The sequence below is a fragment of the Oncorhynchus mykiss genome, chromosome 5 (assembly GCF_057628025.1).
Source record: "Oncorhynchus mykiss isolate SJ-2025 chromosome 5, ASM5762802v1, whole genome shotgun sequence".
NCBI classification, from domain to species: domain Eukaryota; kingdom Metazoa; phylum Chordata; class Actinopteri; order Salmoniformes; family Salmonidae; genus Oncorhynchus; species Oncorhynchus mykiss.
The window spans coordinates 18,403,188-18,547,366 of record NC_143026.1 but is presented as its reverse complement, the minus strand read 5'-3'; the positions used below and the strand labels follow the sequence as shown (position 1 = coordinate 18,547,366).

The window sequence follows — 144,179 nt, the reverse complement described above, 5'->3', positions numbered from 1 at the left end:
AAGAGAGGTTGAACAGGCTGGTAATAGGGGTTGCGACAATGGCGGCGGATAGTTTCAGGAATAGAGGGTCCAGATTGTCCAGCCCAGCTGATTTGTACGGGTCCAGGTTTTGCAGCTCTTTCAGGACATCTGCTATCTGGATTTGGGTAAAGGAGAACCTGGAGAGGCTTGGGCGAGTAGCTGCGGGGGGGGGGGAGCTGTTGTCCGAGGTTGGAGTAGCCAGGCGGAAGGCATGGCCAGCCGTTGAGAAATGCTTGTTGAAGTTTTCGATAATCATGGATTTATCGGTGGTGACCATGTTACCTAGTCTCAGTGCAGTGGGCAGCTGGGAGGAGGTGCTCTTGTTCTCCATGGACTTCACAGTGTCCCAGAACTTTTTGGAGTTGGAGCTACAGGATGCAAACTTCTGCCTGAAGAAGTTGGCTTTAGCTTTCCTGACTGACTGTGTGTATTGGTTCCTGACTTCCCTGAACAGTTGCATATCGCGGGGACTATTCGATGTTAGCGCAGTCCGCCACAGGATGTTTTTGTGCTGGTCGAGGGCAGTCAGGTCTGGAGTGAACCAGGGGCTATATCTGTTCTTAGTTCTGCATTTTTTTGAACGGAGCATGCTTATCTAAAATGGTGAGGAAGTTACTTTTAAAGAAAGACCAGGCATCCTCAACTGACGGGATGAGGTCAATGTCCTTCCAGGATACCCGGGCCAGGTCGATTAGAAAGGCCTGCTCACAGAAGTGTTTTAGGGAGCGTTTGACAGTGATGAGGGGTGGTCGTTTGACTGCGGCTCCGTAGCGGATACAGGCAATGAGGCAGTGATCGCTGAGATCCTGGTTGTAGACAGCGGAGGTGTATTTGGAGGGCCAGTTGGTCAGGATGACGTCAATGAGGGTGCCCTTGTTTACAGAGTTAGGGTTGTACCTGGTGGGTTCCTTGATGATTTGAGTGAGATTGAGGGCATCTAGCTTAGATTGTAGGACTGCCGGGGTGTTAAGCATATCCCAGTTTAGGTCACCTAACAGAACAAACTCTGAAGCTAGATGGGGGGCGATCAATTCACAAATGGTGTCCAGGGCACAGCTGGGAGCTGAGGGGGGTCGGTAGCAGGCGGCAACAGTGAGAGACTTATTTCTGGAGAGAGTAATTTTCTAAATTAGTAGTTCGAACTGTTTGGGTATGGACCTGGAGAGTATGACATTACTTTGCAGGCTATCTCTGCAGTAGACTGCAACTCCTCCCCCTTTGGCAGTTCTATCTTGACGGAAGATGTTATAGTTGGGTATGGAAATCTCAGAATTTTTGGTGGCCTTCCTGAGCCAGGATTCAGACACGGCAAGGACATCAGGGTTAGCAGAGTGTGCTAGAGCAGTGAGTAAGACACACTTAGGGAGGAGGCTTCTGATGTTGACATGCATGAAACCAAGGCTTTTTCGATCACAGAAGTCAACAAATGAGGGTGCCTGGGGACATGCAGGGCCTGGGTTTACCTCCACATCACCCGCGGAACAGAGAAGGAGTAGTATGAGGGTGCGGCTGAAGGCTATCAAAACTGGTCGCCTAGGGCGTTGGGGACAGAGAATAAGAGGAGCAGGTTTCTGGGCATGGTAGAATATATTCAGGGCATAATGCGCAAACAGGGGTATGGTGGGGTGCGGGTACAGCGGAGGTAAGCCCAGGCACTGGGTGATGATGAGAGAGGTTGTATCTCTGGACATGCTGGTTGTAATGGGTGAGGTCACCGCATGTGTGGGGGGTGGGACAAAGGAGGTATCAGGGGTATAAAGAGTGGAACTAGGGGCTCCATTGTAAACTAAAACAATGATAACTAACCTGCACAACAGTATACAAGGCATATTGACATTTGAGAGAGACATACAGCAAGGCATACAGTAATCACAGGTGTTGAATTGGGAGAGCTAGCTAAAACAGTAGGTGAGACAACAACAGCTAATCAGCTAGCACAACAACAGCAGGTAGAATGGCGATTGATTAGGCAGAGAGGGTCGGATTAACTACACACAGAGCCTAAGTGCGGCTGGGGCCGACAGATAAAACATAAACAAGCAGAATGGATTACCGTGAATTAATGGACAGTCCAGCATGCATCAGCTATGTAGCCAAGTGATCAGTGTACCCCTGCACGTCGACTCAGTACTGGTACCCCATGTATATAGCCAAGTTAGCGTTACTCATTGTGTATTAATTCCTCTTGTTATTATTTATCAATAATTTATATATTTTTCTCTCTGCATTGTTGGGAAGGGCCCATAAGTAAGCATTTCATTGTTAGTCTACACCTTTTGTTTACGAAGCATGTGATGAATAAAAGTTGGTTTTATTTGTGTTTGCATTGCAAATGCCAAGCGAATAAGCATTTTACGAGCATTATGCAACGTTGCGATGAGAATCTCAATTCAAACATATCAGCTCTCCCTTTCCTCCCTCCATCCCTCCATCCCTCTGCCTCTCCACCACTCAGAGGGTGATTTAGCTGCCTGTCACCAACAGAAGGTGGGATGTGATTTCTAATGGGATAGTAAATTGCAGAGTGCCAGCGAAAGGACATAAACTCATTGCATTTAAATGAGGTGCCATTTGTCATTGTTTCAGGCTGCTACAGTAGCTACACCATTTAACAGCAGGAGGAGGAGGAGAAGGTCTGTACAGTGGCTATGACATGTGACTATACAGTACAAGGGTGATTATGCCACACTAAGTGGTTGCATGACCAAATGAATATATACTGAACAAAAATATAAATGCAACATGTAAAGTGTTGGTCCAATGCTTCATGAGCTGAAATGAAAAATCCCCTAAATGTTTCATACGCATAAAATGTGTTTCTCTCATATTTTGTGCACAATTTGTTAACTTCCCTTTTAGTGAGAAATTCTTGTTTGCCAAGATAATCCATCCACCTAAGAGGTGTAGCATATCAAGAAGCTGATTAAACAGCATATTCATTACACAGGTGCACCTTGTGCTAGGAACAATAAAAGGCCACTCTAATATTTGCATTTTGTCACACAACACAATGCCACAGATGTCTGATGTTTTGAGGGAGTGTGCAATGACTGCAAGAATTTCCACCAGAGTTTTTGCCAGAGAATTGAATGTTAATTTCTCTACCATAAGCAGCCTCCAACATCGTTTTTGAGAAATTGGCAATACTTACAAACGGCCTCACAACCGCAGACCACGTGTAACCACGCCCGCCCAGGACCTCCACACCCGGCTTCTTCCCCTGCGGGATCTTCTGAGACCAGTCACCCGGACAGCTGATGAAACTGAAGAGTATTTATGTCTATATTAAATCTCTTTTGTGGGGAAAAGCTCCCCAGTCGGTGGGCCTGGCTCCCTCCCATGCCCACCCATGCCTGCGCACCGACCCAGTCATGTAAAATCCATTGATTAGAGCCTAATACATTTTTTTCAAGTGACTCATTTCCTTATATGAACAGTAACTCAGTAAAATCGTTGAAAGTGTTGCATGTTGCATGTAGATTTTTTTCAGTATAGCTTGATGAGGAAAATCTACTTGCATAGCATATGGTTATGCTCTAATATCTACACTAGTGTTCCCAGACCTGTTATAGTCCCATACCCCTTCATGCAGCTCATGGGAAATGACAAAGAACTCTTATATGACCAAGGCACAAATAATAATATAAAAAGAATCAGTAATTTTGCTCTTTATTTAATCATCTTACATATAAAACCTTATTTGTTAATCAAAAAATTTGAATAACTCACCACAGATGAATGAGAAGGGTGTGCTTGAAAGGATGCACATAACTCTGCAATGTTGTATTGGAGAGTATCAGTCTTAAATAATTTCCCACACACCGTCTGTGCCTGCTAGTGAGAGCCTAGAATCCACTCTCACATAGGTATGTGGTTGCAAAGGACATCAATGTCTTAACAGTTGTGCACTCATTCTCAGAGAGTCGGTTTATGTTTGTTTGGGAGATGCCTGTAGACACAGCAGGAGTTGCGGGACGGTTTTAAAATGGTCTTTTGTCTAGCATCTCGCAAACACACTGTCAAGAGCGTCTCTGACTCTAGTTGCCGACTTGAGCGACTGCGAGCTGGGGTAGTTTGTTTCACAACTAAGGCTCTTGTCCTGTGCCGAAATAGGGCCTAGTTAGCTGTTTTAGAGACTGGTGAATGTGCTGCTAAAAAGGCAAATCCAGGAGATAAATCCGGAGAACTCATGCGAACATAACTAGCAAACCACTGTTCATTGGCAAAGAGGCGCGATTAGAACGCAGTCAGATCAATAATATAAGCCTTCTGAGCTTTGATCAACACTGGGAGCCGTGTTTAGATGTTGACCCATAATTTATCTTATTTATTGTGCACAAAATATTTTTTTTGCGTAAAAAAATAATAATAAAAATTAGAAAAAAATACTAAGGTTCGGACCTTGGTGTCCTCATCTGTAGTTAAAGCCATGAGTAGCATACTACTTAGAATGAAGTAGAGTAGGTATTCCCAAACGCAATGCAGTTGGGGATATGCCAAATAAAAATGTGATTCACATAAAAAAATATATAAAAATTATGTTTTATTTATTTATAAAAAATAAAAAAGATTCACATTTTCAAACAGTTAATTTATATTTTCCAACGGGGCTATACATTTGGGTGAGGTGTTTTTCTCGCCTAAAATACATTTAAACCATCTAGTGTTCAGCAAAATAACAACACAATGTCAAATACAGGTAGCCTAGTAAAATAATTACCATTATTAACGTTACTCTCTCGCAGGAATTCCACTAACGGTCCATATGTAGCCAAACGTAGCTGCTGTTCATGTTGGTATCTGTACTGATGGTGCAAAAGCCATGACAGGGAGACATAGTGGAGTGGTAACGCACACAAGCAGTTGCTCCTGACCCCACTTTGGTACAATGCAGCATCCACCGAGAGGCTCTTGCTACCAAGGGAATGGCTGACTGCTTGAAAGACGTTTTGGACACTACAGTGAAAATGGTTAACTTTGTTCAAGAAAGGCCCAGGAAATCTTGTGTATTTTCTGCACTATGCAATGTAAAGCCATGTAAAGCTTTTACAACATACAGTGCACAAGGGGCAAAGTACAGTTATCAAGGGGCAAAGTACAGTTATCAAGGGGCAAAGTACAGTTATCAAGGGGCAAAGTACAGTTATCAAGGGGCAAAGTATTGACACGTTTTTTTAAAATTGAGAGACAAGCTTAAAGTTGTCTTTACTGACCATCATTTGCACTTGTCTGACCACTTTCATGATGACGAGTTTCTCACACGTTGGGAGATGGTTTTTCTCGACTGAATTATCTGAATCTAGGATTACAGGAACTCTCTGCAACTATATTCAATGTGCGGGACAACATTGAGGCTATGATTAAGAAGTTGGAGCTCTTTGTCTGTATCAACAAGAACAACACACGGGTCTTTCCATCATTGTATGATTTTTTGTGTGCAAATTAACTCAAGCTTATGGACGACGTCAAACATGATATAGCAAAGCACCTGAGTGAGTTAGTTGCGCAATTACGCAGGTACTTTCCCGAAACAGATGACACAAACAACTGGATTCGTTATCCCTTTCATGAACTGCCTCCAGTCCACTTACCGATATCTGAACAAGAACCTCATCGAAATTGCAACAAGTGGTTCTGTGAAAATGTAATTTAATCAGAAGCCACTACCATATTTCTGGATTGGGCTGCACTCACAGTATCCAGCCTTGGCAAATCACACTGTTAAAAATACAGGTTAAAGGTTCAACGATGATTGGGGCAGAGAGCTGCAGTAAGATGGGGTCAAGTGAATCAGCCCCTATGGATTTTTTTACAACAATCTTTAGCAAGGCACTTATTACATCGTAGACATAATATGGTTGAAATGAAAATAAAAGTATATATGTCTGTTAGAGCATCATTCTCAACAATCTGTTCTGAGGTGACTAATGAACTCCCTCTTCCAGAGACTATCCTTTGATAGTTTGCGTTTGATTTTGCTTGATTTTGCTTTTCTAACCAGAGATAGACATCTATTTCTACAATGTCTGAAGGACTGCCAATCAGACATAGAATCAGTCAGCCTTAGCCCAGCTACATTTCTTTCCTGTAATTTCTCAGTCAATGAATGCGTGAACCAAGGATTCAATTTTCCTTTTACCCTTACCCTTTTGTAAGCAACAAAGAAAAACAGGGAAATAAAACCATTTAAGGCTTGATCCGAGTCAGTGATACAACCCCCCAGTCACTCAACCCCAGTTCAGACCAAAAATACATTCTCATTAAAATCCCTATAATTTCTCTTTTTAATAATGCATCAGTGAGATTATGGTAATTTAACATATCTTATGCAGTCAATGGGACAATGGTCACTGAACTCATTAGCAAACATCCCATTGGCTGTAAACTTATGAGGGGAATTTTTTAGAATAATACCTAATAGAGTAGATTTTACAGGGAGTTGGGGTGAGTTGGTTAGGTTATCAACTGAGTTAGATTTAGCTCTGTACAAATATATTTCAGTCCATCAGACACTGGCATCAACCAATCCAATCTTGACACCAAGATTGAACTCTTTGGCATGAATGCCAAGCATCACGTCTAGAGGAAACCTTGCACCATCCCTACGGTGAAGCTTGGTGGTGGCAGAATCATGCTGTGTGTATGTTTTTCCAGCGGCAGGGACTGGGAGACTAGTCAGGATCGAGGCAAAGATGAACGGAGCAAAGTACAGCGCGATCCTTAATGAAATCCTGCTCCAGAGCTCTCAGGACCTCAGACTGAGGGCAAAGGTTCACCTTTGAATAGGACAACGACCCTAAGTACACAGCCAAGACAATGCAAGACTAGCTTGGAAAGACAGTACCGTGCAGTATCGAAGAGCCCTTACTGCTGCTCGATCATCCTATTTTTCCAACTTAATTCCAACTCAATCCGAAATTCCTTTTTGATACTGTCGTAAAGCTAATTAAAAAGCAGCATTCCCCAAGTGAGGATGGCTTTCACTTCAGCAGTAATAAATTCATGAACTTCTTTCAGGAAAAGATCATGATTATTAGAAAGCAAATTACGGACTCCCCTTTAAATCTGCGTATTCCTTCAAAGCTCAGTTGTCCTGAGTCTGCACAACTCTGCCAGGACCTAGGATCAAGAGAGACACTCAAGTGTTTTAGTACTATATCTCTTGACACAATGATGAAAATAATCATGGCCTCTAAACCTTCAAGCTGCATACTGGACCCTATTCCAACTAAACTACTGAAAGAGCTGCTTCCTGTGCTTGGCCCTCCTATGTAGAACATAATAAATGGCTCTCTATCCACCGGATGTGTACCAAACTCACTAAAAGTGGCAGTAATAAAGCCTCTCTTGAAAAAGCCAAACCTTGACCCAGAAAATAAAAAAAACTATCGGCGTATATCGAATTTTCCATTCCTCTCAAAAAATTTAGAAAAGACTGTTGCGCAGCAACTAACTGCCTTCCTGAAGACAAACAATGTATACGAAATGCTTCAGTCTGGTTTTAGACCCCATCATAGCACTGAGACTGCACTCGTGAAGGTGGTAAATTACCTTTTAATGGCATCAGACCGAGGCTCTGCATCTGTCCTCGTGCTCCTAGACCTTAGTGCTGCTTTTGATAGTGCTTACCATCGATCACCACATTTCTACTTTTAAACTCGGACAAAACAGAGATGCTTGTTCTAGGTCCCAAGAAACAAAGAGATCTTCTGTTGAATCTGACAATTAATCTTAATGGTTGTACAGTCGTCTCAAATAAAACTGTGAAGGACCTCGGCGTTACTCTGGACCCTGATCTCTCTTTTGAAGAACATATCAAGACTGTTTCAAGGACAGCTTTTTTCCATCTATGTAACATTGCAAAAATCAGAAACTTTCTGTCCAAAAAATGATGCAGAAAAATTAATCCATGCTTTTGTCACTTCTAGGTTAGACTACTGCAATGCTCTACTTTCCGGCTACCCGGATAAAGCACTAAATTAACTTCAGTTAGTGCTAAATACGGCTGCTAGAATCATGACTAGAACCAAAAAATTTGATCATATTACTCCAGTGCTAGCCTCCCTACACTGGCTTCCTGTCAAGGCAAGGGCTGATTTCAAGGTTTTACTGCTAACCTACAAAGCATTACATGGGCTTGCTCCTACCTATCTCTCTGATTTGGTCCTGCCGTACATACCTACATGTACGCTACGGTCACAAGACGCAGGCCTCCTAATTGTCCCTAGAATTTCTAAGCAAACAGCTGGAGGCAGTGCTTTCTCCTATAGAGCTCCATTTTTATGGAATGGTCTGCCTACCCATGTGAGAAACACAAACTCGGTCTCAACCTTTAAGTCTTTACTGAAGACTCATCTCTTCAGTGGGTCATATGATTGAGTGTAGTCTGGCCCAGGAGTGTGAAGGTGAATGGAAAGGCTCTGGAGCAACGAACCGCCCTTGCTGTCTCTGCCTGGCCGGTTCCCCTCTTTCCACTGGGATTCTCTGCCTCTAACCCTATAACAGGGGCTGAGTCACTGGCTTAATGGGGCTCTTTCATACCGTCCCTAGGAGGGGTGCGTCACTTGAGTGGGTTGAGTCACTGATGTGATCTTCCTGTCTGGGTTGGCGCCCCCCCCCCCCTTGGGTTGTGCCGTGGCAGAGATCTTTGTGGGCTATACTCGTCCTTGTCTCAGGATGGTAAGTTGGTGGTTGAAGATATCCCTCTAGTGGTGTGGGGGCTGTGCTTTGGCAAAGTGGGTGGGGTTAAATCCTTCCTGTTTGGCCCTGTCCGGGGGTGTCATCGGATGGGTCCACAGTGTCTCCTGACCCCTCCTGTCTCAGCCTCCAATATTTATGCTGCAGTAGTTTATGTGTCGGGGGGCTAGGGTCAGTTTGTTATATCTGGAGTACTTCTCCTGTCCTATTCGGTGTCCTGTGTGAATTTAGGTATGCTCTCTCTAATTCTCTCTTTCTCTCTCTCTTTCTTTCTCTCTCTCGGACTACCGGGCATGATGACTCCTTGCTGTCCCCAGTCCACCTGGCCGTGCTGCTGCTCCAGTTTCAACTGTTCTGCCTGTGATTATTATTATTATTTGACCATGCTGGTCATTTATGAACATTTGAACATCTTGGCCATGTTCTGTTATAATCTCCACCCGGCACAGTCAGAAGAGGACTGGCCACCCCACATAGCCTGGTTCCTCTCTAAGTTTCTTCCTAGGCTTTGGCCTTTCTAGGGAGTTTTTCCTACCCACCGTGCCTCTACACCTGCATTGCTTGCTGTTTGGGGTTTTAGGCTGGGTTTCTGTACAGCACTTTGAGATATCAGCTGATGTACGAAGGACTATATAAATACATTTGATTTGATTTTGCAAGAGTGGCTTCAGGACAAGTCTTTGAATGTCCTTGAGTGGCCCAGTGAGAGCCAGGACTTAAATCTGACTGAACATCTCTGGAGAGACCTGAAAATAGCTGTGCAGAAACGTTCCCCATCCAACCTGACAGAGCTTGAGAGGATCAGCAGAGAAGAATGGGAGAAACTCCCCAAATACAGGTGTGCCAAGCTTGTAACGTCATACCCAATAATACTTGAGGCTGTAATCGCTACCAAACGTGCTTCAACAAAGTACTGAGTAAAGGGTCTGACTACTTATGTAAATGTGATTTTTCAATTTTTTTAAATGTATAAATCAGCAAACATTTCTAAAAACCTGTTTTTGCTTTGTAATTCTGGGGTATTGTGTGTAGATTGATGAGGGAAAAAAATGATTTAATACATTTTATAATAAGGCTGTCTCATTGGTTTTGAGATACTGTCACTGCCCTGGCCATAGAGAGGCTTTTATTCTCTATTTTGGTTAGGCCAGGGTTTGACTAGGTTGAGCATTCTAGTTTCTTTATTTCCATGTTTTCTATTTCTTTGTTTTTGGCCGGGTGTGGTTCTCAATCAGAGGCAGCTGTCTATCGTTGTCTCTGATTGAGAATCATACTTAGGTAGCCTTTTTCCCACCTGGGTTTGTGGGTAGTTGTTTTCTGTATAGTTTTAGTTACCTTACAGAACTGTTCATTTCTCACTTTGTTATTTTTGTTCTCGTGTTCAGATTTAAATAAATATCATGAACACGTACCACGCTGCGCTTTGGTCCACTCCTTCTTCATCAGACGAGCGTTACCGATACAGTACACTCTCAGAAAAGAGGGTTCCAAAAGGGTCCTTCAGCTGTCCCTGTGAGAGAATCCACTAAAGAACCCCTTTGGGTTCCATGTACAACCCACTGTGAAAAGGGTTTACATTGAACCAAAAAAGGTTCTACCTTTTTCTGAGATTGTAAAGTAAAGCTGGGAATATTTGAGCATGCTCAAATATGTGCTCAAGTAATTAGAATGTAGACACACTTGTTTTTTAGAATTCTGTTAGACTTGCTACTCTATTGTAGTCATAATGCATGCCACAGAAGGCGAATAAGAAATGCTTTACATTAAAATTTATGTTTGTTTTTTATTATATTGTTTGCATTTTGATAAATTTAATGTGGGCCTATAGGGATAATAGACCATGTGGAGATGTTCATATGGAAACATATCTCCTTTTTTTTATCCTAAATTATTGTTTGATTAGATTAGTATAGGGGACCCCAGTACAGGGGACCCCAGATGGGGCCCCAAACCCAAGTTTCAGAACCACTGTACTAACCTCTCTCTCTGCTTGCTTCCTCTCTCTCTCTGTCTCCTCTGCTTCCTCTTGCAGGCATTGCAGCCTGCCTCAGCCTCACCACTGAGCACCACATCCCTATTTGTCTTACTCTCTGTAAAGCAAAGTTGTTATGAGAACTTAGAGTATTTTTTGCTCCTGCTGAGGTAGGCTCTGTTTTATGTTAGCTTTTTACTTCATCCTTTTAGCTGGCTAAGTAATACTATCCAGAGTCCTTCAACTTGACTGCAATAGAAGTCTCTGACAGCAGCTATAGCCACCTGACTGATTGACGTATCTATAAGCGACTATTTAACATGACAATTGCTACGGGTCTTATCCCTAAGATTTGGAAAGCGGCACATGTCCTCCCCCTACATAAAGGATCCTTATGATTAATAATTACATAATTACCACCCAATCTCCAAGTTCTCTTGCCTAGCCAAGGGACTGGAATCCCTAACCATCTCCCATCTAATAAGTTGTTTTACTTGTCACACTATTGTAAATATGCACCAGTCTTATTTTTGGTCTGGACATAACACTGTTTCAGCCACCATGCTTGTTTTAGATGATGTGTTCAATTGCATAGATCATTAAAAAAACATTGTGCTGCCCTATTTAAAGACCTTTCCAAGGCATTCAACACAGTTCACCTTTCGCTACTCATTCAAAAACTGTCTTTGATGGGCCTGGACAATAAGTCTTGCAAATGGTTTAAAAGCTATCTGACAGACAGGCTGCAATGTGTGCTTTCTGATGGTGTCAAGTCCAGTTTCCTCAATATTATGAAAGATGTACCGCAGGGATCGGTATTGGAACCTGTTCTCTTGACTATTTATAGAAGTAATATTGGTCTATGTATTAGATCCTGTAATATTCATCTGCATGCAGATGGTACTGTTATGTATGCCATTGCACTGACTGTTGACCAAGGAATGTTAGAGCTGCAGTCTGATTTTTTAAAACTTCTACTTAATGCAGGCAAGACTAAATATATGTTGTTTTCTAATTCACAGGAAAATGTCTCAGATGGGCTACATACAGTATTTAGTCTCTCTCGTCGAGCAGGTTCATGCCTAGACATATCTGGGCGTTTGGACTGATGAAGAGTTTATGTTTAAAAAAATACTGATGAGCTAGTTAAAAAGCTACAATATAAAGTAGGCTTCTTTTTTAGAAAAAGATCTTGCCTTTCCATGAACTGCACAAAGAAGATTGTGCAGTCAACTTTCCTGCCAGTTGTTGACTATGGTATCACCATTTACCAGACTGCAGCAGCCACTATTCTTAAATCACTGGATGCCGTCTACCTTAGAACCTCTTTATTACAGGTGACAGTCTTAATACTCATCACTGCAACCTGTATCAGAAGTTTGGCTGGACCTCACTAAAATCCTGTAGATCACTTCATTACTTCCTTCTTTTTTACAAAGCTCTGCTCCACAAGCTTCCAACATACCCCACTTCCCTGTTGAAATATAACATGATACCAAACCCGTTCGCAGGGTTGGTTAACTCTTGAGGTCCCGCTTGTCTCCACAAAGTTTGGTAAGTCCGCCTTTAGTTTTAACGCACCACAGTTACCTTACAAAACAAATTACACCGGGATTCCCTGGTGCCGATAGGGCATTCTAAAAGTCAAATAAGTAAGTTAAGTAAGTTAAATAAGTTCACTGCAGTGTGCAATCGTTTCAAAGGACTATTATAACTTGTTGTAATAACCTTATGTCATGTGTTTATATCTGTCTTGTAGTTTCTCTTTATCTTTCGTTGTTTGTTGAAGGAATTTTTGTCCTCAGGGCACCATTGCAAATGAGACATTGGTCTCAAATAGGCTCACCTGATTAAATTAAAGTAAATACAATTGTGCTGTCAGGAACAAGACTGAGCTTTGTCTGATTTCCCTATGGTCCTATGTGTTTTTAAGTGTTTTCTTGATACCGGTATATTAATACTAATAAAGGTATCACTTTGTGTGGAAAGTCCCCTATAGATGGTTTACTTTAGATGTTCAGCTAAGTTATCTGAAAACTCTTCAACTAACTATCCACTAGCCCTAGCACTAAACCTAACTCCAACCCTAACACTCAGCCTAACTCCAACCCTAGCACTAAACCTAACTCCAACCCTAACACTAAACCTAACTCCAACCCTAGCACTGACCCTAACTCCAACCCTAACACTGACCCTAACTCCAACCCTAGCACTAAACCTAACTCCAACCCTAACACTAAACCTAACTCCAACCCTAACACTAAACCTAACTCCAACCCTAACACTGACCCTAACTCCAACCCTAACACTGACCCTAACTCCAACCCTAACACTGACCCTAACTCCAACCCTAACACTGACCCTAACTCCAACCCTAACACTGACCCTAACTCCAACCCTAACACTGACCCTAACTCCAACCCTAACACTGACCCTAACACTGACCCTAGCTCCAACCCTAGCACTAAACCTAACTCCAACCCTAACACTGACCATAACTCCAACCCTAGCACTGACCTTAACTCCAACCCTAACACTGACCATAACTCCAACCCTAGCACTGACCTTAACTCCAACCCTAACACTGACCCTAACTCCAACCCTAACACTGACCCTAACTCCAACCCTAACACTGACCCTAGCTCCAACCCTAACACTGACCCTAACTCCAACCCTAACACTGACCCTAGCTCCAACCCTAGCACTAAACCTAACTCCAATCCTAACACTGACCCTAACTCCAACCCTAACACTGACCCTAACTCCAACCCTAACACTGACCCTAGCTCCAACACCAACACTAACCTTACTCCAACTAACCACCCCAACAATAACCCTAGATGTAACCCTAACCTTCCCCAGTGATTACAGCCCCTAAACAGCCCCTGAACGCTATTATCCCTTCCTGTGTGTACTGAGGCAGATGGAGGTGTGTGTGTGTGTGTGTGTGTGTGTGTGTCTAGAATTAGATGGAGGTGTGTGGACTGACCTTGTTTTCAGCCAGAGAGTGGGCTACCATCAAGGAGGGCCAGCACTGAGACACAACTTGCAAGCTGTTGATTGATACCACCGGGGATGCTGTTGACTGATACCGCCTGGGATGCTTTTGACTGATTCCACCTGGGATGCTGTTGACTGATACCACCTGGGATGCTGTTGACTTATACCACCTGGGATGCTGTTGACTTATACCACCTGGGATGCTGTTGACTGATACCACCTGGGATGCTGTTGACTGATACCGCCTGGGATGCTTTTGACTGATTCCACCTGGGATGCTGTTGACTGATACCACCTGGGATGCTGTTGACTTATACCACCTGGGATGTTGTTGACTGATACCCCCTGGGATGCTGTTGACTGATACTGCCTGGGATGCTGTTGACTGATACCACCTGGGATGCTGTTGACTGATACCACCTGGGATGTGGTTGACTGATACTGCCTGGGATGCTGTTGACTGATACCACCTGGGATGCTTTTGACTGATTCCACCTGGGATGCTGTTGACTGATACCACCTGAGATGCTGTTGACTTATACCACCTGGGATGTTGTTGACTGATACCCCCTGGGATGCTGTTGACTGATACTGCCTGGGATGCTGTTGACTGATACCACCTGGGATGCTGTTGACTGATACCACCTGGGATGCTGTTGACTGATACCCCCTGGGATGCTGTTGACTGATACCCCCTGGGATGTTGTTGACTGATACCACCTGGGATGCTGTTGGTGGACACCCAACCCTGCTAATAGCGAGAAAACCAAGGGGGAAGAGCACTGAAACTTGAATACATGTACTCAATCACACACAAACCTGTTCATGCATATGTAACAGTACAAATTTAGACCGTCCCCTCGCCCATACCCGGGCGCGAACTAGGGACCTTCTGCACACATCAACAGTCACCCTCGAAGCATCGTTACCCATCGCGCCACAAAAGCCGCGGCCCTTGCAGAGCAAGGGGAACTACTACTTCAAGGTCTCAGAGCAAGTGACGTCACTGATTGAAACGCTATTTAGCGCCCACGCTAACTAAGCTAGCCGTTTCACATCTGTTACACTCACCCCCCTTTTGACCTTCCTCCTCTTTTTCCGCAGCAACCAGTAATCCGGGTCAACAGCATCAATGTAACAGTACAAATTTAGACCGTCCCCTCGCCCATACTGATACCCATACCCGGGCGCGAACTAGGGACCTTCTGCACACATCAACAGTCACCCTCGAAGCATCGTTACCCATCGCTCCACAAAAGCCGCGGCCCTTGCAGAGCAAGGGGAACTACTACTTCAAGGTCTCAGAGCAAGTGACGTCACTGATTGAAACGCTATTTAGCGCCCACGCTAACTAAGCTAGCCGTTTCACATCTGTTACACATACACACACGCACACACATACACACACCCCAGCCCACTGTAATTTAGGGGGGACAAAGCTTCAAAATGAGGGCTCTTTAGAGAGGCAGGTGGGTGAGTCAGTCTAATGAGTGTGTCTATTGTGGAGAATGACCCCTCTGTCACGGATTAGGATCACAGTGAAGAGCACATAGATCTTCCCCAACCCCACTTCCCTCACTCATACACACCAGAGGAGGCTGGTGTGCGGAGATATCAAGGGACAGGCTCTTCATAATGGCTGGAATGGAATTGATAGAATGATATCAAACACATCAAACACACGGTTTCCATATGTTTGAGACTGTTCCATTTATTCCATTCCAGCAATTACAATGAGCCCGTCCTCCGACATCACCTCCCAAAGGCCACCACAGGCATACACACCTCATCACAGCCTCACAGGCAGGCATGTCACACACACACACCCATCACCCACACCCCACACACTCTGTGCTGACAGATAGTATTTTTGTTCTGCCTGCATCAACAGATCACCCTGGAACCCCTCTCATCTCAGCTCACACACACCAACCCTCCAATTAAAAGACCCTTTCAAAGGGAACCCCACTGTGCTGACACTCACAGGCGCGCGTTTGGATGAAAGCATGCTCGCACACACACACACACACACACACTCTCTCTCTCTATGATCCTGCCATCCCCTTTGTGATCTATTTTTAACAAGATGACTTTGAGGCAGTCGATGCTCCAATGTTCATTTACACCACACACACCAACTCCCCTTCTGCCGCTGTCCATGGGCAGGAATACTGTGTTGCAATGTACACTCTCTCTTGGTCCATCTCTCTCTTTCTCGCTCTTTCTCACTTCAACACACACACACACACTGGTGCTGTGGGACCATTGGCACACAGAGAGAAGAGTGGGTTATGACAAGGCTGGTGACAGGTGAGGGACAGCGAGTTCTGCTCCAAGGGGAGAACTACAGAAACGCCATGTCATCAGAGAAGATGCTCCATTCGCGGACAGCGAACTGTCACTTTGTCCCTGGTCAACTAGTGAAAGAGGACGCTTATTCTTCCCCTAGTATCAAACCGATGCTGTATGGCTGAGTATCCTAGCATGTATTTCTATCCATCTATATGACTGCATGCAAGCTGCTTGTTACACTGACTGCTATCTCTGGTGGTGCTGAGGGCTTAAAAACACACATACTTCGAGAGTGATGTTTTAACTACTGTAGGGTTGCAAAAACTTTAAATAAATTCCCTGTTTTTCCAGAATTCCTGGTTGGAGGATTCGAGATTTCCTACTTATTCCCTCCTGATTCTGGGACTCATCCAACCGGGATTTCGGGAAAACAAGGGAATTTATTGAAAGTTCCCAGAATTTTGCAACCCTAGCTTAAACACACAGCCTATCTATCTATTGCCTGAAATAGACGTCCCTGTAACGGTATTCTTCTGTTGAAGGAGAGGCGGACCAAAACGCAGCGTGGTTATTGTGATACATCTTTAATAAAGATGAAAATAGAACAATATACAAAAAAAAAAAACAAGAAAACGTGAAAAACCGAAAACAGCCCTATCTGGTGTAACAAACACAAAGACAGGAACAATCACCCACAAAACCCAACACAAAACAGGCTACCTAAATATGGCTCCCAATCAGAGACAATGACTAACACCTGCCTCTGATTGAGAACCATATCAGGCCCAAACACAGAAACAGACAAACAAGACATCCAACATAGAATGCCCACTCAGATCACACCCTGACCAAACAAAACATAGAACATACAAAGCAAACTATGGTCAGGGTGTGACAGTCCCGTGTGGGGACTGTAGAAGTATCATTATATTTCTATAGGGTACACACATACCCCAACCCCATGAATACTGAGGCTGATGCTTATGAATTCCCCTGTGGACTGGCATACAGAGAACAGATAGCCCCGCTCTCTCTGAGCTCCATAATGTCAATCATTGGTTCAGTGCCTGCAACGTAAGGCACCGTTAAGGCTGAGAGTGATGTGACAGACAGGCTGGTGCTGAGAGAGATCACAGCTCTGACTGGCTGGGGTGGTGGTGATGATGAGAGAGATCACAGCTCTGACTGGCTGGGGTGATGGTGATGATGGGAGAGATCACAGCTCTGACTGGCTGGGGTGGTGCTGATGATGGGAGAGATCACAGCTCTGACTGGCTGGGGTGGTGTTGATGATGGGAGAGATCACAGCTCTGACTGGCTGGGGGAGTAGTGATGATGGGAGAGATTACAGCTCTGACTGGCTGGGGTGGTGGTGATGATGGGAGAGATCACAGCTCTGACTGTCTGGGGGAGTAGTGATGATGGGAGAGATTACAGCTCTGACTGGCTGGGGTGGTGGTGATGATGGGAGAGATCACAGCTCTGACTGGCTGGGGTGGTGCTGATGCTGAGGCTCCAGAGGATCAGAAAGACTTAGAGCCTGGGCACCTCACAGGTGGAGAAAAGGGGGAGGGAGGTGGATAGCGGGAGGGAGAGACAAGGATAGACAAAAGGGGAGAGACCAGGATATGTGGCTGTCCCCATAGGAGAACCCTTTTTGGTTCCAGGTAGAACTTTTTGGGATTCCATGTAGAACCCTTTGTGGAAAATCTTCTATATGGAACCCAAAATGGTTCTACCTGGAATGAAAAGGGGTTCTTCAAAGGGTTCTCCTATGGGGGCAGCCAAATAACCCTTTTTTGGTTCTAGATGGCACCTTATTTTTTACAAGTGTAGTGAGACAGGAGGATAAAGAGGCGGGGGGTGTTTACAGGTTAATGTCAGCCGGGAGAAAGGAGGATAAAGATGCTGGGGGTGTTTACAGGTTAATGTCAGCCGGGAGATAGGAGGATAAAGATGCTGGGTGTGTTTACAGGTTAATGTCAGTCGGGAGATAGGAGGATAAAGATGCTGGGGGTGTTTACAGGTTAATGTCAGCCGTGAGAAAGGAGGATAAAGATGCTGGGGGTGTTTACAGGTTAATGTCAGCCGGGAGAAAAGAGGATAAAGATGCTGGGGGTGTTTACAGGTTAATGTCAGCTGGGAGAAAGGAGGATAAAGATGCTGGGGGTGTTTACAGGTTAATGTCAGTCGGGAGATAGGAGGATAAAGATGCTGGGGGTGTTTACAGGTTAATGTCAGTAGAGAGATAGGAGGATACAGAGGCTGGGGGTGTTTACAGGTTTAATGTCAGTAGGGAGATAGGAGGATACAGAGGCTGGGGGTGTTTACAGGTTTAATGTCAGTAGGGAGATAGGAGGATACAGAGGCTGGGGGTGTTTACAGGTTTAATGTCAGTAGGGAGATAGGAGGATACAGAGGCTGGGGGTGTTTACAGGTTAATGTCAGTAGGGAGATAGGAGGATACAGAAGCTGGGGGTGTTTACAGGTTTAATGTCAGTAGGGAGATAGGAGGATACAGAGGCTGGGGGTGTTTACAGGTTTTATGTCAGTAGGGAGATAGGAGGATACAGAGGCTGGGGGTGTTTACAGGTTTAATGTCAGTAGGGAGATAGGAGGATACAGAGGCTGGGGGTGTTTACAGGTTTAATGTCAGTAGGGAGATAGGAGGATACAGAGGCTGGGGGTGTTTACAGGTTTAATGTCAGTAGGGAGATAGGAGGATACAGAGGCTGGGGGTGTTTACAGGTTTAATGTCAGTAGGGAGATAGGAGGATACAGAGGCTGGGGGTGTTTACAGGTTTAATGTCAGTAGGGAGATAGGAGGATACAGAGGCTGGGGGTGTTTACAGGTTTAATGTCAGTAGGGAGATAGGAGGATACAGAGGCTGGGGGTGTTTACAGGTACATGTCAGTAATGTCACATCAAACCAAACCCAGGGTACATCCTCTGTCTGTGGATTATCCATTCACCTCAAAGCCTCAAAGACATCTTGTCAATTTAATCACTAAGAAGGATTAACAAACCCTTCAGCTATTCAAAAAGAGAAACATTTTCTCTGTTATTGTCTTTTGAAGGTTGATCTTTCTGTCAGAGAGCAGCAAGTGGGAACACGCTTTGTTTGTGCTCAAGTCTTCGGCTTTCACATGTGTAGATTAGCAGGCAACACAACATGTAACTCAGCACAGCCAGGGACACCCTTCTAACCCTTCACATGACAAAATTACACTCAGTGGGGGAAGCTTTGGCGTATCATGTTTCCCTCTTTAGAACTAATCCTGGTTGACAGCTTCTAAATGAATCCATCTGTCATGCATGTAAACCTTAAATGTTGTGATGACGTCCAGTATGGGACCTTACCACAACGTTGAGAGTTGGATGGGTCATCTGATATGAAAGAGTGGGGAGTTGGAGGGAACTGTGTGTGTGTGTGTGTGTGTGTGTGTGTGTGTGTGTGTGTGCGTGTGTGTGTGTGTGTGAAAGGGGGATCCCACATGACATGCCGTAGCTTTGACATGCCGTAGCTTTGAGGCTTCTGTCCATTTTGACATCAAAAGCCACCAAACCTGAGTGTGATTACAGTGTATTTATGGATAAACATCGCGGCATGCACTCCAACTTTATGCAGCTGGGGAAAATATGTGTGTGTTTAAAGGGTGTCAAAGGTCAAGATGAGAAGGGGCCTCCTGAGTGGCGCAGCGGTCTAAGACAATGCATCGCAGTGCTAGAGGCGTCACCGTAGACCTGGGCTCGATTCCAGGCTGTGTCACAGCTGACAGGGAACGTTTGGAGGGTTTGCACGGCCGGAAAGTCCCTGTTCCATCACGCTCTAGTGACTCCTTGTGGTGGGACGGGCGCATGCACGCTGACCTCGGTTGCCGGTTGTAGGGTGCTTCCTCCGAAAACATTTGTCCGGCTGGCTTCCAGGTTAGCAAGAAGTGCAAGAAGTGCAGCTTGGAAGGGTTGTGTTTCGGAGGACACATGGCTCTTGGCCTTCACCTCTCCCCTCTTCATTATTATTCTACAATGTAGAAAATAGTAAAAAATTAAGAAAAACCCTTCAATGAGTAGGTGTGTCCAAACTTTTGAATGGTAAAGTATACAATCACAATAAGCATGAATATAAACTGATGAATGTTTCTTTGAAATTACATAAATGTGATTAGGTACAACACATAAAACAACATTCTATTTCTACTCCTTCATTAGGAAGTTACTCCTCTAGCCACAACAACTGCATAAAGGGTAATGCTTCTGTAAATCTAAGCAATGGCAAATATCCCGCTCAAATTCCCAATCTTCAGACTTCACTACTCTGACCATTCCTCATCTAACCCTGGCACGCTACGCCACCCCAGCCCTAACGCCAGAGGAAAACTAGCTTGTGGAAGTCTTAAAACAAAATGTAAAAAAGAAACAAGAAAAAAGTAGTTAGACCTAAAGTAACTTTGTCCCCTTGAAGCTCGTATTGGTGCCAAACAGACTAGACTGTAGATATACTGAGGCTAGTCAGTCACAATATATCAGCTGGAGAGGAATCCAATATGCTGTGCTGTATAGTGTTGGTTTCTCTCATAAAAGCCCTCCTTGCCCGGATGTGTTTTAATAGTTGTTATTTATATTTGGGATGGACAGGTTTATTCCATACGCCCACAGAAATCATTACATTTTCCCAATGGGGAGGGCCTAAGCACTCTCCACGCTCCACACACACACTCCTCTCCACGTTCCTCTGCGGAAAATGACTCGGCAGTGTTATTATTTCCTGTCTTTATCGTTCATCTCCAATCCTGTGTAGCTGTAACCTTTTGAAGAGTCTGTAAAACACAGTGATGACGAGGCAAGGAGAGGCCATACTTGCTGTACCAGAGTTACTCTCTGTATGTAACACTGTGCGTTGAGAGTCAGGAAGTAAGTTCAGGGAGTGAGTGTTTTAATAAAATAAACAGAACATAATAGAAAACAAGACACACTAACTACACAGACATGAAACTGAAACAGAAACAACGATGCCTGGGGAAGGAACCATTACACTGTAACTTAATGATAAAACACAGAGAGGACGAGGCAAGGAGAGACCATACTTACTGTACCAGAGTTACTCAGGATCATAGAGAGAGTATGTGTGTGTGTGTGTGTGTGTCCAATTGAGGGTGCATTAATATTCAGACCTGCGTGTTGCTCTAGTGAACACACACACACACACACATACACACTCATTATTGTTACAAAGAAGCTCATGTCAGTGCACACACACACTTACAGCGCTCCAACATCTGTTCCCGTTTCACTGCCTTTGTCAGCTCCTGCCAGGTTTCCTTGGTAACACCCGGATATGAGTCCCTTTGTGAGAGTTCTGAAGAGTCACACTAACTTGGTTTCCATCCAATTGGCAACAGATTTTCATGCAAATATTCAAACATTTGCATAAAGAAAATGTGTACATTTTCCCTCCAGTGGTGTTTCCACCAAACTGACTTCAGTGTGTGATGACATAATGCACACAAAATGTACTCTTTCCCTTAAGTGTTCATGTCCCGAATAAAATACTAAAGTTCAATGTGTTTCCATGGCATTTTCAACTCTACTGATAGTTTTGTCACAAAAACTGCTGAGTTAAATAGAAAATGTGCCTACTGTAGTCTTGGCACATGAGCTCAAACCAACAGCTCGCAGACACAGTGCTGCTAGGCTGTGCTGGTACAGTAGGCGCTAGTCTACATGATTAGATTATTATGGATAAAGGCAGTCAAGCATCGATCATCATGTCACCAGAATAAGACCCTCTATATTTATTGGAAAGGAGCATCAAGATCATCGCCGTGCACTTTCACCACCCTGTGAAGTTCATCATAACTTATTTCATCTGTAGCCTAATAAACTGCATGCTTTCCCGAGTCGTAGTGGAAGGACCACACACCATATCATTGTTTACTTCGATATGATGGTTATTATATCAGTATTTATTATTATTACAAATTATCTGTTGGCATTTATAAAATTGTACCGAAATGTCTTGTTTCCATCACAGCTGTTGCGATATTTTTTTAATACTGTATGACTTATCGCATGAAAACTGTTGATGGAAACGTGTTGACAGAAACACAGGAAGATTTTTATTTTCTTGCTACTACCTTTTTATGCTCCAGCTCCAACATACTGATACAGTACAAAACTCCTTTCACACCAAAGCACTGATAGTGCAGAGACGAATCTCAGTTTGAGTGGCAGAGCTGGCTATGGGGAAATAAGAACAATGGAAACAGTAGAAACACTAGAGGAGCTACCTGGAGAACAGAGAGACAGAGAGAGAGACAGAGAGAGAGACAGAGAGACAGAGAGAGTGAGACAGAGAGAGAGAGAGAGAGAGAGAGAGAGAGAGAGAGAGAGAGACAGAGACAGAGAGAGAGAGAGACAGAGAGAGACAGAGAGACAGAGAGAGACAGAGAGAGAGAGAGACAGAGAGACAGAGCGAGAGAGAGAGAGAGAGAGAGAGAGAGAAAGAGAGAGAGCGAGCGAGAGAGAGAGAGAGAGAAAGAGAGAGACAGAGAGAGACAGAGAGAGAGACAGAGAGAGACAGAGAGAGACAGAGAGAGACAGAGAGAGAGAGAGAGAGAGAGAGAGAAAGAAAGAGAGAGACAGAGAGAGAGATAATATTGTTGTTGTAGTTGCTGTTAATGGTAATCCCATTTCCACTACAATGCAAGTAATTTAAATTGCCATGACAATAACGTCTATTGAATTGAAATTGAGAGAGAGATAGAAAGGCAGAAAGTTGTTGTGTATTGAACTTTTTGTTAAAGTAGAAAGGCAGGCATGTCATAACCTAAGAGTGAGCCAGTTAGTGAAACAATGACTTTCATGCACCTGCTGGCTTGTCCCATCCCCTCTGGCACCTGCTGGCTTGTCCCATCCCCTCTGGCACCTGCTGGCTTGTCCCATCCCCTCTGGCACCTGCTGGCTTGACCCATCCGCTCTGGCACCTGCTGGCTTGTCCCATCCCCTCTGGCACCTGCTGGCTTGTCCCATCCCCTCTGGCACCTGCTGGCTTGTCCCATCCCCTCTGGCACCTGCTGGCTTGTCCTATCCCCTCTGGCACCTGTGTCGATTCATCAAGGTGTCTGTACATGTCTGTGTAGAGGATGACTGGGCAATCTGAACACCATCTATCCTCATAACAGATTCATATATCAGGCACATTCAAACCACTGACTGGTAGTACAGAACTCTCTCAGTCAAGTCAACATGAGGTAGCGTTATACTGTATTGAAAGGGTTGACAGTTTGGTGGGTTTACCCATAGAATTAGAATGAATTATCCATGTATTTCTTTTGTTTTACCCTCAAATGTTACATTCAGATTGAGAACATATTTAGTGTCCCATTGGTAGGCAATGTGGTTTCAGCTGTATAAATACAATAAAAACATCAACCATATACAAATTCCACGTGTCATATTCATATTCCAAGTGATCTAATACAGAGAAACCATGTAAACAAGATAAAATGTGAATAACCATATGTCAGTGTTATGATCATGTTTTAATGCATAACAGTTACAGTCATAAGATATACAGCTGTTCTCATAAGACAAATCCATGTATATTACAACATAACAACATAACCCAACAAAGAGTATGTAAAACAACTATATAAATCTACAATTAATAAATAAAGGCACTGAAATATACACATAAAAGTAATTTGCTGTCCAACATAACCATTGTGGTGTTTTATGCAGATGAAGCTACCTATTACACTACCTGGATGCTTATTCTCTATATTATGTACTACTATTCACCAGAGCCCCATAGGCCATGGTCAAACACTATACTGTATAGGAAATAGGGTATCATTTGGGATTCCCCCTACATGGTCCTTTAGGTCTACTGTCTTATTTGTGTTGTGTTTTTAATGGTAGCTGTGGGACAGCTAAAGACTGACTTTCAGGACGTCAAAGGCCATTAATAAACAAAACAACACGTTGGTAGTAAAGTAGCACATGAATATTCAAGTACAATGTTAGAGCTCTGAGTAGAAAGCAAGGTTACCGTTTAGGTGCTTAGAAGAGTCATTCCATCAGTCATCTTTCAACCATAGGCTACTACCCAAACATGATAGCATTGCTATGCATCATATTTTGAAAAAATATGTGATGCATCACAATATGATGCATATAAACTGACACCAGGCTGACTAACCAACTCCTACTACAATGTGATGCATATAAATTGATACCAGGCTGACTACCCAACTACTTCTACAATGTGATGCATATAAATTGATACCAGGCTGACTACCCAACTCCTACTACAATGTGATGCATATAAATTGATACCAGGCTGACTACCCAACTCCTACTACAATGTGATGCATATAAATTGATACCAGGCTGACTACCCAACTCCTACTACAATGTGATGCATATAAATTGATACCAGGCTGACTACCCAACTCCTACTACAATGTGATGCATATAAATTGATACCAGGCTGACTACCCAACTCCTACTACAATGTGATGCATATAAATTGATACCAGGCTGACTACCCAACTCCTACTACAATGTGATGCATATAAATTCATACCAGGCTGACTACCCAACTCCTACTACAATGTGATGCATATAAATTGATACCAGGCTGACTACCCAACTCCTACTACAATGTGATGCATATAAATTGATACCAGGCTGACTACCCAACTCCTACTACAATGTGATGCATATAAATTCATACCAGGCTGACTACCCAACTCCTACTACAATGTGATGCATAAAACCAGTGGCGGTCGGTGTCGTTTAAGATAAGGGAGGACGCACATTTTTTCTATGGGCATGGCCTTATTTCTATTACAGCATACTGGATGACTGTCATTCATATTCCACTCACCCAGCTCAATGTAACATTGAAAGCTTTAGGCTACTACACATTATACTGAAATGTTCCCTATACCATCATGAGGTTGCCACAACCTAGCCTATGAAGTTTACAACATACACTATACTGTATATACTGAAGTATGTGGACACTCCTTCAAATTAGTGGATTCGGCTATTTCAGCCACACCCGCTGCTGACAAATGTATAAAATTGAGCACACAGCCATGCAATCCCCATAGACAAACATTGGCAGTAGGATGGCATTAATGGAGAGCTCAGTGACGTTCAATGTAGCACCATCCTAGCACCGTCATAGGATGCCACCTTCCCAACAAATCAGTTCCAACAAATTTCTGCCATGCTTGAGCTGCCCCAGTCAACTGTAAGTCCTGTTATTGTGAAGTGGAAACATCAACGGCTCAGCCACGAAGTCGTAGGCCACACATGCTCACAGAATGGGACCACAGAGTGCTGAAGTGCATAAAAATCATCTGTCCTCGGTTGCAAAACTCACTACCGAGTTACAAACTGCCTCTGGAAGCAACGTCAGCACAATAACTGTTTGTTGGGAGCTTTATGAAATGGGTTTCCATGGCTGAGCATCAGCACACAAGCCTAAGATCATCATGCGCAATGCCAAGCATCGGCTGGAGTGGTGTAAAGCTCGCCGCCATTGAACTCTGGAGCAGTGGAAATGCGTTCTCTGCAGTGATGACTCAGGCTTCACCATCTGGCAGTTATACAGACGAATCTGGGTTTGGCGGATGCCAGGAGAACGCTACCTGCCCCAATGCATAGTGCCAACTGTAAAGTTGGGTGGAGGAGGAATAATGGGCTGGGGCTGTTTTTCGTGGTTCTGGCTAGGCCCCTTAGTTTCAGTGAAGGGAAATCTTAACGCTACAGCATGCAATGACATTCTAGACGATTCTGTGCTTCCAATTTTGTGGCAACAGTTTGGGGAAGGCCCTTTCCTGTTTCAGCATGACAATACCCCGTGCACAAAGCAAGGTCCATATAGAAATGGTTTGTCGAGATTGGTGTGGAAGAACTTGACTGGCCTGTACAGAGCCCTGACCTCAACCCCATCAAACACCTTTGGGATGAATTGGAACAACAACTGCGAGCCAGGTTTAATCATTCAACATCAGTGCCTGACCTCACTAATGCTCGTGGCTGAATGGAAAAAAGTTTCTGCAGCATTGTTCCAACATCTAGTGGAAAGCCTTCCCAGAAGAGTGGAGGCTGTTATAGCAGCAAAGGGGGGACCAACTCCATATTAATGCCCATGATTTTGGAATGAGATGTTCAATAAGCAGGTGTCCACATACTTTTGGTCATGTAGCGTAGGTGTACAGGTCGAGAGAAAGATTTGAGTAATCAAGGTGACAGAAAGTGACACATTTAATACCGCACACTTTTGCCTGCATCTAGCTGATCTAGGGTGTAATCATTAGTCCAACAGTTGCAAACAAATTCAGGTATTTTTATCCATGTTTCATTCCGTCTGCTTACATAATCGGAGGAATGAATACACGCATCCCTGATTACACATAAACACAGTTCACTTTCATAGCAGCCACATACAAACAGCATGATTACTTTACTTGTTGTATTCCTTCTCACATCTACGCACTCTCCTCCTCTCACCTTTTCCCTTCACTTGTGGACTGCAGTGCACAACACACCAGCTGTCTGTGACCAGGCAAAAAAAAAATCCAAGCCAAACCTTCATATTATAACCACTAACTGCTACACACAGCTTACATCATTGTCACCATAGTAGCTAATGTAATAGCTAGTCAATATGGCTACGAGAACTAACGCGTTACTAAACTCGGGAGAATCACGCAGTACAGTGTACAGCAAGCAGTTTAGCAGTTACACCAGTGGGCCCCAGTGGCAATAAATTAATAAAACCAAAAGTTTACGTTGACTTGGAAGAATTCCAGTTTTGGATAGTCATAGCCAGCTAACTAACATAGCATCCCTCCCTGTTTGAGCTGGGTGTCTGAGTAGGCTAAACTAGCTAGCTGCATTCGCTAGCTAAGTAAGTGAAAGTGAAAGTGAAAAAATTACAACGAGAAATATAGCTCTCTCTCTTGCTTCTCCTTCATTTTTGAAGAAATTAATTTGTTAAAAACTGGTCAGCTATTGTCTTTCTCGTTGAGTCAACTACTCACCACAATTTATGCACTGCTGTGCTAGCTAGCTGTAGCTTATGCTTTCAGTGCTAGATTCATTCTCTGATCCTTTGATTGGGTAGACAACATGTCAGTTCATGCTGCAAGAGCTTTGATAGATTGGAGGACATTCTCCGGAAGTTGTCATTATTACTGTGTAAGTCTATAAGTTTTGTATTGGTGTAATTCCTCTCCCCTGTAACTATTCCCCAGGTTGTAGCTGTAAATGAGAACGTGTTCTCAGTCAAACTACCTGGTAAAATAAGTGTAAAATAATCAAATACAAAAATAATAAAACAATGTACCCAGAGGAGGATGGAAACGAGCTGTCCTATGGCTACTCCATGGTGTTACCCTACTGAGTGCTGTTGAGGCTACTGTAGACCTATATAGAAAAACAGTGTGTTTTAATCAACTATTTGGTGACGTGAATAGATTTACTATATTTTTTTATATAAAGGATTACGTTTTCAATGTTTCACTATTTTTATTGTTATTAAATTCACTGAGGAGGATGGTCCTCCCCTTCCTCCTCTATGGAACCTCCACTGATATAAACTGATACCAGGCTGACTATCCAGCTACTATTACTACACATGCATTAGTAAGGTAACTTTACATAAGACAAAATCTTAAAGTAACTGAACACACACTGGAATAAATCATGTGCTATGAAATATGTGCCTTGGAAGGAATAAACATTAAACATTTTAAAACGATGTAAAAAAAAATGTATCATGCAGAAGAGATGTGGCCATATTTGGTATGCTTCACATGTACAGTGCACTGTCCCTGATTGGATACTTAAAACCATTTTTAAAAGCAAAGGTCATTGAAAGTATAGAAATGTTCTGTCCTATGGTTTTTGACCACTATATGCGTTTGGCCCTAATAAAATATGTACTTTATATAGGCAGAGTAGTGCAGTGTCCTATATTGTATTGATATATTGCTACAGTCACAACATCATTCCTAAAACCACAATACCTTTACACTCTTTCAAAACAATAAAAAGTCCTTCGGGTAAAAACAAATGATGCTGTCCGGGCGTAGCCAGAGCCAGACAGTCTGAGAAACCAAGGGACCAAATCCCTTCTGATCATGGTGCTTCACCTCATCCTTCATGACTAATGTGTTTGCAGAATCCCGCTCACCTTCTAAATAGAGCTTGTCTGATGAATGGGCGAGCAGCTGTTTATTTCCTGGCCAGACAATCAGCCACAGAGCAACTGGACAGATTCAGCCTGATTCTACAGTGATGCCAGCCCCTCTCTGCTCTCTCTCTTTCCCCCTGCGGTAACAAAGAGAAGACTCTCCTCAGTATTTCATTCTGGGAGAGCCTAATAAATAGTCCTGGAGAGATTGGGCTTAGAGGACAAGGGAGAAAACGAGAGGTAGACTGAAGCAGGGATACAGAGAGGCAGGGATACAGAGAGATACAGGGGTGAGGAGAGAGGGGGAAGGCAGGCAGCAGGGTTGGTCAGGGTAACTGTCATTGGAGGGCCTCAGGCACACAGGCCCGATGGCAGCCCTGGAGTTGAACTCTCAACAGAGACACACACACACACACACACACACACACACAGTGGATGAAGTTACACACACACACACACTGCACATATGGACACATAAACATGTAGCACTATAAAAGTGTCTCTCATTGACAACACTTGGCGACACATATGGAGGGTACCTGACACAGACGTGGCGGGCAGAGAGACAAAGCATGAGAGATTTCTGTATGTGCCAGTCCTGTTACTTCTTTAAACCTTGTTGATATACAATAGGCCTAGATATTTACTGTCCAATCTTGGATTCGGAGCCTTCATATATTCATGTTAAATCTGTGATTCTAATTATGTCCAAGGGGGAAAAAACGGTGTTTGTTGTTTGTAGTAACTCCTTTGTTGTTGTAATATCCCAAACGGACGTAGCAGTTTCACCATTAAGGATTCCAGCTTTAAGTCCTGGTTTTGACTCAGGGGGTTCAGCCTCAGAGGTACACAATGTTCTCCTCTCCCACGTCCTCCCCATCCCCACGCTCCGTCTCCAGGGGAACCAATAAGGACAGGTCCAGTTGGGGATCTCCATGTGGGGGTACACCCTGACATTGTCCAGCCGCTGTTGCCATCAATGACCACGTCTCCCTCACTTTGCGGTGTGTGTTTATATCTGTATGGGTATAAATGCATGACGTTTATATGCATCAATATTAAAACATAGATGTTCATAATCACAGTAAACTAAACCAACAACCAGGATAAACTCTCTCTCACAGACATGAACAATCACCATTTTAAATGAAACACCAAGAACCAGAGAAGAAAAGGGAAGGGTGAAGAGATGAAGGACAAAGAGAAGCCGAACAGGGGAGAGAAACTAAAATAATAGAACCGCAGTATGATATAATAACCCCAGGTAGATAAATAACTACAGACACAGTATGATATAATAACCCCAGGTAGATAAATAACCATCAGATACAGTATGCTATAATAACCCCAGGTAGATAAATAACTACAGACACAGTATGATATAATAACCCCAGGTAAATAAATAACTACAGACATAGTATGATATAATAACCCCAGGTAGATAAATAACTACAGACACAGTATGATATAATAACCCCAGGTAGATAAATAACTACAGACACAGTATGATATAAGAACCCCAGGTGGATAAATAATTACAGACACAGTATGATATAATAACCCCAGGTAGATAAATAACTACAGACATAGTATGATATAATAACCCCAGGTAGATAAATAACTACAGACACAGTATGATATAATAACCCCAGGTAAATGAATAACTACAGACATAGTATGATATAATAACCCCAGGTAGATAAATAACTACAGACACAGTATGATATAATAACCCCAGGTAAATAAATAACTACAGACATAGTATGATATAATAACCCCAGGTAGATAAATAACTACAGACACAGTATGATATAATAACCCCAGGTAGATAAATAACTACAGACACAGTATGATATAAGAACCCCAGGTAGATAAATAACTACAGACACAGTATGATAAATAATTCCTGGTAGATAACCATTATACACAGTATGATATAAAAACCCCAGGTAGATAAATAACTATCAGGATGGACCTGGCTGACTGCCCACTATAATGAGTTCATCCATCTGCTCTTTAACTAAAAAAAACTTGCCAAAATAAAAGTCCCTTTTTCAGGACCCTGTCTTTCAACGATAATTCGCAAAAATCCAAGAAACTTCACAGATCTTCATTGTAAAGGGTTTAAACACTGTTTCATGCTTGTTCAATGAACAATAAACATTTAATGAACATGCACCTGTGGAACAGTCGTTAAGACACTAACAGCTTACAGACAGTAGGCAATTGGGTCACAGCTATGAAAACTTAGGACACTAAAGAGGCATTTCTACTGACTCTGAAAAACACCTAAAGAAAGATGCCCAGGGTCCCTGCTCATTTGCGTGAACATGCCTTATGCATGCTGCAAGGAGAAATGAGGACTGCAGATGTGGTCAGGGCAATAAATTGTCTGTACTGTGAGACGCCTAAGACAGCGCTACAGGGAGACAGGACGGACAGCTGATCGTCCTCACATTGGCAGACCACGTGTAACAACACCTGCACAGGATCAGTACATCAGAACATCATACCTGCGGGACAGGTACAGGATGGCAACAACAACTGCCCGAGTTACACCAGGAACGCACTATGCCTCCATCAGTGCTCAGACTGTCCGCAGTAGGCTGAGAGAGGCTGGACTGAGGGCTTGCAGGCCTGTTGTAAGGCAGGTCCTCACCAGACATCACCGGCAACAACGTCACCTTTGGGCACAAACTCACCATCGCTGGAGCAGACAGGACTGGCAAAAAGTGCTCTTCCCTGACGAGTCGCGGTTTTGTCTCACCAGGAGTGATGGTTGGATTCACATTTATCTTCGAAGGAATGAGCGTTACATCGAGGCCTGTACTCTGGAGCGGGATCGATTTGGAGGTGGAGGGTCCGTCATGGTCTGGGGCGGTGTGTAACAGCATCATCAATGTTGCTGTAAGGGTGTATAGATGGTGTGGCTGTGAGGGTCTGTGGTAATAGATGATGTGGCTGTAAGGTTCTGTAATGGTCTGTTGTAATACACAATGTTGCTGTAAGGGTCTGTGGTAATAGATGGTGTGGCTGTAAGGGTCTGTGGTAATAGATGGTGTGGCTGTAAGAGTCTGTGGTAATAGATGTTGTGGCTGTAAGGGTCTGTAAGGGTCTGTGCTAATAGATGATGTGGATGTAAGGGTCTGTAAGAGTCTGTGGTAATAGATGATGTGGCTGTAAGGGTCTGTGCTAATAGATGTTGTGGCTGTAAGGGTCTGTAAGGGTCTGTGGTAATAGATGATGTGGCTGTAAGGGTCTGTAAGAGTCTGTGGTAATAGATAATGTGGCTGTAAGGTTCTGTGGTAATAGATGGTGTGGCTGTAAGAGTCTGTGGTAATAGATAATGTGGCTGTAAGGTTCTGTGGTAATAGATGGTGTGGCTGTAAGAGTCTGTGGTAATAGACAATGTTGCTGTAAGGGTCTGTGGTAATAGATGGTGTGGCTGTAAGAGTCTGTGGTAATAGACAATGTTGCTGTAAGGGTCTGTGGTAATAGATGGTGTGGCTGTAAGAGTCTGTGGTAATAGACAATGTTGCTGTAAGGGTCTGTGGTAATATATGTTGTGGCTTTAAGGGTCTGTGGTAATAGATAATGTGGCTGTAAGGTTCTGTAAGGGTCTGTGGTAATATACCATGTTGCTGTAAGGGTCTGTGGTAATAGATGTTGTGGCTGTAAGGTTCTGTAAGAGTCTGTGGTAATAGACAATGTTGCTGTAAGGGTCTGTGGTAATAGACAATGTTGCTGTAAGGGTCTGTAAGGGTCTGTGGTAATATATGTTGTGGCTGTAAGGTTCTGTAAGGGTCTGTGGTAATAGACACTGTTGCTGTAAGGGTCTGTGGTAATAGATGTTGTGGCTGTAAGGGTCTATAAGGGTCAGTGGTAATAGATGTTGTGGCTGTAAGGGTCTGTAGTAATAGATCATGTGTCTGTAAGGGTCTGTAAGGGTCTGTGGTAATAGATCATGTGTCTGTAAGGGTCTGTAAGGGTCTGTGGTAATAGATGTTGTGGCTGTAAGGGTCTGTAAGAGTCTGTGGTAATAGACACTGTTGCTGTAAGGGTCTGTGGTAATAGACAATGTTGCTGTAAGGGTCTGTGGTAATAGATGTTGTGGCTGTAAGGGTCTGTTGTAATAGACAATGTTGCTGTAAGGGTCTATAAGGGTCAGTGGTAATAGATGTTGTGGCTGTAAGGGTCTGTAAGGGTCTGTGGTAATAGATGTTGTGGCTGTAAGGGTCTGAAAGAGTCTGTGGTAATAGACACTGTTGCTGTAAGGGTCTGTGGTAATAGACAATGTTGCTGTAAGGGTCAGTGGTAATAGATGTTGTGGCTGTAAGGGTCTGTAAGGGTCTGTGGTAATAGATGTTGTGGCTGTAAGGGTCTGTAAGAGTCTGTGGTAATAGACAATGTTGCTGTAAGGGTCTGTGGTAATAGATGGTGTGGCTGTAAGAGTCTGTGGTAATAGACAATGTTGCTGTAAGGGTCTGTTGTAATAGACAATGTTGCTGTAAGGGTCTGTTGTAATAGACAATGTTGCTGTACGGGTCTGTGGTAATAGATACTGTGGATGTAAGGTTCTGTAAGCGTCTGTGGTAATAGATGATGTGGCTGTAAGGGTCTGTGGTAATAGATACTGTGGATGTAAGGTTCTGAAAGGGTCTGTGGTAATAGATACTGTGGATGTAAGGTTCTGTAAGGGTCTGTGGTAATAGATGATGTGGCTGTAAGCGTCTGTGGTAATAGATGATGTGGCTGTAAGCGTCTGTGGTAATAGATGTTGTGGATGTAAGGGTCTGTAAGCGTCTGTGGTAATAGATGATGTGGCTGTAAGGGTCTGTGGTAATAGATAATGTGTCTGTAAGGGTCTGTAAGGGTCTGTGGTAATAGATGGTGTGGCTGTAAGGGTCTGTAAGGGTCTGTGGTAATAGATGGTGTGGCTGTAAGGGTCTGTGGTAATAGACAATGTGGTTTTCAGGGTCTGTGAGGGTCTGTAAGGGTCTGTAAGGGTCTGTGGTAATAGATGATGTGGCTGTAAGGGTCTGTGGTAATAGATAATGTGTCTGTAAGGGTCTGTAAGGGTCTGTGGTAATAGATGGTGTGGCTGTAAGGGTCTGTAAGGGTCTGTGGTAATAGATGGTGTGGCTGTAAGGGTCTGTTGTAATAGATCATGTGTCTGTAAGGGTCTGTAAGGATCTGTGGTAATAGATCATGTGTCTGTAAGGGTCTGTAAGGGTCTGTGGTAATAGATCATGTGTCTGTAAGGGTCTGTAAGGGTCTGTGGTAATAGATGGTGTGGCTGTAAGGGTCTGTAAGGGTCTGTGGTAATAGATGGTGTGGCTGTAAGGGTCTGTGGTAATAGATCATGTGTCTGTAAGGGTCTGTAAGGGTCTGTGGTAATAGATCATGTGTCTGTAAGGGTCTGTAAGGGTCTGTGGTAATAGATCATGTGTCTGTAAGGGGCTGTAAGGGTCTGTGGTAATAGATACTGTGGATGTAAGGGTCTGTGGTAATAGATACTGTGGATGTAAGGGTCTGTAAGGGTCTGTGGTAATAGATACTGTGGATGTAAGGGTCTGTGGTAATAGATCATGTGTCTGTAAGGGTCTGTAAGGGTCTGTGGTAATAGATACTGTGGATGTAAGGGTCTGTGGTAATAGATACTGTGGATGTAAGGGTCTGTAAGGGTCTGTGGTAATAGATACTGTGGATGTAAGGGTCTGTGGTAATAGATCATGTGTCTGTAAGGGTCTGTAAGGGTCTGTGGTAATAGATACTGTGGATGTAAGGGTCTGTAAGGGTCTGTGGTAATAGATACTGTGGATGTAAGGGTCTGTGGTAATACATACTGTGGATGTAAGGGTCTGTGGTAATAGATACTGTGGATGTAAGGGTCTGTAAGGGTCTGTGGTAATAGATACTGTGGATGTAAGGGTCTGTGGTAATAGATACTGTGGATGTAAGGGTCTGTGGTAATAGATACTGTGGATGTAAGGGTCTGTAAGGGTCTGCGGTAATAGATACTGTGGATGTAAGGGTCTGTGGTAATAGATCATGTGTCTGTAAGGGTCTGTGGTAATAGATACTGTGGATGTAAGGGTCTGTAAGGGTCTGTGGTAATAGATACTGTGGATGTAAGGTTCTGAAAGGGTCTGTGGTAATAGATACTGTGGATGTAAGGTTCTGTAAGGGTCTGTGGTAATAGATGATGTGGCTGTAAGCGTCTGTGGTAATAGATGATGTGGCTGTAAGCGTCTGTGGTAATAGATGTTGTGGATGTAAGGGTCTGTAAGCGTCTGTGGTAATAGATGATGTGGCTGTAAGGGTCTGTGGTAATAGATAATGTGTCTGTAAGGGTCTGTAAGGGTCTGTGGTAATAGATGGTGTGGCTGTAAGGGTCTGTAAGGGTCTGTGGTAATAGATGGTGTGGCTGTAAGGGTCTGTGGTAATAGACAATGTGGTTTTCAGGGTCTGTAAGGGTCTGTGGTAATAGACAATGTGGTTTTCAGGGTCTGTGAGGGTCTGTAAGCGTCTGTAAGGGTCTGTGGTAATAGATAATGTGTCTGTAAGGGTCTGTAAGGGTCTGTGGTAATAGATGGTGTGGCTGTAAGGGTCTGTAAGGGTCTGTGGTAATAGATGGTGTGGCTGTAAGGGTCTGTTGTAATAGATCATGTGTCTGTAAGGGTCTGTAAGGATCTGTGGTAATAGATCATGTGTCTGTAAGGGTCTGTAAGGGTCTGTGGTAATAGATCATGTGTCTGTAAGGGTCTGTAAGGGTCTGTGGTAATAGATGGTGTGGCTGTAAGGGTCTGTAAGGGTCTGTGGTAATAGATGGTGTGGATGTAAGGGTCTGTGGTAATAGATCATGTGTCTGTAAGGGTCTGTGGTAATAGATGTTGTGGCTGTAAGGGTCTGTAAGAGTCTGTGGTAATAGACACTGTTGCTGTAAGGGTCTGTGGTAATAGACAATGTTGCTGTAAGGGTCTGTGGTAATAGATGTTGTGGCTGTAAGGGTCTGTTGTAATAGACAATGTTGCTGTAAGGGTCTATAAGGGTCAGTGGTAATAGATGTTGTGGCTGTAAGGGTCTGTAAGGGTCTGTGGTAATAGATGTTGTGGCTGTAAGGGTCTGAAAGAGTCTGTGGTAATAGACACTGTTGCTGTAAGGGTCTGTGGTAATAGACAATGTTGCTGTAAGGGTCAGTGGTAATAGATGTTGTGGCTGTAAGGGTCTGTAAGGGTCTGTGGTAATAGATGTTGTGGCTGTAAGGGTCTGTAAGAGTCTGTGGTAATAGACAATGTTGCTGTAAGGGTCTGTGGTAATAGATGGTGTGGCTGTAAGAGTCTGTGGTAATAGACAATGTTGCTGTAAGGGTCTGTTGTAATAGACAATGTTGCTGTAAGGGTCTGTTGTAATAGACAATGTTGCTGTACGGGTCTGTGGTAATAGATACTGTGGATGTAAGGTTCTGTAAGCGTCTGTGGTAATAGATGATGTGGCTGTAAGGGTCTGTGGTAATAGATACTGTGGATGTAAGGTTCTGAAAGGGTCTGTGGTAATAGATACTGTGGATGTAAGGTTCTGTAAGGGTCTGTGGTAATAGATGATGTGGCTGTAAGCGTCTGTGGTAATAGATGATGTGGCTGTAAGCGTCTGTGGTAATAGATGTTGTGGATGTAAGGGTCTGTAAGCGTCTGTGGTAATAGATGATGTGGCTGTAAGGGTCTGTGGTAATAGATAATGTGTCTGTAAGGGTCTGTAAGGGTCTGTGGTAATAGATGGTGTGGCTGTAAGGGTCTGTAAGGGTCTGTGGTAATAGATGGTGTGGCTGTAAGGGTCTGTGGTAATAGACAATGTGGTTTTCAGGGTCTGTGAGGGTCTGTAAGGGTCTGTAAGGGTCTGTGGTAATAGATGATGTGGCTGTAAGGGTCTGTGGTAATAGATAATGTGTCTGTAAGGGTCTGTAAGGGTCTGTGGTAATAGATGGTGTGGCTGTAAGGGTCTGTAAGGGTCTGTGGTAATAGATGGTGTGGCTGTAAGGGTCTGTTGTAATAGATCATGTGTCTGTAAGGGTCTGTAAGGATCTGTGGTAATAGATCATGTGTCTGTAAGGGTCTGTAAGGGTCTGTGGTAATAGATCATGTGTCTGTAAGGGTCTGTAAGGGTCTGTGGTAATAGATGGTGTGGCTGTAAGGGTCTGTAAGGGTCTGTGGTAATAGATGGTGTGGCTGTAAGGGTCTGTGGTAATAGATCATGTGTCTGTAAGGGTCTGTAAGGGTCTGTGGTAATAGATCATGTGTCTGTAAGGGTCTGTAAGGGTCTGTGGTAATAGATCATGTGTCTGTAAGGGGCTGTAAGGGTCTGTGGTAATAGATACTGTGGATGTAAGGGTCTGTGGTAATAGATACTGTGGATGTAAGGGTCTGTAAGGGTCTGTGGTAATAGATACTGTGGATGTAAGGGTCTGTGGTAATAGATCATGTGTCTGTAAGGGTCTGTAAGGGTCTGTGGTAATAGATACTGTGGATGTAAGGGTCTGTGGTAATAGATACTGTGGATGTAAGGGTCTGTAAGGGTCTGTGGTAATAGATACTGTGGATGTAAGGGTCTGTGGTAATAGATCATGTGTCTGTAAGGGTCTGTAAGGGTCTGTGGTAATAGATACTGTGGATGTAAGGGTCTGTAAGGGTCTGTGGTAATAGATACTGTGGATGTAAGGGTCTGTGGTAATACATACTGTGGATGTAAGGGTCTGTGGTAATAGATACTGTGGATGTAAGGGTCTGTAAGGGTCTGTGGTAATAGATACTGTGGATGTAAGGGTCTGTGGTAATAGATACTGTGGATGTAAGGGTCTGTGGTAATAGATACTGTGGATGTAAGGGTCTGTAAGGGTCTGCGGTAATAGATACTGTGGATGTAAGGGTCTGTGGTAATAGATCATGTGTCTGTAAGGGTCTGTGGTAATAGATACTGTGGATGTAAGGGTCTGTAAGGGTCTGTGGTAATAGATACTGTGGATGTAAGGTTCTGAAAGGGTCTGTGGTAATAGATACTGTGGATGTAAGGTTCTGTAAGGGTCTGTGGTAATAGATGATGTGGCTGTAAGCGTCTGTGGTAATAGATGATGTGGCTGTAAGCGTCTGTGGTAATAGATGTTGTGGATGTAAGGGTCTGTAAGCGTCTGTGGTAATAGATGATGTGGCTGTAAGGGTCTGTGGTAATAGATAATGTGTCTGTAAGGGTCTGTAAGGGTCTGTGGTAATAGATGGTGTGGCTGTAAGGGTCTGTAAGGGTCTGTGGTAATAGATGGTGTGGCTGTAAGGGTCTGTGGTAATAGACAATGTGGTTTTCAGGGTCTGTAAGGGTCTGTGGTAATAGACAATGTGGTTTTCAGGGTCTGTGAGGGTCTGTAAGCGTCTGTAAGGGTCTGTGGTAATAGATAATGTGTCTGTAAGGGTCTGTAAGGGTCTGTGGTAATAGATGGTGTGGCTGTAAGGGTCTGTAAGGGTCTGTGGTAATAGATGGTGTGGCTGTAAGGGTCTGTTGTAATAGATCATGTGTCTGTAAGGGTCTGTAAGGATCTGTGGTAATAGATCATGTGTCTGTAAGGGTCTGTAAGGGTCTGTGGTAATAGATCATGTGTCTGTAAGGGTCTGTAAGGGTCTGTGGTAATAGATGGTGTGGCTGTAAGGGTCTGTAAGGGTCTGTGGTAATAGATGGTGTGGCTGTAAGGGTCTGTGGTAATAGATCATGTGTCTGTAAGGGTCTGTAAGGGTCTGTGGTAATAGATCATGTGTCTGTAAGGGTCTGTAAGGGTCTGTGGTAATAGATCATGTGTCTGTAAGGGGCTGTAAGGGTCTGTGGTAATAGATACTGTGGATGTAAGGGTCTGTGGTAATAGATACTGTGGATGTAAGGGTCTGTAAGGGTCTGTGGTAATAGATACTGTGGATGTAAGGGTCTGTGGTAATAGATCATGTGTCTGTAAGGGTCTGTAAGGGTCTGTGGTAATAGATACTGTGGATGTAAGGGTCTGTGGTAATAGATACTGTGGATGTAAGGGTCTGTAAGGGTCTGTGGTAATAGATACTGTGGATGTAAGGGTCTGTGGTAATAGATCATGTGTCTGTAAGGGTCTGTAAGGGTCTGTGGTAATAGATACTGTGGATGTAAGGGTCTGTAAGGGTCTGTGGTAATAGATACTGTGGATGTAAGGGTCTGTGGTAATAGATACTGTGGATGTAAGGGTCTGTGGTAATAGATACTGTGGATGTAAGGGTCTGTAAGGGTCTGTGGTAATAGATACTGTGGATGTAAGGGTCTGTGGTAATAGATACTGTGGATGTAAGGGTCTGTGGTAATAGATACTGTGGATGTAAGGGTCTGTAAGGGTCTGCGGTAATAGATACTGTGGATGTAAGGGTCTGTGGTAATAGATCATGTGTCTGTAAGGGTCTGTGGTAATAGATACTGTGGATGTAAGGGTCTGTAAGGGTCTGTGGTAATAGATACTGTGGATGTAAGGTTCTGAAAGGGTCTGTGGTAATAGATACTGTGGATGTAAGGTTCTGTAAGGGTCTGTGGTAATAGATGATGTGGCTGTAAGCGTCTGTGGTAATAGATGATGTGGCTGTAAGCGTCTGTGGTAATAGATGTTGTGGATGTAAGGGTCTGTAAGCGTCTGTGGTAATAGATGATGTGGCTGTAAGGGTCTGTGGTAATAGATAATGTGTCTGTAAGGGTCTGTAAGGGTCTGTGGTAATAGATGGTGTGGCTGTAAGGGTCTGTAAGGGTCTGTGGTAATAGATGGTGTGGCTGTAAGGGTCTGTGGTAATAGACAATGTGGTTTTCAGGGTCTGTAAGGGTCTGTGGTAATAGACAATGTGGTTTTCAGGGTCTGTGAGGGTCTGTAAGCGTCTGTAAGGGTCTGTGGTAATAGATGATGTTGCTGTAAGGGTCTGTGGTAATAGATAATGTGTCTGTAAGGGTCTGTAAGGGTCTGTGGTAATAGATGGTGTGGCTGTAAGGGTCTGTAAGGGTCTGTGGTAATAGATGGTGTGGCTGTAAGGGTCTGTTGTAATAGATCATGTGTCTGTAAGGGTCTGTAAGGATCTGTGGTAATAGATCATGTGTCTGTAAGGGTCTGTAAGGGTCTGTGGTAATAGATCATGTGTCTGTAAGGGTCTGTAAGGGTCTGTGGTAATAGATGGTGTGGCTGTAAGGGTCTGTAAGGGTCTGTGGTAATAGATGGTGTGGCTGTAAGGGTCTGTGGTAATAGATCATGTGTCTGTAAGGGTCTGTGGTAATAGATCATGTGTCTGTAAGGGGCTGTAAGGGTCTGTGGTAATAGATACTGTGGATGTAAGGGTCTGTGGTAATAGATACTGTGGATGTAAGGGTCTGTAAGGGTCTGTGGTAATAGATCATGTGTCTGTAAGGGTCTGTAAGGGTCTGTGGTAATAGATACTGTGGATGTAAGGGTCTGTGGTAATAGATACTGTGGATGTAAGGGTCTGTAAGGGTCTGTGGTAATAGATACTGTGGATGTAAGGGTCTGTGGTAATAGATCATGTGTCTGTAAGGGTCTGTGGTAATAGATACTGTGGATGTAAGGGTCTGTAAGGGTCTGTGGTAATAGATACTGTGGATGTAAGGGTCTGTGGTAATAGATACTGTGGATGTAAGGGTCTGTGGTAATAGATACTGTGGATGTAAGGGTCTGTAAGGGTCTGTGGTAATAGATACTGTGGATGTAAGGGTCTGTGGTAATAGATACTGTGGATGTAAGGGTCTGTAAGGGTCTGTGGTAATAGATACTGTGGATGTAAGGGTCTGTGGTAATAGATCATGTGTCTGTAAGGGTCTGTAAGGGTCTGTGGTAATAGATACTGTGGATGTAAGGGTCTGTAAGGGTCTGTGGTAATAGATACTGTGGATGTATGGGTCTGTGGTAATAGATACTGTGGATGTAAGGGTCTGTAAGGGTCTGTGGTAATAGATACTGTGGATGTAAGGGTCTGTAAGGGTATGTGGTAATAGATAATGTGGCTGTAAGGGTCTGTAAGGGTCTGTAGTAATAGATGGTGTGGCTGTAAGGGTCTGTGGTAATAGATACTGTGGATGTAAGGGTCTGTGGTAATAGATACTGTGGATGTAAGGGTCTGTGGTAAATGTGTTGTGTTCCCACAGGAATGTGTCGGACTCTGTTTCATTAATTAGTGAGCTCCTTGTTAGCTAACCACTAGTGTGTGTGTGTGTGTGTGTGTGCGTGTGTGTGTTTGTGTGTGTGTGTGTGTGTGTGTGTGTGTGTGTGCGCGCATGTGTGCAAGTGTGCCACTGTTAGCCGTGGTCTTAGACCTTTAACTGGGCTCTGATAGATGGGTCTGTACTATAAAGCCTCAGGACAAAGACTCTTCGCAGGGACTTAGGTCAGCCTGATCTGAGGCCACAAGAAATGGAGACCATTTTCGAAATGCAATTACTGTTCAAATCAGTAAGATAAAATCCAATAGGATGACTTTAACACCAAGTGTAATGACAGAAGGCTTGTCATTCATTGAAAGGTCAGATAGTCAGGATAATCTTCAAACTAATGATATTTCTATGGGTCCAGAACAGTAACTCACTATACCATCATAGTGAGCACTGATCTTCATAGTTTTCATCCTTTATTCATTTTCAGAAGCAGCACAATATTCTGGTTGGTTTACTGTTCAATATTTACAGTAGTTGTTATTTTCAAAAGGCCACAGTTATTCAACAGCTAGGCGAGATGGGAAAATCTGATTGGATTCATTGGATCAAATTTCAATCCTTCCATTTTTTCCATTATCATTGTGCAGGAGAACATTATGGAAATCCTGAGAGAGGGAACAATCTCAAAGGCCCTGTGTAAGGGGGAAGAACCATCCTCACTTGGATGTGAGGTAGAGAAATCAGACTTCTGATAGCTCTGAGCAAGATTTTGAGGATTTTTTAGATCAAATACGTTTTGTTTTTGAAGGTGAGATATTCCATCTGGACGTATTCCATCTGTGAATCCTGCTGATCTATCATACAACATACACCTCTAACAGGACAGGAGCAGTGCATTATGGGGCCTGTCTGGGACCACAGAGGGGTGCATTGTTGGTAATATGTCAGGTAAGCTCTGGCCCTGTGGTAGGTGGGGGTATCCACCCGTCTGTGCAGAGCATCCACCACTCTGTCTTGTTAACAAGAGACTGTGATTCTACGGTGGCTCAAGTGTGGTGAATAACAGGAGAAGGTAATAAGTTGATCGACGGAGAGAGATCGTGCTCCGGTCACATAACAGTAAACAATTCAGCAGCCTGTATCACTGATAGTTACTATAGAGATATCCATTAAACAGGCTTTTCAAATAGAAGCATCCATTCTAGTGTATATTCAACAAGTGGCCCTCATCGTAGCCTGTAATATTTCCGGTTCAGATCAGTGTGCATGTATATTAAACCAGTGAGGTATAACAGTTGAAACCTGTGAGACGTATATATGCAAACAGACGTCGGCTGACACATGAGCAGTGAAATACAGATGAATATGTGCATCTCTCATCGCTCCCTCCCCTCTATCCCCTGCTCCTCTGATGACAAGTCGTGCTGTAATGAGTTTTGTAAAGATTTTTCAGATCGATGCTCCAATCCGTCAGCCATGGGCTCTGAGCTGTGATTCACACGCTGTTGGCCCGGCCCCCGGCGCTCAATAGATAGAGAACACACCGATTATTTTTCTCTCTCCTAGGCGAGAAGGGCCAGACTAGGCTGGTGTAGATGGTGGTGGGGTGGGGGGGGGGGGGTTGAGGTGGGGGGGAACTTTATCTGGAGACACTGATTAACTGGGAAAGAATGGCAAGCAAGGCCTCACATCGCTTTGAAACAGGAACAGCCTTGAGAGGAATGGGAGGTGTGTGTGTGGTGGGTACAGAGGCTGTGTTTACTTTCTCACAGGTAGCAGCTAGGCCTCGTGATATCATGAGGTATCGAAGAAAGAGAGAGAGAGAAGGAGAGAGAGAGGGGGGAGAGAGGGAGAGAGGGGGGAGAAAATGAGCCTGTCATATTGCTGATGTCACATTTAGTTGTATGGTATTTAGTCAGTCAATGTCAGATCCCATCAAATCATGTTGTGTGTTATCAATCAAATTCAGCCGAGAAAGCCGGAATAATCTTGTATTTAGGATTAGAGAATAAACACAATCTCTGTAACAGAGATGGATTCACACAACTCTCTGGAGCTGAGTCTTATTGTTGGGTTTCTTCTCAGAGCCCTGTCACCCTGAGGGTCTTGAACTGGGTCTTACCGTTGGGTTTCTGCTCAGAGCCCTGTCACCCTGAGGGTCTGGAACTGGGTCTTACCGTTGGGTTTCTGCTCAGAGCCCTGTCACCCTGAGGGTCTGTAACTGGGTCTTACCGTTGGGTTTCTGCTCAGAGCCCTGTCCCCCTGAGGGTCTGGAACTGGGTCTTACCGTTGGGTTTCTGCTCAGAGCCCTGTCCCCCTGAGGGTCTGGAACTGGGTCTTACCGTTGGGTTTCTGCTCAGAGCCCTGTCCCCCTGAGGGTTTGGAACTGGGTCTTACCGTTGGGTTTCTGCTCAGAGCCCTGTCCCCCTGAGGGTCCGGAACTGGGTCTTGCCGTTGGGTTTCTGCTCAGAGCCCTGTCCCCCAGAGGGTCTGGAACTGGGTCTTACCGTTGGGTTTCTGCTCAGAGCCCTGTCCCCCTGAGGGTCTGGAACTGGGTCTTACCGTTGGGTTTCTGCTCAGAGCCCTGTCCCCCTGAGGGTCTGGAACTGGGTCTTACCGTTGGGTTTCTGCTCAGAGCCCTGTCCCCCAGAGGGTCTGGGTCTTACCGTTGGGTTTCTGCTCAGAGCCCTGTCCCCCTGAGGGTCTGGAACTGGGTCTTACCGTTGGGTTTCTGCTCAGAGCCCTGTCCCCCAGAGGGTCTGGGTCTTACCGTTGGGTTTCTGCTCAGAGCCCTGTCCCTCTGTGGGTGTGTAGAGGTACCCGGTGACACCGGTGCCCCCCGCCCAGTCCTGGGGTGTGTGTGTGTCAGGGTGGAGTTGGAGTGTCTGTCCGTGGCTGGAGCGGGCCAGTAGGGTGTTCAGGCTGTTGTGGGCTCGAGGGTCATCTCCGTACCCTCTCTGCTGTTGCAGGTGGTGGTGCACGTGGCGGTTGTTGAGCCCCATTGCCGTGGTGACCGCTGCCTCGTTGACAAAGACTGAGCCGCCGTTGTCAAGATGGCCTCCAGGCTGGCAAGGAAGTGAGTCCTATGGGAGAAGAACATAGACAGAATGCCACGTTAACAGAACACTGAGCGTGAAGGACGACCACAACAAGAGCATTAACGAAACATTAGAGGTTGACCGATTATGATTTTTTTAACACCGATGCCGATTATTGGAGGACCAAAAAAAGGCAATGCCAATTAATCGGCCGATTTTTAAAATGTATTTGTAATAATGACAATTACAACAACACTGAATGAACACTTATGTTATCTTAATATAATACATCAATAAAATCAATTTAGCCTCAAATAAATCATGAAACATGTTCAATTTGGTTTATATAATGCAAAAACAAAGTGTTGGAGAAGAAAGTAAAAGTGCAATATGCGCCATGTAAGAAAGCTAACATTTAAGTTCCTTGCTCAGAACATGAGAACATCTGAAAGCTGGTGGTTCCTTTTAACATGAGTCTTCAATATTCCCAGGTACAGTATGTGCCTCACTCTCCTCCTCTTTCTCTCTCATCTACGTACTTCTCTTCGGTGTGCTATATCCAGCTCAGGTAAGATGTTCTCCTACCCCATTGATTTCATCTGTGTCAAAGCTGAGGCAGAATTAGCAGTCCAACAATAACTGCCTACTTCCGTGACAGAAAACAGGAGTTACTGCAGGCTGATCTGTATGGAAGCAGTGCAGTCTTAGGTTGTGTTCCTATTGGCACCCTATTCCCTATGGTCCCTGGTCAAAAGTAGTGCACTACAAAGGAAATAGGGTGCCATTTGGATCCATTAGCGTTTCCCTGGTGATCAGTATGGATGTAGTGTTTAGTGTTACCCTGCTAACATTTAGCCCCAGGCAGAGGGTCAGGGGGTCAGAGACAGATCCTGTGTCCTCTGTCAGATCCTCTTTAAAGAGAAGGTCTTTCTGGCAGGAGGATGGGCTTTACAGCACCTTGCCAAGCAGAGGTAGCCCAGCTCCATTGCAGCAGTGATCTTTTTGTTAATTAGAGGAAATATAATATGAATTGGTATACTTCACACTGAAAATATGGATTACAACTCTCAAATAATATTTTTGATGACAATTCAATTTTTTTGGCTATGGATTAGCTGAATAAACCATCATTGTAAATAGCCACTGTGGCTACTTGACTATGTCTGATACGTAGCAATGGCTATACTTTTGCCCATAGCTAACTCTTGTCTTAGTGTTATGGTTTATCTGTATGTTTACTAGAGGTCGACCGATTAATCGGAATGGCCGATTAATTAGGGCCGATTTCAAGCTTTCATAACAATCGGAAATCGGTATTTTTGGACACCGATTTTGCCCATTTTTGATTTTTTTTTTTACACCTTTATTTAATATTTATTTAACTAGGCAAGTCAGTTAAGAACACATTCTTATTTTCAATGACGGCCTTGGAACGGTGGGTTAACTGCCTCGTTCAGGGGCAGAACGACAGATTTTCACCTTGTCGGCTCGGGGGATTCAATCTTGCAACCTTACAGTTAACTAGTCCAACGCTCTAACCACCTGCCTCTCATTGCACTCCACGAGGAGACGCGAATGCAGTAAGCCAAGGTAAGTTGCTAGCTAGCATTAAACATATCTTATAAAAAAACAATCAATCAATCAATCCTAATCGCTAGTTAATTACACATGGTTGATGATATTACTAGTTTATCTAGCGTGTCCTGCATTGCATACAATTGATACGGTGCGTATCGTTGCTCCAATGTATACCTAAACATGAACATCAATGCCTTTCTTAAAATCAATACACAGAAGTTTATATTTTTAAACCTGCATATTTAAACCTGCATATTTAAAGAAATCCAGGTTAGCAGGCAATATTAACCAGATGAAATTGTGTCACTTCTCTTGTGTTCATTACACGCAGAGTCAGTGTATATGCAACAGTTTGGGCCACCAGAATTTTACATAATTATGACATGACATTGAAGGTTGTGCAATGTAACAGGAATATTTAGACTAATGGATGCCACCCCTTAGATAAAATACGGAACGGTTCCGTATTTCACTGAAAGAATAAACGTCTTGTTTTCGAGATGATAGTTTCCGGATTCTACCATATTAATGACCTAGGGCTCGTATTTTTGTGTGTTATTATGTTGTGACTAAGTCTATGATTTGATAGAGCATTCTGACTGAGCGATGGTAGGCAGCAGCAGGCTCGTAAGCATTCATTCAAACAGCACTTTAGTGCGTTTTGCCAGCAGCTCAAGCATAGAGCTGTTTATGACTTCAAGCCTATCAACTCCTGAGATTAGGCTAGTGTAACCGATGTGAAATGGCTAGCTAGTTAGCGGGATGCGCGCTAATAGCGTTTCAAACATCACTCGCTCTGAGACTTGGAGTAGTTGTTCCCCTTGCTCTGCATGGGTAACGCTGCTTCGAGGGTGGCTGTTGTCGCTGTGTTCCTGGTTCGAGCCCAGGTAGGGGAGAGAAAGGGACGGAAGCTATACTGTTACACTGGCAATACTAATGTGCCTATAAGAACATCCAATAGTCAAAGGTTAATGAAATACAAATGGTATAGAGGGAAATAGTCCTATAATTCCTATAATAACTACAACCTAAAACTACTTACAATATGAGACCCCCCTCCCATTCCACTCTATGCACGTTGAATCATCCCACCTGCTGAACCTCACAACACAAGCTCAACCCCACGGAGGCCTAGGCCAGGGGGCAAATGAGGTTCATGAGGTCGTTGGTTTTAACATACACCCTCCCCATAAGGTCCTGTAGAGAGGCAGGCAGAGTATAGGAACACTGTTCTATTTATACTATCTCTCTCCCCCTCTCTCTCTCCCTCTCTCTGTCTCTCCTCTCGCTTTCTCTCTGTCTCTCCTCTCGCTTTCTCTGTCTCTCTCCTCTCTCTGTCTCTCCTCTTGCTTTCTCTCTCTCTCTCCTCTCTCTGTCTCTCCTCTCGCTTTCTCTCTCTCCCTCTCTCTCTCCTCTCGCTCTCTCTCTCTGTCCCTCTGTCTCTCCTCTCACTCTCTCTCTCTCTCTCTCCCTCTCTCTCTCTGGCTCTCCTCTCGCTCTCTCTCTCTCCTCTCACGCTCTCTCCCCCTCTTTCTCCTTGCCTTTTCTCTCCTCTCCCACCTCTCTCTCCCTCTCCTATCTCCCCTTGTCCTCTCTCCCTGCCTCTCCTCTCCCCACCTCTCTCTCTGTCTCTCTCTCCCTCTCTCTCTCTCTCTATGCCTCTCCTCTCAGCTTGGGGGCATATTTCACTGCAGGCCCGCTCCACTCGCTTTTCAAACAAAGTGTCGATATGAATAATTAAAGTATTTTGGAGAGGATTGATTGGTTTGCGGCGTTCGCATGCTTTTAATTATTTTGTCGCTGGAGCTTTTATTCTCTGCGGTTTAATTATCATCAATCATGAAGTTGTTTATTAGCGAGCGGAGCTGCTGAGTGTTGAGACAGATGACGCTGAAATTGCTCTCATTACCGCAGGTCGTATATCAAGGGCCCGGATGGAGCTGCTCTGTGTGACAGAGTGGGCCACCGTAGCTTTGGCTGCTGGCTACACTTTGTCCTGGGAGAGAGAGGCACTTCTCAATAATGAACTTCTAACCCAGGGAGAAACATGACCTTGGTTCACACTCACACATACAGCAGCAGGTTGACATTTGTTGTCATGAATCTTGCCCTGGAGGCAGAACTGAGCGATTTCTGCTAGATGGGCCAGCTGCAATGTCAAAATTGGCTATATCGTAAAAATGTATGAACACAAATTAGTTTTCTAAAGTGGAACTGACAGTGTTTTAACTACTTTGCAGATATGAAACAAACAGACAATCATGATATCAGTAAAAAATATACATTTCCCAGTTTGGGAATCAAGGCTGTATCACAACCGGCCGTGATTGGGAGTCCCAAAGGGTGGCGCCCAATTGGCCCATTGTCGTCCGGGTTTGGCCATCATTGTGTAGGCCGTCATTGTAAATAAGAATTTGTTCTTAACTCACTTACCTAGTTAAATAAAGGTTCAATATAAAAACTAAAAACTTTATAAGAGGTTTTAAAAATAGGTTCTATTTGACTCAACATTCCATGATGTACACTAAGGCACTGTTGGCAGAATAGATGGATGCAGTTAAATTAATGGTCAATATAATTCACCAATACATTTCTTGGTAGTCCAAAAAATATTGCTATCAGGTTGTAATTCACAGCTGGCCTGGTACATTGTTTGCTGCCTCCATTCGGGATGCACTGTTTCAGTTTCAACAACTCAATATTTTGGGCAAAAACAGACGAATGTAACTAAGGCTGGGAATGACAATACAATCAAACTAGCAAGGGCAATGATCACAAGTCAGTCATAACACGGCTAATAGGCTAGCATATCTATTTATGTAGCAAGCTAAAAACATGGAGCCTAACGTTAGCCAGCTAGCTAGCTGCTAGGAGGATGTCATGCCATCGGAGGTAAGTGACTCATCGTTTTTCGGTGGCTATACACATCTAGAGATGCAGGTGTCATTTGGTTAGCTAGAAAGAACTTGAATGACTGTTATCCAGTTAGCATATCTCTTGCCTTTGAAAATTCACTCTGGCTATCTACTCAGATTTCAGAGCACTCTAGTCTGAGTGTGCCAGAGCACAAAATAACTGATGAATTTACGAGCGAGCAACACCCGCTGAATATGCCGGTGTCAGTAAATGTATAACATTTACATGAACATAACATGAAAACAGCCTTACCAGCTCTGCTACGGCGAGTAAAATGGTCAGATTGAGGTGTTCTCTCATTTGTGTCTGGAAGTAGCAAGCTAGCTAACTTTAGCCAGTTAGATTGGGTGCTTGGTTGGGACATGCATACATTGGCAGGCAAGCTCAAAAAGGAGAAGTAGGCTACAATTCCCCACTGTTTATCAGTGTAATTTTGACAGCCAACTAGCTGAAAAGGTTTGAGAGGGTTTATCTAATGTTCCTTCGTTAGATTTTAGCTCATCTTGCTCTGGCTAACATTAGTTGTTGATCTTGTAGTTGTTGATGTGCAATAACTGAGGGAGAGAAAGTCTACCTCTTCATGGTTGTTTGATCAATAGAACTGTAAAGTTCCCAAATGTAAGAGGACTCCAGTGGTATTTACATAATTGCACAAATCCATTCAGGTGTATTTTGGGGCTTTTGGCAAATGCGTTCTAATGATCTAAAGTCGCACTGTTGCTACTACCTGTAAACACACAGTCCCGTTCAAAGTGAATGATGGCAGGCCCGTGTGGCAAATAGCTTGTTTGTATAAAGGCCTACTGTAGCTCTGATTGGCTATAGCTCACCGTCCTGTGTAGACTCAGGTCTTGGACAAGACAGATTTTTTTATTAGGTATAATTTACTGCAGTGTCTATTAATTGTCTAAACTCTAGGTCTCTTTCCCACCACTCTATTGCTGTAGAATGTTCACAAATGCCTTAGTATACGTAATTCACAAGCATTCTGAGAATATATGAAAACGTGAAAATGACCATATTAGATGTTTTATTTTTTAAGTGTCATATGCTTCCTGTGGGTGTATGTGAACAGATTTTAATAAGATTTCATGTTGCTAAAATGTTCTACTTAAAGGTTAGGGTTAGGCATTATGTTTGATATATTTGATACCATTCAACTGATTCCAGTCATTACCATAAGCCCGTCCTCCCCAATTAATGTGCCACCAACCTCCTGTAGTTTATAATCAGATTTTATGACTTTATGACTGTGCCAGCTTGTGACCACTCTGCAGAGCTGCCTCCAGGGCAAGATTCATGACAATAAATGCCAACCCTTATAGTATATTTACTCTCAGCATCTCTCATTCACACTCATGCAGTGAGTATTAGCTACAGGCTAGGAGGCCTTCTGTGAGAACCCACTCACCCCCCTCACACACACCTGATGACAGCGGTCCAGGGGTATGACCATGACAGGCAGGCTCCTCTGTCGGCTGTGTCTCCAGCTCTGCAGCAGGTTCTGCTGGGTCTCCAGCCTCTCCCTCTCCTTCTCCACACTCCTCTGACTCTCTCTCAGCCTCTCCAGGCTCTGCTGGTACTCCTCCAGCTGCTCCTCCAGCTCTTCCCGCTCTTGTTTCAGCCTCTCAGACTCCAGGTGGCACTGTCTCTCCCTCTCCTCCAGCCTGCTCTCCAGCTCCCCCTGTTGGCTGTGGCGCGCCTGGCACTCCCTCTCCCACCGCTGTCTCTCCTGGAGGTAGGGAAAGGTTCAACAGAATCCATTAGTTGATGGTTGCTTGGGCCGCGATAAATCGTTTAATAAAAAAATATATTTTTAAACTAATAAATCCTGGCAAAGTACAATAAGAGGTGAGTGTGCATAGTAGATATACACTACCGTTCAAAAGTTTTGGGTCACTTAGAAATGTCCTTGTTTTTGAAAGAAAAGCAAAAAAAATTATGCCTAGAAGGCCAGCATCCCAGAGTCACCTCTTCACTGTTAATGTTAAGACTGGTGTTTTGCGGGTACTATGAAGCTGCCAGTTGAGGACTTGTGAGGCGTCTGTTTCTCCAACTAGACACTCTAATGTACTTGTCCTCTTGCTCAGTTGTGCACTGGGGCCTCCCACTTCTCTTTCTATTGTGGTTAGGGCCAGTTTGCGCTGTTCTGTGAAGGGAGTAGTACACATCGTTGTACGAGATCTTCAGTTTCTTCAATTTCTCGCATGGAATAGCCTTAATTTCTCAGAACAAGAATAGACTGGTGAGTTTCAGAAGAAAGATCTTTGTTTCTGTCCATTTTGAGCCTGCAATCGAACCCACAAATGCTGATGCTCCAGATACTCAACTAGTCTGAAGAAAGCAGTTTTATTGCTTCTTTAATCAGAACAACAGTTTTCAGCTGTGCTAACATAATTACAAAAGGGTTTTCTAACTAGCCTTTTAAAATTATAAACTTGGATTAGCTAACACAATGTGCCATTGGAACACAGGAGTGATGGTTGCTGATAATGGGCCTCTGTACACCTATGCAAATAGCCGTTTCCAACTACAATAGTCATTTGCAACATTAACAATGTCTACACTGTATTTCTGATCAATTATATATTTTTTTAACGGACACATTTTTTTGCTTTTATTTCAAAAACAAGGACACGGTAGTGTATGCTTACTTATTTACTGTGGGGAGAAAAACGCTACACATAAAATATCACTTAAATTTGCCTTTTTCGATAATGTGATTCCCTTATTTTGGAATCGATAAGGTCGCCCTAAATTCATTAATCAATTCATTGATTAATCTAACTTATCCTACCTGGTGCAGCCTGCCCTGCAGCCGTACCGCTGCCGCCACCTCCTCACGGCGCTTCTCCAGGTTACGCTGCTTCTCCTGCTCCTGCAGAGCGTTGCCACGGAGACATGGGGTGTGTGGTCTCGGAGAGCGGGGGGAGTGGCGGTCACGCTCATGGAGGAGGAACTTCTGAACCTCGTAGAAACTGTCTTGGATGGTTACCGCCGCCTGCAGAGAGGAAACAAATATGTGACGATAACGTGACTGAATGGCTGACTGGCTGGCTGACTGGCTGGCTGACTGGCTGGCTGAATGGCTGACTGACTGGCTGACTGAATGGCTGACTGGCTCATTGACTGACTGACTGACTGACTGACTGAATGGCTGACTGGCTGGCTGAATGGCTGACTGGCTGGCTGAATGGCTGACTGGCTGGCTGACTGGCTGGCTGAATGGCTGACTGAATGGCTGACTGGCTGACTGAATGGCTGACTGGCTGGCTGACTGGCTGCCTGAATGGCTGACTGAATGGCTGACTGGCTCATTGACTGACTGGCTGACTGAATGGCTGACTGGCTGGCTGAATGGCTGAATGGCTGACTGGCTCATTGACTGACTGACTGACTGACTGACTGACTGGCTGGCTGACTGACTGGCTGGCTGAATGGCTGACTGGCTCATTGACTGACTGACTGACTGACTAACTCATTGACTAGCTGGCTGGCTGACTATCTGACTATTTGGCTGGCTGGCTGTCTGACTGGTTGGTCGGCTGGATGGCTGGCTCTTATTGTCTGGTTTGCCGGGTGGATGGCTGACTGACTGACTAGCTGGTTGGATGGCTGACTGATTGACTCATTGACTGATTGACTGGCTGACTAGCTGGCCAATTGGCTGGCTGGCTGGCTGCTGACTGACTGGGATCAACGCAGCCATTCAAATGGGTCCACACTGGGCCAACCGTCGATGGCCATGTGTGGCTCCAAGCCAAGGTTAATGGGGGCAATAGAAGCAGGTGATTTGAATACCAAAAATGGGTCAGTCGACATTGTGACAGTCAACGGCAAACCAAATACTCACTGGTACTTTAAGGCTGAGCTACATATTGTTAGGCCAAGCAGGCCTAGAACACATGTATAGACTGCATACAAACACATACCAATATACAAGAAATGTCACTATGTACAGTAGGCTACACACACACACACCCGCAAACACACACGCTTCACATTACTAACACAAACACATACTGTGCACACACCAAACAGAATAGACTCCATCTACATCAACACATCAAATGCTCCCTGTGCAGAGCAGGAGAAAAGTCTCTCTCTCCTCTGGTCTCTCTCCCACTAAGAATAGGATAATTGGGTTCCTCTCTCCAGCAGCTTACTGCCTGGCTGTCTGGCGTTTCAAGCTTCAGACAATCCAGCTGATTGTTGGATCTCTGTTTACAGAAGCTGTGGTGCAGCCAGGCAAATACATATACACACGTATAGACGCACGTGCGGGCACATACAGTGAGGGAAAAAAGTATTTGATCCCCTGCTGATTTTGTACGTTTGCCCACTGACAAATAAATGATCAGTCTATAATTTTAATGGTGGATTTATTTGAACAGTGAGAGACAGAATAACAACAAAAAATCCAGAAAAACGCGTGTCAAAAATGTTATAAATTGATTTGCATTTTAATGGAGGGAAATAATAATTTGACCCCCTCTCAATCAGAAAGATTTCTGGCTCCCAGGTGTCTTTTATACGGGTAACAAGCTGAGATTAGGAGCACACTCTTAAAGGGAGTGCTCCTAATATCAGTTTGTTACCTGTGTAAAAGACACCTGTCCACAGAAGCAATCAATCAATCAGATTCCAAACTCTCCACCATGGCCAAAACCAAAGAGCTCTCTAAGGATGTCAAGTACAAGATTGTAGACCTACACAAGGCTGGAATGGGCTACAAGACCGTCGCCAAGCAGCTTGGTAAGAAGGTGACAACAGTTGGTACGATTATTCCCAAATGGAAGAAACACAAAATAACTGACAATCTCCCTCGGCCTGGGGCTCCATGCAAGATCTCACCTCGTGGAGTTGCAATGATCATGAGAACGGTGAGGAATCAGCCCAGAACTACACGGATCTTGTCAATGATCTCAAGGCAGCTGGGACCATAGTCACCAAGAAAACAATTGGTAACACACTGCGCCGTGAAGGACTGAAATCCTGCAGCGCCCGCAAGGTCCCCTTGCTCAAGAAAGCACATATACATGCCCGTTTGAAGTTTGCCAATGAACATCTGAATGATTCAGAGGACAACTGGGTGAAAGTGGTGTGGTCAGATGAGACCAAAATTGAGCTTTTTGGCATCAACTCAACTTGCCGTGTTTGGAGGAGGAGGAATGTTGCCTATGACCCCAAGAACACCATCCCCACCGTCAAACATGGAGGTGGAAACATTATACTTTGGGGGTGTTATTCTGCTAAGGGCACAGGACAACTTCACCGCATCAAAGGGACGATAGACGGGGCCATGTACCGTCAAATCTTGGGTGAGAACCTCCTTCCCTCAGCCAGGGCATTGAAAATGGGTCGTGGATGGGTATTCCAGCATGACAATGACCCAAAACACACGGCCAAGGCAACAAAGGAGTGGCTCAAAAAGAAGCGCATTAAGGTCCTGGAGTGGCCTAGCCAGTCTCCAGACCATAATCCCATAGAAAATCTGTGGAGGGAGCTGAAGGTTCGAGTTGTCAAAGGTCAGCCTCAAAACCTTAATGAATTGGAGAAGATCTGCAAAGAGGAGTGGGACAAAATCCCTCCTGAGATGTGTGCAAACCTGGTGGCCAACTACAAGAAATGTCTGACCTCTGTGATTGCCAACAAGGGTTTTGCCACCAAGTAAGTCATGTTTTGCAGAGGGGTCAAATACTTATTTCCCTCATTAAAATGCAAATCAATTTATAACATTTTTGACATGCGTTTTTCTGGATTTTTTTGTTGTTATTCTGTCTCTCACTGTTGAAATAAATCCACCATTAAAATTATAGACTAATCATTTCTTTGTCAGTGGGCAAACGTACAAAATCAGCAGGGGATCAAATACTTTTTTTCCCTCACTATACACTGTGAAGGACGACCCTCCCACTCTGTCTGCCGTATTCTGTCTTTGTTATTGTTTCCTTATTAGGATGCCGGTGGGCGGAGTTGAGAGGGTCGTCAGCTTCATGGGAAACACCTGGGCCAGGTGTCTCCCAGGATAAATAGACCTCTTCCACATTCATGGAGGAGACTCTCTCCATGCAGACACCTTTGTAGATTGTGTTGTGGTTCTTAGTGGCCTTTTGTTTGTTTGCTTTGGCATCTTTCAACACCCTGCATTATCACATTCATGCATGCAAAACACTCACTTACACTACTGATTACACACACCATTGTATATTTTCCTTAGTTGCTTTAGTTAATAAATATATATTTTGTTACTCCTTATCTCCACGTTGTCTCCCTTTGTTACGGGCTTTGAGCCGGTTCGTGACAACACACACACACACACATACATACTAAGACTGCAACCTGAATGTGGCACTAAAACAGGATATATTTGTTCCTGCTGAGAAGACACTGGGTCTGTGTGTCGAATGGAAATTAGTGGCTGAGATGAGATACACAGGGTGTGCTTGTGTGTGCGTGTGCGTGTGTGATTCACCTCCCATAGGGATAAGCTCACCTGTAGACTATAGAGTAACTGGGTCAAGCTTTGGACACTGTGGGACACCTGTTATTGAGGAAGACAACCACAGTTAACACGTGATAAACAGTAGCTAATAGTCAGGCTTTCATCTCACTTTATGAGGATCTTCTCATGACTTCATCCTTCCACAAATAACATTCCCTCTATAAGAACCCTCGATAAAATACAAATAAATGGATTGGTTCTAGTACTCCTGTGTTAGTGAGTGAGAATGGAGAGTTTCACTCTCCTACAGATGTAGGATCTTAATTTGAGCCAGCTTGCAGGAAAATAATCCTACAGCGACAGGAAATGTCAATTATTATGTGGATTATAACTAATGGAGTTGATATATTTTCCGTAAGAGAAAATAAGGTATGACATTTAAAAGTGGAACATACAAACTTCAGAAGCTTTTTTAAACCTTACACTACAAATTCTCATGCAACAGGGTGTTGAAATTACAATCCTGCATCGGTAATATGTTGCACTCTCCTAGATGGCCGAACCTGCATAAGACGCTATTGGCTTCCTCCAGCATTACACTGCAGTCATGGTTCCATGTAATGGTGAGACTGCAGTAGAGTCTCCTCTCATCACAAGGCACATTTTCTAAGTAGAGTCCATTTGTCTGAGGAGTCTATGTGATAGTGTACATATACCACCACCTTGTGGTCCGATAGTGTATGTAGACCCACTCTGTACACTACGTTACCTCACAGCTTCCAGTCAATACTTATTTTTCTTATCACAGTTCTTTACCTCACGGCCAGGGCACACATAAAGATGCTAACGATAGCACAAACGTGTCCGAGGAAATTGGGATATAATTCTCTACATCTATTTTTAATGAGACGGTACCTTTGAAAGCTAAATTGACTTTCTCCTGTATTATTAAGATATTAATAATTTATCACATCAAGGCTGAAATGTAATTCTAATAGATGGTGTTAAATTATTCAAACAACTGTTGGGATTGTTGAGCCACCATGAGAAGCGAAGGAGGAAGGTGAGAAGTCAAGGCCAAAATGAACACTGAACGTAGTACACATTTCAGCAGCTCAAGACTACAACAAGCCTATGGCTTCAACTGCAAAGCCCATTGGCATTTTAACCTCTTGGTGTGATGGCTACGGTGTTGGACTGACAGTCACAGAGACCAGGGTTGAAGCCCTGTCGGGTTAGCCCTGAATTCGCTACAATATCTATGGTATATAGCTAAGACAACACTGCATAGGAGACCTACCTTAAGGTTGATATTATTAGTCAGGGACTGCAGTACAAGGACTTGGGAGGCTGACTCCCCATCCCTGGTATTAGGGTCCCCAAGAGAGGCTTCCGCATCTGAGGGGGTGTCCAGGGGGGTAGGAGGGCAGGCTGGGGACACAGGGTGTGACAGGGGGTCCCTGGGAGGGCTGCAGGAGCTGAAGGGGGAAAAGGTCAGCGAGGACAGAGTGGTCCTCAGGTTCTCAGCTGGAGAGAGAGGGGGGGGGGGATACCCACAGAGAAACAGAGTAAGACATTGGACACTCTACAACAGGAAATGGACAACATGTTCAAGAAGCTAACGATGGTCAGTGAGTCTTATACTGAGGTATATTGTCTCACCCTCTCTGAGCGCGGCAGTAAGCAGTACTGCAGCCTGGGGCACCTCCTCTGGGTTTGGCTGGACCAGTAGGTGTGGCTCAGGATGTGGTTCCTGGGGGGCCTCGCCCCTCAGGACAGACAGGTCAGCATAGATCTGTAGCTTCTCCTCCAGACTGGAGCATATCTGATAATCCTGACTGGATAGGGTCTCTGGTAGATAACACATTAATACACTATCATTAACAAAGTCAATAATCATGAATAAACAGACTAGAACAGATCTGATTGTCCGGACTGGACAGGTTCTTTGGCAGATAACACATTCATGTCTTTCCCTGGAGATCAATTCAATCTCCACTGAGTTAGGTTCATCTGATTTTAGTTTTGTTTGCCTCTCATGTGGAATGATCTCCAAAAGTCCTTGAAGTTGGCGGAGTAATGTGTTTGTTTCATATGATTGTGTTCTGCTTTTCGTGTTGTGTGTCTGCTTTTTCATGTGTTCTGTAATTGACATGTATATATAGACATGTATAGTGTAATTGCTGTTTACTGATGTGTTCATGCAGGGCCCATCTGCAAAAGGGACCGTGGTCTTAGTATGACTCCCTGCTTAAATAAAGGTTCAATAAAATGAATAAACTATAATTAATATATCTGTGGCTTCTCCTACAGACTGAATGAGATCTGATGGTCCTGACTGTACAGGTTCTCTGACACAACAACAAAACAGAAATACTTCACAGTAGTAATACACAATAAACATTTTAATACACAATCAACACACAATATCTCAGGCTCTGACAGAATAACACCACATACATTCAATAAATCCCAATCAACACAAAATACCTCAGGCTCTGATACAATAAATCATAATCAACACTCAGAAATCGCAGTAGCAGCGGTAATGCCAGTCACCAACAGATATAGAAGTACAGGGAATATGACAGACAAGCTATATATAGGTTATGGATATAAATACCCTGTAGTTTGTGTATCTTCTGGACTCTGGCCTCAGCTGTTCTTCTCTCCTCTTCTGACTCATTAGTGTTCTCCTCCTCTTCCTCTGGACAGCTGGACAGACTTTTTTAGGCACACACACACATCCAGAGAGAGAGAGAGAGAGAGAGAGAGAGAGAGAGAAAGAGAGAGAGCGAGAGAGAAAGAGAGAGACCCCCCACCCACACACTCCCACACCCCTCCCTCCCCTGACTGACCTCTCTACTGCCTCTCTGATTAGTCTCATCCAGGTGTTGCGTTCGTCTTTCGAGGAAGTGTGGACCTCGTACATCTCTGGCCCTGCGGCCGACGCACTGATCAGAAACATCCCTCTCTCCTCATTGGCTACCTCTCTGACGATCAGCTTCTGGAGAGAGATCACTGGGGGCTTCTGGTCCTGAGGAGCACAGACAGACAGAATGGGAGGATGACAGCGTATTAGTAAAGTTCATGAAAACAGAGGGCCAACATTCACAGATGTAGGGGATGACATGTCTTTTTGAGTCCCAATCCCCCACATAAGATAAGAGATTGTGTATTACTCCATCCAGGATGACATGTCTTTTTGAGTCCTAATCCCCCACATAAGATAAGAGATTGTGTATTACCCCATCCAGGATGACATGTCTTTTTGAGTCCTAATCCCCCACATAAAATAAGAGATTGTGTATTACCCCATCCAGGATGACATGTCTTTTTGAGTCCTAATCCCCCACATAAGATAAAGAAGAGCAGAGAGCAGTAGCCCAAAGCTATCAGACTTAGTCTAAAGGAACTGAATTGAAGTGTAGAGTTTATTTTGTCTTATTCCATTAAAGTGATGCTCCAGAGGCTTTGTATAATTTCAGCCAGTAGTTTTGAAAGTAGTGCTCACGAGACAAAACTGAAACTTGTGTCCTTCGTCCTCCATTTCATTTAGCAGATACTCTTATCCAGAGCAACTAGGGTTAGGTGCCTTGCTCAAGGGCACATTAACAGATCTTTCACCTAATCGGCAAGGTGATTCGAAACCAGTGACTCTTCGGTTTCTGGCTCAACACGCTGACATGCTAGGCTACCTACCGCCATGTTACGTCCTGCAATATGTAATGAATTTGTAAGTGCTTAAGATCCCGGACTGCATCTTTAACAGCAAATGTCACAAGATCCTTTCATAGACATACCACAGCAGCGAATATGAACTTCTGGTCTTTCTCCTGGAGGAAGATCAGTGTGTCTGTCAGAAGGAGAGCCAGGACATCTGCAGAGATATGACACAAGACAGTTGTAAACAATGCAATCCATTATCAATATTATCATTACTGTGAAATGGATTGATTGATTGACTGATTGATTGTTTGGGTTGATTGATTGACCAGTGTGTGAGACCTTTGAGTCGTCCAGTGGCGGTCTTCCACAGTAACAGGCCTTGGTGTTTGAGGGTCTGGCCTGGCCCCAGAACATCCTGCTTTCTGAAGGTGTGCCCGTTCTTCAGCTTGGCAAAGCTCCGATTCTCCATCCTGTTCAGAACATCCTGTAACCGCTGACCCTGCTCAAACTCACTGACCATCAGGTCAACTGCCGCGATCACTTCCTTGATCAGAACCAGAGCTCTGGAAAGGTCCATGTGCTCCTCACTGTCCACTGAGAGAGGGAGAGGGGGGAGGGGAGGGAGGGGGAGAGAGAGAGAGAGAGAGAGAGAGAGAGAGACAGAGAGAGAGACACAGAGAGAGAGAGAGAGAGAGGGAGAAAATATTTGGGCACATTGAAGTTGTAAGCGCAATACTATACATCCAGTTACCATCATATCAGTATGGAAGTTATATTTCAAATACAGCACATTGTTGACCTTTTGTCAAAGTCTTCATGTAATCTCTGACTGTAACTGTTACTCTAACTGCTGTATATTCACACTGATAGCTGAGCTGTATGATAAAACCACCTGTCCAACATAAAACCAGCCTGTTCGTGTTATCTGATCCTGACAGCAGAGGGCAGCAATGCAAAGCGAGGCAGACTGACCCTGAGTGTACTGCAGAATCCTCTCCAGCAGAACAGGGTACTTAGTGATCCTCTGGGTCACCAACAAGATGCATTCTGGGATCTCTCTCCTCCGGACCAAATAGTTATTACTTTGTTGCTATAGAAACACAAAATCAATCATTAGTCACAAGTGGAATATACAATATAACGACTTCTCAAGGTATCCTATATCGAGACATAACTTGTAGAGACAGATAACTCCTCAATACAACTTCTCAAGGTATCCTATATCGAGACATAACTTGTAGAGACAGATAACTCCTCAATACAACTTCTCAATCGTGCGACTTGAGTAGTCTTCTAAGCAGACAAGCCAAACGTACCTTGATGAAGGTCTGAAATCGTTTGTTGTGCTGCTGTAACTCTTTGAAGAAGGTGACTGCCTCAGTGTGATGACTGCAGAACTCTCCATACACCTGTTTCATCCTCTCTGCACTGTCTTCAGAAAACTGCACCAGAAATGGGAAGTTATTAGGTCAATCTAGATCCAACGTACTCAATCAGTCAAATAGAACATTAACACCACAGTCATGTTTCTTGAGGTTGAATTACTGAATTACAGGAGAGAGTGAATGGGCATTGGCAATGTTTCAAACAAAAAAAAACAATATCTGTATTTACCCAGGTTTTGTGGAGGTACTGATTCATTGTAATTCAGACTCAGCATGTATTTCTAGGGGTCATGAGGTCATTCTGTCTGCACAGATTCCATATGACTGTATGGAAACAGCTGCCACTAGTTTTTGTGTTACAAAGGACTTTATTTTAACAGCGCACCTGTTGCAACAGGATGTCGCCGATGCGTACTATGACGTAGTTCCTGTCCCCATGTGGCTTGGCGGAGCTGTGGCGGCGTTCCCTCATGGCGTTGAAGAGGTTGTGGTGGAGGAGGAGGAGTTCATCCAGACAAGGAAAGACACGGTCCACGGCACCCGCATCCAACTGAACCTCCTCCCTCATCCCTCGCCGAAACACCTCAGCCATGATCCTCAGTGTCTGGAGGTGGTGCATCTCTGTCTGCATCAACTCTGAGAGGACACACACAGTCAGTGGAGGCTGCTGAGGGGAGGAAGGCTCATAATAATGGCTGGAACGGAGCGAATGAAATGGCATCAAACACAAGGAAAACATGTGTTTGATGTATTTGATACCATTCCATTCATTCCGCTCCAGCCATTATCATGAGCCCGTCCTCCACAATAAATATGCCACCAACCTCCTGTGCACACAGTGCATGTTTGAGATCGACTAGATTGTAGTCTGCCAGCACATAATCACTGATCTTCAAATCATCTTGCATCCCAACTAACTGCTCATTATGTGATCAATATTAGCAATACCTTGCCTTTCTCAAACTGATCCCCTCAAACATGCTGGCACATACGCACATACACACAGTCCAATTATCCACCTTTCCAAGATGACAAAGGTTTCTGTAGACCAACCGATCCACTGGACATGCCATAACAACAAACCATAAACTTTCCTGTGCTATGCCCCTTAACATTTCAGCACTCATTACTCATTTATAACTCACTAACTGTATTACAAAACAGCTGGTTTCATTACATATGAACGCAGTGTTTTCTCACCATAGATAACATCCTGTCTCTTGACCACCCGTTTGTCCTGCTTCTTACAGAACGTGTGTTCCACTGTCAGACTCCAAGACTCAGCCTCGTAGTCCAGAGCATCAGCATCCAGGTCACCATGGAGACTAGCGTCCACACAGTCTACTTGGGGAGTGGAAGGACAAACTGTAAGAAAGACATGAATCATAGGTCTCTTTCTAACACCTGTTCATCATCATTCCTCTGCATTTCCAATGGAAAATGGTTTGACACAAAATGGACAGCATTGACGGTCTGTGTTGTCCCTTCTGGGTTCCCATCCCTGCAGTACCTTCTCCGACGGAGGAGTCAGTGGACGTGGACGACTCGGTGGTCTGCAGAAGCTCCTCTGATTGGCCAGGACACCACCTGCTGTCAGACTCCGCCTCTGGACTCTCACTAAGCCTGCCGGGACAGTGACAATGTGTCAATAACATACAGTAAGTATCATCCCAAAAAATCATAATCACAATCTTACTGTAATATACTGAGAGTGAGAGATAGATAGTTAGGGAGAGTAGGAGACAGAGAGAGAGAGAGCAACGGGCACCCTGCCTGTGACCAAAGAGGCATGTATCACACGCTCAGCATGCTCTGCTCAAACCTAAACCACACAAATAACAACACTGGACATTATGGAACACAAAGCTTTCACTATCTTGTGCTGGAATAGACAAGGTCTGAGGTCATCTGCTTTTGGACGAAAGAGAAGGAACCCAGGGGGTATGCTCAGGGGGTATGCTAATTTGGTATAGAGCAGACATACCCCACTCTATTAAATTAGTTAAAACAGGAACATTTTACATCTGGCTATAAATTAATAAGGAAATTATCTCAACAGAGAAAAATGTCCTCATGTGTGCTACCTAGATCCCCCCCCCAATAGAATCCCCACACTTTAATGAAGATGGCTTCTCCATCCTAGAGGGAGAGGTTAATCATGTCTAGGCCCAGGGACACGTACTAGTCTGAGAACCTGACATTCTCAGCACACGGGGACAAACACCAACCTGGAGATGACAGCATTCCCTCCCAAATATGGCCCCCTAGACACAACTATGACAAAACAACCAACAAAAATTGGGCACAACTCTTGTCTCTACATAGTCAATGGTAGGTAGGCTTCAGGGGGACTCCTATAGTAGGTACACCTCCAGCTCATCCCCTGGCAGTTTGTACTATAGATTTCTTTATCACAGACCTCAACCCGAGTCTCTCAGAGCGTTCACAGTCATCCCACTAACACCCCTATCAGATCACAGAAAAATCATAGCCTACTTGAACAAAGAAATAATCATGAGGCCTCAAAGCTGAACAAACTGCATACTATTAAGAAACGCTGTAGATTGGAGGAAAGAAGTGTAGAAACGTACCAAAAAACAATTAGGCAGCAACTTATTCAATCCCTTTTAGACAACTTCCTGGGCAAAACATTTCACTGCAATAGTGAAGTTGTAAACTTGGCAGTAGAAAGCCTAAACTGTATATTATTTGACCTTTCAGCTTCGCTATCAAATCTAAAAACGTCAAGCAGACAACCTAAGAAAATGAACAACATTGACAAATGGTTTGATGAAGAAGGCAAAACCCCATGAAAGAAACTGATAAGCACATCCAACCAAAAACACAGAAAACCTGAAACTATGCCTTCACTATGGTGAAACACTAAAACAATACAGAAATACAATAAGAAAAAAGAAGGAACAGCATGTCAGAAGTCTGCTTAATTGAAGAATCCATAGAATCTAACCACTTTTGGGAAAATTGGAACACACTAAACCAACAACAACACGAAGCGCTACCTATTCTAAAAAGAGACGTATGGCTAAACCACTTCTCTAATCTTTTTGGCTCAATAACAAAGAACAAACAGAAAAAAACATATACAAGATCAACTACAAATCTTAGAATCAGCTATTAATTATTACCAGATCCCACTGGATTCTCCAATTACATTGAATGAACTACAGGTCAAAATGCAAATCCTCCAACACAAAAAGGCCTGTGGTGTTGATAGTATCCTGAATAAAATTATAACATCATCAACAGCAGACTCCAAAATGTCCTAAGTGAAAACAATGTCATGAGCAAATATCAAATTGTCTTCTTTCCAAAATACCGTAGGACAGACCACGTATACACCCTGCACACCCTTATTGACAAACAAACAAAACAAAAGCAAAACAAAAGCAAAGTCTTCTCATGCTTTGTTAATTTCAAAAAAGCTTTTGACTCAATTTGACTCAATTTTGCATGATGGTCTGCTATACAAAGTGATGGAAAGCGGTGTAGGGGAAAAAAACATATGACATTATAAAATCAATGTACACAAAAAACAAGAGTGAAGTTAATATTGGCAATAAACACTCACATTTCTTTACTCAGAGATGCAGCTTGAAACCCACCCTCTTCAACATATGAACTCAGCAAAAAAATAAATGTCCCTTTTTCAGGACCCTGTCTTTCAAAGATAATTCGTAAAACTCTAAATAACTTCACAGATCTTCATTGTAAAGGGTTCAAACACTGTTTCCCATGCTTGTTCAATGAACCATAAACATTTAATGAACATGCACCTGTGGAACCGCCGTTAAGACACTAACAGCTTACAGACGGTAGGCAATTAAGGTCACAGTTATGAAAACTTAGGACACTAAAGAGGCATTTCTACTGACTCAGGGTCCCTGCTCATCTGCGTGAACATGCCTTAGGCATGCTGCAAGGAGACATGAGGACTGCAGATGTGGCCAGGGCAATAAATTGCAATATCCGTACTGTGAGATGCCTAAGACAGCGCTACAGGGAGACAGGGCGGACAGCTGATCGTCCTCGCAGTGGCAGACCACGTGTAACAACACCTGAACAGGATCGGTAGATCCGAACATCACACCTGCAGGACAGGTACAGAATGGCAACAGCAACTGCCCGAGTTACACCAGGAACGCACAATCCCTCCATCAGTGCTCAGACTGTCTGCAATAGGCTGAGAGAAATGTATTTTGTAAAAGTATTCTGAGCCTTTACTCAGTACTTTGTTGAAGCACCTTTGGCAGCGATTAAAGCCTCAAGTCTTCTTGGGTATGACGCTACAAGCTTGGCACACCTGTATTTGGGGAGTTTCTCCCATTCTTCTCTGCAGATCCTCTCAAGCTCTGTCAGGTTGGATGGTGAACGTTATTTTCAAGTCTCTCTAGAGATGTTCGATCGGGTTCAAGTCCGGGCTCTGGCTGGGCCACTCAAGGACATTCAGACTTGTCCCGAATCCACTCCTGCGTTGTCTTGGCTGTGTGCTTAGGGTCGTTGTCCTGTTGGAAGGTGAACCTTCACCCCAGTCTGAGGTCCTGAGTGCTCTGGAGCATGTTTTCATCAAGGATCGCTCTGTACTTTGCTCTGTTCATTTTTCCCTCAATCCTGACTAGTCTCCCAGTCCCTGCCGCTGAAAAACATCCCCGCAGCATGATGCTGCGCTTCATTGTAGGGATGGTGCCAGGTTTCATCCAGAAGTGATGCTTGGCATTCAGGCCAAAGATTTCAATCTCGGTTTCATCAGACCAGAGAATCTTGTTTCTCATGGTCAGAGAGTCTTTAGGTGTCTTTTGGCAAACTCCAATTGGACTGTCATGTGCCTTTTATAGTGGAGTGGCTCAATGTCCAATCAAATGAATTTACCACAGGTGAACTCCAATAAAGTTGTAGAAACATCTCAAAGATGATCTATGGAAACAGAATGCGCCTAAGCTCAATTTAAAGTTTCATAGCAAAGGGTTTGAATAAGGTATTTCTGTTGTTTTTTTAAAATATATTTGCAAAAAAAATTAAAACCTGTTTTCACTTTGTTATTGTGGGGTACGGAATGAGATTGCTGAGGATTTTAAACATATATATATTTTAGAATAAGGCTGTAACGTAACAAAATGTGAAAAAAGTCAAGGGGTCTGAATACTTTCCAACGGCACTGTGCCCACTGCCCACAAAATGAGGTGGAAACTGAGCTGTACTTCCTAAGCTCCTGTCAAATGTATAACCACATTAGAGATACATCAGGGCATAACATTTACGTTTTGGTCCACCTGCCATTGTGGCTGGTAGATCAAAAATCTACCAGCCACTCAGATATTTTCCCAGCCAAAATATTTTTTGCCGCTAAAATTACACCAACAAAACACAAAAAAACAGATGAACATGCTTTGTGATGTATCTAGAACAATAAATGTGTTACTAGTAAAAAGTAACTAATGTGGTATATTGTTTAGTCTTTTAACCAAAATACACTATACAGTGCCTTGCAGAAGTATTCATCCTCCTTGGCGTTTTTCCTATTCTGTTGCATTAAAACCTGTCAATTGAATGGATTTTTAATTGGATTTCATGTACTTGACATACACAATATAGTTCAAACTGGTCAAGTGAAAAAAATAACTTATTTCAAAGAATTCTAAAAAATTCAAACGGAAAAGGGGTGCGTGCATATGTATTCACACCCTTTGCTATGAAGCCCCTAAATAAGATCTGGTGCAACCAATTACCTTAAGAAGTCACATAATTAGTTAAATAAACTCCACATGTGTGCAATCTAAGTGTCACATGATCTCAGTATATATACACCTGTCCTGAAAGGACCTAGAGTCTGCAACACCGCTAAACAAGAGGCACCACCAAGTAGGCGGCACCATGAAGACCAAAGAGCTCTCTAAACAGATCAGGGACAAAGTTGTGAAGTACAGATCAGGGTTGGGTTATAAAAAAATATCAGAAACTTTGAACATCCCACGGAGCACCATTAAATCCATTATTTAAAAAAAACTGAAAGAATATGGCACCACAACAAACCTGACAAGAGAGGGCCGCCCACCAAAACTCACCAGGCAAGGGTGGCATTAATCAGAGAGGCAACAAAGAGACCAAAGATAACCCTGAAGGAGCTGCAAAGCTCCACAGCGGAGATTGGAGTATCTGTCCATAAGACTACTTTAGCTGTACACTCCACATAGCTGGGTTTACGGAAGAGTGGCCAGAAAAAAAGCCATTGCTGAAAGAAAAAAATAAGCAAATACGTTTGGTGTTCACCAAAAGTAATGTGGGAGACTCCCCAAACATATGGAAGAAAGGGTACTCTGGTCAGATGAGACTAAAATTGAGCTTTTTGGCCATCAAGGAAAATGCTATATCTGGCGCAAACCCAACACCTCCCATCACCCCAAGAACATCATCCCCACAGTGAAGCATGATGGTGGCAGCATCATGCTGTGGGGATGTTTTTCATCGGCAGGGACTGGGAAACTGGTCAGAATTGAAGGAATGATGGATGACCCTAAATACAGGGAAATTCTTGAGGGAAACCTGTTTCAGTCTTCCAGAGATTTGAGACTGGGACGGAGGTTCACCTTCCAGCAGGACAATGACCCTAAGCATACTGCTAAAGCAACACTCGAGTGGTCTGTGGTATGACTTAAAGATTGCTGTACACCAGCGGAACACATCCAACTTGAGGGAGCTGGAGCAGTTTTGCCTTGAGGAATGGGCAAATATGCCAGTGGCTAGATGTGCCATGCTTATAGAGACATACACCAAGAGACTTGCAGCTGTAATTGCTGCAAAAGGTGGCTCTACAAAGTATTGGCTTTTTGGGGGTGTGAATAGTTATGCACGCTCAAGTTCTGTTTTTTGTCTTATTTATTGTTTGTCTCACAAAAAAAACATATTTTGCATCTTCAAAGTCGTAGGCATATTGGGTAAATCAAATGATACAAAACCCCTAAAAAATAATTTTAATTCCAGGGTGTAAGGCAACAAAATAGGAAAAATGTTAAGAGGGATATGGACACCCCTTCAAATTAGTGGATTCAGCTATTTCAGCCACACATGTTTCTGACAGCTGTAAAAAATCGAGCACACAACCATGCAATCTCCATAGGTAATATTGGCAGTAGAATGGCCTTACTGAAGAGCTCATTGACTTTCAGTGTGGCATAGGATGCCACCTCTCTAACAAGTCAGTGTGCCAAATTTCTTCCCTGCTAGAGCTGCCCCGGTCAACTGTAAGTGCTGTTATTGTGAAGTGGAAACGTCAAGGAGCAACAACGGCTCAGCCGAGAAGTGGTAGGCCACACAAGCTCACAGAACTGGACGGACGAGTGCTGAAGCGCGTAAAAATTGTCTGTCCTTGGTTTCAACACTCACTACCAAGTTCCAAACTGTCTCCGGAAGCAACGTCAGCACAATAACTGTTCCTTGGGAGCTTCATGAAATGGGTTTCCATGGCAAAGCAGCCGCAGACAAGCCTAAGATCACCATGCGCAATGCCAAGCGTTGGCTGGAGTGGTGTAAAGCTCACTGCCGTTGGACTCTGGAGTAGTGGAAGCGCATTCTCTGGAGTGATGAATCACGCTTCATCATCTGGCAGTCCGACAGACAAATCTGGGATTGGCGGATTCCAGGACAACGCTACCTACCTTTGTGGCAACAGTTTGGGGAAGGCCCTTTCCTGTTTCAGCATGACAATGCCCCCGTGCACAAAGCAAGGTCCATACAGAAATGGTTTGTCGAGATCGGTGTGGAAGTGCTTGACTGGCCTGCACAGAGCCCTGACCTCAACCTCATCGAACACCTTTGGGATGAATTGGAACGCCGACGGAGAGCCAGGCCTAATCGCCCAACATCTGTGCCCGAACACACTAATGCTCACTAGTCCCTGCAGCAATGTTCCAACATCTAGTGGAAAGCCTTCCCAGAAGACTGGAGGCTGTTATAGCAGAAATGGGGGGACCAACTCCATATTAATGCCCATGATTTTGGAATGATTTTGAATGTGTCAACATACTTTTGGTAATGTAGTGTATCACAGATGAGACAAACATGTTCACCTCCCCCTTTAAGGGCAGGAGGTTACCGTGGTAGCATGACTAAAGTCATGTTTGTGCCTGTGAGATTGAGTCTGCCTAGTAGCATCATTGTTTTCTCTTCAAACATTGAAAAACAACCTAGCTTGTGAACAAAACAATGTAAATAGCCAAGAAACACAAGAACAAAGTCTCACTTTCCTTTCAAGTAAATTAGACCAACTGTTATGCCTGTGCACGGCGCTACTAAAAATTAATCTTTAACAGCTCCTCAGGTACGCACAGCCCCCAGCCAGGCAGTGTTGCAGTGCGAGGTGAAATAGGCTATATAGGATTCATAGTTCTTTGACTCTTTAATTTACCAGCTACGAAGCAAAACGGGCGAAAATACTTTGAAAACAGCTACTGCAGTATTTATTTTCCTATGAATGTGATCATACTTAACTATTTTTATTCACAAAATTGTGAGTGAAATGCTCGCACTGTGGAGCCCTGACCACCCGCCAACGTGGCTGGTGAAATAGACATCTTACACGCTAATGCCAAAATCTACCCGCATGTGGCAGGTGGCAGGTGGCAGGTGGCAGGTGGTGGGTGTTCCTTTTAGGTCCTGGATACATATTTCCCACAGATCACACAGACCCAGAAATCAAACATCGATAAACTCCCATTTCTGTTAGGCGAAATACTGCAGTGTGCAATCACAACAGCACAAACAACACTGTAAATAACAACAATATTGATCCCTGCTATTCATACTACAACTATTTGCACATTGCTAAAACTTGAAGTGTCTTTATCTTTTTGAAACCTTTTTGAATGCAATATTTACTGTTAAAAATATTTCACTTCCTTTGGCAATGTAAACATGTTTCCCATGCCAATATATCCCTTTTGAATTGAATTTAATTTAGAGAGACATATGTAACGGATGTGAAACAGCTAGCTTAGTTAGCGGTGTGCGCTAAATAGCGTTTCAATTGGTGACGTCACTTGCTCTGAGACCTTGAAGTAGTGGTTCCCCTTGCTCTGCAAGGGCTGCGGCTTTTGTGGAGCGATGGGTAACGATGCCAATGTAACAGTATAATTTTACACCGTCCCCTCGCCCATACCCGGGCGCGAACCAGGGACCTTCTGCACACATCAACAACTGACACCCACGAAGCATCGTTACCCATCGCTCCACAAAAGCCGCGGCCCTTGCAGAGCAAGGGGAACCACTACTTCAAGGTCTCAGAGCAAGTGACGTCACCAATTGAAACGCTATTTAGCGCACACCGCTAACTAAGCTAGCCGTTTCACATCCGTTACACATACATTGAGTGAGGGAAAGAGAGAGTTACAGAGAGAGAGAGAGAGAGAGAGAGAGAGAGAGAGAGAGAGAGAGATAGGGAGGAGAGAGGGGTGGACAGAGAGAGAGAGAAAGAGAGAGAGAGAGAGAGAGAGAGGGAGGAGAGAGGGGTGGACAGAGAGAGAGAGAGAGAGAGAGAGAGAGAGAACCATAGAAAACATTAAAGGAGGAAATCCTATTATCTATTGGGAGAAAAGCTGCAAAATATGTAGCTGAAACACCCGTAGGGACAGCCAGTATAATGACAAACCAGAATAATAACATGGTCTTGTTAATTGTTATTACTAATTGAGTATTATTATTTGTTCTATTATTATCTATCTGCGTCATCAATGATTTGATATGTGTCTATATGTTTGCTTTGGCAATGTATGTATGTGTATAAAGCCTTTTGAATTTTTTTGAGAGAGCGAGACAGAGCGAGAAAGAGAGATGCTGAGCTGACCTGTCTGTGGCAGAAGGGACGCTCCTGGAGAGAGGGTTGGGGAGGGAGGCTGTTTCCCTCTTGTCCCTCTGGCTCATCATAGGTAGAGAGGCTGAGGTGGATATCGGACATGGAGAGGGACTGTCTCGCACTGTGAAGTCTGGACGAGGGAGGAGAGGAGAGGAGAGGAGAGGAGAGGAGAGGAGAGGAGAGGAGAGGAGAGGAGAGGAGAAGAGAGGAAAGGAAAGGAAATGAAAGGAAAGGAAAGGAAAGGAAAGGAAAGGAAAGGAGAAGAGAGAGGAATGTTGTTGTTTCAGGATTCCTTCCTCTGAGTGCTTCACAGGATGACAACATCAAGCCATGACATCAATGACCTTTGGACTGTGTGATGTAAAACTCACTCTGCGGGAGGGATGCTGTTCGGTTCTTCACCATAGTAACTGCATACTTATCGTGAAGTTTCTGTAGTTTTAATACAAAGATTTACAAAAAGGAGTCTAGTAGGACACCAGAGAATTAAACATTCCAAATAGATCTCTTCGTTCAACAAAGAGAGATGAGTAGAAGATGTGTCACTGGACTAGTTTACCATTAACACACCCCAATGTTTATGTGTGTGGTTGTGGGGCAGAGGTTCACACACACACACACATACACACATAGGCTGGAACTCACCTTTAGACACGGGGGAGCAGAGTCCTTACAACCCTTATGGACCATGACTGTACAACCTGAGGGAGAGAGGGATATTTACATATATAGAGATATCAACCACCAGGATGGAAATAGAATAACTACATGAATGAATGAATTGGAATTCTGATACCTTCCCCTAAAATGTGGATCTTTGCAATTATAAACTACTTGGTATCTATGTTGAATGCAAAGAAAGCCTATGGATACATATACACTTTATTTATCTTGAGATATGTCTTGCTACATTTCCAATAAATATATCTGATCTTTTTTGATTCTCTGTGACAGAGTTGCAGATCACTGAGATATCTTGTATGTTTCTAGCATTGCGGAACACATTGATTGATTTGACTGATACATGACTAATGAGTAAACGGTGACTGCTGATTACTTACAGGAGCAGTGCAGAAGGTCCTTGCCAGTAGCAGGTTTGTCACAGACCAGACAGACGGTGGGACCAGCACAGGAACCCGTGGAGAAACGATGTCCATTCTGCTGTTTGTCCTTATCTGTCCCTTCCTTCTCTCTCTCCTTCTCCTTCCCCTTCTCTCTCTCCTTCTCCTTCCCCTTTCCCTTGGAGAACCAGGGTAGATTCCCAGGGGTGAACATCAGAGGCATGGATAGGCTAGTTAACACACACCCATATACTGTAACTACATCCAAACCCTTTCAGAAACAACCCGTCAAAGCATAGAAAATACTGACTGTAACTCTGTAACACCATAGGTTACACTCAGCTAGCCTTAAGCACTATAATCCAGGTTACTGATACTGTGGTCTGGCTAGCCTATAAGTAGTCACAAATAGCCACACGTACACTGACTCCAATTGAATCAGTTACATGTGAATGATCCAAGCCTTATTTCAGCACATTTTAAAGTCCACTGTGACGGAAATGGGGAGGGGGGGGGGGGGGGGTTTCCACATGCTGATCACCAACAAAGGGTTGATGATTGAAAGGAAATAACCTACAGTGTTTTAATGGTGTTTTGGGTCAATGTTATTTCCCCAAACATTTCCTGCTCTTTGTCATCATTTGAAGAACAGACCCTGAGGTGAATCCTAAGGAGAACGGTTGGGATGATAACAACAATAATATAATAATAATACATGCTATTTATATAGCACTTTTCAAGGATGCACATTCTCAAGATAATGGGCTTTTGTATCAGATAATTAAGTGATAATAGCAGCATGATAACTGACACTCAATGGTATCAGTTTCACAGCACTTTCTGGGTGTGTCATGAATGAATGAATTGGAATTCTGATACCTTCCCCTAAAATGTGGATCTTTGCAATTATAAACTACTTGGTATCTATGTTGAATGCAAAGAAAGCCTATGGATACATATACACTTTATTTATCTTGAGATATGTCTTGCTACATTTCCAATAAATATATCTGATCTTTTTTTAGTCTCTGTGACAGAGTTGCAGATCACTGAGATATCTTGTATGTTTATAGCATTGCGGAACACATTGATTGATTTGACTGATACAGCTGAGACTTGCAGCTGAAAAACGCCAAGGGGGATGAATACTTTTGCAAGGAACTGTATATAGTGTCTCACCTTGTTCTTGTTGCGAGTGGTGGACATCCTGCTCTTGAGGAAGCTGAAGGTACGAATCACTTTGTATTTCTCTGACTCCACCTTGGAGGGGATGTTGTACTTGTCCCACTCCTCCTCTTCAATTCTGTTCAGAAACAATTGGTTTAGCATCATAGCCATATAGGGTTAGAAATGTCAAATCCTCATCAAACATGACATATGTTGGGTTGTATGAACTGTATAAACTAGAGTCCTGTTTGCTGATCTATTTTTCTTTCTGCCTGGTGTTCTTTGCTGACCAACAGCAAATTCATTTGACGTATAGTCCTTACTAATAGTAGTAACGTGACTGTCATCCTTTTCATCAACAAGGAAAGTAAAAGGTAGAAAACACAGCACACAACTTATGAAAGCATACTAGTAATGCTACCAATACAATCAATACAAATACTTTTGATAATACTAATAATAGTGATAATACTACTACTACTAATAATAATACTAATAATATTAATAACACTAGTACTACTAATAATAATACTAATAATACTAATAATACTAGTAAACATGGTATTTGGTTAGTAGGTCAATCGGTGAGTGACTGTCATACCAGGCTGGATCAAGTATACAGCTAGAACACATGCAATACAAAGCCATAGATGTTTACTACAGAATCAATACAAAAATAAGCCAGCCAATAGAATCTTCTGTGTGATTCCAGATAATGGGAGGATAGGCCACGTATACCTGAGAGGTCACAGTTCAATGAAAGATCAATGTGAGTTAAGAATGGGTTACACAGTAGTAGTTAGAGACACGTGCAGCACACGTGCACGAATCAAACATGGTTCATTCATTTACATCAACAACATACAAGTGTAATCTCTGAAAGTTAATGGTGATGCCATGCTAGGCAGAGTGCATTGTGGGCACAAATGTAGAGGTTAGATATCAGGATGCACACAGGGGACCTCTAGAGTTAAAAGGGTTGGCATGAAGAGGTTACACTGGGGCTGGAGCTAGGGGGCTAGAGGGCTGGCTTCCAGATCAAGGGAGTTACTGTAGGGTTCATGTCTAGAGTACCCTTATCCAGATCAGGGAAGTTACTGTAGGGTTAATGTCTAGAGTACCTTCATCCAGATCAGGGAAGTTACTGTAGGGTTAATGTCTAGAGTACCTTCATCCAGATCAGGGAAGTTACTGTAGGGTTAATGTCTAGAGTACCTTCATCCAGATCAGGGAAGTTACTGTAGGGTTAATGTCTAGAGTACCTTCATCCAGATCAGGGAAGTTACTGTAGGGTTAATGTCTAGAGGGCCAGCATCCAGATCAGGGGAGTTACTATAGCATTAATGTCTAGAGGGCCAGCATCCAGATCAGGGAAGTTACTGTAGGGTTAATGTCTAGAGTACCTTCATCCAGATCAGGGAAGTTACTGTAGGGTTAATGTCTAGAGGGCCAGCATCCAGATCAGGGAAGTTACTGTAGGGTTAATGTCTAGAGGGCCAGCATCCAGATCAGGGGAGTTACTGTAGAGTTAGAGGCTATTGGGCTATCTTCCCAGTGGAAAGGAAGGGCCAGGGCTGCCAGCCCAGAAGGGGGCGATGCCCACGTACTCTTTGAGGAACTCTGAGAGGGTGAGGTGTTGAATGGACTCTGCCAGCTCAACGCTGCCCTCGTCGTCTGCAGACTGGGCACGCTTACGAAACCTTAACTCCCTAGGGACACATTACACACACACATTACACACACAGCTCTGATACATACAGTACATAAACACACACACGCACACGCACAAGCACACTCACACACACACAGCTCTGACATACACTAACACACACACAGGTCTGGTACACACTGACATACTCTAGAGGGAACTATAGAGCTTTGACTGACTATGTGTTCAGGACATTTCAACAGATGAATGGAGGAAGAGGACAAAGGCAGTTGGCATGGTTCCTGGAAGCATCTCATCCCAATGAAGGACATAGTGAGCAGGAAGTAAAGAGGCTCCCTTTTCCTAGTCTGTCTCTCTTGTGTTGGAGCTATTCAATGAAAGGATACTATACAGTAAATCTTTTTACACTCACTGTGTCACAAAGTTACAGAGCATTAGCCTGACTTCATCTGAGGACAGGCCCTGTATTTTAAAATTGCTTTGGACAAAATGTTCATTGACAAATAAACATTTTCTGAGCACAATGAGCTTACAATTTAGTCTACAACCACACTTTGGGTACTGATAAAGGGTGGCTTAAAGGTTTTGTAATATATAGCCATCAACCTCACCACCTGTGAAACAGGGTTAAAACAACGCTGCAAGCCTTGGCATGGTAACAGACAAGCCTGGAGTTAAACAAACAAAACACGGTCTTGATATAAAGAGAACCAGGAAGTCCACAACAGCGAGAGAGCCCTTGGTCACCCAGCAACCAACTAAGAAGTCATTGTGAGGGCTGGAGAGCCTGGGAATTAGGGGGAAACTGTACAAAACTGTAAGAATGTCAAACACACTTTAGACAGACACGTTAGATCAGTGGATACATACCTTTTTTCGAGAGGCTGCTCTGATAGACTGAATGTTCTCTGTTCTGTGGAGGACAAGACAGCTGAAACATGAACCTTCTGTGTGAAAGTAAACAGCGTGAGAAACATTATCTATGAAAACCAATCAACACAATCAAGTCTGATCAGATACAGATTTGCTGATCCCCCCCCTCAGCCCTGGGTGTCTTCAATGATGTCATCATGGAATGCTGCAATGCTGAGGTTGCACTGTGATTGGGCAGGGTAGCCAAGCCAGACAATGCACTTACCCAAGCCCACACCCTCACATATACACTGACATATGATACTTATGACTTATATATGATATTTTCACACTCACCACATATGCTGCTGCTACTGTCTATTATCTATCCTGCTAGATCAATTACCTGGTATCCCTGCACATCGACTGCTGCTACTGTCTATTATCTATCCTGCTAGATCAATTACCTGGTACCCCTGCACATCGACTGCTGCTACTGTCTATTATCTATCCTGCTAGATCAATTACCTGGTACCCCTGCACATCGACTGCTGCTACTGTCTATTATCTATCCTGCTAGATCAATTACCTGGTACCCCTGCACATCGACTGCTGCTACTGTCTATTATCTATCCTGCTAGATCAATTACCTGGTACCCCTGCACATCGACTGCTTGTTCTCCCTGCATGGGTTATTCCCCTTCATGGTTTTGAGTACTTTTTGAACTCTATTGATATTTTCTCTCCACACAGTCCGTCTTTCATTCTAGCTTGAGCGCAAACCCTCATACTGGCTTTCTACTTCCTGTATATAGCCATGTTATTTTCTACTCCCTGTATATAGCCATGTTAATTTCTACTCCCTGTATTTAGCCATGTTAATTTATACTCCCTGTATATAGCCATGTTATTTTCTACTTCCTGTATATAGCCATGTTATTTTCTATTTCCTGTATATAGCCATGTTAATTTCTACTTCCTGTATATAGCCATGTTAATTTCTACTTCCTGTATATAGCCATGTTAATTTCTACTTCATGTATATAGCCATGTTAATTTCTACTTCCTGTATATAGCCATGTTATTGTTACTCGTCATTGTGGTTCATTATTCACTTAGAATGTATTCCTTATTTTTTTATTTTACTAGTCAAGTCAGTTAAGAACAAATTCTTATTTACAATGACGGCCTACACCGTACCACTATTCACATTTTTCATTTTTTATGTTTCTCTCTGCAAAAGGACCCGTAAGTAAACATTTCACTGTTGTTTATGGAGCATGTGACAAATACAATTTTAGTAGATTTTTGACATACACATGTACCTGCACGGACACACACAGTAGCCACATGCCTGCCAGGCCTGGTGTTAGCACAGTGTGAGTTTTGGAAGCTAGGGGCTCTAAGGCAAGCTATATAGTCGTGGACAAAAGTTTTCAGAATGACGCAAATATTATAAAGTCCACAAAGTTTGCTGCTTCAGTGTCTTTAGATATTTTTGTCAGATGTTACTATGGAATACTGAAGCATAATTACAAGCATTTCATAAGTGTCAATGGCTTTTATTGACAATTACATGAAGTTGATGCAAAGAGTCAATATTTGCAGTGTTGACCATTCTTTTTCAAGACCTCTCCAATTCACCCTGGCATGCTGTCAATGAACTTCTGGGCCACATCCTGACTGATGGCAGCCCATTATTTTATAATCAATGCTTGGAGTTTGTCAGAATTTGTGGGTTTTTGTTTGTTCACCCGCCTCTTGAGGATTGACCACAAGTTATCAATGGAATTAAGGTCTAGGGAGTTTCCTGGCCATGGACAAAAATATTGATGTTTTGTTCCCCGAGCCACTTAGTTATCACTTTAGCCTTATGGCAAGGTGCTCCATCATGCTGGAAAAGGCATTGTTCGCCACCAAACTTTTCCTGGATGGTTGGGAGAAGTTGCTCTCGGAGGATGTGTTGGTATCATTCTTTATTCATGGCTGCCCTAAACAATCGGAAAGGGGATTCATCAGAGAAAATGACTTTACCCCAGTCCTCAGCAGTCCAATTCCTGTACCTTTTGCAGAATATCAGTCTGTCCCTGATGTTTTTCCTGGAGAAAAGTGGCTTCTTTGCTGCCCTTCTTGACACCAGGCCATCCTCCAAAAGTCTTTGCCTCACTGTGTGTGCAGATGCACTCACACCTGCCTGCTGCCATTTCTGAGCAAGCTCTGTACTGGTGCTGCCCCGATCCCGCAGCTGAATCAACTTTAGGAGACGGTCCTGACGCTTGCTGGACTTTTTTGGGCGCCCTGAAACCTTCTTCACAACAATTGAACCACTCTCCTTGAAGTTCTTGATGATCCGATAAATGGTTGATTTGGGTGCAATCTTACTGGCAGCATTATCCTTGCCTGTGAAGCCATTTTTGTGCAAGAAATGATGACGGGACGTGTTTCCTTGCAGGTAACCATGGTTGATAGAGGAAGAACAATGATTCCAAGCACCACCCTCCTTTTGAATCTTCCAGTCTGTTATTCGAACTCAATCAGCATGACAGAGTGATCTCCAGCCTTGTCAACACTCACACCTGTGTTAACGAGAGAATCATCGTCATGATGTCAGCGGGTCCTTTTGTGGCCGGGCTGAAATGCAGTGGAAATGTTATTTTGGGATTCAGTTCATTTGCATGGCAAAGAGGGACCTTGCAATTAACTGCAATTCATCTGATCACTCTTCATAACATTCTGGAGTATATGCTAATTGCCATCATACAAACTGAGGCAGCAGACTTTGTGAAAATTAAAATTTGTGTAATTCTCAAAACCTTTGGCCACGACTTACTAGCAGGGTGGAGCACAGACAGAGATTTAGACAGAGAGATGGGGCATCTACAGGGCAGAGTGGACACAGCACTCACTAGACCATCTACAGGGCAGAGTGGACACAGCACTCACTAGACCATCTACAGGGCAGAGTGGACACAGCACTCACTAGACCATCCACAGAGCAGAGTGGACATAGCACTCACTAGACCATCTACAGGGCAGAGTGTACATAGCACTCACTAGACCATCTACAGGGCAGAGTTGACATAGCACTCCCTAGACCATCCACAGGGCAGAGTGTACATAACACTCACTAGACCATCTACAGGGCAGAGCAGACATAGCACTCACTAGACCATCCACAGGGCAGAGTGTACATAACACTCACTAGACCATCTACAGGGCAGAGTGAACATAGCACTCACTAGACCATCCACAGGGCAGAGTGAACATAGCACTCACTAGACCACTCAGAGGAACAGAGGGAGGACTTGGATGTAATCAGAGCCATACATAGATAGATACAGTATTTACGGGTTTGGATGTGACTATACAGTAAATGTACCTTCACTATGGTATAGTCACTTTGGTTACATGTTAGTTACAATCAGTAGCCGACTATCTACTGAAGCTGCTTCAGTTAGTGACAACACAGAGAGCATGTTAACTCAGGTACGTAGAGCACATCACATTTTACATTTTAGTCATTCAGCAGACGCTCTTATCCAGAGCCACTTACAGTTAGGACATTCATCTTAAGATAGCTAGGTGGGACAACCACATATCACAGGCATAGTAAGTAAATTTTTCCTCAATAAAGTAGATATCAGCAAAGTCAGTGCTAGAAAGGGGGAAAAAAGTCAAGAGCGAGTGTTCGTTCACGAAAAGCAGGGGGGGGGGGGGGGCGAGGAGGAGTTGCGAGGGGTGTTGCTATTGGATTATTTAAGATACTCTTTGAAGAGGTAGGGTTTCAGATGTTTTCGGAAGATGGGCAGGGACTCCGCTGTCCTAGCTTTTGGGGGAAGCTGGTTCCACCATGGGGGTGCCAGGACAGAGAAGAGCTTGGACTGGGCTGAGTGGGAGCTGTCCTCCCGTAGGGGTGGGAGGGCCAAGAGACCAGAGGTCTGAGGAGTGCTCGGGATGGGGGGTAGGGTTTGAGCATAGCCTGAAGGTAGGGAGGGGCCTACTGCTTACTGTACTACTCAAACTCCCATGACAAACCAAACAAGTGAAAAGAGACTTAGCTCAAATAAGGTCAATCCAGGTCATATAAGCTACACAAGCAGTCTAATTCTGGTCTTTTGACCATAATTTGGCAAAAGTTCAGAATTGGGCTGCCTGTGTAAACACAGCCATGGAAGGACAGAACCAAAAATACAAAGACGAACAAGGACTATCAATATAATCAATATAATCAATATAATCAATATAATCAATATAATCAATATAATCATCAGAGAAAACACTGTCAACTGTATTCCAATCGAAGTAATAAAGTTCTCAGTAATGGTTTCTCAATGGGAGGTTATTAACTGTATAATAGGTCCCAGGGACACTAACCTGGGCTGAGGTCAGAGGTCGCAGGCGTGGCTAAGGTTTTGCGGGAGAAGCGGGGGGGCAGCAGGCTGATCTTGGGGGAGGAGTAGGAGTAGGAGCGGTGTCTGATCCCCTGGTTGCCCATATCCTGGAACAATACAATAATACAACACTCAGGTCATACATCTGCTGTATGTTAAAGCCCTGATACATCTGCTGTATGTTAAAGCCCTGATACATCTGCTGTATGTTAAAGCCCTGATACATCTGCTGTATAGCCGTTAAAGCCCTGATACATCTGCTGTATGTTAAAGCCCTGATACATCTGCTGTATGTTAAAGCCCTGATACATCTGTTGTATAGCCGTTAAAGCCCTGATACATCTGCTGTATAGCCGTTAAAGCCCTGATACATCTGCTGTATAGCCGTTAAAGCCCTGATACATCTGCTGCATAGCCGTTAAATCCCTGATAAATCTGCTGTATGTTAAAGCCCTGATACATCTGCTGTATAGCCGTTAAAGCCCTGATACATCTGCTGTATAGCCGTTAAATCCCTGATAAATCTGCTGTATGTTAAAGCCCTGATACATCTGCTGTATAGCCGTTAAATCCCTGATAAATCTGCTGTATGTTAAAGCCCTGATACATCTGCTGTATAGCCGTTAAAGCCCTGATACATCTGCTGCATAGCCGTTAAAGCCCTGATACATCTGCTGTATGTTAAAGCCCTGATACATCTGCTGTATAGCCGTTAAATCCCTGATACATCTGCTGTATGTTAAAGCCCTGATACATCTGTTGTATAGCCGTTAAAGCCCTGATACATCTGCTGCATAGCCGTTAAATCCCTGATACATCTGCTGTATGTTAAAGCCCTGATACATCTGTTGTATAGCTGTTAAAGCCCTGATACAATGTCCCTGATACATTTGTTGTACAATAGCCCTAATACTATACATCTGTTGTACATTGGCTCTAATACATCTGTTGTACATTGGCCCTAATACTATACATCTGTTGTACATTGGCTCTAATACATCTGTTGTACATTGGCACTAATACTATACATCTGTTGTACATTGGCACTAATACTATACATCTGTTGTACATTGGCTCTAATACTATACATCTGTTGTACATTGGCTCTAATACATCTGTTGTACATTGACACTAATACTATACATCTGTTGTACATTGGCACTAATACTATACATCTGTTGTACATTGGCACTAATACTATACATCTGTTGTACATTGGCACTAATACTATACATCTGTTGTACATTGGCACTAATACTGTACATCTGTTGTACATTGGCTCTAATACATATGTTGTAAATTGGCTCTAATACATCTGTTGTACATTGGCCCTAATACTATACATCTGTTGTACATTGGCTCTAATACATCTGTTGTACATTGGCCCTGATACATCTGTAGTACATTGGCTCTAATACATCTGTTGTACATTGGCTCTAATACATCTGTTGTACATTGGCACTAATACTATACATTTGTTGTACATTGGCCCTAATTCTGTACATCTGTTGTACATTGGCCCTAATACTATACATTTGTTGTACATTGGCTCTAATACATCTGTTGCACATTGGCTCTAATACATCTGTTGTACATTGGCTCTAATACTTCTGTTGTACATTGGCCCTGATACATCTGTAGTACATTGGCTCTAATACTATACATTTGTTGTACATTGGCTCTAATACATCTGTAGTACATTGGCTCTAATACATCTGTTGTACATTGGCTCTAATACATCTGTAGTACATTGGCTCTAATACATCTGTTGTACATTGGCCCTAATACTATACATTAGTTGTACATTGGCTCTAATACATCTGTTGTACATTGGCTCCAATACTGTACATCTGTTGTACATTGGCCCTAATACTATACATTTGTTGTACATTGGCTCTAATACATCTGTTGTACATTGGCTCTAATACATTTGTTGTACATTGGCTCTAATACATCTGTTGTACATTGGCTCTAATACATCTGTTGTACATTGGCTCTAATACATCTGTTGTACATTGGCCCTGATACATCTGTAGTACATTGGCCCTAATACTATACATCTGTTGTACATTCGCCCTAATACTATACATCTGTTGTACATTGGCACTGATACAATGTCCCTGATACATCTGTTGTACATTGGCCCTAATACTATACATCTGTTGTACATTGGCCCTAATACTATACATATGTTGTACATTGGCCCTGGTACATCTGTAGTACATTGGCCCTAATACTATACATCTGTTGTACATTGGCCCTGATACATCTGTAGTACATTGGCCCTAATACTATACATCTGTTGTACATTGGCTCTAATACATCTGTAGTACATTGGCTCTAATACATCTGTTGTACATTGGCTCTAATACATCTGTTGTACATTGGCACTGATACATCTGTAGTACATTGGCTCTAATACATCTGTAGTACATTGGCTCTAATACATCTGTTGTACATTGGCCCTGATACATTGGCCCTATTACATTTTCCCTGATACATTGGCCATAATACATTGGCCCTAATATAATATCTCTAATTCAATGTCCCTAATACATTGTCCCTAATACATTGTCCCCAATACAATATCCCTAATGCATTGGCCCTAATGCATTGGCCCTAATACAATGGCCCTAATACATTGGCCCTAATACATTGGCCCTAATACATTGGTAAGTCTCTGTGTGTGAAGGTTGAGGAGAAAGCTTCAGCCTGGCCCTAATACATTGGTAAGTCTCTGTGTGTGAGGGTTGAGGAGAAGGCTTCAGCCTGGCCCTAATACATTGGTAATTCTCTGTGTGTGAGGGTTGAGGAGAAAGCTTCAGCCTGGCCCTAATACATTGGTAAGTCTCTGTGTGTGAGGGTTGAGGAGAAGGCTTCAGCCTGGCCCTAATACATTGGTAATTCTCTGTGTGTGAGGGTTGAGGAGAAAGCTTCAGCCTGGCCCTAATACATTGGTAAGTCTCTGTGTGTGAGGGTTGAGGAGAAGGCTTCAGCCTGGCCCTAATACATTGGTAAGTCTCTGTGTGTGAGGGTTGAGGAGAAGGCTTCAGCCTGGTACCTTTGCGAGGGGGGGGTCGCCGTCTGAGGACGCGGAGTGTGTGCGTGTGCAGGTGAGGTCTGGGGAGGTGTCGTCCCCGCTGCTACGAGGGTCAGAGGTCAGGGGAGAGATGGGAGAGAGGGAAGACTTCACCAGGAACCCCTCCTCATCTCCCTCACTGTCCATCACTAGAGCTACCAGACTGGGGCTGTCAGGGAGAGAAAGAGGAGGAAACGTCCACAATAAGGCCCCTCCCATTATACTGCAGCCGCCTCCTATCCATACTCTAAGTGCTGAAACCAACAGCTGAAATATGAACATTTGTGTCATAAATGGTGCATGGGAAAAGTAGATCAATTGGCTACAGCAAAAACTGTATGGGTTCAAGACTACCTGAACACACCACAACATCCATATAGAGAAAGCATCACACCATAAGAACATACTGAATATATTTGGTCTGGTAAGAGCAAACAATACTACATGTAATCTTCTGTTAATTATAGCAGTACAATAATACACAACTGTGATACAGCACTTTTGGTTTCTTTCAGTCAACAATGCTGATGTGATATCTCAATGCCTTTGAATCACCTTTATCTTCTCTTGATCTAAAAATTAAACACAATGTCTTGAGTAACAGGAGGTCAGATGAATGGGCGGAGTTTGATACCTGAGGTCAGGGGATTCCAGAGGCGGGCTCCCTCTCTGATTGGTTAGGTAAGAGTGGGAGTTGCTGTTGAGTCGGGCGAGGGCTCGGTCAGCGGGGGAAGGTGAGGGAGCGGGGGAGTGAGAGACGGAGGGGGACTGTTGTTCCTCTAGTCCCAATGGAGGTAGAGGGGTGGAGGTGGCCTGGAGCAGGCACTCTGAGGCCACCGAGTCCCACACCCTGCTGACAGTCACAGAGCTGTCCCTCGTTATCCCAGCAACACTGACATTAGCCCTTAGGTCATCCACCTGAGCGAGAGAGAGAGAGAGAGAGAGAGAGAGAGAGAGAGAGAGAGAGAAGCAACATCAGAGTAAAATATCAAAAAAGTATCTACTCAAAGACCATATCATATATCAGGTTAGTATGCTGGTAAGGTGGTGTGGTGTACCTCATGATCAGGTTAGTATGATGGTAAGGAGGTGTACCTCATGATCAGGTTGGTATGATGATAAGGTGGTGTACCTCATGATCAGGTTAGTATGATGGTAAGGAGGTGTACCTCATGATCAGGTTAGTATGCTGGTAAGGTGGTGTACCTCATGATCAGGTTAGTATGATGGTAAGGAGGTGTACCTCATGATCAGGTTAGTATGCTGGTAAGGTGGTGTACCTCATGATCAGGTTAGTATGCTGGTAAGGTGGTGTACCTCATGATCAGGTTAGTATGATGGTAAGGTGGTGTACCCCATGATCAGGTTAGTATGATGGTAAGGTGGTGTACCACATGATCAGGTTAGTATGATGGTAAGGTGGTGTACCACATGATCAGGTTAGTATGATGGTAAGGTGGTGTGGTGTACCTCATGATCAGGTTAGTATGCTGGTAAGGTGGTGTACCTCATGATCAGGTTAGTATGATGGTAAGGTGGTGTACCACATGATCAGGTTAGTATGATGGTAAGGTGGTGTAGCACATGATCAGGTTAGTATGATGGTAAGGTGGTGTACCACATGATCAGGTTAGTATGATGGTAAGGTGGTGTACCACATGATCAGGTTAGTATGATGGTAAGGTGGTGTAGCACATGATCAGGTTAGTATGATGGTAAGGTGGTGTACCACATGATCAGGTTAGTATGATGGTAAGGTGGTGTACCACATGATCAGGTTAGTATGATGGTAAGGTGGTGTACCTCATGATCAGGTTAGTATAATGGTAAGGTGGTGTACCACATGATCAGGTTAGTATGATGGTAAGGTGGGGTACCTCATGATCAGGTTAGTATAATGGTAAGGTGGTGTACCTCATGATCAGGTTAGTATGATGGTTAGGTGGTGTACCACATGATCAGGTTGGTATGATGGTAAGGAGGTGTACCTCATGATCAGGTTAGTATAATGGTAAGGTGGTGTACCTCATGATCAGGTTAGTATAATGGTAAGGTGGTGTACCTCATGATCAGGTTAGTATGATGGTAAGGTGATGTACCACATGATCAGGTTAGTATGATGGTAAGGTGATGTACCACATGATCAGGTTAGTATGATGGTTAGGTGGTGTACCACATGATCAGGTTAGTATGATGGTTAGGTGATGTACCTCATGATCAGGTTAGTATGATGGTAAGGTGATGTACCACATGATCAGGTTAGTATGATGGTTAGGTGGTGTACCACATGATCAGGTTAGTATGATGGTAAGGTGATGTACCACATGATCAGGTTAGTATGATGGTTAGGTGGTGTACCTCATGATCAGGTTAGTATGATGGTTAGGTGGTGTACCACATGATCAGGTTGGTATGATGGTAAGGTGGTGTACCACATGATCAGGTTGGTATGATGGTAAGGAGGTGTACCCCATGATCAGGTTGGTATGATGGTAAGGAGGTGTACCACATGATCAGGTTGGTATGATGGTAAGGAGGTGTACCTCATGATCAGGTTGGTATGATGATAAGGAGGTGTACCACATGATCAGGTTAGTATGATGGTAAGGAGGTGTACCACATGATCAGGTTAGTATGATGGTAAGGAGGTGTACAACATGATCAGGTTGGTATGATGGTAAGGAGGTGTACCTCATGATCAGGTTGGTATGATGATAAGGAGGTGTACCTCATGATCAGGTTAGTATGATGGTAAGGAGGTGTACCTCATGATCAGGTTGGTATGATGATAAGGTGGTGTACCTCATGATCAGGTTAGTATGATGGTAAGGAGGTGTACCTCATGATCAGGTTAGTATGATGATAAGGTGGTGTACCACATGATCAGGTTAGTATAATGGTAAGGTGGTGTACCTCATGATCAGGTTAGTATGATGGTAAGGAGGTGTACCTCATGATCAGGTTAGTATGATGGTAAGGAGGTGTACCTCATGATCAGTTTAGTATAATGGTAAGGTGGTGTACCTCATGATCAGGTTAGTATGATGGTAAGGAGGTGTACCTCATGATCAGGTTAGTATAATGGTAAGGTGGTGTACCTCATGATCAGGTTAGTATGATGGTAAGGAGGTGTACCTCATGATCAGGTTAGTATGATGATAAGGTGGTGTACCTCATGATCAGGTTAGTATAATGGTAAGGTGGTGTACCTCATGATCAGGTTAGTATGATGGTAAGGAGGTGTACCTCATGATCAGGTTAGTATAATGGTAAGGTGGTGTACCTCATGATCAGGTTAGTATGATGGTAAGGAGGTGTACCTCATGATCAGGTTAGTATAATGATAAGGAGGTGTACCTCATGATCAGGTTAGTATGATGGTAAGGAGGTGTACCACATGATCAGGTTAGTATGATGGTAAGGAGGTGTACCTCATGATCAGGTTGGTATGATGGTAAGGAGGTGTACCTCATGATCAGGTTGGTATGATGGTAAGGTGGTGTACCTCATGATCAGGTTAGTATGATGATAAGGAGGTGTACCTCATGATCAGGTTGGTATGATGGTAAGGAGGTGTACCTCATGATCAGGTTGGTATGATGGTAAGGAGGTGTACCTCATGATCAGGTTAGTATGATGGTAAGGAGGTGTACCACATGATCAGGTTGGTATGATGGTAAGGTGGTGTACCTCATGATCAGGTTGGTATGATGGTAAGGAGGTGTACCTCATGATCAGGTTAGTATGATGGTAAGGTGATGTACCACATGATCAGGTTAGTATGATGGTAAGGTGGTGTACCTCATGATCAGGTTAGTATGATGGTAAGGAGGTGTACCTCATGATCAGGTTAGTATGATGGTAAGAAGGTGTACCTCATGATCAGGTTAGTATGATGGTAAGGAGGTGTACCTCATGATCAGGTTGGTATGATGGTAAGGAGGTGTACCTCATGATCAGGTTAGTATAATGGTAAGGAGGTGTACCTCATGATCAGGTTAGTATGATGGTAAGGAGGTGTACCTCATGATCAGGTTAGTATGATGGTAAGGAGGTGTACCTCCTGATCAGGTTGGTATGATGGTAAGGAGGTGTACCTCATGATCAGGTTAGTATGATGGTAAGGAGGTGTACCTCATGATCAGGTTGGTATGATGGTAAGGTGGTGTACCTCATGATCAGGTTGGTATGATGATAAGGAGGTGTACCTCATGATCAGGTTAGTATGATGGTAAGGAGGTGTACCTCATGATCAGGTTAGTATAATGGTAAGGAGGTGTACCTCATGATCAGGTTAGTATGATGGTAAGGAGGTGTACCTCATGATCAGGTTGGTATGATGGTAAGGTGGTGTACCACATGATCAGGTTGGTATGATGATAAGGAGGTGTACCACATGATCAGGTTAGTATGATGGTAAGGAGGTGTACCTCATGATCAGGTTAGTATGATGGTTAGGAGGTGTACCTCATGATCAGGTTAGTATAATGGTAAGGAGGTGTACCTCATGATCAGGTTAGTATGATGATAAGGTGGTGTACCTCATGATCAGGTTGGTAAGATGATAAGGAGGTGTACCACATGATCAGGTTAGTATAATGGTAAGGAGGTGTACCTCATGATCAGGTTGGTATGATGATAAGGTGGTGTACCTCATGATCAGGTTGGTATGATGGTAAGGAGGTGTACCTCATGATCAGGTTGGTATGATGATAAGGTGGTGTACCTCATGATCAGGTTGGTATGATGATAAGGAGGTGTACCTCTGTGTCAAGCTGACTCCTGCCATTGATGATGGAGGCTAATGTGTCTGCAGCAGCAGAGTGAGAGAACTGTCTCTGGGTTCCTCTGGGGTGGGTCGTCTTGGACTTTACTGGAGAAAACAACACAAGACAGCGGGTGAAATGAACTCTGCCCAAAAAATTACCAGCAAAATTTGTGCTAAGTAAGAACATTATGGTCAAAAATATACTGATTGAGGTTATCAAAACACAAACAGACTGATGATGTAGTAAATCTCTCAATCATCAAAACAACATTTAATTGGTAAATACCAGTTCAGAGGTGAATAGCATGCAGTTACGACAATGGAAAACATCCCTTTCTTTTGACGTGGTCGTTCTAGAATGTACATGATGGAAAATATTCCTTCCTATTTCCCATATATCAGCTGCTTGGTTGGGCTCTGATAGGTCTGTGTCAGTGAGCCAACAATTTGACTGGTCTATGACTGGTTAAAAGGACAATAGTGTGGAGAACAGAGGAAAATAAAGAGAGAGAGAGAGAGAGAGAGAGAGAGAGAGAGAGAGAGAGGGCGATGGAGAGAGAGGGAGAGAGAGAGAGAGCGATAGAGAGAGGGAGAGAGAGAGGGGGGGAGGGCGATAGAGAGAGAGAGAGGGTGATAGAGAGAGAGGGAGAGAGAGAGAGAGAGAGAGCGATAGAGAGAGAGGGAGAGAGAGAGAGAGGGAGGGCAATAGAGAGAGAGAGAGGGCGATAGAGAGAGAGAGAGAGGGCGATAGAGAGAGGGAGAGAGAGAGGGGGGGAGGGCGATAGAGAGAGAGAGAGGGCGATAGAGAGAGAGGGAGAGAGAGAGAGAGAGAGAGAGCGATAGAGAGAGAGGGAGAGAGAGAGAGAGATGGAGGGCGATAGAGAGAGAGAGAGAGAGAGACAGAGGGCGATAGAGAGAGGGAGGGTGATAGAGAAAGAGGGTGATAGAGAGAGAGAGAGAGAGAGAGCGAGAGGGCGAGAGCGAGAGAGAGAGCGAGAGCGAGAGCGAGAGGGAGAGGGAGAGGGAGAGCGAGAGGGAGAGGGAGAGGGAGAGCGAGAGGGAGAGCGAGAGCGAGCGAGAGAAAGAGAGAGAGAGAGGGAGAGAATAGAGGAAAATAAAGAGAGAGAACGAATGATGCAGTATTACCCGTTTCTGACCTTTAGAGGGTTGTTATGTTAAAGCAAAGCTTGGAACAGAACTGCTACAGACATCTAATTTAACCCTTTGGTAGCCTAGTCTGTGGGATGCCAACACGACTAGGGCAAATATAACTATTACACAATCATGGGTCTTATAGTTTAGGTACAGGTGTTTAATACAGATATACACCTAACACTTTGTCTTTTGTCTTAGTATCAGTGACGATCAGGGTTTTCGATTGTGTGCCGGTTGAAAAACATTTTGGCACAATGTTTGAGCATATTTGCTGTCATAGACATAACATCATAAACATACCTCTGCTCAAGGAGATAAAACATGAGACAGTTCTGTTTTCTCCAGCCAGTGTTTAATGTTAGCTGCCAACCGCGCCCCTGCTAATGTTAGGGAAATCCTGTGTATTAGAGGCATTTCCTCCCTGTGCTCTACTGTGGTAGGAATTAGCTTTAGGTTTGCATAATTCCCTCCCTCTGGTCTGCTGTGGTAATGTTAGCGGTAGCAGTAGCGATAGCGGTAGCGTAGCATAGTTCACTCACACACACACACACGATCTTACCCACTACAACTCCTCCCATAGGAACACATCACAGCCGCCTCACATCACAAACACACTCTTTACCCAATACCCAGTCTGTACTCTGAGTCACACATACATGCACGCATTCACAGACACGCCAAACATGCACATGCACGCACGCACGCACACACACACACACACACACACACACACACACACACACACACACACACACACACACACACACACACACACACACAAAAGAGGGGAAAGACTGAGGAAGAGAGCTGGCATTTCATAAAAGGGTATCGGAATACAGGTGACTTCCAGACAGAATGGGGGAAACTGTAAAAACCAAACTGCTACTGGAATCCCTGGCAGATGAATGTAATGTGAATATCCAACAACAACAGACAAGTCCCGGCTTTACATCAATGGAACCAGAACCACACTCACTTCCACTATCAGTCCGAATCAGTATCTGATTTGTGAAAACCCTTATTTTCCAGTGTTTTAACACTCCTCATAAGGTACCTAGTGTAAGATACTCCAGAAATAGGATAGTGTATGTCTTGCCTGTTCCCCCCTCTATACCTGACTTGGAGGTCCTTTTCTGAATGTGTATTCTGAGAAAAGAGGGCAAGGGGTAATAAAAAGGGGAAACAGAGTCAGAGTCCACATTTTGCCAGTCCTGTAGTTTTCCTACAGTCCCAGGTGTCAGAGTCTATGTTTTGCCAGTCCTGTAGTTTTCCTACAGTCCCAGGTGTCAGAGTCTCTTTTGCCAGTCCTGTAGTGTTCCTACAGTCCCAGGTGTCAGAGTCCACGTTTTGCCAGTCCTGTAGTGTTCCTACAGTCCCAGGTGTCAGAGTCTATGTTTTGCCAGTCCTGTAGTTTTCCTACAGTCCCAGGTGTCAGAGTCTATGTTTTGCCAGTCCTGTAGTGTTCCTACAGTCCCAGGTGTCAGAGTCCACGTTTTGCCAGTCCTGTAGTGTTCCTACAGTCCCAGGTGTCAGAGTCTATGTTTTGCCAGTCCTGTAGTGTTCCTACAGTCCCAGGTGTCAGAGTCTATGTTTTGCCAGTCCTGTAGTGTTCCTACAGTCCCAGGTGTCAGAGTCTATGTTTTGCCAGTCCTGTAGTGTTCCTACAGTCCCAGGTGTCAGAGTCTATGTTTTGCCAGTCCTGTAGTGTTCCTACAGTCCCAGGTGTCCAGGTGGTCAAAGAGGGAGATGTCAGCCAAGGCCAGAGAATCAAACAAATTATGACAGGAAATTTCACTAAATTGCACAACCTTGAATCCCTGTGGATGTGTACGTGCTGTCAGGAAATGCTGAACAGAACTGAGAGATAGGAAAGAATGGGATGTGATGACAGCTCTGTATCCTTTCCTAAGGGCTCTTGTTGAGTTAGCCCAATCACCACCACACACACACACACACACACAATAAACATGCACATAAGCAATACACTCACGCAAGCAAGCATGCACACACGAAGCAAGCATGCGCACACACACACCAACACCCACACCCACACCCACACACACACACACACACACACACACACACACAGCAGTGTGAGGGACCTGCAGCAGTGTTACAGCCTGCTCCTAGCAGAACCAGACTCCGGTTTCTGAGTTTACAGCAAACTCTCCATTCTCACTGGCATCTCCCCTGACAACGCACAGGAAATTAGCATTTCCTGTCACCATGGCAACCCCCTCAAACTTTCAGCATCCTCCTCCTCAACAAGACTTTTCACTGGTAAAGTGTGTGTGTGTGTGTGTGTGTGTGTGTGTGTGTGTGCCTGCCTGCGTGTGTGTGTACACGTTTACTACACTTGTGTGTACCATTATATTTTAGGCTTAGGGGTTGGGTTTAGGGTTAGGGTTAGGGTTAGGGTTAGAATTGGGGTTAGGGTTGAAATTAGGGTTAACCGTTAGTGGTTAGGTTTAGGGTTAGGAGTTGAGGTTAGGTTTAGGTTTAAGGTCAAGGTTACGGTTAGGGTTAGGTTTAGGGGCTGGGGAAAATAGGTTTTGAATGGGAATCAATTGTTGGTCCTAAAAAAGTCCTCACAAGTATAGTGTGTGTGAATATGTTTTTTCATGGAAGTATTTCTGTTTCTGTGCATGGGTGTGTGTGTCCTCTCTGTGTGTGCTTTGTCAGAGGGGAGCACGAGGTTCCAGCGTGTGGAAGGATCATCTTAAATGTCAGCTTTTGTAGGGCCTATGACATTTGAGCTTGTTAACATTCCTCCTTTCACTTCAATTACAGAGGTCCACTGTCTGTCCAACCCACGGGCTGGGTTAGGGGAGAGGCAGACGGAGAAAAGGGGGAGAGGGGTAAGACTTATTCAGGGAGAGAGTTACTAGGACCCAATGGGCAGGCGGGTGAGGGAGACAGGGGGAGATAGGGGGAGACAGGGGGAGGCAGAGAGAAACAGATTTATTTATGTCCACTCTTAGAAAAAAAGTATTGCTATCTAGAACCTAAAAGAGTCCTTCGACTATACCCGTAGGAGAACCCTTTTGGGTTCCAGGTAGAACCCTTTTGGTTCCAGGTAGAACACTTTTGGGTTCCATGTAGAACACTTTTGGGTTCCATGTAGAACTCTTTACACAGAGGAACCGAAAAGAGTTCTACCTGGAACCAAAAACGGTTCTCCTATTTAGGCAGCCGAAGAACCCTTTTGGAACCCTTTTTTCTTACAGCGTAGTACACTGTCCAACCCATAAGGCTGGGGTTGGGGTGGGGTGGGGAGGAGGGGGCAAGACAGAAGGCAGTCAGGGAGAAAAGAGGGAGACAAGGGGGAGGGGGGTATTTGCTCCTAGTTTAGAGGGAATTTTACTGGATTCAGGTCCCCGTCTGTGGTGACCCCATTCTTCCCTTTGTCCCAGTGACAGGGCAGATTCCTGGGCTAGTTAAGGAGGGGAGAGAGACTGGGACTCTATGAAGTTGAGTCATTATGAGGGACACCATGGTGTGAACAGACAGCACAATCCCCCTGGTTGCAGAGCAGTGAAGGGAGCACAATAAATCCATTAGCTAAACTATTGAACTCAATGTGTCTTACACCCCTGTCAGTTGCCGTGACATCCCTTACAGTTAAATTACTAGAATCAAGGGCTTAGGAGACCCCACTATAATAGAGACACATAAAATTATATAGATTTTTACTATATATATATATAGTACCAGTCAAACGTTTGGACACACCTACTCATTCAAGGGTTTTTACAATGTAGAATAATAGTGAAGACATCAAAACTATGGAATCTGCAGTAAGCAAAAAAAGATTATTCAAAGGAGCCACCCTTTGCCTTGATGACAGCTTTGCAAACTCTAGGCATTCTCTCAACCAGCATCATGAGGAATGCTTTTCCAACAGTCTTGAAGAAGTTCCCACATATGCTGAGCACTTGTTGACTGCTTTTCCTTCACTCTGAGGTACAACTCATTGCAAACCATCTCAATTTGTTTGAGGTCAGGTGATTGTGGAGGCCAGGTCATCTGATGCTGCACTCCATCACTCTCCTTGGTCAATTAGCCTGTACACAGCCTGGAGGTGTGATTTGGGTCATTGTCCTGTTGAAAAACAAATGATAGTCCCACTTAGCGCAAACCAGATGGGATGGCATATTGCTGCAGAATGATGTGGTATCCATGCTGGTTAAGTGTGCCTTGAATTCTAAATAAATCATAGACAGTGTCACCAGCAAAGCACCCCCACAACATCACACCTTCTCCATGCTTCACGGTGGGAACCACACATGTGGAGATCATCCGTTCACCTACTCTGCATCTCACAAAGACACAGTAGTTGGAATCAAAAATCTCAAATTTGGACTCATCAGACCAAAGGACAGATTTACACCAGTCTAATCTCCATTGCTTGTGTTTCTTGGCCCAAGCAAGTATCTTCGTCTTATTGGTGTCCTTCAGTAGTGGGTTCTTTTCAGCAATTTGGCCATGAAGGCCGGATTCACGACGGCCGGATTTGCGACGGCACTTGAAGAAACTTTCAAAGTTATTTTCCGCATTGACTTACCTTCATGTCTTAAAGTAATGATGGACTGTCGTTTCCCTTTGCTAATTTGAGCTGTTCTTGCCATAATATGGACTTGGTAATTTACCAAATAGGGCTATCTTCTGTATACCACCCTTATCTTGTCCAAACACAACTAATTGGCTCAAACGCATTAAGAAGGATAGAAATTCCACAAATTAACTTATAACAAGGCACAACTGTTAATTGAAATGCATTCCAGGTGACTACCTCATGAAGCTGGCTGAGAGAATGCCAAGAGTGTGCAAAGCTGTCATCAAGGAAAAGGGTGACTACTTTGAAGAATCTCAAATGTAAAATATATTTTGATTTGTTTAACACTTTTTTGGTTACTACATGATTCCATATGTGTTATCTCATAGTTTTGATGTCTTTATTAATATACTACAATGTAGAAAATAGTAAAAACAAAGAAAAACCTGACTAGGTGTCTCCAGACTTTTGACTGGTACTGTACATACATTTGCGAGAATTTATTTAGAAAAACGACTACTTCATTCTGCTCTCAGTTGTTAATAGCAGTGGGACAGTGTGTGAGAGAGAGAAGAAGACCTGTGCAGCAGCACCACCATCAATTCTCACCGCACAGGGGAAAGTAATTGTTCTTGGAAACAACCAAGTAAGTTCAAGTAAGAAGACTATGAATGTTAATACACTTTGATATGTTAGAATGAATGTGAGCAACTATAAGCTTTCTCCTGGCTAATAGGTAGTTAGCTGTACATTTACAGTTTAGTAATTTTTAGCTGTGCCAGATTTTATCTAACTAGCTAACGCTGGGTAGTTCTGGTTGTGTGAAAAACTGACAGTGAATGTTTTGAAGCCAAGAATACTTGCTAGCTACAGAATTACTTGCACAATCACTGGCTTAGTCTTCATCATCGGATCAGCAAGAGGACAAGTACATTAAAGTGTCTAGTTTGAGAAACAGAAACCGTCCTCAACAGTCCTCAACTGGCAGCTTCATTAAATAGTACCCGCAAAACACCAATCTCAACGTCAACAGTGAAGAGGCCACTCCGGGATGCTGGCCTTCTAGGCAGAGTTTCTCTGTCCTCTGTCTGTGTTCTTTTGCCCATCTTAATCTTTTATTTTTATTGGCCAGTCTGATGTTGAGACTGGTGTTTTGCAGGTACTATTTAATGAAGCTGCCAGTTGAAGACTTGTCCTCTTGCTCAGTTGTGCACCGGGGTCTCCCACTCCTCTTTCTATTCTGGTTAGAGCCAGTTTGCGCTGTTCTGTGAAGGGAGTAGTACACAGTGTTGTATGAGATCTTCAGTTTCTTGGCAATTTTTCAAATGGAATAGCCTTAATTTCTCAGAACAAGAATAGACTGAGAAGTTTCAGGAGAAAGGTCTTTGTTTCTGTCCATTTTGAGCCTGTAATCGAACCCACAATTGCTGATGCTCCAGATACTCAACTAGTCTAAAGAATGCAGTTTTATTGCTTCTTTAGTTTTCAGTTTTCAGCTGTGCTAACATAATTGCAAAAGGGTTTTCTAATGATCAATTAGCCTTTTAAAATTATTAACTTGGATTAGCTTACACATTGGAACACATGGTTGCTGATAATGGGCCTCTGTACGCCTATGTAGATATTCCAAAATAAATCAGACGTTTCCAGCTACAATAGTAATTTACAACATTAACAATACCGGTACAGAGTCAATGGGCGATTAGTTGAGGTAGTATGTACATGTAGGTAGAGTTATTAAAGTGACTATTCATAGATGTTAACAACAAAGAGTAGCAATGGCGTAAAGAGGGGAGTGAGGGGGAGGTAATGCAAATAGTCTCAGTAGCCATTTGATTAGATGTTCAGGAGTCTTATGGCATGGGGGAGGAAGCTGTTTAGTAGCCTCTTGGACCTAGACTTGGCGCTCCGGTACCTCTTGCCGTATGGTAGCAGAGAGAACAGTCTATGACTAGGGTGTGTGTCCCCAATGTCAGAGACTGTTCCTACAGCCCTGACTCTCATGTCAAAAGTGTGTTCAGGCTAAGCCTATATAATTATGACTGACGGAATTCAGCAGTTACATATCGGGTGCTTGTACTTACATTGCATTCCTTACTGACAACAACAGAGATCTCCTGAGGGCATCACTCACCCACTAACTGTCTTTACTACAACAGAGAGAGAGAGAGCGAGTGCGGGAGTGCAAAAGAGAGAGAGAGAGAGAGGTGGGGGGGAGGGAGAGAGAGAGAGGGAGAGAGAGAGAGAAAGAGAGAGAGAGAGGGAAAGAGAGAGAGAGAGAGAGAGAGAAAGAAAGAAGGAGAGAGAAAGAGAGAGAGAGAGGGAAAGAGAGAGAGAGAGAGAGAGAGAGAGGGGGGAGAGAGAGAGGGAGAGAGAGAGAGAGAGAAAGAGAGAGAGAGAGGGAAAGAGAGAGAGAGAGAGAGAAAGAGAGAGGGGGAAAGAGAGAGAGAGAGAGAGAGAATAAAGAATAGGGAGAGGCCGAGAGCGAGCAAGACAAAGAGATAAACAGAGGAATGGATCGTACCTGTTTGTAACGTTGGAAGCTCCTCATCATCATCCAGAGAGAGAACAAGCTGATCTTCAAAAACCTATTTTACAAAACAGAAATCAGACAGCCACACAGCTCCATCAGAGGATGAGGTGAATGCATGTGGGCAGTCCAGAAGAGCACTGCTCCTCCAAATTGTCATAATGAAACACACACACACACACACACACACACAATTCTCATCACCATCACACAACACACAGGGAGAAACACAGATCCAGACACACACACATCAAACTCTTGAACTTGATGTACCAGGTCATTACATTTGAAAAGAAGAGCAGACTGATATACTCACACTATCCACCAGAGTAAGGTATCTAACTGGCAGCCCCCTGCCCAGACCTGCAGAGGAGGAGAATGACACTTAAAGGCACCCATATGTCACCATCTAACACCCTTTAAATAAGCAGTATGATTGGCCACAAGAAGAGACAGATGACTTTTCCGGTAAACATGCTGAAATCACTGCTAGCCTGACTCTGCTTCACTAGCAGCAGAGCAAAAGCAACATGTGAGGAAGACGGAGGTTGTTTCCTAATACAGATCTATAAATCTATAGTGTTCCCCTGCAGTCTGACTGGGGGGGCTGCTGTGGGATGAGGTCGATACTGAGATAGACTTCCTGTCTCTCTATGTACGCATTGATATCAAGCCTGCCATCGCTATGGTTACCAGAAACAAGAGAGATCGGCAGTGTGTGTGTCTTTGAGGCGGCAGCAACTGCCCCGAGTCTCTTGCACTCACTGCTCTTCTCTCTCTAATTTCTCCTTCTCTGTTTACCCTCTCTCTCTCACTCTCTTCTCTTCCCCCTTTCCCCTCTGCCTCATTAATCTCTCTGATAAAGACTCTCTCCTTGTCCCTGTGCAGTGTGTATCCTGTGTAGCAAACCACTTGCTGACATTTGTGTACTGAGTGTGTATCGTCTGTTTAGGTCATTTAAACAGTTGACTAGCTGACACGCGTCTATTGGCTGGGTGCTGAGTGGCATGATGGAGGCACACACAGGCAGACAGACAGACAGACAGACAGACAGACAGACAGACAGACAGACAGACACACAAGAACAGGGACAGGATGTGCGTGCATATATGTGTTTGGACTGGGTTCTGCTCTTCTCTCTGTGTGTCCTACGTGCAAACACTGTTCATGGCCTGGCCTTTGTGTTCTATGTGTGGCAACTGAACCTGTCCACTGGTCCACATTGCTGTTTGTGGACCCAAAGAAAGAACCATGACTGAGACCATGACTCTCTTAACAGAGTTTGCTGAAAAGACTCATGCCCAGTGGTGTAGTGGGTGTAGTGTGGAGGTATATGCCGTATAGACACTTATTTTTCAGTGGGCATTGAGTTTACTCACTTCTTAACCCCCACGATGCATTTCAAAGTAGAGTAGTGGAGGTATATGCCGTATAGCCACTTATTTTTCAGTGGGCATTGAGTTTACTCACTTCTTAATCCCCACGATGCATATCAAAGTAGAGTAGTGGAGGTATATGCCGTATCAATGAATTAGGCTGATGGAACATATCCGAATGTTTAGCTTAAAATGTTGATTGAAGTATAATTTACTCACATTGTAGGTGCAGCAATGTACACACAGTGTTAGGCCTACGCGCAAAAGTTTCAAAATTCAATTTGCAGGAAAACACCATTCTAAATGTCGCACCATACATGCGAGCGGTTTCATGGGCAGAGATGGAAATATCTGTTCGAAATTTAGGAAGAGGGGAGATCTAAAGATGCAACAGCTATCATGCGTTGCTAATAGGACTAGGATAGCTTTGGCTGCTGGACAATGAAATACAGTTGAAAGAAAACCATTAGAACAGGAGAACGCATATGAGGAAGTCTTTAGAAAACAATTGGTTCCACATTTCTATGGTGGGATTTTGGCTAAAGGCTATTTTGAAGCAAATTAAGACCTGCCTCATAAAATGAATTAAATGTCCAGGTTTCAAACAATTAAGGAACAAGACAAATATAGCGATGCTAATGATAGCCCTACCGTCTTCTGGTAGATGGAAAGGCTTTGCCAAAAACCTATGATATCATGAATATTTGCATCAATCCAGTAGCCATTTGTTTTTCAAACTCTATCTCATGTGTTACAGAAACACCTAACCAAACAACAGTGATTGGTGCCTACACTACACTCAAAAATCAAAATGTCTTAGATTTATCCCAGACCTCAAAAGTGGTCTCCTGGTGTGGTTTAAGCATTGTTATGGATTTAGAACATCCAATGTTGTTGTTGCCTTTTGTGAACTAACACTCGCACTTGACTTTTTTCTCCCCCTACTAGCACTGACTTTGCTGATAGTTACTTTATTGAGGAAAAATGTACTTGCTATGACTGTGATAAGTGGTTTTCCGCCAAGCTAAGATGAATGACAGCCTAATTTATCTGTCTCAATAGTTGGCCTACTATTAGCCTACTTGCAAGGTACAGCTTGGGTTGGCCTAACTATAAAAGACCAATATGGGATTTATCATTTTAGGTCATTGAGAGTGTATGTCACTGTTTCTCATAGAATTTTTCACCTTCGCTGGGCAGGCCGTTTGGGAAATGTTAAACAACATTTGAGTATACCCACTTCTCCAGGAACCACTACATCACAGCTCATCCCCACGGCCAGGGTGGCAGTCTGTTTCTGCTCTCTTGCAAACTCCTTATGGAATTGTCATGCCAATGTGTCGCTTGACAATGACAACAGGTAATGAATGACAATAGGCAAAAGCACAAACAGATTTAGGAACAGGCTATTATCACCAGATTAAAGTCACAATCCTGAGTTTGGTGTTTCACACTCACCTCCGTCACTGGCATCACTTCTATGGACGTCCAATCCGTAACTGTCCTCCATCTGAACATCACCTCTCAGTGCTGAGATCTGTGACAAATACAGGAGCTCCGTGACAACATGCTCTTAATAATAATAATAATAATAATAATAAACTAATACTGTAGGTAACATAATCTATGAACTTAAAAGTCAATGTATTATATAAATGTGTATTATAAAGGTTTGTTTACAGTAAAACATAGTCAATGAATGAATTACATTTCCACTTCCTTTAGACCTGTGAGTGTGTAAAGTTGTCATCAAGGCAAAGGGTGGCTACTTTGAAGAATCTCAAATATAAAATATATTTTGATTTGTTTATCACTTTTTGGTTACTACATGAATCCATATGTGCTATTTCATAGTTTTGATGTCTTCACTATTATTCTACTACGTAGAAAACAGTAAAAAATAAAGAAAAACCCTGGAATGAGTAGGTGTGTCTAAACTTTTGACTGGTACTTTACGTATTTTAGCAGCTACTCAGTTCATCCATAAACGTTCATAGTTGTAAACATTACAATAAAAAACATCAGTGGGTTGCTACAACAACATTATGCAGCCTAATCGTTCAACGGCCATATTAATGTCTGTCATTCAACCACAGGGGGTTGGTGGCACCTTAATTGGGGAGGACGGCTCGTGGTAACGTCTGGAGCAGAATCAGTGGAATGGTATCAAATACATCAAACGGGTTTGATGCCATTTCTTTTAGCTCCGTTCCAGCCATTATCATGAGACATCTTCCCCCCAACAGCCTCCCCCACGTTCAACAGTTAGTTCATGAAACAGAGCAGTTTTCTTTGATCATGTTTATGACTCAGTGTGTGTAACATCCACATTACAACCTATAATTATACCAGTTTTACTGCCTAAGTAAGATCCACCGGTATAAACAAGAACTATCCAAACTATGTGAACATTAGTTAGAAAAAGTATTAGCCAGATCAAACACTGACAGTTGTATTACATTGTACTACAGTAGAGAATTAAGTCAGCTTTAGTTTTTCCTTAAACACAATGTTTTCCTCTGTAATCCACTGAACTCACCTGAACAGAAAAAGACTGTGAGCTAAAAACTGAACACTGCTTTGAATCCTGGGTCACGATCCACAAAGCATAGAGTAGGAGTGCAGATTTAGGATCAGGGCCGCACCTGTCCATGTAATCTTATTTATTATGATCTTAAAGACTAAATGTATCCTAGATCAGCACTACTACTCTCTGAATACAGGCCCTGATCTTACCTGTCTGAGGATGTTGTGGTCCATCAGTTTCTCTCTGAGGACCAGGATGTTGCCCAGAACACTGCTCTCAGGGCCCCCCAGGAAGGTGAGGGAGAGGCAGTCAGATCCAGGACAGAACCTCAGTACACGGGTGCTATCTGCCCATACACACCACACCCCGACAAGGGGAGACCTCTGAGGGAAAGGTGAACTGTATGGAAATGAAGTGGGAAGGTATGTGTTAGTTATCTGATTGGGTTGGCCATTTTCAGTCTTATAACAATCATCACTCACACAAATGATTGCTCTTGGGTCGTTATTGGAAAATAGACTGTGTTCTCAATGAGTTACCTGGTTAAATAAAGTCAACAAATAAATATATAAACATGATGTTGATATACTCTTTGTGATGAAAAGAGGTGGAGACTCACGTAGCGAGTGCCATAAAGAGGGAGTGGTCTCCTCTCCTCTGAGCCAGCTGGAGGGGTGTTTCCCCCTCCTCATTGGGCATGGTCAGTGCCCTCTGACCCATAGGCTGGCCAATTAGAAAGCGGGAGAGATGGAGCAAACCCAGACGCACTGAAAGGTGGAGGAGAGCCTCCCTGGGCAGGAGCTCTGCAGAAAAAGAGAGAGAGAGAGAGAGAGAGAGAGAGAGAGAGAGAGAGAGAGAGAGAGAGAGAGAGAGAGAGAGAGAGAGAGAGAGAGAAAGAGAGAGAGAGAGAAAGAGAGAGAGAGAGATGGTCAGTGCCCTCTGACCCTTAGGCTGGCCAATCAGAAAGCGGGAGAGATGGAGCAAACCCAGATGCACTGAGAGGTGCAGGAGAGCCTCCCTGGACTGGAGCTCTGCAGAAAGAAAGAGAGAAACCTGTCCAATCAAAAACATAGAGACCCTGTTACGGTGAGTGAATGAGGACCCAAAAGCGAACTAACTTAAACAGAGCTTCTTTAATAACCAAACATAGGTAGGCTCAGATAGACCGGCAGATTCCGACAGGACAGGACAAGGTTACAGCAAACATGACGATAGTCTGGCTCAGGCATGAAACACAACAAACAAGAATCCGACAAGGACAGGAACAAAAACAGAGAGAGATATAGGGACCTAATCAGAGGGAAAAAGGGAACAGGTGGGAAACGGGGTGAATGGGTAGTTAGGAGGAGACAAGGCACAGCTGGGGGAAAGAGGGGGAGAAAAGGTAACCTAACAACGACCAGCAGAGGGAGACAGGGTGAAGGGAAAGGACAGAAACACACAACATGACAATACATGACAGACCCAGAAAACCTGAGTCTACAGCTTCACTATGGTGGATCACTAAAACAATACAGAAATACACTACGGAAAAAGAAGGAACAGCATGTCAGAAATCAGCTCAATGTAATTGAAGAATCCATAGACTCTAACCATTTAAGGGAAAATTGCAAAACACTAAACAAACAACAACAGGAAGAATTACAGTGCTTTGCAAAAGTATTCATCCCCCTTAGCTTTCTTCCTATTTTGTTGGATTCCATGTATTGGACATACACAAAATAGTCCAAATTGGTGAAGTGAAATGAAAAAAATAACTTGTTTCAAAACAAAAATCAAAATTCAAAACAGAAAAGTGGTGCGTGCATATGTATTCACCCCCTTCGCTATGAAGCCCCTAAATAAGATCTGGTGCAAACAATTACCTTCAGAAGTCACATAATTAGTTAAATAAAGTCCACCTGTGTGCAATCTAAGTGTCACATGATCTGTCACATGATCTCGGTACATATACACCTGTTATGAATGGCCTCTGAGTCTGCAACACCACTAAACAAGGGGCACCACCAAGCAAGCAACACCATTGTCATGACGTTGGCCTCTTTGGCTATAGCAAGCCAATCCCCCTCTCCCTGCCTCCCCCTTACCTCCTTCAACTAGGTTGCTGTGGTCAGAGAGACGCCGAAAATTCCTGAGAATCTCCTCATGGACACACAGTATAGAGAGAGTAGATTTTCATCGAGAACAAAATAAATCCTTCCACCTCACAGAACTTGAGGTACGAACAAATTTCATGTTCCGGAGAAAGTATAAAAGAATCCAATTCTTCGGTGAAGAATCCAAACGAACTGGTCTGTGTGGCCACATTACCATAACGCTGTTTATATAATAGGCTCAGATATGAGGTTTACATCTAATTGTTGTATAAGATGAATGGGTGAGTATGATACTGTTTGTATAATTGTGTAATATGATTTTGGACTGTTTAAAACCTGTTGAGTCTATGGGGGCGCTATTTCATTATTGGATACTAAAAACGTGCCCGTTTTAAGCGCAATATTTTGTCACGAAAAGATGCTCGACTATGCATATAATTGACAGCTTTGGAAAGAAAACAGTCTAACGTTTCCAAAACTGCAAAGATATTATCTGTGAGTGCCACAGAACTCATGCTACAGGCGAAACCAAGATGAAACTTCAAACAGGAAATGAGCAGAATTTCTGAAGCTCTGTTTTCCAATGTCTCCTTATATGGCTATGAATGCACCTGCGCTTTCTGTCGTTTCTTCAAGATGTCTGCAGCATTGTGACGTATTTGTAGGCATATCATTGGAAGATTGGCCATAAGAGACTACATTTTCCAGGGGTCCGCCCGGTGTCATTTGTCTAAATTGGTGCGTAATCTTCAGTTGCGGTCATTTTCTCCTGGGATTCAGGACAGAAAGCACACTTCCACGAACGATATATCTTCGAAGAGATATGTGAAAAACACCTTGAGGATTGGTTCTAAACAACGTTTGCCATGTTTCAGTCGATATTATGGAGTTAATTTGGAAAAAAGTTCTGCGTTTTGATGACTGGATTTTCGTTTTTTTTTGGTAGCCAAACGTGACGCACCAAACGGAGCGATTTCTCCTAAACAAATAATCTTTCAGGAAAAACTGAACATTTGCTATCTAACAGAGTCTCCTCATTGAAAACATCTGAAGTTCTTCAAAGGTAAATTATTTTATTTGAATGCTTTTCTGGTTTTTGCGAAAATGTTGCCTGCTGAATGCTAATGCTAATGCTAACGCTAAATGCTACGCTAGCTAGCTACTGTTACACAAATGATTGTTTTCCTATGGTTGAGAAGCATATTTTGAAAATCTGAGATGACAGTGTTGTTAACAAAAGGCTAAGCTTGAGAGCTAGCATATTTATTTCATTTCATTTGCGATTTTCATGAATAGTTAACGTTGCATTATGGTAATGAGCTTGAGTCTGTATTCACGATCCCGGATCCAGGATGGCTAAGTGCAACTGGTTAATGAAGAAAAATACAATTCCCTTTTGATTTGAACTAAATCAGAGGACCGCCCCTGAGCCCAGTTAGGGTCAGACATCCTGGGACAGCCTTTTCGGCCCTTCCGAATAAAACCCCCACTCGGGTTTTCGATCAGCAGACCGAGCTTACCTCAATTACGAGATGGCTAAAGGTTGCGGACCATGTTTTACTCCATTAGGAGGACAAAGGTTGTAGACCATTGCTGAATCTTTTAACCATATCACGTGGTTAAACTCCTAGACTATCGATACCGACAGAATAAGAACAAGTCTTTGATATTAATTACTAGTCTGCAGCTAGGAATTCAGTATCATTGAACGCGAAGAACGACAACCGCCGAAACATCCATTCTATAACATCCACTCTGAACAATCCCCTCTAACCACAACCGAGAGTGAGAGGGAGAGACGGACAATTCTACAAAAGAAACAAACTTTTCACCAGCGATCAAGACGACACACTGAGCGTAAATATATATATTGATTGCAATTGTTCCCGAATGAGTGAGCATTCATGTGTAAAGGATTAGCATTCCAATTGTTATAATTATCACTCTGTAGTGACTTCCAAGTCGACCCCCACTTCCCCTTTTGTCTAACAAGCCGCCATGCCGGTTTAGCCCACTAGGGCACATTCTCCTATCATTTCATGTAACCACATTTACCTTGTATTTTTTGTTTGTTTATGCATTTCTGTGAATTACTTAGTTAGTAATAAATAAATGATTTAAGACAATTGATGTATGGATGACTCATAGTGAAGACTGGGTTCGTGCAGATAACCAACAATTTACGACGTTTGGAATGAGACTAACGTGAGGTAAAGTAAATAATTAATTAATTTGAAGACTAATTGATCAGATAAAATATCTGAAAAGTTATTTTAGGAAATGATAACTTTGTAATCTGAATATTTTTCCTTAGTGCCCCGACTTCCTAGTCATTACGGTTACATGATTAATCAGTCTAATCGTGTAATAACTAATTACAGAGAATCTTTGATAAAAACTATCAGTCTTCAGTTAATGATAGTAAAGACACGACACCGTGAAGACAAAGGAGCTCTCCAAACAGGTCAGGGACAAAGTTGTGGAGAAGTACAGAACATCCCACGGAGCACCATTAAATCCATTATTACAAAACGGAAAGAATATTGCACCACAACAAACTTGCCAAAAGAGGGCTGCCCACCAAAACTCATGGACCAGGCAAGGAGGGCATTAATCAGAGAGGCAACAAAGAGACCAAAGACAACCCTGAAGGAGCTGCAAAGCTCCACAGCGAAGATTGGAGTATCTGTCCAAAGCCGTACACTCCACAGAGCTGGGCTTTATGGAAGAGAGGACAGAAAAAAGCCATTTTGGGGGCCTCCCGGGTGGCGCAGTGGTTAAGGGCGCTGTACTGCAGCGCCAGCTGTGCTATCAGAGCCCTGGGTTCACGCCCAGGCTCTGTCGTAACCGGCCGTGACCGGCCGCAGGGGTGAATAGTTATGAACACTCAAGTTTTTTGTGGGTTTTTTCTGTTTCACAATAAAAAATATTTTGTATCTTCAAAGTGGTAGGCATGTTGTGTAAATCAAATGCTACAAATGCCCAAAATATACATTTTAATTCCAGGTTGTTAGGCAACAAAATAGGAAAAATGCCAAAGGGGGTGAATACTTTCGCAAGCCACTGTATCTATCCAAAATGGAGATGTATGCGTAAACCACTTCTCCAATCGTTTTGGCTCTGTAACAAAGAACAAACAGCAAAAACATATACATGATACAAATCTTAGAATCAACTATTAAAGACTACCAAAACCCACTGGATTCTCCAATTACCTTGAATGAACTAGAGGACAAAATACAACCCTCCAACCCAAAAAGGCCTGTGGTGTTGATGGTATCCTCAATGAAATGATGAAATATACAGACAACAAATTCCAATTGGTTATACTAAAACTCTTTAACATCATCCTTAGCTCTGGCTTCTTCCCCAAGATTTGGAACCAAGGACTGACCATCCCAATCCACAAAAGTGGAGACATATTTGACCCCAATAACTACTGTGGGATATGCGTCAACTGGAACCTTGGGAAAAATCCTTTGCATTATCATTAACAGCAAACTCGTACATTTACTCAGTGAAAACAATGTACTGAGCAAATGTCAAATTGGCTTTTTACCAAATTCTCATATGAAAGACCACATATTCACCCTGCACACCCTAATTGATAAACAAACAAACCAAAACAAAGGCAAAGTCTTCTCATGCTTTGTTAATTTTAAAAAAGCCTTCGATTTGGCATGAGGGTCTGCTATACAAATTGATGGAAAGTGATGTTGGGGGAAAAACATAAGACATTATAAAATCCATGTACACAAACAACAAGTGTGTGGTTAAAATAGGCAAAAAACACACACATTTCTTCCCACAGGGCCGTGGGGTGATAAAGGGATGCAGCTTAAGCCCGACCCTCTTCAGCATATATACAGTGCCTTGCGAAAGTATTCGGCCCCCTTGAACTTTGCGACCTTTTGCCACATTTCAGGCTTCAAACATAAAGATATAAAACTGTGTTTTTTGTGAAGAATCAACAACAAGTGGGACACAATCATGAAGTGGAACAACATTTATTGGATATTTCAAACTTTTTTAACAAATCAAAAACTGAAAAATTGGGCGTGCAAAATTATTCAGCCCCCTTAAGTTAATACTTTGTAGCGCCACATTTTGCTGCGATTACAGCCGCTTGGGGTATGTCTCTATCAGTTTTGCACATCGAGAGACTGAATTTTTTTCCCATTCCTCCTTGCAAAACAGCTCGAGCTTAGTGAGGTTGGATGGAGAGCATTTGTGAACAGCAGTTTTCAGTTCTTTCCACAGATTCTCGATTGGATTCAGGTCTGGACTTTGACTTGGCCATTCTAACACCTAGATATGTTTATTTTTGAACCATTCCATTGTAGATTTTGCTTTATGTTTTGGATCATTGTCTTGTTGGAAGACAAATCTCCGTCCCAGTCTCAGGTCTTTTGCAGACTCCATCAGGTTTTCTTCCAGAATGGTCCTGTATTTGGCTCCATCCATCTTCCCATCAATTTTAACCATCTTCCCTGTCCCTGCTGAAGAAAAGCAGGCCCAAACCATGATGCTGCCACCACCATGTTTGACAGTGGGGATGGTGTGTTCAGGGTGATGAGCTGTGTTGCTTTTACGCCAAACATAACGTCTTGCATTGTTGCCAAAAATTTCAATTTTGGTTTCATCTGACCAGAGCACCTTCTTCCACATGTTTGGTGTGTCTCCCAGGTGGCTTGTGGCAAACTTTAAACAACACTTTTTATGGATATCTTTAAGAAATGGCTTTCTTCTTGCCACTCTTCCATAAAGGCCATATTTGTGCAATATACGACTGATTGTTGTCCTATGGACAGAGTCTCCCACCTCAGCTGTAGATCTCTGCAGTTCATCCAGAGTGATCATGGGCCTCTTGGCTGCATCTCTGATCAGTCTTCTCCTTGTATGAGCTGAAAGTTTAGAGGGACGGCCAGGTCTTGGTAGATTTGCAGTGGTCTGATACTCCTTCCATTTCAATATTATCGCTTGCACAGTGCTCCTTGGGATGTTTAAAGCTTGGGAAATCTTTTTGTATCCAAATCCGGCTTTAAACTTCTTCACAACAGTATCTCGGACCTGCCTGGTGTGTTCCTTGTTCTTCATGATGCTCTCTGCGCTATTAACGGACCTCTGAGACTATCACAGTGCAGGTGCATTTATACAGAGACTTGATTACACACAGGTGGATTGTATTTATCATCATTAGTCATTTAGGTCAACATTGGATCATTCAGAGATCCTCACTGAACTTCTGGAGAGAGTTTGCTGCACTGAAAGTAAAGGGGCTGAATAATTTTGCACGCCCAATTTTTCAGTTTTTGATTTCTTAAAAAAGTTTGAAATATCCAATAAATGTCGTTCCACTTCATGATTGTGTCCCACTTGTCGTTGATTCTTCACAAAAAAATACAGTTTTATATCTTTATGTTTGAAGCCTGAAATGTGGCAAAAGGTCGCAAAGTTTAAGGGGGCCGAATACTTAGGCAAAGGCACTGTATATCAAAGAATTGGAGAGGGCACTAGAAAAGTCTGCAGCACCTGGCCTCACCCTACTAGAATCTGAAGTCAAACGTCTACTGTTTGCTGATGATCTGGTGCTTCTGTCATCAACCAAGGAGGGCCTACAGCAGCACCTAGATCTTCTGCACAGATTCTGCCAGACCTGGGCCCTGACAGTAAATCTCAGTAAGACCAAAATAATGGTGTTCCAAAAAATTTCCAGTCGCCAGGACCACAAATACAAATTCCGTCTAGACACTGTTGCCTTAGAGCACACAAAAAACTATACATACCTTGACCTAAACATCAGCGCCACAGGTAACTTCCACAAAGCTGTGAACGATCTGAGAGACAAGGCAAGAAGGGCATTCTAGCCATAAAAAGGAACATAAATTCGACATACCAATTAGGATCTGTCTAAAAATAATTTAATCAGTTATAGAACACATTGCCCTTTATGGTTGTGAGGTCTGGGGTCCGCTCACCAACCAAGAATTCACAAAATGGGACAAACACCAAATTGAGACTGCATGCAGAATTCTGCTAAAATATCCTCAGTGTACAATGTAAAACAACAAATAATGCATGCAGAGCAGAATTAGGCCGATACCCGCTAATTATCAAAATCCAGAAAAGAGACGTTAAATTCTACAACCACCTAAAAGGAAGTGATTCCCAAACCTTCCATAACAAAGCCATCACCTACAGAGAGATGAACCTGGAGAAGAGTCCCCTAAGCAAGCTGGTCCTGGGGCTCTGTTCACAAACACAAACATACCCCACAGAGCCTCAGGACAGCAACACAATTAGGTCCAACCAAATCATGAGAAAACAAAAAGATAATTACTTGACATATTGTAAAGAATTAACAAAAAAACAGAGCAAACTAGAATGCTATCTGGCCCTAAACAGAGAGTACCCAGTGGCAGAATACCTGCCCACTGTGACTGACCCAAACTTAAGGAAAGCTTTGACTATGTACATACTCAGTGAGCATAGCCTTGCTATTGAGAAAGCCCGCCGTAGGCAGACCTGGCTTTCAAGAGAAGACAGGCTATGTGCACACTGCCCATAAAATGAGGTGGAAACTGAGCTGCACTTCCTAACCTCCTGCCAAATGTATGACCATATCAGATACACATATTTCCCTGAGACTACACAGATCCACAAAGAATTCAAAAACAAACCCGATTTTGATAAACCGATTTTGATAAACAACCTGTTGCCACAAGAAAAGCGCAACCAGCGAAGAACAAACACCATTGTAAATATAACCCATATTTATGTTTATTTTTGTACTTTGTACTTTAATCATTTGCACATCATCGTTACAACACTGTATATATACATAATAAACCCCAATTCATCTCCATCATTCATTGAAGTTGATGGGTCATTTATAACAAAACCTTTTGATATAGCCAATCATTTCAATGACTATTTCACTGGTAAAGTGGACAAACTCAGGAGTGAAATGACAATATTAAACAGTCAACCATCATATTTGTGTATTGAAGGTCTAATAATGAAAGGGAAGGATTGCTGTTTTGAATTTGGTCAAGTTTGTGTGGAAGAGGTGGGAAAACAATTGTTATCCATCAATAATGATATGCCACCAGGTATAGACAACCTAGATGGGAAACTATTGAGAATGGTAGCAGACTGTATTGCCATCCCTATTTGCTATGTTTTTAACCAATGCCTAAAGGAGTGTGTCCACAGGCTTGGAAGGAAGCTAAAGTAATTCCACTACCTAAAAATAATGAAGCACCCATTGTTGGCTCTAACAGCCGACCAATTTGCTTGCTGCCTGTTCTTGGTAAACTGACGGAGGAAATTTTTTGAACAAATCCAATGCTAGTTAACTACTGACTTTCAGCATGCATATAGGGAAGGCCACTCAACTTCATCTGCACTGACTCAGATGACTGAATGATTGGCTAAATGAAATGTATACTAACATCATAGTTGGAGCTGTATTGTTAGATTTCAGTGCAGTGTTTGATGTTATTGATCATAATTTGTTACTGAAAAAACTGACTTTTTATGACTATACATCACCTGCCATCACATGGGCTCCTAAGTGGCACAGCGGTCTAAGACACTGTATCTTAGTGCTAGTGACGTCACTACAGACCCTGGTTCGATTCCAGGCTGTATCACAACCGGCTGTGGGCGGCGCACAATTGGTCCAGCATCATCCGGGGTAGGCTTTCATTGTAAATAAGAATTTGTTTTTAACTGACTTCCCTAGTTAAATAAATAAAAAATGGTTGGAGAGTTATTAATCCAATCGAACTCAAGAGAGTATTCAATGGAAGCTTCTCTAAAATCAGATATACTGTTCTCTATTTGTTCAAATGATTTGCCACTTGTCTTACAACAAGCTTAAATGACTATGTATGCTGATGATTGCACACTCTACACATCAGCACCTACAGCCATAATTAACAATAAACTGGTCTTGAATACATGTGAAATCAAAATGCATTGTATTTGGTTCAAAGCATTCTCTTTGACCTAAACCTCAACTGGAGTTGTGCATAAAGGGTGTGAACACTGATCAAGTTGAAGAAGCTGAACTCATAGGAGTAACATTGGATGATCAATTGTCATGGTCAAGTCATATTGACAAAGTTGTTGTGAAGATGGTATGTCTGTTATAAAAATATGTTTTTGACACAAAGATCCATACTAGTTGATCAGGCTCTGGTTTTGTCCCATCTTGATTACTGTTGGGTAATATTGTCAGGTGCAGCAAAGAAAGACCTGGCAAAGCTACAGCTGTCTCAAAACAAAGCAGCACGCCTTGTTCTCAACTGCTCCCACAGAACTAACATCAACGACATGCATGATAGTCTTTCATGGTTGAGGGTTAAGAAGAAACTGAAAGCAAATGTTTCGCTCAGTTATATATCGCTCAGTTATATATAGAGCCATGTCATTATGGAATACTCTGGTGGTTACTCGGGAGAAAAGCAATTTTAGCTTTAAAAAACATTGTATCACAGCGCCTTTCCTCTTTCTAAAGATCTAATTTAACTGTACTGTATATAAGAATATGAATACGTAGTGCATTCTGAAAATATTCAGACCCCTTGACTTTTTCCTAATTTCGTTACGTTACAGCCTTATTCTAAAATGAATTAAATCCTTTTTCCACCTCATCAATCTACACACAATACCCCATAATGACAAAATGAAAACAGGTTTTTTGTAAATTGTTGCAAATGAATTACACATAAAAAAACTGAAATACTTATTTACATAAGTACTCAGACCCTTCGCTATGAGACTCGACATTGAGCTCAGGTGCATCCTGTTTGATCATCCTTGAGATGTTTCTACAACTTGATTGGAGTCCATCTGTGGTAAATTCAATTGATTGCATATGATTTGGAAAGGCACACAACTGTCTATATGAGGTCCCACAGTTGACAGTGCATGTCAGAACAAAAACCAAGCCATGAGGTCGAAGGAATTGTCCGTAGAGCTCCGAGACAGGATTGTGTTGAGGCACAGATCTGGGGAAGGGAACCAACAAATATCTGCAATATTGAAGATCCCCAAGAACACAGAGGTCTCCATTATTCTTAAATGGAAGAAGTTTGGATCCACAAAGTCTCTCCCTAGAGCTGGCCACCTGGCCAAACTGAGCAATCGGGGGAGAATGGCCTTGGTCAGGGAGGTGACCAAGAACCCGATGGTCACTCTGACAGAGTTCCAGAGTGCCTCTGTGGAGGTGGGAGAACATTCCAGAAGGACAACCATCTCTGCAGCACTCCACCAATCAAGCCTTTATGGTAGAGTGGCCAGGCGGAAGCCACTCCTCAGTAAAAGGCACATGATAGCCTGCTTGGAGTTTGCTAAAAGGCACCTAAAGACTCTCAGACCATGAGAAACAAGATTCGCTGATCTGATGAAACCAAGATTGAACTCTTTGGCCTGAATGCCAAGCATCACGTCTGGAAAAAATTTGGCACCATCCCTACGGTGAAGCATGGTGGTGGCAGCATCATGCTGTGGGGATGTTTTTCAGCTGCAGGGACTGGGAGACTAATTAGGATCAAGGGAAAGATGAACGGTGCAGAGTACAGAGAGGCCATCAATGACAACCTACTCCAGATCGCTCAGGACTTCAGACTGGGGCGAAGGTTCACCTTACAACAGGTTAACGACCCTAAGCACACAGCCAAGACATTGAAGGAGTGGCTTCTGGACAAGTCTCTGAATGTCCTTGAGTGGCCCAGCCAGAACCTGGACCTGAACCCGATCGAACATCTCTTGAGAGACCTCAAAATAGCTGTGCAGCGACGCTCCCCATCCAACCTGAAATAGCTTGAGAAGATCTGAAGAATGAGAGAAACTCCTCAAATACAGGTGTGCCAAGCTTGTAGCGTCATACCCAAGAAGACTCGAGGCTGTAATCGCTGCCAAAGGTGCTTCAACAAAGTACTGAGTAAAGGGTCTGAATACTTAGTGGATATTAGTAAATGTGATATTTCAGTTTTGTATTTTTTATAAATAAATAAAAATATTTCATCCATTTTAGAATTAGGCTGTAACTTAACAAAATGTGGAAAAAGTCAAGGGGTCTGAATACTTTCGGAATGCGCCGTATATATGAATAGTGTGTAAAGAGTATTTTTGTTGTTGCTTGGTGTATTTCTATATATACTTCTTATTTTATTTATAGTTTTTATTTAGAATTTAATGTAATATCTTATGTTGTTCTCGTCTATAACTGTTCTGTTCTTTGTCATGTATTGTACGTTTTATGTGGAACCCAGGAAGAGTAGCATCTGCATGTGCAGTTGCTAATGGAGATCCTAATAAACTAAACTAAACGCTGTGTTCCTTAAAATAGATGAAGACAGAGGTGACAAGCCCTCCATATAAGAACATTGTAGCCTCTAACATCTCTGCTATACATCCCTACACCTGTTATCCTTCATACGATATCCTCACTGTCCAAACTTACTGTATACATTACATACTACACATCTGCTCTCTAGACCTAAACACACTTATTATGGCTCCAGGTCAGGTGTGAACGCTGACATGAATGTAAGCGAATACACTATGACTGCACACACACAGTATATTGTATACAGCTAAGCTAGCACATATCAATGCTATATGCTGTACCTAGCACATAGATGGTCCCGTATTTAGACCTACTCTAGCTAACACACAATCCAGGTGGGTGTCATGTTGCGTGTCACGCTGTGTGAAGTCTAGACTTTATATGGAGAATGCATACCAACAAGGCAGGTCAGGTACTTCACACAGGTGTTAGTTATTATAACAACTTGTAAGCATTTTCACTTTCTCCTGTGCATTGAGGAGTATTCCTAACTGACTTTTAGCTTAGGGCTGGGTCGTGAGAAAAATAAAGTACCACGCTAGCTATGAGGCATTTGGGAAATTCACCCGTTTGATTCAGGTTGCGTACCAAATGGAACCCTGTTCACTATACTATATAGTGCACTCCTTTTAACAATAACTCTATGGGTCCTGGTCAAAACTAGTGTACTAAATAGGAAATATGGTGTCATTTGGGACGCAACATCAGTGACTCTTCCTCATATGAAGAGTTGAGACATTGACAGTGACAGTGCTAGGGTTCCCACCCTGATAATGCCATTGACAGAAGCGAGCAGAGACCAGACACACACCACACACACAAGCTCAAGGTAACCCTCTAAACCTGCTCAGTGTGTTTTAATAAAGCCAGTGTGTTGGAGGGACAAGCTGCCTGCAGGGCAGAGCACACGTCCTTCCTATTCCCCTTTGTCACACTGAATGACTTGGTTTTAAAAAGAGAGTCACTTTGTCACACTGAATGACTTGGTTTTAAAAAGAGAGTCCCTTTGTCACACTGAATGACTTGGTTTTATCACGCTGAATGACTTGGTTTTAAAAAGAGAGTCCCTTTGTCACACTGAATGACTTGGTTTTAAAAAGAGAGTCACTTAATCACACTGAATGACTTGGTTTTAAAAAGAGAGTCACTTTGTCACACTGAATGACTTGGTTTTAAAAAGAGAGGAAATAGTCAGTCAAGCCTCTATTCTTTCCTGTAGGACTAAGAAAGAAGGGTAGAGTTGCTATGGAAATAGCTTTATATCTCTTCATTCTGAATTGCTGTCCTACACTTGAACTTTCTCGCCATATCTGTCTTCTTCGTTGCCAAGGTTACTTACCACTACTGTACCACAAATGTTTGACGATGTACCATGTAACCATGACCCAATTACTGGACTAGGAACTGTAGGCACAAGAACTGTTCAAAAGGAGCTTCATGAAATGGGTTTCCACGGCAGAGTAGACACACACAAGCCTTAGATCACCATGCGCAATACCAAGCGTCAGCTGGAGTGGTGTAAAGCCCGACACCATCAGACTCTGGAGCAGTGGAATTGCGTTCTCTGGAGTGATGAATTACGATTCACCATCTGGCAGTCTGACGGACAAATCTGGGTTTGGCGGATGCCAGAAGAACGCTACCTACCCCAATGCATATTGCCAACTGTAAAGTGTTGGAGGAATAATGGTTGGTGGCTGTTTTTCATGGTTTGGGCTAGACCCCTTAGTTCCAGTGAGGGGAAATCTTAACGGTACAGCATACAATCACGTTCTAGACAATTCTGTGCTTCCAACTTTGTGGCAAAAGTTTGGGGAAGGCCCTTTCCTGTTAAGGTATGACAATGCCCCTGTGCACAAAGCGAGGTCCATACAGAAATGGTTTTTCGAGATCAATGTGGAATAACTTGACTGGCCTGGACAGAGCCCTGACCTCAACCCCATCGAACACCTTTGGAACACCGACCGTGAGCCAAGCCTAATCGCCCAACATCAGTGGTGCCCAACCTCACTAATGCTCTTGTGGCTTAATGGAAGCAAGTCCCTGCAGCAATGTTCCAACATCTAGTGGAGAGAATGAGATGTTCGACAAACAGCTGTCCACATACTTTTGGTCATGTAGTGTACAGTGCAGGTCAAAGTTCAGTCAACAAATTTTGGGGGGTGAATGATGTACAGTAACTAATTTATAAAACAATTCTAAAAGGCATCAGATGTACTGTATGTCAAATTTGCATAAGCTTTTCAAATTCTGTTTTTAGAAAATCAAATCAAAACTATGCAGAGAGAAAAAAAAGTATGAGAAAAATTATTAACGATAACTTGGCTATATATTCAGGGTACCAGTACAGAGTCGATGTGCAGGGGTATGAGGTAATTGAGGTAGATGTGTAAATATGAGGTAGATGTGTACATAATTGAGGTAGTTGTGTACATAATTGAGGTAGATGTATACAGATAATAAACAGTAGCAGCAGCGTATGTGATGAGTCAAATGAGTTTATGCAAAAAGGGTAGAACGCTCTATGACTTGGGTGGCTGGAGTCTTTGACCATTTTTAGGGCCTTACTCTGACACCACCTGGTATAGATGTCTTGGATGGCAGGGAGCTTAGCCCCAGTGATGTACTGAGCAGTACGCACTACCCTCTGTAGTTGCCATACCAAGCGGTGTTGCAGCCAGTCAAGATGCTCTCAATGGTGTAGCTGTAGAACTTTTTGAGGATCTGAGGGCCCATGCCGACTCTATTCACTGTCTTGAGTGGGAAGAGACGTTGTCTTGCCTTCTATCATGTGTGGACCATGATAATTCCTTAGTAATTGTGGACACTGAGGAGCTTGAAGCTCTGAGAGAGTGTGAGAGGAATGAGAGAGAGAGAGAGAGAGAGAGAGAGAGAGAGAAAGAGAGAGAGAGAGAGAGAGAGAGAGAGAGAGAGAGAGAAACAGAGAGAGAGACAGAGAGAGACAGAGAGAGACAGAGAGAAAGACAGGGAGGAGAGCGACAGAGCCAACTGAGATTCCTGTCTCCTAATGTAGACTGACACTCAGGCACACAGACAATACGTGACCTTTCCGAAGAGACGGGTAAGCATTCAACGGCACGATTTACCAAACACAATCGTCACTCTTATGTAAGAAGCTGTGGGTGAACTTGGTCTGTATGTACACTGTAGAGAGTGGATACCTTTCTGTATCCCCATCTTCACCCTTGCCTTCTCAGTATGATATAGACTAATGTTCTTATGCTTTCACTAGCTTGATACATTGAAATAGACTTGATAATTACTTTTGTGTCCAAGAGGGCATAGTTTGAATTTAGCCATAGTGGTAATAATAATAATAATAATAATACATGGGAATTATTTTGTGCTTTTCAAGGACCCAAAGTCGCTTTACAACGTAGAAATGAAACAAAAAAAACAGGAGTGAAAACAAAACAACATAAGAGTAAAAAAACATGAACAAAGGGAGCGGTGGGCTCAAAGAAGGGAAAGAGTGTGATGTATCAGTATAATGTACGGGGTTTGGATACGAAGCCGGTTTAGGGTAAGGGGTGGGGTGGGGTAGGGTAAGGGGAGGGGGGCGACAATGTTGCGGTGGTGGAAGAATGAGGATTTGACAGTCGGTCTTATGTGGTGGTCAAAGGAGAGGGTGGTGTGCAGGATGACACCAAGGTTGTGTGTGTTGGGGGGAGGGAGAGACAGTGAGGGTGGATATGTTGCCTATGAGGAGGAGTTCCGTTTTATCACTGTTGAGCTTGACAACGTTTTGTTGCATCCATGTTTTCATTGCAGAGGCAGGCTTCAATGTGGGTCAGAGGTGGTTGAGGAGAGATTTGGTGCTGAGGTAGATCTGGGTGTCATCGGCATAGCAGTGGACGTCAAGGTTGAAGTATCGGAAGATGCGACTAACCTGTACCCCCGCACATTGACTCGGTACCGGTTCCCCTTGTATATAGCCTCGTTATTGTTATTGTGTTATTTAAAAAATATACTCTATTTCATGAACTGCACTGTTGGTTAAGGGCTTGTAAGTAACCATTTCACTGTTGTATTCGGCGCATGTGACAAATACAATTTGCAGGATTTCTTAGAAGTGCCCGGGTTAGTGTCCCGCTCCTTGAAAGCAGCAGCTCTAGCCTTTAGATCAGTGTTGTCGTGTCTTTTCTATAACGGTGTAAGTGATATGACATGCTATTCTATAAAATAATTTCTCTGTAATTAATATTACCTAATTAAGTTAATCAAGTAAATGTAACTAACTAGAAAGTTGGGGCACCACAAAATAATGTTTATTTTTTATTTATTTCACCTTTATTTAACCAGGTAAGCTAGTTGAGAACAAGTTCTAATTTACAACTGCGACCTAGCCAAGATAAAGCAAAGCAGTGCGACAGAAACAACAACACAGAGTTACACATGGAATAAACAAGCGTACAGTCAATAATGCAATAGAAAAAAAAGAAAGTCTCTATACAGTGTGTGCAAATGGCATGAGGAGGTAAGGCAATAAATAGGCCACAGTAGCAAAGTAATAACAATTTAGCAGATTAACACTGGAATGATAGATGAGCAGATGATGATGAGCAGATGATGGTGTGTAAGTAGTGATACTGTTGTGCAAAAGAGCAGCAAAGTAAATAAAAACAATATGGGGATGAGGTAGGTAGATTGGGTGGGTGGGGTGGGCTATTTACAGATGGGCTACGTACAGCTGCAGCGATCGATTAGCTGCTCGGATTGCTGATGTTTAAAGTTAGTGAGGGAAATGTAAGTCTCCAGCTTCAGCAATTTTTGCAATCATTCCAGTCACTGGCAGCAGAGAACTGGAAGGAAAGGCGGCCAGAGGAGGTGTTGGCTTTGGGGATGACCAGTGAGATATACCTGCTGGAGCGCATGCTACGGGTGGGTGTTGTTATCGTGACCAGTGATCTGAGGTAAGGCGGAGCTTTACCTAGCATAGACTTATAGATGACCTGGAGCCAGTGGGTCTGGCGACAAATATGTAGCTAGGGCCAGCCGACTAGAGCATACAGGTCGCAGTGGTGGGTGGTATAAGGTGCTTTGGTAACAAAACGGATGACACTGTGATTCATAGACTGCATGCAATTTGCTGAGTAGAGTATTGGAAGCTATTTTGTAGATGACATTGCCGAAGTCGAGGATCGGAAGCATAGTCAGTTTTACTAGGGTAAGTTTGGTGGCGTGAGTGAAGGAGGCTTTGTTGCGAAATAGAAAGCCAATTCTAGATTTGATTTTGGATTGGAGATGTTTGATATGAGTCTGGAAGGAGAGTTTACAGTCTAGCCAGACACCTAGGTATTTGTAGTTGTCCACGTATTCTAGGTCAGAACCATCCAGAGTAGTGATGCTAGTCGGGCGGGCGGGTGCGGGCAGCAAACGGTTGAAAAGCATGCATTTGGTTTTGCTAGTGTTTAAGAGCAGTTGGAGGCATCAGAAGGAGTGCATTGAAGCCTGTTTGAATGTTAGTTAACAGTGTCCAAAGAAGGGCCAGATGTATACGGAATGGTGTTGTCTGCGTAGAGGTGGATCAGGGAATCACCCGCAGCAAGAGCGACATCGTTGATCTATACAGAGAAAAGAGTCGGCCCGAGAATTGATCCCTGTGGTACCCCCATAGAGACTGCCAGAGGTCCGGACAACAGGCCCTCCGATTTTACACACTGAACTCTGTCTGCGAAGTAGTTGGTGAACCAGGTGAGGCAGTCATTTGAGAAACCAAGGCTATTGAGTCTGCCGATAAGAATACGGTGATTGACAGAGTCGAAAGCCTTAGCCAGGTCGATGAAGACGGCTGCACAGTACTGTCTTTTATCGATGGCAGTCATGATATTGTTTAGTACCTTGAGCGTGGCTGAGGTGCACATGTGACCAGCTCGGAAACCGTATTGCACAGCGGAGAAGGTACGGTGGGATTCGAAATGGTCAGTGATCTGTTTATTAAGTTGGCTTTCAGAAACTTTAGAAAGGCAGGGCAGATCCATGGCTTCTGTTTGAGATATATACGTATGGTCACTGTCGATGCACTTGCTAATGAAGCCAGTGACTGATGTGGTAAACTCCTCAATGCCATCGGATGAATCCCGGAACATATTCCAGTCTTTGCTAGCAAAACAGTCCTGTAGCTTAGTCACTGGTACGCCCTGTTTGAGTTTTTGCTTGTAAGCAGTAATCAGGAGGATACAGTTATGGTTAGATTTGCCAAATGGAGGCAAGGGAGAGCTTTGTATGTGTTTCTGTGTGTGGAGTAAAGGTGATCGAGAATTATTTTCTCTCTAGTTGCGCAGGTGACATGCTGGTAGAAACTAGGTCAAACAGATTTAAGTTTTCCTGCATTAAAATCAACAGCCACTAGGAGCGCTGTTTTTGGATGAGTATTTTCTTGTTGGCTTATGGCCTTATACAGCTCGTTGAGTGTGGTCTTAGTGCCAGAATCGGTTTACCTCATATCTACACATTCCATTGCTTCACATTAGCTACCGACAGAATACAGTACATGTCACTCTCTGAAATGCAGGGATTTTTCTGTCATTGAGATCCTTGGGCGGGCCGGGTAAAGTTTATATATATGTATGTATATACATTATATATATTTTGGGATGGAATAACACTTTGTATAAACGTAAATGACTAAAGCCAGATATAAAGTATGTAAAAAAAGATATTGGCATATTTTTGTTATAATATAATCTTTGACAACTAACAATAACCAAAATAAAATCTAGACAGTCAGGGAGAATTGAACATTCTCCAAACAATTAATATAGCAGTATTGATTTTGTTATTTAAGCAAAAATACACCGCATTAGCCATGGTGAAATGCATAGAATTGAAAGGAATTAAATTTAAAACCCAACATTTTCTCTCAGAATTGTAGAATTGCAGGAAATGTCATGCCCTGATCTATTTCACCTGTTCCTGTGATTGACTCCACCCCCTCCAGGTGTCGTTTTTTCCCCCCGGTGTATTTATCCCTGTGTTTCCTGTCTCTCTGTGCCAGTTCGTCTTGTATGTTTAGTCAAGTCAACCAGCGTGTTTTTCCCGTACTCCTTTTTGCTATTTTCTTTTTTCTAGTCCTCTCGGTTTTGACCCTTGCCTGTTCCTGGACTCTGTACCCACCTGCCTGACCATTCTGCCTGCCTTGACCACGCGCCTGACTGTCACTCTGTACCTCCTGGACTCTGATCTGGTTTTGACTGTTTTGCCTGTCCACAACCATTCTCTTGCCTACCCCTTTGGATTATTAAACATTGTAAGACTCCAACCATCTGCCTCCTGTGTCTGCATCTGCCTCTCACCTTGTGCCTTGATAGGAAATTGGCTTAATAATGCAAACATTTCTCTACACCGCCAAGATGGGGGCCATTTCGTAGCACCCATTGCCATGCCCCCTGCCACCCACCACCTAAGCCCCTTTTTGACCCAGAAAAAAACCTGAAATGTAATGACTGTAAAGTATTGTAAATCATCTGAATAGGTTAGGGTTAGGGTTAGAGAAGACGAAAAAGCACAGGCTCACTTCCCATTTCCCCTGAAAACCGGAACATCCGGCACGGGCTAGGTAAGCCTACACAGTAACTATCATCAATCGTTGTTTCAATTGTAGAAAATAACACATTGATGATTTTTCTTTCTGATCATGGATAACTGTCTCGGGTCATATCTTCCTTGCCTGTTACTAATTGTAATCTGTATGACATAGATCTATAGGCTAAGTAGAAATGTGTACAGAATGTCTCAAGCTCTAAGGTATTGGAAATCATCTGGGAAAGCTAGTACAGTACACTTGCTGAAACTGCTCCAAAACAAGCGGTTTATGGTCAGATTCCCTACCAACCACAACTCACGTACCCCACTACACTAGTCATAGGGCTATTCCACAGCAGCACTGGAAAAGCCCTATGTAAAAAGCCCAAGTAGTATGGTTGGTTACCTTCTCTAGGTTGGCTGGCCTTGCCGCTCCACTCCAAAGGGTAGTTCAGGTTAGCCACGGCCTGGGTTATCCTCTCATCCATCTCCCTGAGATGACACTCTATCAGTGGATCAGGTCTGGGTCTCCCACCTCTAACCCCCTCCTCCTCCTGCTCTGTCTGCCCCAGAGAGTGCTCCTTTCCTGGACCGGCGCTCATGTCACCCTCCATGTCCCCCTCCCCTGGAGCTGCTGAGACCCTCCTCAGAACCTCCAGGTGGCTCTGGGGACTCAAAGAGTCGCTGTTGGCTAGCAGGTACTCGGCCACTTCCTGTGGCAAATCACAGACGTACCTCAGGGAGGCCCCGCCTCCACAAGGCTTGGCTCCGTCCTCTGTGTGACGATACACTGTGACAGAGGCGGTCTCTTGGAGGTCGTGACCTGTGGAGGAGAGGAGACGAACAGATGACTGAGGATCAAATATGACAATAAGTGCTAACTCCCGATGAGACTGACACAAGTCCTTCTAACATTGACACACTCCTAATATGGACACTGTGCAGCAATAACAGTTTTCTGCTCCCAAACATGATTTCTATTGAAGCTTGTGACACAGCAACATGGATGGTCTTAATTAGGTTAGGCAAACTGCTGCTATCTACTGATTTATTGCAATCTCTGTTATGTTGACCTGAACTTATAAGAGCAAAAGAGGAACTACTGATAACTGGAAGTTAGTGACCCTAAGGGTTCTGTTCTAACCTCAGTCAGTAGCTCTGTGTGAGACAGTTAGACTGATCTGGGACCAGTGGACACTATAAATGGTGGGACTCACCAGGAACTGTGAAGCAAAGAGACTCTCCATCCTCCGCTCTCTTAACTACAGCAACATGGGCTAGTCTGGAACCTTCTAGAACCACATAGAACTCTGTCTGTTCTGGTTCCCTGTCCAGATCTGGAACCTGTAACACAGCACGGACCTCCACCTGGCCCTAGAGAGAGAGAGGGAAACAGGGTTAAACTGTGTGAAATCATTCATTGGTTTTCTAACAAGAGAGAAGAACAAAGTAAAGGAGAAGAAGATGGACAACACATTCAACACATCCAATCAACACATTCCTGTGACTGTTCTTCAAGGCCACCATTCATAACCTACTTACTACTACCTCCCCTCGCTGAACAGCCATAATAATGCAACGCTGGAGAATTCAAGCAAAAGGATTAAACACTTTCTCTTGCTTGTTGAGAAAATGTGCGTCTGAAAGGTTCTTTTCTACTCTTCCTCACGCTAAAGCCTTTTGATTATTTTCACTCGTTTTCAGACGTTTCCTCCATTTCCTCGATTCTGAGAGGTCCTTCAGAGCTAATTATGGAGAAAGAGAGGAATAGAGAGAGTGAGAGAGAGAGGTAGAGAGAGAGAGGGAGAGAGAGATACACCCTCCTCCATCTTTGTGACTGTGGGAATGCTCCACTCCTCCACCCATATTTCACCCAGCAGAACAAACTGCCTCTTCAGCTATAACACAAAGACAAGTTATCCCTTGCTTTCTCTCTTCTTCATCCTTAACTCTCCCCCTCTCTTGACAAATCTCTGTTGATTGATTCTTCTGTCTTTCACCCTCACACTTTCTCCATCTCTCACTTTCTCACCCCTCTCTCACTCTACCCATCTTGCTCTTTTTATCACACTCTCTCTCTCCTCTCTCTCCCTCCTTCCTCGCTCTCTCGCCCTCCTTCACGTGGAGGATTTTGTTTCCTTCCATAATTAGTATCGGTGGAGGTGGAGGCCTCTCTCTGAAGACGAGAAGGGTGGGATACAAATTACAGCTGTAACCTGATGCCCACATGAAAGACGCCCAATCACACGGCTGCATAGTCAGTGGAAAAGTTGAGGACGGACAGAGGGACATCAACATGTCACAGAGACCAGCCCTAATCTGGCTAGGAGTTATACACAGAGCTTTGGTGATCTTTGACAATACTTTCCCACAGAACACACATCATTATGAAGAACAACAACATAGGCCTGGCTGGCTATAAGGTCAGAGCTATTTCACTGCTCACTGACCGCCAGATACAGGCTATTGAACCAAGGAAAATGACCCATGAACAATAAAAATGTCATGGACCAATAAGAACACCAAGGCAACCACACTTTAATATTTCCGAATGGCTGTTTTTGCATGGCTGTTTTCCTTGAGTAATAATCTGTCTGAAGGAGGAATCACAATGAACTCCACCATAAAATGGGAAATACCCCAAGCACAAATGACAGCGGAAAACAAAACAAAACACAGACGTTAGTCATCAAATCAAAATCTGATATCTTATCCACTTACACAATATATACACAAAAGTATGTGGACACCCCTTCAAACTAGTGCATTCGGCTATTTCAGACATACCCGTTGCTGACAGGTGTATAAAATCAAGCACACAGCCATGCAATTGCATAGGCAAACATTGGCAGTAGAATGGGCTGAAGTATTTGGGCTGAAATTTCTGAGGCTGGTAACTCTAATGAACTTATCCTCTGCAGCAGAGGAAACTCTGCGTCTTCATTTCCTGTGACAGTCCTTTAAGGCGTTTGAGGCTTTCTGCGACTGCACTTGAAGAAAACGTCAAAGTTCTTGAAATGTTCCGTATCGACTGACCTTCATGTCTTAAAGTAATGATGGATTGTCATTTCTCTTTGCTTATTTGAGCTGTTCTTGCCATAATATGGACTTGGTCTTTTACCAAATATGGCTATCTTCTGTATACTCCCCTACCTTGTCACAACACAACTGACTGGTTCAAACCATTAAGAAGGAAAGAAATTACACAAATTAACTTTTAACAAGGCACACCTGTTAATTGAAATGCATTCCAGGTGACTAACTCATGAAGCTGGCTGAGAGAATGCCAAGAGTGTGCAAAGCTGTCATCAAGGCAAACTTATTTGGTTACTACATGATTCCATATGTGTTATTTCATAGTTTAGATGTCTTCACTATTATTCTACAATGTAGAAAATAGTTTTAAAACTTTAAAACTTTTGACTGGTACTGTATTTTTGGTAATGTAGTGTATGTTATCAACAGTAAGATAGACACTAACCACTTCAGCATAACCACCCAACACTAAATCTATTGAATGGGAACAAGGAAGAGGAAGGCAATATGAAGGAGTGCTTGAGAGGTAGAAAACCAGTGTATTGACCTGCAACTGATAAGAACAAGATAACCCTTCTTTCTCATTTAGTTTGATAAGACCAGATTCACAAGGTGTTCAGACACTGTGTACTTATTAAGGTCTGAGGGACAGAAGACAGTGAGAGGGTAGGGTGGCAGACTGGCTCCTATTGTGTGTGTGTGTGTGTGTGTGTGTGTGTGTGTGTGTGTGTGTGTGTGTGTGTGTGTGTGTGTGTGTGTGTGTGTGTGTGTGTGTGTGTGTGTGTGTGTGTGTGTGTGTGTGTGTGTGTGTGTGTGTGTGTGTGTGCGTGCGTGAGAGAGAGAGAGAGGCAGAGAGAGAGTTGTGTGGTTGTGTGTGTGAAAGGGTGGCAGACTGACGTCTCAGCGTTGATCCATGGCCTTTGCTCTGCTCCAGCCTTCCAGGCCTGCCACATCATTAAGCTGTGACGCTGTGACACAGTCGGATCGAGTGACACTGAATTATTACCGGTGTACTCACCTCCACTCCCTGGAAGGTGCGAGGATTTTAGACAAAACGGGATCATTGTGGAAAACGATGATGGTGGGGACTGAAGCCCCCAAAAATGGTCACTTCCTACTGAAGATCTAATCAAATCACATGTTATTTGTTACATGCTTGGTAAACAACAGGTGGAGACTAACAGTGAAATGCTACTTATAGGCCCTGACCAACAATGCAGAGAGAAAAACAATAGAAAAAGAATAACAAGAGGAATAAATACACAGTGAGTAATGATAACTTGGTTACCAATACAAAGTCAATGTGCAGGGGTACAAGGTAATTGAGGTAGATATGTACATGTAGGTAGGGGTAAAGTGACTAGGCAACAGGATAGATAATAGACAGTAACAGCATATGTGATGAGTCAATGCAGATATGGCTTAGCAGTCTTATGGCTTGGGGTAGAAGATATTATGTTAACTATTTAACTAACTATTTAGCAGTCTTATGGCTTGGGGTAGAAGATATTATGTTAACTATTTAACTAACTATTTAGCAGTCTTATGGCTTGGGCGTAGAAGTTGTTAATTTACACCCAAGTAGAAGCTTGAGGGTAAATGCTGAATGAAGATTGTTTTTCTGTGGCAGCCTTCCTCATTTAGACTATTTTGGGGAGGCAAAACAAAGCCCTAACCAACATACCATCTAACTAACATGGCTTGAATCTTCACCATGCTCTCATGATGGTGATGAAAACAACAACAGCAAGGTCACACCAACCCATCCATAGTTTCTAGGAGACCAGGAACCATCTCCCTCCTGAGGGATCACAAGCACACACACAGGTGACGTCTACAGTAGGAAGCCAGCCCTGATCTAGCCTACTGCAGCAACAACAACAACAAGTGTAAAGCTCAACACCAGTTGGCCTGAATACATGAAGTAGCCAAGTAGCCTCAAAACAAGAATGATACGAAAAACAGAAGCGGCATCTGATATGCTGGCAAGACTCAACTACACACACTACACACACACACACACACACACACACACACACACACACACACACACGCACACGCACACGCACACTACACACACACACACACACTACACACACACACACACGCACACGCACACGCACACGACACACACACACGCACACGCACACGCACACACACACTACACACACACACACTACACACACACACACACACACACTGTGTTCTACTGAGCCCTTTGAAGTGTGTAGATGATCTGAAGTGGACGAGCAGGTTCTAATCCTCTTATAGAATCAGAACAAGACATATCTGATCTGAAGTGGACGAGCAGGTTCTAATCCTCTTATAGAATCAGAACAGGACTGATCTGAAGTGGACGAGCAGGTTCTAATCCTCTTATAGAATCAGAACAGGACTGATCTGAAGTAGACGAGCAGGTTCTAATCCTCTTATAGAATCAGAACAGGACTGATCTGAAGTGGACGAGCAGGTTCTAATCCTCTTATAGAATCAGAACAGGACTGATCTGAAGTGGACGAGCAGGTTCTAATCCTCTTATAGAATCAGAACAAGACATATCTGATCTGAAGTGGACGAGCAGGTTCTAATCCTCTTATAGAATCAGAACAAGACATATCTGATCTGAAGTGGACGAGCAGGTTCTAATCCTCTTATAGAATCAGAACAGGACTGATCTGAAGTGGACGAGCAGGTTCTAATCCTCTTATAGAATCAGAACAGGACTGATCTGAAGTAGACGACCAGGTTCAAATCCTCTTATAGAATCAGAACAGGACTGATCTGAATGGCCTTTTTTAAAAACTAATGACTTCATGGAACAGCTTTGATCAAAGACCATCTGAGGCCACAGTGCTTAGAACTCTGCTTTTTCCAACATAGAACTTGGTCCTGTGTAGATCAGTTGGTAGAGCATGGCGCTTCGCCAAGAGTCGTGAGTTCGATTCCGTCTGGAACCACCCATGCGTAAAATGTAGGCACGTAAGTTGGATAAAAGCTTCTGCCAAATGTCATTAATATTTTTATTTATCTTTAACTCTGCCATTTTAATTACCATACCAACTTCCAGGACATATACATGTACAATAGGCTTGTATGAGTAGCCTACACACAAAGCATCTCAAGATTATTCAAAGACAATCAATCAAGCATGGGAAAAATACATTTTAGAGGTGGGAAAATGTACTGTATCCTTTGAAATAATGATAGGTGAAAATATTAGAAATATTCAAACGTCATGATATCATTCCAGAACGATGAAGTAGACACATGACAAGGCAAAAGGAACCTTGATGTACTGTACATTCTAGAATGTGAATCCCTGTCAGGCCTTCATGGTGGGGGACTGTGGGTGTCTGAGCATCGGAACAGAGTAACGTTACAGTACACAGCAGAGCTGCCTGAGCCACATTCCTCTGAACAAATCTAGCACACTAATGACACATTAATGTAAACGTCAAACTGACTGACTAAAACTCTTGTGGCATCATAAGCATTTCTCACAGATTCTAGGGGTTTATGGCCATGGATTCTTTCTTACATAATGTGCAGCAGTAACCTGAATTGTTGTGCAAACCTACAGAATGTGTGAAGAACGATACACAAAAGTTCAAGTTACAATCATGTCTAAATTGAAGTCTAGAAACTTCCTCCCGATTGCACTGAATGGCTGGTGCAGAAGATTAGGTCTGTATTAGTGGAACTACGAGGTAATGTAAGCCAAACACATTATGTGGTAGACCTCATGTGCATCCAAGGGTCCTCTATTGTTGTACCTTGAGCTGCTAATCATCCATTGATAAAGGACATGGTGAGCTGTTGCTGTTATTCCCAGGTGGGTGAACCCAGCATGGCTAACACACTGCCTTCATTATCTGACACACTAAAAGGTTCCAGTAATCATTAACCACAACTGTATGTACAGTAGATTGATACCGAGGCTCAACCAACAGTTTTTACCCCCTCTATCAAAGCATAGTGGCACCTGACACACACACATACACACCAAAATGTATACCTTTTATCTCTGTTTCAAAAGTGGTAGGAAATAATCATCATTAACTTTTTAAAGAAGCAAAGACAATTGATGCTCTGTTTCTGTGTTTCTGTCAAGTAATTCTCTGTGACAGCTTTCGACCTATGAGAAGGCCTCAGATGCCTCTCCTCTAACCCAAAACACCAGCAGCCTGCCAGTCCACTACCAGGTGATCTCTCACAGCCAGCCAACAATAGCACTGCCAGATCACCTCACACACACAGTATCAAACACACACATGCCCACCTACACACACACACCTGGCCAAGCAGCACGGGAGTAGGCACACACAACAAAATGCAGACACTTCATCTCATTCAAACTCAGTAAATCTCAGTCTGAACCTTCACACAGAACAAACCACAAATCACCAGACACAGGCAATTACACAGTAAGAACATCTACCTAGTATTCAATACTGTCCATTGTACTGACTACGTTGTGGTGTGGTGAGAGTCAAGGCTCTGTGTTGTCACTGTGTGGGTCTGCTCCACCAGAAAACTTTAATAGGTCAGTTATAATAACAGTCTTTAAATCAGTGAAATGTAGCACAGCTTACATCCACAAAGCAGAGAGCGTTGATGTCTGGCTCTCATTCAGAGGTGCTACAGCGGCAGTGCTGGGACCTTAGGGTGGAGACTACACCTCACCTTGTAAAACAGAAGTATATGTTCAACCTTAATGGTTCATTATTTTCATACTATACCAGGGAGGACTAAACTGAAACATGATAAAACCTAGTAAACTCTACTAAGAGTAGGTGGGAATTTGTGAGTATTTATACTGAACAGTGTTGTAAAAATGTCACTGCTGCTCACTAGTGAATTTAAGAGTTCTGCAACCAGAGATTAATAATATGAACAAATAATGAACTAGAGAAAACTGGCATATGAATCATGAATGTTACGTGTTCCATGATAGACAGACCAAACCTCAGGAAACCAGGCTCTCAATAACAGAAAGGAAACATTGGTGGCATAGTGAAACAAACAGATACTCCACTCTTCTCTCTCTCTCTCTCTCAATCTCTCTCTCAATCTCTCTCTCTCTCTCCCTCTCTCCCTCTCTCAATCTCTCTCTCTCTCTCAATCTCTCTCTCAATCTCTCTCTCCTCTCTCTCTCTCTCTCTCTCTCTCTCTGCCCACCAGAAATCTGGCAACGCTTCAGCACCTGGCCAGCTGGCTGGCCCACCCAGGATTCTACCACACAGGAGAAGAGGGAGATAGAAAAGGAAGGGGAGGAAAGGAGAGGGAGGGGAAGTGAGATAGAGGAGAAAGACAGAAAGTGGATATATGAGACAGGGACAGAGACAGGGACAGGGACAGGGACTAAGAGGGAGTGAGAGAGCGAGTCATTTCACACTAGATGAAAATAAATGAGGAGCGACCTTCTGAAAACACACTCCTCATTCACCTATAACAGAAAACACATGTATTGGAAAAAGCATATAGACGCTCAGGTCTGGCCCTACCGGCTCAGAAACAATAAACAATACCTTAATTATCTCTATTCCCTTAACACTTGAACACACTATTTATCAAACACACACATGCTCTCTCTCTCTCTCTCTCTCTCTCTCTCTCTCTCTCTCTCCTCACACTCACACACATATATGTATAAAAGCATGGGCTTTTAGTGGGCTCAGTAAGCCCATCTGGAAGAACAGGCTGTGTGTAAAGGTTTATATCCCAGGGGAGTGTAACACACCAGGGTTAGATTTCACCTGTAGCCCAACATCAACACAAGGCCATACAGTCAACAACCAACCAGAGGGAGAGAAACGGAACTGAAAGGGGAAACAGACAGAGGGGAATCGGAGAGAGGGGAAATGGAGAGAGGGGACACTGAGGGAGTGGAAACAGAGATGGGGGCACTGAGAGAGGGGAAACAGAGAAGGGACACAGAGAGAGTGGAAACAGAGGGAGGGGACACTGAGAGAGGGAAAACAGAGAGGGGACACAGAAGAGGGGAAACGGAGAGAGGGGACACAGAGAGAGTGGAAACAGAGAGAGGACACAGAGAGAGGGGAAACAGAGATAGGGGACACTGAGAGAGTGGAAACAGAGGGAGGGGACACTGAGAGAGGGGAAACAGAGAGAGGGGACACTGAGAGAGGGGAAACAGAAAGGGGACACGGAGAGAGGGGAAACGGAGAGAGGGGACACAGAGAGAGTGGAAACAGAGAGGGGACACAGAGAGAGGGGAAACAGAGAGGGGACACAGAGAGGGGGAAACAGAGTGGGGACAAAGAGAGGAGACACAAAGAGGGGGATGAACAGAAGGAGAAGGAGAAGGATGAACAGTACTTACATATAGAGGTACTTCTCCTCTGTTCAGCTCCATGTTCTGAGCATCTGATGAACCAATAAGAAAAGGGCCATGCATGTTATTATATTATTTAAATCATAGACTTTAAACCAAACACTGCAAATAACCAATATGTAACCACAACCCTGCATCTGACTAATGACCCAGTGTAACCATCAAGACCCTGATCAGCATGCCATGTACTGTAGCCCAGAATGGGTCCAAACCTCTCTCTAAGTCTGATTCATTAATTGGGCAGTCGGAGCTTCAGAATCACAAGGCTCTACTCTACGTGCGAGACACAACCTAATCCTCTCATCATCCTGGTCTGTCAGAACATGAAGTCTTCTATGAAACACTGTTATCCTTTTGATATTATCCCATCTCCCCCTCCCTCCATTCCTCCCTCAATTTATATTTCTCTCTTTTTTCTCCATGGGAAACAGTGATCCAATCTGTCTGTCTGTGTCTAGAAAATGTTACCTTAAGCTGCCCAGAATAAGAGAATTGTTTGAAATGAAAGGCTTTAGTGTGCAGTCGGTCTGTGCACGGTATAGTCGGTCTGTGCACGGTATAGTATGTGCTGTGTACTGTATAGTCTGTCTGTGCACGGTATATTATGTGCTGTGTACTGTATAGTCTGTCTGTGCACGGTATAGTATGTGCTGTGTACTGTATAGTCTGTCTGTGCACGGTATAGTATGTGCTGTGTACTGTATAGTCTGTCTGTGCACGGTATAGTATGTGCTGTGTACGGTATAGTCTGTCTGTGCACGGTATAGTATGTGCTGTGTACTGTATAGTCTGTCTGTGCACGGTATAGTATGTGCTGTGTTTCTCTCTATTTGGTGGCAGGTTGCAGGAATGGAGGCCACTGTGCTGTAAGTGGAACTGTAGCCACATGCCTAAACCTGATCCGCTGTGACTTCACTCTCAGTGTGTGTGTGTTAATACTGCATGACTGCAGAGTGACAGAGAGATGGTGTCAGCACTATAGAGGCATCGCTCAGTCTAGACACAAGGGGATGATGAGGAGAAAGCAACCAAGAAACCTTTTTCCATTATTTACATTTTCCACGTGTGTCCAATGCAGCCATTTGATCTCAATATCAAATCCTTTCTGGGTAACAATTAAGTACCTTACTGTGATTGTTTTCAATTGATTCTTAGCAAAGAACAATTTCTCCAGCAAGAATGTTGCTAGGACTGTCTGGGAGTGGTCTAAGTGGGGAGGAGAAAACTGAAAACTAGCTGTTATTGGAAGAGAGGTTCTTACTGGTCTCTTTCTTACTGGTCTATTAACTCATTTAATGCCTGGTGGAAAAAACTCAATCCTACCAAAACAGGCTGAAAAGGCCTTATCATAATTTTCACAATTTCACAGTATTATTCCAACCTCATAGTGTGGAAATATACTGAGTGTACAAAACATTAGGAACACCAGCTCTTTCCATGACATAGACTGACCGGGTGAATCAGGGTGAAAGCTATGATTCCTTATTGATGTCACTTGTTAAATCCACTTCAATTAGTGTAGATGAAAGGGAGGGTTAAAGAAGGATTTTTAAGCCTTGAGACAATTGAGACATGGATTGTGTGTGTTCCACTCAGAGGGTGAATTGGAAAAACAGAATATTGGAGTGCCTTTGAACGGGGTATGGTAGTAGGTGCCAGGCGCACTGTTTTGAGTGTGTCAAAAACTTCAACGCTGCTGGGTTTTTCACACTCAACAGTTTCCCTTGTGTATCAAGAATGGTCCAACACCCGAAGGACATCCAGCCAACTTGACACATCTGTGGGAAGCAATGGAGTCAAAATGGGCCAGCATCCCTGTGGAACGCTTTGGACACCTTGTAGAGTCCATGCCCTGAGGAACTGAGGCTGTTCTGAGGGCAAAAGGGGTCGTACAACTCAATATTAGGAAGGTTTTCCTAATGTTTTGTACACAGTGTATGTAAAACACTGGACAATCTCACTTTTTACTGCCTCAGGCCTATAAAAAGAGCTGTCATTACACAATAAAAGGCTCGAAAACAACATCAAAACAACCCCATGTGATTCACCAGAAGATTCTGACAGGTGATAAACTGAGTGGTGTGCTGGAGAGTTGTCACGGTGTTGTGTTGTCTCTCTTGTCATGATGTGTGTTTTGTCCTATATTTTTATTTTTATCCCAGCCCCCGTCCCCGCGGGAGACCATTTGCCTTCTAGTAGGACGCCATTGTAAATAAGAATTTGTTCTTAACTGACTTTCCTAGTTAAATAAAGGCAAATAAAATCAAATTTTAAAAATGAATAGCACTGTCCTTTTCACTTACTATAGCTATTTTGCCAATAAAGAAAGTCCTGATGCCACAGGCTGGGGCATGATCCTTCTGATCCTGTAACAGGTACTACTATTATCTGGTATTCTCCATCTTTGTGTTGTCATTATCATGGAACTGTCGTTATGATATTATCATGATCATGGTATCACCATTATGGTATTATCATTATCATGGTAGGATCATAATCATGGTATTGTTATTATCATCGTTTTATGATTATAATGATATTTTTATTACCATGGTATTATCATTAGGGTATTATCGTTATCATGGTATTGTCATTATCATGGTATTGTCATTATCATGGTATTATCATTAGGGTATTATCGTTATCATGGTATAGTCATTATCATGGTATAGTCATTATCATGGTATAGTCATTATCATGGTATTGTCATTATCATGGTATTGTCATTATCATGGTATTGTCATTATCATGGTATTGTCATTATCATGGTATTATCGTTATCGTGGTATTGTCATTATCATGTTATTGTCATTATCATGGTATTGTCATTATCGTGGTATTATCGTTATCATGGTATTGTCATTATCATGGTATTGTCATTATCATGGTATTGTCATTATCATGACTGTGGGGTCAGGTTTGTTTTTAAACTGTGGATAGAAAAGTGAACTTCCATAATATGAGTGTAGGGTAACCTATTATTAGGGCTGGGAATTGCCAGGGACCTCATGATACGATATTATCACAATACTTAGGCGCCGATGCCATATGTATTATGATTCTATATGCATTGTGATTTTTTATGTATTACGATTCGATACTGCAACTTTATTGTGATTCGATGTTCCAAACATATTGCTCACTACATGTCTGCTGCAGAGGGACAAAAGAGAGCCATGGAAAAACATGTTTTGGAAGTAAAAGTGCTGAAAACCTGCCGGCACACATAAAACATTTAAAAATATGATGGAGAACAAACTATAGGATGAGAAATACCAAAGTTTTGATACGACCAACTTGCACTAGCTAATAGATAACGTTAACTACCTAGCAAAAAAATAGAGAGATATATTTACAAATCGCTACTTGTCGATATAAAATAGGCAAAAATAATATTGCGATACTCTACTGTATCGATGTTTCCCCCATCCCTACAGTTTATGTGTGTACTGTGTAGGGTGGCTGTTTGTAAGCTCAGGACAAGTAGTGTGTGTATACTGGCCAGATGAGCCATGTGCTGCCATATAGGAGTCAGAGAGGGACTCCCTGCTTTATTTGCATGCCTATTTTCCTATTAGGCCTTAGACTTTGGGTTACACAACACACAAGATAGGTCCCAAACAAAAACACACTCCACTCTCCTTGAAAAAGACCTCCTAACACTGACCCCTGACCTCTCTACCTCTTCAGTGTGTCTGTGTGTAACAAACCAGACACTAGAACTGGCCCTGAGGAGACTAGCTAACGTGAACAATGAACAGCACACAGTAGAGTACAAAAACGTCAAAACCAGAAGGAACACTAGTTTTGACATCTGGTCATGTGCCAGAAATATTTTCAAATGTGAAGGTCCAGAGAGGTCAAGTGTGAACAAATCTGTTTCCTCTCACATGATATCACCCACATCAACCGTACATCACCTGAACAGGTAAATCTTGATTTCACCATACTATTTGGTAATTAGAAAATGTACCAGCTCATTGTCTTTGGCACATTGGCCACTTAGGTGTGGTTGTAAGATTGTTCTCAGGAACACCCAGCTATATACTCAGTTATGCATTAGAGAATGATTAATGGCCCCTGAGAAAAGGATGCAAGGTGGAATGATGACAATGTAACACAGCTGTCAAGAGAAGCACAACAAAAGTCCCCAGTCTAGGAAACGAATAGCTTCTACCCCCAAGCCATAAGGCTGCTAAATAATTAGTTAAATAGTTAACAAAATAGCTACCCGGACGATCTGCATTGACTGTTTTTGCTCTAACCTTTTTGTCTCATCACATACGCTGCTGCTACTGTTTCTTATCTGTCACTTTATTCCTAGTTGTGTACATACAGTATCTGCCTCGTACCCCTGCACATGGACTCAGTACTGGTACCACATGTACACTGAACAAAAATATAAACGCAATATAAAGTGTTGGTCCCGTGTTTCATGAGCTGAAATAAAAAAATAACGTACATTTTACATACACACAAAAAGCTTATTTCTCTCAAACGTTGTGCACTAATGTGTTTACATCCCTGTTAGGGAGCATTTCTCTTTTGCCAAGATAATCCATTCACCTGACAGGTGTGGCATATCAAGAAGGTTATTAAACAGCATGATCATTACACAGGTGCACCTTGTGTTGGGAATAATAAAAGGCCACTCTAAAATGTGCAGTTTTGTCTCACAACTAAATGCCACAGATGCCTCAAGTTTTGAGGGAGAGTGCAATTGGCAGGAATGTCCACCAGAGTTGCTGCCAGAGAATGTAATGTTAATTTCTCCACCATAAGCTGCCTCCAACATCGTTTCAGAGAATTTGGCAGTGCGTCCAGCTGACCTCAAAACTGGTTACCAAGTGTAACCACGCCAGCCCAGGACGTCCACATCCGGCTTCTTCACCTGCGGGATCGTCTGAGTAGTTTTTCTGTCTGTAATAAAGCCCTTTTGTTGGGGACAACTCATTCTGATTGGCTGGGCCTGGCCCCCTAGTGGGTGGACCTATGCCCTCCAAGGCCCACCAATGGCTGCACTCCTGCCCAGTCATGTGAAATCCATAGATTAGGGCCTAATTTATTTATTTCAATTGACTGATTACCTTATACGTACTGTAACTAAGTAAAATCTTTGAAATTGTTGCATGTCGCGTTTATATTTTTGTTCAGTATACATAGCCAAGTTATCATTACTCATTGTGCATTTATTATTACTTGAATTATTAATTGTTTAACTTTTCTATTTCTTCTCTATTTTCTTTCTCTCTGCATTGTTGGTCAGGGCCTGTAATGTAAGTAAGCATTTCACTATTTGTCTCCACCTGTTGTTTACGAAGCATGTGATGAATAAAATGTGATTTGATTCGATTTTTGTAGACAGTATAACCTATTAAAACTACGGCTGAACTCTTTGTCTTCCTCATGAGTGCTCCATTAGCTCACTTTTTGCAACCTTTTATAAGATAGCTGATATGGAAATATGATGAATTTTATGGTTGTGGCAACGTTATCTATTTTATGTTATTAAGGAGCAGGTTTCAATAGAATATGGTACATTTTTCTGACAGAACAACTACACAGATCAAACAATCATCTAACATTTCACTCTCATCATCATCCTCCTCCTCCTCCCATTCTCCTCCTCCTCCTCCTTCTCCCTTCCCTTCTCTTCCTCCCCTCATCATCCTTCTCCCCTCCTCCTCCCACTCGTCCATATCCTTCTTCTACACCTCCTTTCCCTATCTAAATAAAACAATAATTATCATCTATCACTCCCCCCCCCCCCCCCCCCCCTCCCCCCTCCCTCTCCTCTTTCCTCTCCAGTGAACCAGAGAGTGTGGAAAATAACCTTCTCACGCCAGGTCAGTCCAGGCCACCAACAGGATATCATTTCATACGAGGAAGTGAAACAGCTCTTAGATAATCAACAATACACACAATGCCTTATAAACGCTCTCACTACACTCTCAAACATGGATCCTTATCCAGGCTAACGGAGCCAATGACCTTCTCTAACAATACATTAGGAACTGACACATTTTTTGTTATTGTATTGCATTCGTTACAAAGTGATGAACAAAAACCTGGTTGGACCTAAGTACCCAGAAAGAACAGCGCAGGATGTCAGTGGCAAATAACTGCAGAGGTATGGAAGAAACCTTGAGAGGAACTAGACTCTAGAGAGAGGGAGCCCAACCTCAGCAGTAGTCTACACTTCATTATACAGGTGTGATTATGTATTTATAAGACATTGTATCATCAACATTATCCTTCTATAGACGCAGTCAGCTGAACTATGCCAATGTCCTATTGAAAGAGAAGTAACATACAAGTGCTTGAATTTTGAGTGGCATCAGAAAGCTATGCAGAAAGCAAGTAACGTTCGTTCAGCATCTTCATCTTGTACCTCTATCCTCTGCTCTGCTCAACAACTTTTAGACATGTTAGATAATAGTGACTTATTTTCAAGAATCCCTTTCAAGAATCCCTTCATCAATGTTGACAAAGAGACATCGCCTACGTGTAGGCTATATTTCGACATTGTCTGGATATATGTTTTGCAAGAGTAGGTGTAAAGCGCTAGTGTTCTCGGATTTGACATTACCTGAGTCGTCCGCAATCTGCAGTTAGACCTTGCTTCCTGTGTAGAAAGTTGAGCGACACTTTCCAATGTATTTTCTCCTAAAAGTCTGATGGTTTAGTCATTTCCCCAATAAGCAATGGTAAAAAAAAACTGAGAAAAATAAGCGAATCTATTCTGTGAAGTCTTCCGTTCGGTAAGAAGAATGTAGTCAAACGTTATTTTTGGAGAAGTGGGTTTTCCAAAGCACGGCTGCCAGGCTTCGTTCAATCCGTCCTGTCCTCCACCCCGCACCACGGTCCAGCCCCTCCTCTATCCGTGAAGAGGCAGGTCTCTCCTCGCCCGTTCACCGTCCACGGCGAGAGCCACAATAACACCGTCACGTGTTCACAGACCTGGATGAGATGGGAGAAATGACGCAACTTGATAGAACCCTTTTCATACACAGGTGAGGTTGTGATGAGTGGGAGTCTGTTTGCCATGTACATAGAATAGAATAGAATAGAATAGAATAGAATAGAATAGTATAATAGTATTGAATATAATAGGTTCCCTTATCACTGCCTTCTGAAGAGACAATAGTCTTTTGAAAATGTTAAAACTGTTCCCAAAAACGGTTGTTTTGTTACAGTAGCCTATTGCATGGTAAAATGGTAGCCTAATTAATAAGTAATAACATAAGAATTCATCTGTATGGAACAGTTTATTTCCATGGGTAGCTGGATGAGTATGCGATCCAAAACACTAAATATGCATGGGTAGTGAATTTTGCACTTTCTATTGCTCTGCTTGGCCTTCCATAAGGTCCACTATAAGTGACCAGTCTTGGAGCCTCCAACCCCCAACCATACTGAAAACAGATATCTTGCTGTTCTCCACTAACTTGTTGCTGCACTCGTGTATACAAGGTCATACTCGTACTAGTGCCCATAGCAACAGGGGAGGAAATGAAAGGGAGACCAAATGGAGTGCCCGCCTTTCCTGCTCTTTAGCCATTAACTAACATTGAGCAAATATTGAATGGAGAATATCTTTAGTTTAGGCTACAGCTCATCGGCAACAGCAACAGGAGCAGCAGTAAAACCATAAATTAACATCAGCCTATGAGTATGCCTACAACGCATAGGGGGGCTGTGGAAACAGTTGAAGACCAGGCAGAGACCACTGCAGTGGTACCATTGTAACCCAAATTGGCTGCAGCAATTATTCAGCTGAGTTAATGAAGAAATGTGTGAAATGTATGGCAACACCAAAGGTGGTGGCTAAATGAAGATAGTTCACTCAGTCCGTGTACCATTGGAGAGAAAAAAACACAAATGCAATAGCAGCTGGGTCTGGTCTACTTAGTTTATTGACTTTTATTGAACCAGAAAAAAAAGTGAATGGGGTGTCTCGCTTCCTCTTCCATCTCTGACAACACTTAATTCATTAAGGTGATTAGACTTAACAAGGTCTGCCATCTGCAGGCAACATGATTCATATGCTACCTGTAGAATAATAGTTTTTTTGACCAGTCCAACATGTGCATATGATGACATATGACTGCATATACTGCATAATACATTGTTTTCTCAGAGGCTTCTCTTATACCCAGTATCTGAAAAATGAACTTTTTAAATAGTTTTGTTTAAAGACAAAACTACACTTTCATATGTTGTTAGTACAATCAGATTTGCCAACTCATTGTATGAGACACGTTCAATAGCAAAAAGTTTAGTTCAGCTACTCGTCATGAACTCGATTCAAGTGCCGGTATGTCAGATTGGTCTATACTGTCCCCCAGTGGTCATTAGATGACATCATAAACTGGGATCAAATGCCCTAGCTGCAGATATAACCCCCATTTACCCAACACCGGTACAACCTTGAGTAAAGACCTTGAGTAAAAACTGAAATTTAGATCAGTTTAACTTCATCTTACATCCATTGACATGTTTTATTTTCTATTAAGGTTAAATAAATTAAATAAGACATGTTTATGTTATCCACATGTATTTGTCATACACTATTTAAAAAACACAGTTCTCTATTAGCCTGGGTCCCAGTTGGTTTCTGCATCAGCAAAATGTTGGTTTTGTTGACACATCCAATTTTTGTTATGAAGTCAACAATGTATGATGATATATTGTCATTCTGATTAAATGTACACGTTGAAAGACTTCACAGTATATTGTGGTTGTGGCATCTTCCAGACACATACATGAGTGTGCACCAATAATCAGATTTAACATCATTCTGTTACGCGGGGTTGAGCAGGTGAACCCGAGTGCAGACTCAGACGAGGAGACAGTGATGAGGTATTTATTGAAAAGTGATGGATGGGGGGGGGGGGGGGGGGGGCTTGTAGCAGGGAACCAGGAACTGAGGCTGCGGCTGGTGCAAAGGAAGCAGTGGCAGGGTAAGCAGGTCCGAGGCGGAATCCAAGGAAGCATTAGAGCGGAGGTCCAGGGCAGGGAAGCAGGACTTACGAGACAATGGGACTGGCGACAGGGACCGGAGTCAGAGCGAACTAAACTGTGGTGGAGAGAAAAGCAGGATCAGGTTAGGGAAACCAGGCACCACAAGATAATAAGCTCTATGCAGGCACAACTGGCTTGACCTGCAGACTGACTGAGCAGAGGCTATAATCTGACAGCATGGAAGTGGCAGGGCTGAGTATTTGTAGAGGTCTTGATTATGGAACAGGTTGCAGCTGGTGGGGATCTGCTCTGACTCCAGCACACCTGTCTCCACTCACACAATCAGATACACCCACACAGAGGGAGACACAGGATGAGAAGTAGAGGGCGTGGCAGGGGCAGATGTAACACATTCAGTCTGGTAGAGGGTTGCGGTTAACTCTGCACCATTCAGTCAGGTAGAGGGTTGCGGTTAACTAGACATCATTCAGTCTGGTAGAGGGGTGCGGTTAACTCGGCATCCTTCTTTCAATAGCTAAGCGACAGGTAGCCTAGTGGTTAAGAGTGTTGGGCCAGTAACCCAAAAGGTTGTTGGTTTGAATCCCAGAGCCGACTAGGTGAAAAATCTGTCACTGTGCCCTTGATCAAGGCACTTAACCCAAATTGCTCTAGATAAGCATGTCTGCTAAATGACTCAAATGTTAGCTGAGTTAACATGCAAGTCAGTAGGCTATTCTGTAGATGGTGTGAGGTGTATGAGTTATGGTCACAGCAGGAGGGCAGACTTATCGTGTGACTGTCCACCGTATGCTGGGGAAATAAGGTGACTCAGGCTTGAGCTGCGTGTGATAAGTGACATAGATTTTGGAGCGAGATGATTTGCTCCATGCTATTGACCTGGAAGCTTTTTATCCTGCTGACCCCCTGTTGTCCCGTACTGCGCCAGTGGCAGGCCACAACCCCTGATCTCCCTCATTAGAGACTCTGAAAACAAACAGACAACTAAACAACAGTACAAAAGAGGATCCTGTGACAAACCCTCTGCCGTGGCTGGTTGTGTTGCATGAAATCACGTCATGGGCTACGGTCATCCAGCACCAAAAAGCAGGAGGCAGAGGACCAGGCATGGGAGGCACAAAGGACCCACAAGGACCCAGGCGCTGTGAATGGGATTGCTGACAACAAGCCCACAGATAATACTGTTCATTAGGGCATATGGACTAGAAGACGCATATGTGCCATCCAGCAGCATGGCATGGTCTACTCCCTTGTTACCCACCCCCCTACCCCAGCCCCCTCTCGTAGGCTAAAAGCCCCACTACCCATCTGGCCCTTGACCACCACTCTCAAAAACACTGGAAAGTCACAAAGCGTGTTTGGTTTGAGATGGTGCAATTGGTTCATTAACTTAATTGAAACAGTGTAAAAGCTATCCCTATCTCTCTTGGGATGCTGTACATTTTTATTCATAGAAGGCTGGAAAAGAAACCATTTCTCTCATTCTCAACTTTTCGTGTTCAGACTTATTTTAGACCTACAAGGCTTTTCTCATTGATCAGACAGCATGTTATAAGTGTATGGAATATATTGTGTATGAAATAGTTGACTTCTGACCTAAAGTTCACGTTTTTCATTCATGTAGGGGTAATCAGTTTTCAAGTAGTGGTAATCTCTACTTTAGACATGCACAATATGCCTTAGATGAACAGTGTTTTTCACTTTAAAATGAGGTGTGAGGCCTCAAGTGAAACTACAGTGATACATCATTGTGAGTGCATTGTTATAATATTTGCTTTATTTGTGTGTAAGCATGCAGAAAGAGAAAGTATGCACAAACAGCAAACAGGTTAGAGGTTACTTAATGTATGTCAATAGTGGAGATTATGGGCCTAATGAAATGCATAAATACTCCAGGGGCTTGAAAACCGTTTTCATTCAGCACAGCAGCAAAGCCTAATCATGTAGTCAGGAAATCTCCCCTTTGCAGCAGCTTTGCAGACCTAAAAATAAACAAACAATGAAAGCAAGGCCACATAAGAAATAGAAGTCAACCAATACTCAATAGAAGGTGAAACGGATCTATTAAATCTACCATGGTTTACTTTCCTAGAGAGGCATCTTCTGGTTAAGAGGAAATTATGTAGCCTAATGAATGTGTCATTAACTATTTAATATGTCTTGTGATTTGCATACAGTTAGTTTCAGGAAGGCGTAATACCAGTAACACCCAGACATTGTTGTGACAAAACACCAGACTAGAATGGGTTGCTGTTAACAAACTATTCAGTGACCACATCTCAATGGTCAATTAAAATACAAACTATTCACCATGACCATACAAAACAATCTGTATTACTCAGACATAAACAACCCAGAGAAAGAAAGCTGTGATATGATATATGTTGAAAGTTGCTTTATTTAGCTGTTGATACTTTGTATCAAATCAGATTTCCACAGACAGAGAAATCCAATAAAACTTATTGTCTATAGGCCTATTGATCCCTGACCAAAACTAATAACCATGTCCTGCAAAAATGTTATTCAATTATTCATACATTTTATGAGCTAAGTGAGCTACATTGTAAGTGCCCTAGCCATATCAAGTCAATCGTTATTTGTCACATGCACCGAATACAACAAGTGCAGACCTTACCGTGAAATGAAATACAAGTTAAGGGCTTGTATTTACCGTGAAATACAAGCCCTTAACCAATAGTGCAGTTCAAGAAGAGTTAAGAAGATATTTACCAAGTAGACTAAAATAAAAAATAATAAAAAGTAACACAATAAAATAACAATAACGAGGATATATACAGGGGTACCGGTACCGAGTCAATGTGCGGGGTATAGATTAGTTGAGGTAATTTTTATATGTAGGTAGGGGTGAAGTGACTATGCATAGATAATAAACAGCGAGTAGCAGGGGGGGGGTCAATGTAAATAGAAATAGTCCGGTGGCCATTTAGTAAATTGTTCAGCAAAGTTGTTCGGAAAGTATTCTGACCCTTGACTTTTTCCACAATTTGCTTACGTTACAGCCTTACTTAAGAATGTATTACTTTTTTTGCTACATCAATCTACACATAATATCCCATAATGACAAAGTGAAAAGAGGTTTTTATATATTTTTGCAAATGTATTAAAAACTGAAATATCACATTTACATAAGTATTCAGACCCTTTGCTATGAGACTCTAAATTGAGCTCAGATGCATTATGTTTATATTGATCATCCTTGAGATGTTTCTACAACTTGATTAAAGTCCACCTGTGGTAAATTCTATTGATTGGACATGATTTGGAAAGGCACACACCTATCTATATAAGGTTCCACAGTTGACAGTGCAAGTCAGAGCCAAAACCAAGCCATAAGGTCGAAGGAATTGTCCGTATAGCTCCAAGACCGGATTGTGTTGAGGCACAGATCTGGGGAAGGGACCCAACAAATGTGTGCAGCATTGAAGGTCCCAAAGAACACAGTGGCCTCCATCATTCTTAAATGGAAGAAGTTTGGAACCACCAAGACTCTTCCTACAGCTGGCCATCTGGCCAAACTGAGCAATCAGGTGAGAAGGGCCTTGGTCAGGGAGGTGACCAAGAACCTGATGGTCACACTGATAAAGCTCTAGAGTTGCTCTGTGGAGATGGGAGAACCTTCCAGAAGAACAACCATCTCTGCAGCACTCCACCAATCAGGCTTTTATGGTGGAGTGGCCAGATGGTAGTGGCCAGACAGAAACCACTCCTCAGTAAAAGGCACATGACAGCCTACTCAGAGTTTGCCAAAAGGCACCTAAAGACTCTCAGACCATGAGAAACACGATAATCTTGTCTGATTAAACCAAGATTTAACTCTTTGGCCTGAATGCCAAGCGTCATGTCTGGAGGAAACCTGGCACCATCCCTACGGTGAAGTATGGTGGTGGCAGCACAACCTGCTTTAGAGCATTCAGGACCTCAGACTGAGACGAAGGTTCACCTTCCAACAGGACAAAGACCCTAAACACACAGCCAAGACAACACAGGTGTGGCTTCGGGACAAGTCTTAATGTCCTTGAGTGGCCCAGCCAGAGCCTGGACTTGAACACTGATCGAACATCTCTGGAGAGACCTGAAAATAGCTGTGCATCCAGCCTGACAGGGCTTGAGAGGATCTGCAGAAAGAATGGGAGAAACTTTCCAAATACAGGTATGCCAAGCTTGTAGCGCCATACCCAAGAAGACTCAAGGCTGTAATCGCTGCCAAATGCATAGTAAATACTAGCGGTTGGAATAGAGAGATGTGCCCCAAATTCCCTGATCCGGACAGGGGTCTGGCTGTAAAAACACCTAGACAAAAACAAAAGTGAACAGTGGTTAATTTAAGCATACACACTAAGGCAGGACTTGACAGATTAGAGAGAAATATTTGTCATATCCCCCTAAATCAGATGAGCATTTTGCAACTTTGACCAGTGAAGGGGAACCTCTGACCGCCTCAAACAAATGCGTAATTCCAGATTATTCAAGCAGAAATGACACACTTCAAATGGCGAGATGAACAGATTTTGCAGCACAAAGGAAACACTTAAAAAATAGCAAGCTAGGTCAATGCATGTTTTTAATTTGATCTGAATGGTACCATATACATTTATACATACTGTACCTTTCCCACTCCATTTTAGAATGAAATTAGCAACATAACATTTAACAAATCAAAGATTAAATAAACGCCTACCACACTTCTGCCTGGTTCTATTTCCATGATAAATTTAATAATGAAACATTTCATTTGATACATGTAGTTCAAGGAAAATATGCCATTATTGTTCTAAAGAACCTGTGGACTTGGAAAAATAACTTTGCATAAACCAACTTTTAGCATTTGACCAAACTGTGATCTCTAGTCTCACAGCAGTGTAACCGGTGTGAGTGTAGCCCAATCTATTATTCAACATTTTGTATTAAAAGGGATTAAACAAACACTGCAAAATGTCATGGTAACTTTAATTCAACATGATTCAGGTTTTTGGCACTGACACAGGTAAAAACACAGGTCCCCAAGGCTTCAACGATTTTGATGCATAGGCCTACATGGGGCCTTTTGGAAATATCAATATTCTACCCACATTTTTAGTCCGTAGCCTGTATCTAATTTAGAGGTGGAGTTATTTTAGTGTAATTCATTTAACCAATTCACCCATTAATTTAAGTTAAAATACAAAAATATGTTTTAATAGGTCTTTCACTAGAATAAATAATTGTTTTCTGAATAGCATCGTTCACCCATACCTTTACAATTAAATCTGTCACATGTGGAGAAAAAAAAAACATTGATCTGAAGAAACTGCTCATGCGCGAGAAACATCAAAACAAGCACAAAGCCAGCTGTCAAATCGTTGCAACACCGGCGAACATTACACAATGTGTTACTAGGTAAGATATCATTATGTATTATTGTGACTCACCTTACTACGGTTTCATTTGTGCTTGTAATCAGTACGTTAGTTTGCTTGTAAGGGATTCTGCTGGGTCTGTTAGCTAGCTAACCATGCTAGCTAGCTAACACTAAGACCGAAGTACTTCAGACTTGGTTAGCTAGTTAGCTCTCGTTCACCCAAGAGGGCATACCTTGGGCTAGTTAACAATAACGTTAGCTAGACAGTTGGGGTTCGTAAGTTGGACAGAATTTGGTTGAAGGTTCAAGAATTAGCTAGCTAGCTCTTTTAAAACGAGCAAGTTGCATAGACAATGCTAGTCTCAACTGACGCTGAATACAAGCCTTCGAACTTGTTTGTGCACGCATGTTGTTATTTAGGAATGGTCATTGTCTGTTAACTTACAACCCCACTCTCTCCTGTTGGATTTATGCATAACATCACTAACGTTACCCATTTTTTTTATTTGAATTGTTGACACTTATTGTTTAAAAGGTATATACACAGCACATAGACAGTAGTAATTCATGATTGTTGTGGTATTAAATATTTATTTTTTTTACAAAAGAGATCAGCTTTACATGCTTAAATTGATGACATAGGCACACAGTAACTTGTATTAACGTTACAACATTCTGATATTGCTTTTGTATCCATTCAAGGCTTTTAGACGCATCTTCTATTGGAGACCGGATGTGGTGATCAAAGCGTTTTATTTACCAGATAGATCACATCCACCCAGCGCAGAGTTGACCCTCTGACTCACTGTGTCACTGCCTCGGTCATGGACACCGGTTCAGTAGCAGGTAGGACCAGTTCGGTCTCCGAAGAGATGGAGGGGATATGTGTGATGCCAGATATGAGCAACATCAAGTCGGAACACCCAGGTGGGAGTGTGGACGACACAGGTGCACAGAACGTGGCCATGGGGATCAAGTTCATCCTGCCCAACCGCTTTGATATGAACGTGTGCTCAAGGTTCGTCAAGTCGCTCAACGAGGAGGACAGCAAAAACATCCAGGACCAGGTCAATTCCGACTTGGAGGTGGCGTCTGTTTTATTTAAAGGTACCAGCTGACTACCAAGTGTTGATGCACTCTTTATTTGTATTACAATGTGATTTCCATATTTGACCCCAGAAAATCAGGAGATATTTTGCTCCTCAATTGAGCTGAGCTGATGGTTGATGCTATATCTCTTTTGCCTCTTTCAGCCGAGTGTAATATTCAGACGTCGCCCTCACCAGGGATACAAGTGCGTCATGTTTACACCCCATCCACCACCAAACACTTCTCCCCCATCAAACAGTCGACAACACTCACCAACAAGCACCGTGGAAACGAGGTGTCCTCCACTCCTCTTCTGGTCCACTGTAAGTACCTGAGCTCATCCTAAACTAAAAAAGTTTGTCACATGTCACTTACCCTCTTAAACATAGACTACAACCTAAAATGTACTCGACTCTAACATTGAATTATGGCTGCTTGACCTCTGACATGTGACTTATGCCTTCTTTCCAGCCCTGTCCATTCACCAGCTGGCAGCACAGGGAGAAATGGTGTTCTTGGCCAGCAGGATTGAACAAGGTGGCAATGTCCCTCATGGTGGAGTTGTATTTATATCTGTTTGTTAATGGTATATTGATGTTGGGTTCGTTACAACCATGAACAGTCACATAATTAACAGTTGGTAAGATAAGAATAACATTTACTCAAATGTCTATAAAGGGCTTCACAGGTTGACTAGAAATATGTGAAACATGTTACTGACCGCTTTGATGTTTGTATCGCTGTAGAGACGGTGATTAACCTGCAGGATGAGGAAGGCTTCACCCCCCTGATGTGGGCCGCAGCACACGGACAGATAGCTGTCGTAGAGTTCCTGCTCCAGAACGTAAGAACAACAACATGTTGAGACATGCACTATACACTACCGTTCAAAGGTTTGGGGTCACTTAGAAATGTCCTTGTTTTTGAAAGAAAAGCACTTTT

At 43.2% G+C, this 144,179-nt stretch overlaps 2 protein-coding genes across 9 annotated transcripts in view; one reads left to right on the top strand and one right to left on the bottom strand.

Moving 5' to 3' along the window:
* Positions 1-23,505: 23,505 nt before the first annotated feature.
* LOC110522814 (Rho guanine nucleotide exchange factor 28a) lies at positions 23,506-134,773 on the bottom strand. Of its 6 annotated transcripts, XM_090234068.1 has the most exons (37): positions 134,397-134,773; positions 127,796-127,839; positions 119,634-119,790; positions 118,823-119,239; positions 99,035-99,218; positions 98,625-98,814; positions 97,347-97,425; positions 94,829-94,875; positions 94,507-94,570; positions 86,268-86,377; positions 82,139-82,422; positions 81,487-81,673; positions 78,409-78,532; positions 76,865-76,948; positions 74,053-74,095; positions 73,121-73,222; positions 71,526-71,649; positions 70,347-70,524; positions 69,931-69,986; positions 69,657-69,717; positions 69,277-69,415; positions 60,934-61,046; positions 60,624-60,764; positions 59,809-60,059; positions 59,355-59,480; positions 59,011-59,128; positions 58,378-58,632; positions 58,173-58,249; positions 57,228-57,406; positions 56,993-57,084; positions 56,032-56,220; positions 55,670-55,896; positions 54,421-54,468; positions 50,722-50,925; positions 49,351-49,656; positions 43,163-43,475; positions 23,506-29,215 (listed from the first exon to the last, which is right to left on the bottom strand). In XM_090234068.1, exons 2-37 carry the CDS (start codon positions 127,826-127,828, stop codon positions 29,037-29,039), a joined length of 5,481 nt encoding a protein of 1,826 aa, XP_090090194.1. In that variant the 5' UTR covers positions 127,829-127,839; positions 134,397-134,773; the 3' UTR covers positions 23,506-29,036. The 6 variants fall into 6 exon arrangements, with proteins under 6 accessions (XP_090090194.1, XP_036832880.2, XP_036832881.2 ...); XM_036976985.2 differs by lacking the exon at positions 76,865-76,948 and having other exon boundaries at positions 60,624-60,788; XM_036976986.2 differs by lacking the exon at positions 76,865-76,948.
* Positions 134,774-142,073: 7,300 nt separating this feature from the next.
* ankra2 (ankyrin repeat family A member 2) overlaps positions 142,074-144,179 on the top strand; it is a 6,005-nt gene continuing 3,899 nt past the window's right edge. Inside the window, exons 1-5 of one of the 3 annotated variants that reach the window (XM_036976984.2) lie at positions 142,074-142,186; positions 142,851-143,255; positions 143,402-143,560; positions 143,709-143,774; positions 143,984-144,081. In XM_036976984.2, coding sequence (XP_036832879.1) covers positions 142,973-143,255; positions 143,402-143,560; positions 143,709-143,774; positions 143,984-144,081 — 606 coding nt within the window. In that variant the 5' untranslated portion in view covers positions 142,074-142,186; positions 142,851-142,972. Of the gene's footprint in view, positions 142,187-142,850; positions 143,256-143,401; positions 143,561-143,708; positions 143,793-143,983; positions 144,082-144,179 lie in introns of all 3 variants that reach the window. The other 2 variants (XM_036976981.2, XM_036976983.2) reach the window with 2 other exon arrangements.

What these genes read in the sequence shown, in the direction of transcription:
- LOC110522814 (XM_090234068.1), bottom strand. Translation starts at nt 127,828, where the DNA reads ATGGAGCTGAACAGAGGAGAAGTACCTCTATAT. An exon ending in CTGGAATCCCCTGACCTCAG is followed by an intron (nt 81,674 to 82,138) that starts GTATCAAACTCC and finishes TCTCCCTGACAG; the next exon opens with CCCCAGTCTGGTAGCTCTAG. An exon ending in CTCTGAGCAGAAACCCAACG is followed by an intron (nt 29,216 to 43,162) that starts GTAAGACCCAGA and finishes ATACCCATACAG; the next exon opens with ATATAAACACACACCGCAAA.